At 48.5% G+C, this 140,861-nt stretch overlaps 5 protein-coding genes and 1 long non-coding RNA gene across 11 annotated transcripts in view; 3 read left to right on the top strand and 3 right to left on the bottom strand.

Annotated features, from left to right (window-relative positions):
* The first annotated feature begins 19,629 nt into the window (after positions 1-19,629).
* LRRC59 (leucine rich repeat containing 59) lies at positions 19,630-36,026 on the top strand. The gene is made up of 7 exons (XM_511877.8): positions 19,630-19,998; positions 22,226-22,285; positions 24,314-24,472; positions 24,709-24,813; positions 29,121-29,193; positions 31,964-32,137; positions 34,024-36,026. The coding sequence occupies exons 1-7, from the start codon at positions 19,894-19,896 to the stop codon at positions 34,269-34,271; spliced, it is 924 nt and encodes a 307-aa protein (XP_511877.2). The 5' UTR covers positions 19,630-19,893; the 3' UTR covers positions 34,272-36,026.
* On the bottom strand, positions 35,805-44,110 carry EME1 (essential meiotic structure-specific endonuclease 1). Of its 4 annotated transcripts, none has more exons than XM_001169575.7 (9): positions 44,047-44,110; positions 41,313-42,114; positions 41,103-41,230; positions 38,583-38,669; positions 38,369-38,490; positions 38,040-38,157; positions 37,698-37,813; positions 36,763-36,952; positions 35,805-36,501 (listed from the first exon to the last, which is right to left on the bottom strand). In XM_001169575.7, the coding sequence occupies exons 2-9, from the start codon at positions 42,088-42,090 to the stop codon at positions 36,325-36,327; spliced, it is 1,716 nt and encodes a 571-aa protein (XP_001169575.2). In that variant the 5' UTR covers positions 42,091-42,114; positions 44,047-44,110; the 3' UTR covers positions 35,805-36,324. The 4 variants fall into 4 exon arrangements, 3 of the variants coding, with proteins under 3 accessions (XP_001169575.2, XP_016787991.2, XP_063655889.1); XM_016932502.3 differs by having other exon boundaries at positions 41,787-42,114; positions 44,047-44,095; XR_010153293.1 differs by lacking the exon at positions 35,805-36,501 and adding an exon at positions 37,489-37,600 and having other exon boundaries at positions 36,829-36,952; positions 44,047-44,095.
* On the top strand, positions 39,972-43,328 carry LOC134808969 (uncharacterized). The gene is made up of 3 exons (XR_010153294.1): positions 39,972-40,064; positions 41,413-41,571; positions 41,979-43,328. It is a non-coding gene; the product is annotated as an uncharacterized LOC134808969 (long non-coding RNA).
* Positions 44,081-49,443, top strand: MRPL27 (mitochondrial ribosomal protein L27). The gene is made up of 4 exons (XM_003315612.7): positions 44,081-44,193; positions 46,736-46,867; positions 47,223-47,290; positions 49,012-49,443. The coding sequence occupies exons 1-4, from the start codon at positions 44,154-44,156 to the stop codon at positions 49,216-49,218; spliced, it is 447 nt and encodes a 148-aa protein (XP_003315660.1). The 5' UTR covers positions 44,081-44,153; the 3' UTR covers positions 49,219-49,443.
* A 6,727-nt stretch (positions 49,444-56,170) lies between these two features.
* Positions 56,171-71,181, bottom strand: XYLT2 (xylosyltransferase 2). Of its 2 annotated transcripts, XM_016930577.4 has the most exons (12): positions 71,047-71,155; positions 70,388-70,506; positions 63,195-63,687; positions 62,734-62,909; positions 62,260-62,462; positions 61,735-61,815; positions 61,319-61,535; positions 61,055-61,231; positions 60,543-60,805; positions 60,064-60,259; positions 58,775-59,108; positions 56,171-57,343 (listed from the first exon to the last, which is right to left on the bottom strand). In XM_016930577.4, exons 2-12 carry the CDS (start codon positions 70,424-70,426, stop codon positions 57,021-57,023), a joined length of 2,502 nt encoding a protein of 833 aa, XP_016786066.1. In that variant the 5' UTR covers positions 70,427-70,506; positions 71,047-71,155; the 3' UTR covers positions 56,171-57,020.
* A 66,651-nt stretch (positions 71,182-137,832) lies between these two features.
* Positions 137,833-140,861, bottom strand: part of TMEM92 (transmembrane protein 92) — an 8,885-nt gene continuing 5,856 nt past the window's right edge. For both annotated transcript variants that reach the window (XM_063799817.1, XM_016932501.4), the window contains 4 exons: positions 139,891-139,916; positions 139,001-139,075; positions 138,635-138,830; positions 137,833-138,436 (listed from right to left, as the gene is read on the bottom strand). In XM_063799817.1, coding sequence (XP_063655887.1) covers positions 138,323-138,436; positions 138,635-138,830; positions 139,001-139,075; positions 139,891-139,916 — 411 coding nt within the window. In that variant the 3' untranslated portion in view covers positions 137,833-138,322. The remainder of the gene's footprint in view (positions 138,437-138,634; positions 138,831-139,000; positions 139,076-139,890; positions 139,917-140,861) is intronic.

Below are 140,861 nucleotides of genomic sequence, written 5' to 3'. Positions count from 1 at the left end.
ATGTGCAAGGTGTATAAGGAAAGTAAAATATACCTTTGGTAAAAGGATTATAAGGAGGCATAAGAATGTAAATTTTTACCTACATTAAAAGGTTAAAAAAATTTTTGTTTTGAAGGTTTAAGCAAGTTTTAAAACGTTAATTGTAAAGAAAATCCTGTGTGTAAGCATATTAGCTAAAGTTAAAGGGGTATCATTCAGTTTTTCTGTGAACTGGACATTAAAGTAAAAACACAACTGGTTTTTCTTAAAGCACTAACCTGCTCTTTAACAAAGATTATAAAAGGTTAAAAAGAGTCTATAAAAATCTTACCTTATGGTCTGACATTAAAAATTGAATAAATATGTATACAAAGTTTTATTAAAACTAAGTTTAACATTAATAGCACACTAATATAAAGGTGAAATTTAGCTTATCTAGTATAAAAATCATATAAGAAGCATTATTAAATATAAAATGGTGTTTGGCTTTCTTTGGTCTAAAAACTAATACAAATAGGTGCTAAAGGAAATTTCTCAGTAAGAAGTCACCAAAGACTATAAAGTCCACTGTTGATGTCCCCACATTTAAAACAAAAAGTCAATTTCTTAGAAATTATATACTTGGTTATCTTCCACTTTCCTTTCCCTCAAAACTAAAAGTCTTTTAGCACAGGTACCACCCCTAGAATTTCCAGTAAACCAGCACCAGCCTGAAGATCACTTTCTTATCAAAGGGTGGAAAGAAGAAAAACTCAGGCTAGCCTAGGAAGGACCCTACCTTGTGCTGTTAACCTCTGAGACTGCTGTTCATACAGCGAAAAAGGGATGGACTCATCACACCCAAGTCAAAGCGCCACCCCCTCCAGAGTCGTGGGCCACTGTCCCAGGGGAAAACCCTACCAAACTAAAGCTAAGAAAAATTTAACTCGTTCATCTATTCTATTACTCTTTCTTCTTTTCTTGCTCTATTGCTGACCATCTGGTTATTAACATAACCAAGTCGATTTAGCCTCAAACTATTGCATTTAATGTTTGCCTTGTTATACCCTGTGGGGACTTGCCAAGTCAAAGACAGCTCTCTACTTCAGAAAAGTACCTCTGTCCCTCCTGACTCCCCTCAGACTGGGCATTAGTAAATTAGGACCATTTAATCTGGGGAAATTTCGATAAAGACTCCAGTGTCAACCAGGAGTCTTGCTCCCCAAGGTAGAGCTTTTATGCCGTAGTTGGTCCAACATTCTGTGGACCACTAAAGAGCAAGGATGGACTGCCCCAACCGGTTTTTGTAATTTCCCAAAATCATACACTCATTTTACTAGAGGATCATAAAAGTTAAAGACTTAAAACAAATGTTGGCAATTAAGACAGCATACCAAGATGCAAATGCCTCATTTGAATGGATCAAATTTTCCATCCACACATTAAACAAAAGCAATTGTTATGCTTGTACACATGGCAGGCCAGAGGCCCAGATTGTTCCCTTTCCACTAAGGTGGTCCTCCAGTCGACCAGGCATGGGCTACCTGGTAGCTCTTTTCCAGGATTCTACAGTCTGGAGTAATAAGTCGTGCCAAGCTCTCTCTGCTATATCTGGCACACTGCGTGTCAGCGGGTCAGCCCCCAAGGGCCATCCAGCCTCCATCTCCCAACACTAAGTTCACTTCGTGTCTCTCATGACAGGGAGGAAACTTAGCATTCCTTAGAGACCTGAAGGGATGTAGTGAGCTTAAAAATTTTCAAGAGCTTATCAATCAGTCAGCCCTTGTTCATCCCCGAGCGGATGTGTGGTGGTATTGTGGTGGACCTTTACTGGGCACTCTGCCGAATAACTGGAGTGGCACTTGTACTTTAGTCCAATTGGCTATCCCTTTCACCCTGGCATTTCATCAACTAGAAGGAGAAAAAGTAAGGCCTCATAAAGCGAGAGAAGCCCCTTATGGGTCTTTTGACTCTCATGTCGATTTAGACACAACTGGAGTCCTATGGAGAATACCAGATCAATTTAAATCTTGAAATCAAATAGCTGCAGGATTTGAGTCAATATTTTGGTAGGTGACAGTTAATAAAAATATAAATTGGATAAATTACATCTATGACAACCAACAGCAACAAGCTTTTCATGAGTTAAAAGAAAAACTCATGTCGGCCCCAGCCTTGGGGCTACCTGACCTGACAAACCCTTTACACCCTATGTGTCAAAAAGAGAAAAAATGGCAGTTGGAGTTTTAACCCAGGCTGTGGGGCCCTGGCCAAGGCCAATGGCCTATTTCTCAAAACAACTAGAAGGGGTTTCCAAAGGCTGGCCCCCATGTCTAAGGGCCCTGGCAGCAACAGCCGTGTTAGCACAAGAAGCAGATAAACTAACCCTTGGGCAAAACCTGAATATACAGGCCCCCCATGCTGTGGTAACTTTAATGACTACCAAAGGACATCATTGGTTAACAAATGCTGGATTAACCAAGTACCAAAGCTTGCTATGTGAAAATCCTTGCATAACCACTGAAGTTTGCAACAACCTAAACCCCGCCACCTTGCTGCTGGTATCAGAGAGCCCAGTTGAACATAACTGTGTAGAGGTGTTGGACTCAGTTTATTCTACCAGGCCCAACCTCCAAAACCATCCTTGAACATCAGTAGACTGTGAGCGGTACGTAGACGGGAGCAGCTTCGCCAACCTCTGCAAAGTGACTCTGAAGAAGATGACAAGCCCTGCTCCAGTCACACCCAGAAGCTGACTGGTCCACACACAGCTGAAGCATGAGAAAACTCATCATGGGACTCATTTGCCTTAAAATTTGGACTTGTACAGTAAGGACTTTAACTGACCTTCCTCAGACTGAGGACTGCTCCCAGTGCATACATCAAGTCACTGAGGTAGGACAAAAAGTTGCTACAGTCTTATTATTTTATGATTATTATAAGTGTACTGGGGCTCTAAAAAAAAAAAACTTGTTTGTATAATGCTATGTTTGTATAATGCTATTCTATGCAAGGTATGTAGCCCAGGAAATGAGCAACCTCGTGTGTGTTATGACCCATCTGAGCCTCCCATGACCACAGTTTTTGAAATAAGATTAAGGACTGAGGACTGGTGAAGGCTCATAAATGATACGAGTAAGGTGTTAGCCAAAACAAAAGAAAAAGGGGTGCTCAAACAAGTCACCTTAAAGTTTGATGCCTGTGCTGTCATTAATAGTAATAAGTTAGAAATAGGATGTGATTCTCTTAATTAAGAAAGAGGCTGTATAGAAGAAAATAAGTACATCTGTCATGAATTAGGACCATGTGGAAATAATGTGGATACTGTTCTTGTGTCATTTAGGCTACTTGGATAAAAAATAAAAAGGATCCTGTCCGCCTTCAGAAAGGGAAAACTGGCCCTTCCTGTGCCAGTGGTCAGTGTAACACCTTAGAACTGGTAATAACCAACCCCCTTGATCCTCACTGGAAAAAGGGAAGTGTGTAACCCTAGGAATCGATGGGGCTGGACTGGATCCTCAAGTAAATATCGTGGTTTGAGGAATTTATAAACCCTCTCCTTAGCCAGTATTTCAAACCTTCTGTGATAAACTGACTGTGCCAGTACCAGAAATTCCAGGAAAAACAAGAAATTTGTTTTTGCAATTAGCTGAGCATGTAGCCCAGTCTCTCAATGTCACTTCATGTTATGTATGTAGATATGTAGAGGAACTGTAATGGGAGATCAATGGCCATAGGAAGCCCGAGAATTAGTACCTACAGACCCAGTTCCTGATGAATTCCTGGCTCAAAATAATCACCCTGATAACTTCTAGGTCCTAAAAGCCTCAATCATTAGACAATGCTGTATAGCAAGAGCAAGGAAGGACTTCACCCTTCCTGTGGGAAGACTCTGCTGCCTTGGGCAAAAACTGTATAATAATACTACAAAAACAGCCACCTAGTGGAGTTCAAACCACACTAAGAAAAATCCATTTAGTAAATTCCCGAAGTTGCAAACTGTGTGAACCCACCCGGAGTCCCACCGGGACTGGACAGCCCCCACTGGACTATACTGGATATGTGGGCATAGAGCTTATACCAAATTACCCGACCAGTGGGCAGGTAGTTGTGTTCCTGGCACTATTAAACCATCTTTCTTCCTACTGCCCATAAAGACAGGCGAACTCCTGGGCTTCCCTGTCTGTGCTTCCCGCAAAAATAGAAGCATAACTAGAAAATTAAAAAGATGATAAATGGCCCCCTGAGAGAATCATACAATATTATAGGCCTGGTACTTAGGCACAAGACAGCTCGTGGGGATACCCGACTCCCATTTACGTGCTCAACGGAATCACACAGTTACAAGTTGTCTTAGAAATAATCACTAATAAGACTGGCAGGGCCTTGACTATTCTGGCCTGGCAAGAAACTCAGATGAGAAATGCTATCTATCAAAATAGATTAGCTCTTGACTACTTGCTAGCAGCTGAAGGAGGGGTCTGTAGGAAATTTAACCCTACTAATTGCTGTCTACACATAGATGATCAAGGGCAAGTAGTTGAAGACATAGTTAGAAATATGACAAAACTGGCACATGTGCCTGTGCAAGTGTGGCATGGATTTGATCCTGACGCCATGTTTGGAAAATGGTTCCCAGCATTAAGAAGATTTAAAACTCTTGTAATAAGAGTTATAATAGTAATAGAAACCTACTTGCTGCTCCCTTGTTTGCTACCTGTACTTCTTCAAATGATAAAAAGCTTCATCACTACCTTAGTTCACCAAAATGCTTCAGCACAAGTGTACTATATGAATCACTATCGATCTGTCTTGCAAGAAGACATAAGTAATAAAAATGAAAGTGAGAACTCCCACTATTGAGTGAGATTCTCAAAGGGGGGGGAATAAGGGAGGAGACCACCCCTCATATTGTCTTATGCCCAATTTCTGCCTCCAAAGAAAGAAGAAGTAAAAACTAAAAGGCAGAAATGAAATCCACAAGTAGACAGCCTGGCACCACACCCTGGGCCTGGTAGTTAAAGATTGACCCCTGACTTAATTGGTTATGTTATCTATAGATTACAGACATTATATAGAAAAGCACTGTGAAAATCCCTGTCCTGTTCTGTTCTGTTCTAATTACCAGTGCATGCAGCACCCAGTCACATACCCCCTGCTTGCTCAATCAATCACGACCCTCTCATGTGGACCCACTTAGAGTTGTGAACCCTTAAAAGGGACAGGAATTGCTCACTTGGAGAGCTCGGTTATTGGAGACATGAGTCTTGCTGAAGCTCCTGGCCGAATAAAGCCCTTCCTTCTTTAACTCAGTGTCTGAGGGGTTTTGTTTGTGGCTTGTCCTGCTACAGCAATGCTCCATTTCTATTAAAAATATAAAAATTAGCTGGGCATGGTGGCACACACCTGTAATCTCAGCTCCTCGGGAAGCTAAGGTACAAGAATCGCTTGAAGCCGGGAGGCAGAGGTTGCAGTGGGCAGAGATCAGTCACACCACTGCACTCCAGCCTGGGCAATAAAGTGAGACTCTGTCTTAAACAAAATTAAATAAATAAATAAAATCAAGGTGTTGGCAGGGCTAGTTCCTTAGAGGGGAACCAGAGAAGAATCCATTCTTTGTCTCTTACAGCACCTAGTGACTCCAGTTGTTCTTTGGCTTGTTGCCACATCACTCCAATCTCTGCATCTGTGCTCACATTTCCTCCTCTTCTCTGTCGGATCTCCCTCTGTCTTCCTTGTTTTATTTTTTTGAAGTAGGTAGTGCCTTCCCTCATGGTCTTGGCATGCCTTTGATGAACAAGGAAAGCCTTTCTCTGGAAACCCCCAGAAGACTCCTCTTGAGCTCCTCTGCTATCACTGCTACCCATGCCAACAACTAATGCAAAGCGGGACATAGTGCTATGGGCATCAGAAGAATGGCTCACTTTTGGTCAGGGTGATCAGGTAAGACTTCTTAGAGGAGGTGGTATTTGGACGGGACTTTGAAGGATGAAAAAGATGGTGACCATGGAAAGGGAGGAAGGAGAGGACATTCCAAGCCAAATGGAATGAACAGAGGGGAGAAGGCAGGAATAAGGAAGAGATGAATGGTTTTACAGGAATGATTTTTTTGAGTGCCTTCTATGGACTAAGAACTCATTTAATCCTTATGAAAAAATAGCTTCTAGCTGGGCATGGTGGTGCACACCTGTAGTCCCAGCTACTCAGGAGGCTGAAGTGGGAGAAACCTTGAACAAAGGCGTTTGAAGTTACAGTGAGCTGGCTGGGTGCCATGGCTCAGGCCTATAATCCCAGCACTTTGGGAGACTGAGACGGGCAGATCACTTGAGCCCAAGAGTTCAAGACCAGCAGGGGCACCATGGTGAAACTCCATCTCTATTTAAAAAAAAAAAGAAAAAAAGTTACAGTCACCTGATCACGCCACCACTGCACTTTAGCTTGGGCAACAGACCAAGTCCCTATCTAAAAACCAACAAACAAACAAGAAGAGGCTGGGCTCAGTGGCTCACATCTGTAATCTGAGCACTTTGGAAGGCTGAGGTGAGCAGATCACTTGAGGTCAGGAGTTTGAGACCAACCTGGCCACATGGTGAAATCCCATCTCTACCATAAATGCAAAAATTAGCCAGGCATGGTGGCACGCATCTGTAATCCCAGCTACTTGGAGGTGGAGGCAGGAGAATCGCATGAATCTGGGTGGTGGAGGTTGCAGTGAGCCGAGATCACACCACTGCACTCCAGCCTGGATAACAGAGCAAGACTCTGTCTGTAAAAAAATAAATAAACAAACAAACAAAATAGTTTCTTCTATAGGTGGAGATTTATGATTGAGGAATCCAGGCTTGGAGAGATTAGGTAATGTGTCCAAAGTTGGTAGAACCAGATTTGATCTCAGTTCCATCTCAACATATGATGATTTTATTTATTCATTCATTCATTGCTTATTTATTTGTAATAAACTTTTCTGTATTATAATTTATTACAAAAGTAATAAGGCTGATTTTAGCAAATTTTTAAGGTGAACTAGGTTAAAAAGTATGGATATTCATCTATACATTTTCCTAGGCTCATATATATTGAGCCTAGGAATATTATATATATTATTATATATTATATATTAATATATCATATCTCTGTTAATATTATATATATAATTTTTATTTTCTCTTTTAAGAGAAGAAGAGTTGCTATGCTGCCCAGGCTGAACTTAAACTCCTGGACTCAAACCATTCTCTGCCTCAGCCTCCCGAGTAGCTGGGACTACAGGCATAAGCCATTAAATCTGGCTATTTTTACAAAAAAAAAAAAAATCATGCTGGGCAATTAATAGAATCAGAATAAAGTCTATAGATTAAAGAGTAGTATTGATCAGTGTGAATTTGTTGATTTTTACAATTGCCCTGTGGTTATATATTTCCTTGTACTTAGAAAAAAAAATTGATATATTTAGTGATAAAAGGGCATCATATCTGCAACATACTCAAACAGTTTAGAAATTGTGTGTGTGTGTATGTGTGTGTGTGTGTGTGTGTGTGTGTAGACAGAGAGACAGAAGGATAAAGCAACTGTAGTGAAATGGCAAATGGGAGATCTGGGTAAAGAGTACACAGGAGGGCCAGCCGCAGTGGCTCACATCTGTAATCCTGGTACTTTGGGAGGCCGAGACCGGTGGATCACCTGAGTTCGGGAGTTTGAGACCAGCCTGACCAACATGGAGAAACCTCGTCTCTACTAAAAATACAAAATTAGCCGGGCATGGTAGCGCCCGCCTGTAATTCCAGCTACTTGGGAGGCTGAGGCAGGAGAATTGCTTGAACCTGGAAGGCGGAGGTTACGGTGAGCCGAGATTGCACCATTGCACTCCAGCCTTGGTGACAGAGCAAGACACCGTCTCAAAAAAAAAAAAAAAAGTACACAGAAATTATTTTTATTTTATTTTATTTTTATAATAGAGATGGGGTCTTGCCATGTTGCCCAGGTTGATCTCAAACTCCTAGCCTCAAGTGATTCTCCTGCTTTGGCTTCCCAAAGTGCTGGGATTACAGGTGTAAGCTACCACACCCAGCTCCAGGAATTCTTCTTTCTATTCTTACAACTTTTCTGTAAATCTGAAATAATGTCAAAATGAAATTCTGTTTCTAAAAAATGAGATCAGGCCATGTACCATACTCAATGACTTGCATGTTTTTACTTGACCATATGCAATAAACATTTTTTTCCAGATCAATACATACAGTTCCTAGTCATTCTCTTTAATGGCTGCATAATTTTCCACAGTAATGTTCCATTGTATAAATACATTCTCAGTTTTTCAACCACTCATTTGTTGATGGATTTGACTTTTTTTTCTTGAGACAGAATCTTGCTCTGTCACTCAGGCTGGAGGGCAGTGGCACGATCTTGGCTCACTGCAACCTCTGCCTCCCTGGCTCAAGCAATTCTCTGCCTCAGCCTCCCAAGTAGCTGGGATTACAGGTGCCTGCCACCACGCCCAGGTAATTTTTGTGTTTTTAATAGAGATGGGGTTTCACCATCTTGGCCAGGCTGGTCTTGGACTCGTGACCTGGTGCCACCCGCCTTGGACTCCCAAAGTGCTGGGATTACGGGCATGAGCCACCGCGCCTGGCCCCCTCTATATGCTTTTTTTTTTTTTTTTTTGAGATGGAGTCTCACTCTGTTGCCCAGGCTGGAGTGCAGTGGCGCAATCTCGGCTCACTGCAACCTCTGCCTCCTGGGTTCAAATGATTCTCCTGCCTCAGCCTCCCGAGTAGCTGGGACTACAGGCGCGTGCCACCACGCCCAGCTAATTTTTGTATTTTTAGTAGAGACAGGGTTTCACCATGTTGGCCAGGATGATCTTCTCTTGATCTCGTGATCTGCCCACCTCAGCCTCCCAAAGTGCTGGGATTACAGGCATGAGCCACTGCATCCAGCCCCTCTATATGCATTTTAAGATAATATTAGGCCAGGCGCAGTGGCCTGCCTATAATCCCAGCACTTTTGCTAGGTAGTGGTGAAAGGATTTCTTGAGCCCAGGAGTTCAAGACCAGCCTGGGCAACATAGGGAGACCCCGTCTCCACAAAAAATTTAAAAATAGCCGAGTACAGTGGTCCATGCCTGTGGTCCCAGCTACTAGGGAGGCTAAGGTGGAGAGGATCACTTGAGCACTGGGAGGTGGAGACTCCAGTGAGCTGTGATCATACCACTGCATTCCAGCTAGGCAACAGAGCAAGACCCTGTCTCAAACAAACAAAAAGAGAATATTTACTTAGTTCTAAAAACAAAAACGAAACAAAAATCTTGGGATTTCTAATTGCAGTTGCCTTCAATTTGAGGGTTACCTTGGGAAAGGCTGACTTACAGGAACATGGTGACTTACATTCCACATGTATGTCCCTACATGTGGAAGTATTTAAGGCGAATTTATAGCCGAGCGTGGTGGCTTATGTCTGTAATCCCAGCACTTTGGAAGGCTGAGGCGGGCGAATCACCTGAGGCCAGGAGTTCAAGACAAGCCTGGTCAACATGGCAAAACCCCATCTCTACTAAAAATACAAAAATTAGCTGGGCATGGTGGCGCGCACCTGTAATCCCAGCTACTTGGAGGCTGAAGCAGGAGAATCGCTTGAACCCAGGAGGTGGAAGCTGCAGTGAGCTGAGATCATGCCACTGCATTCCAGCCTGGGAGACAGAGACTCTGTCTCGAAAAAAGCAAATTTATGTAAGTAAGTAAACTATATAAATGGAGATCAATATTAAAATATACTTTGGGGGCTCACAACCTCAAGGCCCGAGACTGCTTTTTTTTTTTTTTTCCTTGAGATGGAGTCTAGCTCTGTTGCCCAGGCTGGATGGAGTGTGGTGGTGTGATCTTGGCTCGCTGCAGCATCCACCTCCTGGGTTCAAGCAATTCTTCTGCCTCAGCCTCCCGAGTAGAGTAGCTGAGACTACAGGCACATGCCACCACACCTAGCTAATTTTTGTATTTTTTTAAGTAGAGATGGAATTTCACCATGTTGGCCAGGCTGATCTTGAACTCCTAGCCTCAGGTGATCACTCGCCTTGTCCTCTCAAAGTGCTGGGATTACAGACACGAGCCACCATGCCGGGCCTGCCTTTTTTTTTTTTCAACCCACCTGCCAAAGGGACTCAGCTGCCCTTAAAAAAATTGATTCCTGCTGCGTGGTGCTATTGGCTCTTTCTCTCCTGTCTCTCTGTGGATCCTTGATGTGCTACTTCATATTATTATGCTCACTTTTTCAATGTTTAAAAATTTATTTATTTAGAATAGGGGGGTGCTCTCACTATGTTGCCTAGATTGGCCTCAAACTCCTAGGCTCAGGCGATCCTCCTGCCTCTGCCTCCCAAGTAGCTGGGATTACAGGCAATGGCTGCGGCACCTGGCTATTATACCCGTTTTACAGAAGGAGGAACAGAAGCTGGGAGTGTAACAAGTTGCCAAGATTGCCCCAGAGTTAGCAGTGGCTGCACTGGCCTGACGCCCAAGGGTTTTCAGGCAGCTGATGACTCCTGTCCTAGTCTTGATCTTGGGCTTCTCAATTGCTGCTGGTACTTGTGTTCTGTTTGGCAGCTCCCCTAACAACCTCAGACATCCAAGCACAAAGTGGCATTTGGTTTTGGGGGGTTCAGCATAGGGCCAGCCTGTTGTTTCCAAGAAAAAGGCTGCCAACAGATGACAGGCTTCACTTTCTCACAAAGCTGCAGGGCTCTAGCCTAAGAGATTTAAACAAATCTTCCCCAAAGTCAGTACCTGTGGTCAGTTCCTTGCTCTGCCTCTCTGCTTCCCTGGGCTGCATCTCTACCTGTCTGGACCTCATCCATCCTTCAAAGCCCAACCTAAATGCCACCTTCTCCATGGTGCCTTTTCTGATTTCTCTCTTCCGTATAGGCTCCTCCCCACCATGCTGGGTTTGCACCCACCTTTCTTGGAATGCATTCACTTTCCTGCCGTGATTGTCATTAAATAGTTGACCTTTTTGAACCTCAATCACTTCACCTGTAAAACTGAAATAATGTCTGCCTTATAAGTCTGTTGTGAAGGCCGAGTTAAAAGACATAATATATGTAAAGCACAGTCCGAGGCACAAATAATGTTTTTGCACCTGTCAACCTGATGTTATCACACACACGCAGCACTACATATTCATGCACAGATCTCATCTCTATGTGTTCAGGCACTTATCCTTTTACCTTGTATAATAATTATTTGCATGGACTGTAGGCTCCTTCATGGTAGGAAAAATAGGGTGTAGTGAAAAGAAACAGGATTTGGAATAAAAAAGTCTGCCTCTCAACCAATGGTGTGGCTGAGAACAAGTGACTTTTCCTCTCTGAGCTTTGGTTTCTTCCTCCCTAAGAGAGGGAGTACGATAAAATGTGCCTCACTGTCTCCTCATGTACATTATCAAAATAAGATAATGGATGCTCAAGGATTTAGAGATTGCCAAATGCTAATGTATGTATTATCCAATTGCCCTTGTCTGTTTCCCAGAAGCCCAGCACAGTGCCTTGCTGGGGACGGGTTGGGGTGTGCACAGCGGGGATTTGTTAAATAAGGAGTAGGCCATTGTGAGAGAGAGGCAGGACTAGCTGGATTTCCTAGGCCTACTAAGAATCCCTAAGCCTAACTGGGAAGGTGACCGCATCCACCTTTAAACGTGGGGCTTGCAACTTAGCTCACACCCGACCAATCAGGTAGTAAAGAGAGCTCAGTAAAATGCTAAGTAGGCAAAAACAGGAGGTAAAGAAATAGCCAATAATCTATCGCCTGAGAGCACAGGAGGAGGGACAATGATCGGGATATAAACCCAGGCATTCAAGCTGGCAACAGTAACCCCCTTTGGGTCCCCTTCCATTTTTTGGGAGCTCTGTTTTCACTCTATTAAATCTTGCAACTGCACAATCTTCTGGTCCATGTTTGTTACAGCTTGAGCTGAGCTTTCACTTGCTGTCCACCACTGCTGTTTGTCACTGTCACAGACCTGCTGCTGACTTCCACCCCTCCAGATCTGGCAGAGTGTCCGCTGTGCTCCTGATCCAGCAAGGTGCCCACTGCTGCTCCCGATTGGGCTAAAGGCTTGCTATTGTTCCTCCACGGCTAAGTGCCCGGGTTCATCCTAATCGAGCTGAAGAGAGCTATAACACTCACTGCATGGCCCAAGATTCCATTCCTTGGAATGAGGCCAAGAATCCCAGGTCAGAGAACAAGAGGCTTGCCGCCATCTTGGAAGCAGCCTGCCACCATCTTGGGAGCTCTAAGAACAAGGACCCCCTGGTAAGATATTGGCAACCATGAAGGGACCTCCAAAGCAGTAATATTGGACCACTTTCACTTGCTATTCTGTCCTATCCTTCCTTAGAATTGGAGGAAAATACTGGGCATCTGTTGGCCAGTTAAAAACGATTAGCGTGGCCGCCTCACTTAAGACTCAGGTATAAGGCTGTCTTGGAAAGGGCTTTCTAACAACCCCCAACCCTTCTGGGTTGGAAGTGTTGGTCTGCCTGGAACCAGCTTCCGCTTTCAATTTTCCTGGGGAAGCTGAGGGCTGACTAGAGACAGAAAGCTGTCTTCCCGAACTCCCGGGGTTAGCCAGTTGAGATCATGGTGCAGCCAGAAGTCTCTGCTCAACAGTCACCCATGCGTGCGCCCCTACCTTTCCTTCTGACCCATACCTCCTGGGTCCCGACCATGACTTTCTTGAAAGTGTAGCCCCAAAATTCTCCTTACCTCTGAATCTACTTCCTCTGATCCCTGCCTCCTAGGTACTAATGCTTCAGACTTTCACTTCCTCTCCCAAGTATTAGAGCAGGTTGTATCTCCAAAGGGATCTAAGGAAGCTCTATGCTGTGTCCTTAGGCATCTAGGCTATGAACCCAGGGAGTCTTGTCCCTGATGTACCTCCCAATTTAGGCATACAGCTCTTGACATGGGCAGTTAGGTGGGACCCATTCCCCAACACCCTTGCCAGGGCCCCAAGTTTGTAAATGGCTAGGAGGATTGCTCTCCCATTGTGTAAGATGCTCTCCTCCCCCAATTTCTACCCAGCTTATCCCTCTGCAATACAATCTCCAAGCCTTGGCTCCTTGGCCAGGGCCTTAGAACTGATGACCCAGTACGTTAACAACTGGAACTGGGTCTACAACAACATAATAGATCAGGATTAAAGCGAATTGAGTAAGTCAAGGAGAGAAGAGACAGAGAGAGACAGACAGAAAAAAGAGAGGGAGAGAGAGAAAAAAAGAGATAGATGTAGTAAAGAAAAAACAGTGTGCCCTATTCCTTTAAAAGCCAGGGTAAATTTAAAACCTATAATTGATAATTGAAGGTCTTCTCTGTGACCCTATAACACTCCAATACTGCCTTGTTGTCAGTGTAAACAAGGGCGTAGCCTGAAAGCACTGAGATCCAGGAACCAATGGATGGCCCAAATGCATTCAGTCTGTAGCAGCAACTGCTTTGCTAAGAGAAGAAAGTGAAAAGTAACTTTTTTTTTTTTTGAGACGGATTCTCACTCTGTCGCCCAGGCTGGAGTGCAGTGGCGTGATCTCGGCTCACTGCCACCTCCACCTCCCGGGTTCACGCCATTCTCCTGCCTCAGCCTCCTGAGTAGCTGGGACTACAGGTGCCCGCCACCACGCCCAGCTAATTTTTTTTTTTTTTTGTATTTTTAGTAGAGATGGGGTTTCACCGTGTTAGGCAGGATGGTCTCGATCTCCTGACCTCATGATCCACCCACCTCGGCCTTCCAAAGTGCTGAGATTACGGGCGTGAGCCACCATGCCCAGCCTAGAAAAGTAGCCTTTTGAGGAAACCTCATTGTGAGCACACCTCACCAGTTCAGAATTATTCTAAGTCAAAAAAGCAAAAAGGTAGCTTACTAACTCAAAAATCTTAAAGTATGGGGCTATTCTGTTAGAAAAAGGTAATTTAACACTAACCACTGAAAATTCCCTTAACCCAGCAGATTTCCTAACAGGGGATTTAAATCTTAATTACCATACAAAGGTCTGACCAGACCTAGAAGGAACTCCCTTCAGAAAAGAACGATAGATGGCTCCTCCCAGGTGATTGAGGAAAAAACACAATGGGTATTCAGTAATTGATAGGGAGACTCTTGTGGAAGCAGAGTTAGAAGAATTGCCTAATAATTGGTCTGCTCAAACGTGGGAGCTGTTTGCACTCAGCCAAGCCTTAAAGTACTTATAGAATCAAAAAGACTCTATCTCAATCCTGACTCAAAAGGTTACCTACACCCTCTCTGAAGCGAATTTGCATAAGAACTGTTGTTTATGGGGATGCATCTTGATGGGGCAGCTGGGTTGTTATGAAATACTCAAGAACTCAGCCCAGCTCTAGAACTCACCTCTGAGCATGAAGGCAATGTTGGGCACGCTGGTAAAGGACCACTAGAATCCAGCAGCTCGGACCCCTTTCTTTGTGCTCGGGAAAAGGGGTGCAGGACTGCTACATCGGTGAGCGTAACTAATCCGATAAGCAGAAGTCCATGGGTGGTTACGCACCCTGGAAAGGAATAAGCATTAGGACCACAGAGCACCCTCTAGGACTAATGCTTATGGGAAAATCACTAGGGGTGCTGGCATCTCTATTTTTTTTTTTCAGATGGGAAACATTCCCCTCAAGGCAAAAATGCCCCTAAGATGTATTCTGGAGAATTCGGCCCAGTCAGAGTGTATGTACCTTTTTCCCTGTCAGACTTGAAGCAAATTAAAATAGACCTAGGTAAGGCTGGGCGCGGTGGCTCACGCCTGTAATCCCAGCACTTTGGGAGGCTGAGGCAGGCAGATCACGAGGTCAGGAGATTGAGACCATCCTGGCTAACACGATGAAACCCCATCTCTACTAAAAATACAAAAAAAAAAAAAAAAATAGCCAGGCGTGTTGGCGGGCACCTGTAGTCCCAGCTACTCGGGAGGCTGAGGCAGGAGAATGGCGTGAACCTAGGAGGCAGAGGTTGCAGTGAGCCGAGATCATGCCACTGCACTCCAGCCTGGGCAACAGAGTGCGACTCCGTCTTAAAAAAAAAAAATAGACCTAGGTAAATTCTCAGATAACCCTGATGGCTATATTGATGTTTTACAAAGGTTAAGACAATCCTTTATTCTGACATGGAGAGATATAATGTTACCGCTAGATCGGACACTAACCACAAATGAGAGAAGTGCCACCATAACTGCAGCCCGAGAGTTTGGCGATATCTGGTATCTCAGTCAGGTCAATGATAGGATGACAACAGAGGAAAGAGAACAATTTCCCACAGGCCAGCAGGCAGTTCCCAGTGTAGACCCTCATTGGGATGCAGAATCACAACATAGAGATTGGTGCCACAGACATTTACTAACTGGCGTGCTAGATAGAAGGACTAAGGAAACTAGGAAGAAGCCTATGAATTATTCGGTGATGTCCACCATAACACAGGGAAAGGAAGAAAATCTTACTGCCTTTCTGGAGAGACTAAGGGAGGCATTGAGGAAGCATACCTCTCTGTCACCTGATTCTATTGAAGGCCAACTAATCTTGATAAGTTTATCACTCAGTCAGCTGCAGACATTAAAAAAAAAACTTCGGAAGTCCACCTTAGGCCCGGAGCAAAATTTAGAAACCCTATTGAACTTGGCAACCTCGGTTTTTTTATAATAGAGATAAGGAGGAACAGGCAGAACAGGACAAATGAGATAAGAAAAAGGCCACCGCTTTAGTCATGGTCCTCAGGCAAGCAGATCTTGGAGGCTCTGGAACATGGAAAGGCTGAGCAAATCGAATGCCTAATAGGGCTTGCTTCCAGTGCGGCCTACAAGGACACTTTAAAAAAGATTGTCCAAGGCCGGGCGCGGTGGCTCACGCCTGTAATCCCAGCACTTTGGGAGGCCGAGGCGGGCAGATCACGAGGTTAGGAGATCGAGACCATCCTGGCTAACACGGTGAAACTCCATCTCTACTAAAAATACAAAAAATTAGCTGGGTGCGGTGGTGGGCGCCTGTAGTCCCAGCTACTCAGGAGGCTGAGGCAAGAGAATGGCGTGAACCCAGGAGGCGGAGCTTGCAGTGGGCCGAGATCACGCCACTGCACTCCAGCCTAGGCAAAAGAGTGAGACTCTGTCTCAAAAAAAAAAAAAAAAAGATTGTCCAAATAGAAATAAGCCACCCCTTGTCGATGCCCCTTATGTCAAGGGAATCACTGGAAGGCCCACTGCCCCATGGGACGAAGGTCCTCTGAGTCAGAAGCCACTGACCAGATGATCCAGCAGCAGGACTGAGGGTGCCCGAGGCAAGCGCCAGCCCATGCCATCACCCTCACAGAGCCCTGGGTATGCTTGACCATTGAGGACCAGGAGGTTAACTGTCTCCTGGAAACTGGCGCGGCCTTCTCAGTCTTACTCTCCTGTCCCGGACAACTGTCCTCCAGATCTGTCACTATCCGAGGGGTCCTAGGACAGCCAGTCACTAGATACTTCTCCCAGCCACTAAGGTGTGACTGGGGAACTTACTCTTTTCACATGCTTTTCTAATTATGCCTGAAAGCCCCACTCCCTTGTTAGGGAGAGACATTCTAGCAAAAGCAGGGGCCATTATACACTAGAATTAGGAGAAGGGAAAAGGGTAAATATATATACAGACTCAAAGTATGCTTACCTAGTCCTCCGTGCCCATGCAGCAATATGGAGAGAAAGTGAATTCCTAACTTCCAAGGGAACACCTATCAAACATCAGGAAGCCATCAGGAGATTATTATTGGCTGTACAGAAACCTAAAGAGGTGGAAGTCTTACACTACCGGGATCATCAGAAAGGAAAGGAAAGGAAAGAAGAAATAGAAGGGAACCGCCAAGCGGATATTGAAGCCAAAAGAGCCGCAAGGCGGGACCCTCCATTAGAAATGCTTATAGAAGAACCCCTAGTATGGGGTAATCCCCTCCAGGAAACCAAGCCCCAGTACTCAGCAGGAGAAATAGAATAGGGAACCTGACGAGGACATAGTTTCCTCCCCTCAGGATGACTAGCCACAGGAGAAGGAAAAATACTTTTGCCTGCAGCTAACCAATGGAAATTACTTAAAACCCTTCACTAAACCTTTCACTTAGGCATTGATAGCACCCATCAGATGGCCAAATTATTATTTACTAGACAGGCCTTTTCAAAACTATCAAGTAGATAGTCAGGGCCTGTGAAGTGTGCCAAAGAAATAATCCCCTACACTACAGGCCATACATTTCAATCCCTGTATCTTTAACCTCCTTGTTAAGTTTGTCTGTTCTAGAATCGAAGCTGTAAAACTACAAATGGTTCTTTAAATGGAGCCCCAGATGCGGTCCATGACTAAGATCTACCGCGGACCCCTGGACCAGCCTGCTAGCCCATGCTCTGATGTTGGTGACATCAAAAGCAACCCTCCCGAGGAAATCTCAACTGCACAACCCCTACTATGCCCCAATTTAGCAGGAAGCAGTTAGAGCGGTCATCTGCCAACCTCCCCAACAGCACTTGGGTTTTCCTGTTGAGGGGGGCACTGAGAGGCAGGACTAGCTGGATTTCCTAAGCCAACTAAGAATCCCTAAGCCTAGCTGGGAAGGTGACTGCATCCACCTTTAAACATGGGGCTTGCAACTTAGCTCACACCTGATCAATCAGGTAATAAAGAGAGCTCACTGAAATGCTAATTAAGCAAAAAACAGGAGGTAAAGAAATAGCCAATCATCTATCGCCTGAGAGCACAGGAGGAGGGACAATGATCGGGATGTAAACCCAGGCATTCGAGCCGGCAACAGCAACCCCCTTTGGGTCCCCTGCCATTTTATGGGAGCTCTGTTTTCACTCTATTAAATCTTGCAACTGCACACTTTTCTGGTCCGTGTTTGTTATGGCTTGAGCTGAGCTTTTCCTTACCATCCACTACTGCTGTTTGCCGCTGTCGCAGACCCGCTGCTGACTTCCACCCCTCTGGATCTGGCAGGGTGTCTGCTGGGCTTCCGATCCAGCAAGGTGCCCATTGCTGCTCCGGATCAGGCTAAAGGCTTGCCATTGTTCCTGCGTGGCTAAGTGCCTGGGTTTGTCCTAATTGAGCTGAATAGAGCTATAACACTCATCGCATGGCCCAAGATTCCATTCCTTGGAATGCGTGAGGCCAAGAAACCCAGGTCAGAGAACAAGAGGCTTGCCGCCATCTTGGAAGTGACCAGCCACCATCTTGGGAGTTCTAAGAACAAGGACCCCCACCCCCCGTAACAATTGCACTTACTTTACTTGGTGTTCATAGTTTCCCTCTGAGACAAGATTTTTTATTTTTTATTTTTTTAGAGATGGGGTCTTGCTATGTTGCCCAGACTGGTTTTGAACTCCTAGCCTCAAATAATCCTCTCATCTTGGCCTCCCAAGTATTGGGATTACAGGTGTGAGCTATCCTGCTCGGCCCCTCTGAGATAAGCTTTAATATCCCTATTTCAAAATGAGTAAACTGAGGTTTGGAGTGGGTAAAGTGCTTCATTCATACATTCATTCATTCATCCATCCATCTATTCATTTATTCAACAGACATCTGAATGAGTAGCTACCCTGCATCAGGGTATGCCAACTCTGGGCATACGAAGATGATTAAGACAAAAATCCCTGTCCTCACAGTCCAGAATGAAGGACAGACACATAAAGATGAGTATAATACAAGGTGGATCATGAATTGTAGCTAATATTTATTGGGTACTTACTAAGTGCCAGTGACTGCTGTAAGCTCTTGGTGTGTTTTACTCCTTCAGTTCTCCCCAACCTCTGTTAGCTACATGTCTCATAGATTGATTCATAGATAAGACTGAAGCCTGGTGATTGTCTACGGTTTTATAAGTAGCAAGTGGCCGAGCCAGGATGAATACCCAGTGGATGGGTATTAGTGCCGGAGGTCCCACTTGGCCATCAAGCTCTACTGTCTCTGACGATAAAGTAGCAAACGGGGCCCTAAGTTGGTTGGGGGGGGCTAACTCAGTCTGGCATTCACGGTGTTCAGGGGAGATTTCCTGAAGGACTAAGGAATTAGCTAAACAGAGGTGAGTGGGGGCGAGGGAGGGCCATCGCTGGGGAGGGCCAGACGTGGGAGCCACCTCCTGGAAATCTACACAGCGTCTAGGCCAGGCAGGGACTGGAGCGTGTGAGGAAGCGGCGAAAGCAGGCAGGACCCAGCTTCCAAAGGAAAGTGGTCCGTATCCTAGAGGTAGCTGCAAGTTTGAAGGGTTTTACGTAGGGGAGAGACTTGGCCAGATTTTTAGAAAGATCACCGGGGAGCTGGGTGAAAGTGGATGGAAGGACAGAGACAAGTACTGAGGCAGTGAGTGGGGAGGAGAGAGGAGAAATTCAGGAAGTCGAGTTTTCCCCATGATGGTTATTCGGGGGTTAAGTAGAGGACAGGGAGCAGTTTTAGAGGACACCCAGCTTCTGCTCCTAGTCAGGGGGATTGGGGTGATCTGATGAGGTCAGTATTGGATGTCAACCCAGTCTTCTGGCGCCCAGTCCGTGCCCTTTTGCCTCGTGGCACTGCCAGCAATAACGCCCGCGGGCCACCGGTGAACCGAGCTGGCAGCCTCCAACCCCACCCCTCCGGCGGCGGCGACGTGCGGTGCATCACCCTGGGCACCAGGGGGCGTGCCCGCACACGCTCGGGCCGCTCTGGCCCAGCCCATCTCAGTGGTCGCGGAAGGTGACGTGGACACGGAAGTGGTCGTCGTCGCGGCACCGGTGGGAGCTAGGCGCGAGGCTCGGAGTGCGGCCAGCGGGCGGAGGCGGTCTCGCATCGGCGGCGACGGAGGGCTCAGGCGTCGTCGTTTGGGTGGGGGGCCGCTGAACTGACAAGCGACATTTCAGCTCCTTTCACCCGCCGGAACCCCGGAGCCGGGACCCGCTCAGCCGGCGTTACCATGACCAAGGCCGGTAGCAAGGGCGGGAACCTCCGCGACAAGCTGGACGGCAACGAACTGGACCTGAGCCTCAGCGACCTGAATGAGGTCCCGGTGAAGGAGCTGGTCAGTATCGTCCCGCGAGGCCCAGGCGCCCACCTTCGCCGGGCGCTGGCCCCTACGTGGGCCACTTACTTTCCTCTTCTCTAAAAGCATCAGTTTCCTTTTCTTTAAAAAGAAGCGGGGTGGTGGGACTAAGTCCCCTAGGAGGCCGCGTCCAGCCCAAGGTTCTTCCCGGGATGTACACGTGTCACTTTGGCGCAGTTCCAGAACATAGGGAAGATCTGCTTCTCTGGCCCTAGGCTTTTTACAGGCTAAGAAGCGAATCTGTCACCTTTGGGGGGCTTTCACAGCTCCCAGCTCCGTGCCCGACTCTGAGTAGGAGCACACGGAGCAGTTACTGGATGTATTCAAGAATGAATGAGTGACTTGTTCCAGGGGAGTAGGCCTCCTGGTAGACCTGGGTGTGGCCCAGAACCTGGCTCTTCTAGGAAGCTGGCAATTCCAGCTGGCTGCCCGAGCCCTGAGGCAGCCTAACTCGAAGAAAGTAAAGTCTCCCCACAGCTTGGCTGGTAAACTGTCATCCGAATTCCGCTGAAACTGGCGGGAGTCCCTTTCGCCCCTCTCTCCCCCAACCTTTCCCCTGTAAACTGAAGCTTACAGCTCCAGGGAGATTAGTAGGCATCTAGTTTTGTCAGCGTGGAGCTAGTTCCCACATCCCTCCTTTTCCCACTCCGTTTCCCCTCCCACCCCCGCCAACGCCCTACTAGACTCACTTTGGGTGACCCACACTTTGCTTTCTGCCGTTGATAAATTACATTTGCCTTGGGCGCTGGACCCAGTCTTTCTTCCACCGTGGACGGGTATTACAGTGGTTAGAACCGGGTTCCCAGCCCCTCCCAGCTCCATTGCTTAATAGCTGAGTGCCCTTGGCAAGCTAGTTAGCCTTTATGCCTAGATCTCCTCATCTATACAATGGTGATAATAGTTTCCATCTCATACGCTTATTGGGAGGTTAAATACCATTGTAATGGAAAATGCTTGGAAGGAGCAAATACTGATACTTGTAGCTGTTGTTGTGTTTTTCCCACTGTAGTATTTAAAACTTTTTTAGGTGGTCAAACTTCACTTTTACGACTTTGTGACAGAAAGTGCAGGTTGCCAGAGGATCCTTAAGTGAATATATGCCTCCTTTTCTACCCCAGGAAGATAGATGGCCAGCCTTATTTCACCCTGCCCTAGGACTGCTCTCTGAAACCATATACTCCAGGCATCTGAACAGCCCAGCATTAACCTTAGGGAGAAAGTTTTGCTGAGCTTGTCCAGCCTGGACACCATGGGAAAATAGAGATGGGCTGTGAGGGCCTTTTTTTTTTTTTTTTTTTTTTTTGATGATGGAGTTTTGCTGTTGTTGCCCAGGAGTGATCTCGGCTCACTGAAACCTCTGCCTCCCGGGTTCAAGCAATTCTCCTGCCTCAGCCTCCCGAGTAGCTGGGATTACAAGCGTGTGCCCCCATGCCTGGCTAATTTTCTATTTTTAGTAGAGACAGGGTTTCTCCGTGTTGGTCAGGCTGGTCTCGAACTCCTGACTTCAGGTGATTGCCTGCCTCAGCCTCCCAAAGTGGTGGGATTACAGGCGTGAGCCACCGCACCCGGCAGGGGCTTGTTTTTTCACTCTGTCATTCACTCCGCTACTTACTCGATCAGTCATGATTCAGGCAACATGTATGGATATTGAGTACCTGTTCTGAGGAAGGGCCTGAACTGGGGAATATGGAAATTGCAAAGCTTTATTAGACACTGTCCCTGCCCTGAAACCTAATAAGAGGGACGCTGGGTAATATTTATTTTTAAAGTGCTAGGAATAATGTCTAAGAATCTAAATTTTGCTTGCCTGCCTGCCTGCCTTCCTTTTTTTTTTTTTTTTTTTTTTGAGATGGGGTCTCACTGTGTTGTGCAGGCCGGCCTCAAACTCCTGGGCTCAAGCGATCCTCCTGTCTCAGCTTTCTGAGTAGCTGAGACTATGAGACTACAGGTGTGAGTCCCTGTGCCTCACCTAAGGTTTCCCTTCTTGGAGGTTGTACAGCCACATCCCTTCTCTTTGCATTCTTCCTTAGATCATGGTTGACTGGCTTATTTTTCCTCTTATTCCCAGGAACATTACTCTTTACTGCCATTTTAAAAGGCCTTTCCTAATCATGGGAACATTCTCTGGAAAATGCTTTATTAACAGATGTCACTGAATTGTTCCAGGTGTTGGTCTGACAGGTTTTTCTCATCCTGTTTTACCTAGGCTGCCCTTCCAAAGGCCACCATCCTGGATCTGTCTTGTAATAAACTGACTACTCTACCGGTAAGATTGGCATGCAGCCATGACTCCTTCTGGTGCCTTGGATGCATCTCCTTCCTGTTTCGGGGGTTGAGAGGGGGGTGGGAGGGTGTCATAAGGCATAATTTCAGGATAGGCCTACAGGCAGGCTATAGCTAAATCTGAGTGTGTAGGGGAGGCACAGTGGAATGGGGTGGTTAGTCTCAGTGGGAAAGGAATTGAGATGGAGGCCTCATTCTTCAGAACAGTGGTAAAGTCAGGCCACAGAAAACTAAACTCAACAGGATGCTGAGTAACTTACTGGGCTCATCTTTTTTCTACATTATTTTATTCCTCCGAAAAATAGTTTACCTCCCTACTGCATAGAGGATGCTAGAGACCATTTTGTCAGTTGCTCTGCGTTCCAGGGAGAAAGCTGTGAACAGCTTCCTTGTGCATCTTTTGATGGAGAGCAAGAAAGAAGGTGATTTTATGGGCTACCTTATCATTATTCTCCCAAAGGACTTGAATTAGTTGAGATTTGCTCAATGTGGTCAGCACATTCAATCCATGATCAAATCCTTTTTATTTTTCTTGCACAACGTCTGCTAGTTTTCCTTCCGCTCCACCTGTGTAGACAGTGGATTCATTCAGCCCCTCAGCCTCTCTGACATAGTAGTGCTCCTGCACCATCAGGCCTAAGTGTGCTATTGCCACTTCCACCCATCACTCTAGCTGTGCCACTCCTTGCTGTACTCCAGGGTGACTTCCTATTTGGCCCTGGCTGTGGCTCAGAGGTCGAATTCAGAAGTTGGCAATGTCCTCATTGGATTATTAGTCCACTCACCTCTCAGTATTCTCCTAGGCCTTGCTCATCGTCCACAGTACCTTGTCACAGCTCATCAAAAACTGTTTCTAACATTCAAAAAGCATCGAGATCTCACTTCTTCCAGAAAGTATTTTGTGTTGAATAAAAGAAGAATATGTTGGGAGCTGTGGTTCATGCCTATAATCCCAGTAACTCAGGAGGCTGAGGTGGGAGAATCACTTAGCCCAGGAGTTTGAGAGCAGCCTGGACAACATAGCAAGATCCCGCCTCTAAAAAAATAAAAATAAAAGCAGGGTAGCAATTCCTTGCAGCCGCACTCCTGTACACTTTGCCAGATGGTCATTCAGCCAAGTGCACTTTTCGATCTGAGCTTGTTCTGTTGTCTGTACTGACAACTTCCATTTCACTCTGCATTGCAGATCCACTGGCATTTCCAAGTCCCTAGAGAGCATGAATAGTGCCTCATTAGCTGAGGTTGTACCATCGCTTTCAGATGGGTGCTTAGCAAAGGTTTAATGTCAGGGGGATGTTTTGACCTGTGTTGAGAAAGAGCCAGGACTTGGGTAGGATGGACCCCAGCCCGTTCAGTTAGTTATTCACAGAATGTCTGTTGAGCACCTGTGTTAAGTACTGTGCTAGGCGCTGCAAATAACAAGAATCAGACTGAGTACTCCAGGAGTGCCTGATCTTTTTAAGAAAATGAACGAGCACGCTGTTTTGACAGATCCTATGAATGGTGAGCATAGGGTGCTGTGGAAGGACAGAATGGGTAACCACACCTCTCCAGGAGCAGTGTGGAGGGTGGGCTGGAGCAAGAACTGAGGATGAAGGAATAGTGTTTTGTGCCTACTTTGTGCTAAGCCCTTTTCCATACACATCTTGGTAATTATCACCAGGAGTGGTAGGTATTCTCTGCATTTTCATTTGAGGAAGAACGGCTGCTAACGGTAGAGCCAGGATTTTTACATGGGGTACCTCTGACTTGAGGGCTTCCAGACTGTTACACCGAAGTGTGTGAGCCCAAGGCTTAGATGAGGAGTGTCCAATCTTGTGGCTTCCCTGGGCCACATTGGAAGAAGAGGAGTTGTCTTGGGCTACACATGAAATACACTGATGAGCTGAAAAAGGAAAAAAAATCTCGTAATGTTTTAAGAAAGGTTACAAATTTGTATTGGGCCACATTTAAAGCTGTCGTGGCTCGTGTGTTGGACAAGCCTAGCTTAGGTTCTCTCTTTGGATCCTAGTCGGATTTCTGTGGCCTCACACACCTGGTGAAGCTAGACCTGAGTAAGAACAAGCTGCAGCAGCTGCCGGCAGACTTTGGCCGTCTGGTCAACCTCCAGCACCTGGATCTCCTCAACAACAAGCTGGTCACCTTGCCTGTCAGCTTTGCTCAGCTCAAGGTAACAATTCATGAACCAATGTTTCATGGCCAGGATGGCAGAGAACTCAGGGACTCTGGAGCACGGCCCTGAGAAAGGCTGACAGAAATACCCCCTTGTTGGTCCTGCCTCAGATGGCGCTCCCTATATGTGGAACACAGAGGGGCATTCTTCCTGCTCATTTTGTTTCACACTGAGGGACTATGTATGTGAACTCGGGCTTAATGAGCCTCTTTGCCCATCGCCCATCTCTTTAGAACCTGAAGTGGTTGGACCTGAAGGATAACCCCCTGGATCCTGTCCTGGCCAAGGTGGCAGGTGACTGCTTGGATGAGAAGCAGTGTAAGCAGTGTGCAAACAAGGTAAGCACCAAGCTCCCTCCCAGTGGCTCCTTATACACTCCCCTGGGATTTCTCCTCCTCCTGTTTTTCCCTCCTAGGGCACCTGGAACTTTGTGTGGAGTTAAGCATTCAGGTCCGAGTGAAATATGTCCACTATGAGCCTGTCAAACAGAGACCTTTGTTTCTGCATTTACCTTATCTTTTTGTTTTTTATTTGTTTTGAGACAGAGTTGCTCTGTTGCCCAGGTTGGAGTGCAAGTGGCACAATCTCGGCCCACTCCAACCTCCGCCTCCCAGGTTCAAGCGATTCTCCTGCCTCAGCCTCCCGAGTAGCTGAGATTACAGACGCCTGAGAAAGGCTGACAGAAATACCCCCTTGTTGGTCCTGCCTCAGATGGCGCGCCCTATATGTGGAACACAGAGATGGTGTTTCGCCATGTTGGCCAGGCTGGTCTCGAACTCCCGACCTCAAATGATCCGCCCACCTTGGCCTTCCAAAGTGCTGGGATTATAGGCGTGAGCCACCATGCCTGGCCTGCACTTACTTCGCAAGTCGCAGAACAAGACTGCCTTCTCTACTGCAGTACTTCCTCTCTTAAGGAGCCGGGACCTTGCATGATGCAACATGACACTGTGTGGACAGTTGTTTTAATAGTACCGGGGGTTAGGGGCTGTGGCCTTTCTGAGGCACAGTCGTAGGAATGTTGATAATAAAAGTGATGATAAAGGTGTTATAGCTGTAAGCAGGCACGTCCTGGGCAGACCTGGTATTTGATTACAGTTGAGTCATCTGACATAGGAGTGAGGAACTGAAAGCAGCATGCAAGACAACCATTGTCTGTGGTCAGTAGCCTGGAAGGTGCCGTACCCTACCTATTAAGAACAGCATTACACCTATCTCTTAATAACTCCAACTATAGTCACTTTTTCCGTCCAGCTTTGGAACAGATTGCTGCTGCTTCAGCTGAGCACCAGATGACTAACTTGGCTATGTTTAAGGTGCATGTTGAACAAAAAAGACTTAACTTTAAATACTAGAATTCATGGGTGAATGATGAGTCTCTGCTGTCTCAAGTAGAGAGTAAGAGAGTAAGATACTTCTTATCATTAGCTCAGGGCTTCTTATATAATCTCGTCATCTGTATCATCTCTTATTACAACAAATCAAGCACAAAGTTAACACAACCAAGTAGCTAAGACAAGAGTTTTCCCTTAGATGAGAACAGTATAAGTGATCAGTGAAATCCTCTTTTGAAAACTGGGTGCTGTAGGAGTGATGTCTGTTCTGCAAGCTGACAGTAGCTACCATTTATTACTCTTTCCTTGTCCTGGATGCTTTCCATGCATCATCTCAATCCTCAGAGCCCTGAGGAGTCGGCATTACTTTCATTTCTCTGACACAAGAAACCCTCAGCATATACACACCTTTCATTCATCCATCCATCCATTCATTCAGTAGGTAATATGTGGAACCATAGGAAATTAATGATATTCCACAGTTTTTGACATACAAAAATAATTTTGATTGAGTACAAAGGCCTTTTGTATTTGCGTGTGTCTTTCAGACAAAGCTCCAGGCAGCATAGTGGATGTGGTAACTAAAGCCATGGTCCCTAGCACAGCTGTCCTAGAGCTGCAGCACACCTTTAGGCTTTGTAGGGAAATGGCCTGGGCCAGTCAGAATCAGGTCGTCTGTCTGCAGGAATTAGTTTAGGTCTTACTAGCTCTGACCAGGTAAGACCTAAACCCTGGTGGGTATATGGGTTAGTCTTAATCTCCTTGGTATATATTAAAGCAACTTTTAAAAATGATTTGTTCAATGTATTCATCAAGTGCTTACTGTATGCTATGAACTAGAGTAGCTAGACAAAAATTTACCCTCCAGGAGCTCACAGTCTCCAGACTATGACAATCTGTCCCATTTCTGCATTGCCTGTGTTTTCAGATAATTAATTTTTTTTTTTTTTTTTTTTTTGACATGGGGTCTTGCTCTGTCACCCAAGCTGGAGGGCAGTGGCGCACTCTCAGTTCACTGCAACCTGCGCCTCCCGGGTTCAAGCAGTTCTCCCACCTCAGCTTCCCAAGTAGCTGGGATTACAGGGGCATGCCACCATGACTGGCTAATTTTTGCATTTTTAGTAGAGATGGGGTTTCACCATGTTGGCCAGGCTTGTCTTGAACTCCTGACCTCAGGTGATCCACTCCCCTCACTCCTTTTCCTCAGCCAACATCCTGGACTCTTACTTTCCACACTCTCCCTGCATCATGGCAACGGGACCCATAACTTCTCTACTGCCTGAGTGCCCTGAGCCCTAACTCTGGGTCCAGACCTGATTTCTTTTTCTTTTCTTTTTTTTTTTTTTGAGACAGAGTCACGCTCTATCGTCCAGGCTGGAGTGCAGTGGTGCAATCTCGGCTCACTGCAACCTCCACCTCCCGGGTTCAAGAGATTCTCCTGCCTCAGCCTCCTGAGTAGCTGGGATTACAGGCGCACACCACCACGCCTAGCTAATTTTTGTATTTTTTAGTAGAGATGGGAGTTTCACCATATCGGTCAGGCTGGTCTTGAACTCCTGAGCTCCAGTGATCTGCCCACCTTGGCCTCCCAAAGTGTGGGATTACAGGTGTGAGCCACAGCGCCTGGCCCAAACCAGGCTCTTGAAAGGAGATCCTTTTGCTGGTCTGCTCCTGAATACTTCTTATGATGGGTGTGTGCTTGTCTGGAGGTATGCGTGTCTGGAGTTTTCTAGAAATAAGAATTACATATGAATATACATGTCTGTCTCGTGCGCATGCATATTCAAATGTAATTGTTAAGTGCAGTAGTAAAACAAGACCCTTTTGCTAATAGTTTGGGTTTTCTTCTTTTTTCTTACTCACATGGTAAAGAAAATAAGCAGCAGTACTTACTGAGCACGTATAATGCCAGAGATTATACAAGGCAGCCAATACAAGTTATATTATTTATTCCTCACAACACTCCATAGAAGTATATCTTATCTCTGTTTTCTCGATCAGAAAATCGGCTCAGAAAGGTTAAGTCACTTGCCAAGGTTATACAATAAGGGGTAGTCAGGATTGCGTTGGGCTCCAAGCTTAACACTCTGTCCCCTACAGCCAAAGAATACCACCTTTAAAAAAATACAAACAGAAAAGGTCTTTACCTCCTCCACCCACCATAGCGAGAATCTTTGTGATTGTGTGGTTAGAGGTCATCCATGAGCGAGTTGATATGGATCTGGGGAGCTCAGATTGCCGAGTACAAGTGTGCTGTGTGTAGGCTTCTCTCGGAGCTCTCCTCTGCATGTGGTGAAAGTGTGTGCGACAAGCTCTGCCCTAGGAATGCAGGGGACTGTGCTCAGGTCTTAGCTGTGCTGCTTTCTGGCCATTAGCAGTGGACAAATCACCCTATGAGTCTTGGTTTTCTTCCTTTTGAAATGGGAATTAGCCATTCCTCATGTATGTACTGAATGCCTGCAATTAGCTAAACTCTGTGCTAGCCACGCCCCTGTGTGATACCTACAGACCAGACAGTGGTTCCTGCCATTAAGGAATCTGCCATCTTATGACCAAGCCAGATAGGTAGCAAGTAGCTACAGTGTCCTGTGTTGAATTCCACAGGAGTAGATGGAGGGGCACTTAAGGTAGCCACAGGAGGGGCAGTCAGGAAAGCGTGTTGGAGGAAATGCTGTTCCCAAGTTGTTGCTGAGGGTCATATGGAATCATGCATGTGACAGTGAGTGTAAATGGCAGAACTTTTTACAGATTCGAGTTGGCATTGTGTTTCACTTTTTTCTGACAGTTTTAATGACCTGGGCTCATAGCACTCTTCTCCAACTAAGGTTGGCACAGTAATTTTAGGATACAAAGATACAATTAACTCCATTAGTTTGGTGGTGGTGGGTGGTGGTGGTTGTTGTTTTGAGATAGGGTCTCAGTCTTCACCCAGACGGGAGTGCCATGGCGTGACCACAGCTCACTGCAGCCTTGACCTTCTGGGTTCAAGTAATCCTCTCTCCTTGGCCTCCTAAGTAGCTGAGACTACAGGCATCTGCCGCTGTGCCTGGCCAATTTTTTACATTTTTCTGTAGAGACAGGGTCTCATTATGTTGCCGAGGCTTGTCTTGAACTCCTGGGCTCAAGCAGTCCTTCCATCTCGGCTTCCCAGAGATGGAGTTACAGGCGTGAGCCACCACATTCAGCCTAACTCTTATTAGTTCTACATTGCTACCATGATAATCTGGAAGCCTGAAAATAGTCTGTTTTTTGAGACTTCCCTGAGCAAACATGACTATGAAGAGCACTACTTTCCTCCTTTTCCTTTGCAGGTGTTACAGCACATGAAGGCCGTGCAGGCAGATCAGGAGCGGGAGAGGCAGCGGCGGCTGGAAGTAGAACGTGGTAGGTGGCTGTCCCTCTTGTAGTTATCTTTCAGGTCCTCATCCCAGCCAGTGGATTCTCATGCTTCAGGAGCTGGGATCCAGTAGAATAGTCATGAAGAACAGTTAGTGGGCGGTGGGGGGACAGTATTGTGGTGGATGGTATCGTCTTTATCTGATGAATCTCTCTTCAGTCCTGGCTTCTCTGCTGAGGTCTAGAGGCAGTCAACTGCTTATATTTCATCTCTGCTTGGAGGGTTAATAGGCATTCACATGAAATGTGGCTAAAACAGATTCCTGATGGCCCTTCAGTCCCTCCCAGTGTTCCCTGTAATAGGAAATCACTTTCCCTGTAGTTATTCAAGCCTAAAATAGGAAAGATGTTAATGACTCCTTTTTTTCTGTAATTCCCACATCCAATCTGTCAGCAAGTCCTATGTGGGACTGTTTCTCCAGCTCCGGTGCCATCTCTAACCAGCCACCATTCTGGGACCACCACAATGCCTTCCAGCATGTCTCCATGATGCTGCCATCTCCTTAAACTCATTCTCTTCACAACAGTCTGGGAGATCTTTTTACAACATAAATAATTATGCTGCTACTTGCTTAAAACCCTCTAATGGCATCCCACTGAACTTAGAATGAAATCCAAACTCATTGACAAGGCCAGCAAAACCCACCTTGGCCCAAGCTTACTTGCCTGCTCTCCACCGGCCTTGTTGCACACACAAGTGAAACTGGGCCATTCACTTCAGCTTGAGTACACCAACTGCAGTCTCACTCAGGGGCTTTGCTGGGTTTCCTTTTCCCTTAGTCTCTTTAAGTGCTGGCTTCATAATCCCACATCTCTGCTCAAATGTTGCCTTAGGTTAACTGTAACCCTTTTAGAACCACTGGATTAGAGTAGCCATTCTACCTGTCACTCTGTCATACCTTCTGCTAGTTTTTTTTTTTAAATTATTTTTTGAGACAGAGTCTCGCTCTGTTGCCCAGGCTGGAGTGCGGTGGCACGATCTCGGCTCACTGCAACCTCCGCCTCCTGGCTTCAAGCCATTCTCCTGCCTCAGCCTCCTGAGTAGCTGGGACTACAGGTGCCCCTCTGCTAGTTTCTTTAGGGCACAGATCACTGTCATCATTACGTTCACCTGTTTATTGTCTTCTCTACAAAGTAAATGATATAGGCACTGGAATGTGGCCTGTTTTCTCCATTGCTGCATCTCAAGCCCTTAAAATAACCCCTGGCACATAGTAGGTGCTCTGTTGACTGGCTGGCTGATTTCTGAGCCCCTCACTGGAGGACTCTTGTGGTTCAAGAAGGGATGTGTACAGTACTGATTACAGGCAGTCCCTGACAGCACCGTGTCAAGTTACAGCCATCCCTTATTACGCATGGCCACTGTGGCAAGACATACCCGTGTTTACTCTGACCCCTGTTGCCTTCACCTCTCAGTGGCCCATGTTCCCTAGAGGCTGGGTGGAGTGTGTTCTTGGCATTCTGGTGCCCAGCTGGAACTTGGAGCTTGTTTCTACATGGAGAAGCAGTGGAAAGCTACAGTATTTACAGTAGTACTATTCAGCTACATTATGGCTAACATAGGCTTTTAAGCCCTAAAAGGACATTTAACCATCATTTGTGGCATTCTGGCTTTGGCAAAATGTATTTCAGACTTCCAAATAACTAATTTGGAAATGCATTTTTAGAACCCAATAATTTGGAGGTTGTAATTTGGAAGTTTGTAAACATGCTTGAACCATTGAGTAAATCTGAATGTGTTCCTGTGTTCAGTTCTCAGATTCATGAGTTCAAGTATTTGTTTTTTAAGACTAGTCAAGTGCAGGCTGGTCCTAGTGCAGTGGTGTTTACAACTAATTCATCACAACCAGTTAGAGATTTCTTTCTTCCTTCTCTACTCCCACTGCTTCACTTGACTAGCCTTAAAAAAAAAAAAATAGTGCAGTAGTAAGAAGGTAGGTTCACTTTTTTAGAACAACATTGCCATTGTTACTTTTTTTCTTTTATTTTCTTTGAGGCATGGTCTCACTGTCACCCAGGCTGGAGTGCAGTGGCACGATCATGGCTCACTGCAACCTCCACTTCCTGAGCTCAATCGATCCTCCCACTTCAGCCTCCCAGGTAGCTGGGACTACAGGCATGCGCCAGCACACCCAGCTAATGTTTTCGTTTTTTTATAGAGACAGTCTTGCTATATTGCCCAGGCTGGTCTTGAACTCCTGGCCTCAAGTGATACTCCCAGCTTCACCTCCCAAAGTCCTAGGGTTATAGGCATGAACTACTGCTCCTGGCGTCATTGTTTCTAACCCTAAACTTGAGTGCTCATTTTCTCTTCTCACTTGTCCCCCCATGCCACATTCATTTCTGAAGCTTGGGAAGATAGGAGTCCCACAGAAAACTGCCATGGTTTTTTCTCTTCATAGCTGAGTTCTAGAAGGCAATCAGTTGCTATGCCTTCTGAGTTAGTACCTAATTCTAGAGGAGCACCACTTATCCCTCATGCCTTTCTTAGGTCCTCCTTGTTATTTTACCCTAATTTCTCTGCTGCTTGAGGATAGGAACCTCGTAATCAGAAACCATTCAGCAAACCCTGAGAGCAGCTGCTTTTGGGGAGGGCTACTTCCAGGAGCAGAAGGATGGCTGTTTCCTTTGAATATTTCTTATGTGAACCATGGCACCAGGGTAAAGGTGGCAGAATCTGTACTTTTAATCACTTGGGAAAGCAAACTGCTGGAGTGTTTGTGAGAGAGAAGTCAAATTTTGGTATGTTTTGTTGTAGAGGCAGAGAAGAAGCGTGAGGCTAAGCAGCGAGCTAAGGAAGCTCAGGAGCGGGAACTGCGGAAGCGGGAGAAGGCGGAAGAGAAGGAGCGCCGGAGAAAGGAGTATGATGCCCTCAAAGCAGCCAAGCGGGAGCAGGAGAAGAAACCTAAGAAGGAAGCAAATCAGGCCCCGAGTAAGTTTTCTGCCTGTTGTAAGATTCCAGCAGGGGTACAGTGGAGACACTCATGTTTCCAGGCATAGACAACTGGGGTGAGCAGGCCTGCAAACCTTAGATAAAGTACACTCTAAAGCTTGGGAGTGGATAAGAAGGTTTGATTACGGGGAATGGGGGACTCTCCTAGGGAGGCAGTGCCCAGCTTGTTTGTTTCTCCAGTGCCCACATACTTCTGTGCAGGTGTTTGGGTCAGATGTGTCTTGGAGCATTCCCAGAACAGAGTCTCACTTTTTTTTAGAGGTGAGGGTCTAAAATCATTGAGATATGCAAAAATCACACACATGGTCAAGTTTCCTTTTTTTTTTTTTTTTTTTGAGACAGAGTTTCACTCTTGTTGCCCAGGCTGGAGTGCAATGGCGTGATCTCGGCTCACTGCAACCTCCGTCTCCTGGGTTCAAGAGATTCTCTTGCCTCAACCTCCAAAGTAGCTGGGATTATAGGCATGTGCCACCGTGCCCAGCTAATTTTGTATTTTTAGTAGTGGTGGTTTCTCCATGTTGGTCGGGCTGGTCTCAAACTCCCGACCTCAGGTAATCCGCCTGCCTCGGCCTCCCCAAGTGCTGGGATTACAGGTGTGAGCCACTGTGCCCGGCAAGTTTACTCTTAAAAGTGCCTTACAGTAAGGTTCTGTGGCTCAGGCCTTTAATCCCAGTGCTTTGGGAGGCTAAGGTGAGAAGAGATCACTTGAGCCCAGGAGTTTGAGACCAGCCTGAGCAACATAGAGAGACTCTGTCTCTACATAAATTAAAAAATTAGCCAAGTGTAGTGGCACACACCTGTGGTCCCAGCTACTTGGGAGGCTGAAGCAGGAGGATCATTTACGACCAGCCTGGGCAACAGTGAGACCCCTCACTGCTTGAACACTAGAGGAGTCATTTGGCCTGCATTCAGGGAGCCACATTGTATAGAAAACACATTTTTGTGTTTTACCTGACTATGGTTGAATTTCATTAGTGACGTGGCTCCACATGCTGCAGAGGATCAGATACCCTCTGGGTGAAAAGGGACTCCTGAGGGAGAGGCAGGTGAGGGAAAGAGCTCTGTACAGAGAGTGAAGGCCTGTGGCCCTGCCCCTACTCACCCTTGTCTTGAACAGGACAGGGCCACAGGCCTCCACCTTTCTGATCTCACTGGTTTTTAATTTCCTTGTTGAAAATGAAGATCATACAGGGTAGTGATAAGGATTAAATGAGGAAGCAGGATCATGCAGTTCCTGGCATTGTGGATGATCAGTCAAGTTTTTAAAAATTTTGTCTAAAAATCTCAAAACTAATTTTTTTCTAATTAAAAATGTAACATATGTTCATTGCAAAGAATTGAGAAAAGATACCTATCTATCTAGATACATATATCAGAAAATGGCAACCACCTGTACTCCCCCATTCCTAGCAATCATCACTGCTTACAATATGGTGTATTACCTTTTGGGCTTTCTTTTTATATACACATTATATCATAATAATGACAATAATGATAAATCCTGACCGTGTTTCCCCAAGTGGACAGTACTCTGTCAGCGCTGGATGCCTCCTGATAAGCCTCTCCCTCTGCGATCCCAAGAGGTGTGGATCACCATGTTACCAAGGAGAACTTAGGACCCTGAGGGCTGTGAGCTACATGAGACACGCAGAATGAGTGCCAGTTTCAAATCTACCCCCTTGAGATCCAAGGGAAAAGTTGTTTCTGTTTTGGTCTCTGGAGACATTTTTTCTCTTCAGGGCCTGGGGAGTTTTTGCTTGAGGAAGGAATGTAGGTAGATCTGCACGGAGGAGACTAGCAGAGATTGTTATAGAGCAGGTCTCCTCTGACTGAACTTGCTTTGTCTACTGTTACTTTTCCTCCAGAATCTAAGTCTGGCTCCCGTCCCCGCAAGCCACCACCCCGGAAGCACACTCGTTCCTGGGCTGTGCTGAAGCTGCTGCTGCTGCTGCTGCTATTTGGTGTGGCGGGAGGGCTGGTTGCTTGTCGGGTGACAGAGCTGCAGCAGCAGCCCCTCTGCACCAGTGTGAACACCATCTATGACAATGCGGTCCAGGGTCTACGCCGCCATGAGATCCTCCAGTGGGTCCTCCAGACCGACTCTCAGCAGTGAGCTTGTCCCCAGCACCTGCTGCCTCCCAGCCTTGGAGTTTGGATTCCTATGGAATTGGGTTCTGCTGGACACAACCTCTGTTTAGCATCAGACCTACCTGCCATCATCAAATGGCTGCAGATTGCTACATGAGACCTCCTCTTTGTAGGACTTCTTCATTCCTTAGTCAGGGTTCCCTGGTGGAATGAGGAGAAATGGGAGGTGGCGGGGGGGCGCGGGGGGCAGCTACCTGCATGCCTAAAGGAGTAGGCTTGGGGGTGGGGAGAGAGAAAACATAGCCTTTTCTAGTTGTTATATAAAGCTGTGTAAAGGCAAGGCTCGTTTCTACTAAATGGTCAGCTGTCACTACATTTATACTTTTGTATGCCACAAACCCTTTCTTTCATTCCTCCCTGGGAATCAGGGTAGATCAGGAGGAACTGGGGGGGACTAGAACACCACGCTCAGTAAATCCAGTCTAAACTGGGAGGTAGGGGTATTCCTGTTTTCTTCAGGACCTCAGAGATGTAAGCATTTTAGCAGCCACACAAAATCTCTGGCTATGAAGGGGACTTCATGACCATCCAGTCCAATATAACACTTGCAGACAGAGAAACTGAGGTCTTCCATGACTTGCCTGGTCTCCCAGCTAGTTTGAGGCAAAACTGGATTCCCACTCTGGTATTCTTTCTTCCCTTTACGTCATTTTCCCTCCTTTATAATGTCCTGAGAGACTAGAACTCACACCAGAATCGATTATTCCTCAGGCGAAGCATAGACTCTTTCATGGTAGACAGATTTCATGACTCAGAGATAGAAATCTCTTGCTATCATCAGGTCACGGGCAGCTCCTGTGGAGTCCTGCCCAACTTATGTGGCTTCCATAAAATGGCAACAGTCCAGGCTCCTTGCCTCAATTTTAGAGCATTAACTCCCTGATTGCCAGTAAGCAAGGAGGTGGATCTCTGCAAACCTACACTGTCTATGACAGCTCTAGTTGTACTTGGTGTGACTAAATACCTCAAAGGCAATCTGCTTCTGCAGGTTTTGAAGTGTCAGCTTCATAAGACACTGAGGTTTAGAATTGTTTGATTCTAGACCATAACTGAAGGGCATAAATGGAAACAGGATATGAAGGGAAACAAGTAGCATCATGGAGCTGAAAAGTGGTGCATCACCCAATGGCTAGCACAAACAAGGATCACACTGTCCATTCTCTTGTCTGCTAAATTAAGCATTTTCTTGCCTCCTTTGCTTCATCTTTTCACAACAGCTGGATAGAGGGATCAGAAATGACTGCGTCATGGTGCTCATTCACTGCAAACTCCCAGTTGCAAGCTCCTTGGCTCCCCCGGAGGGAGCAAGAATCTCATAGTTCAGAGACACAGAGGGCCTTTTAGCCCTAATGACCTTTTGGATGGGACTGCAACTCATGACTGTCCTGATATTGGAAGAAAGGACTTTGTTAATCTTCTCCCCCATAGCTCTGCTGCGTAGGTCTACACCTTACTCAGAATCACTACACATTCCTTTAGTCTTCCTCCAAGCTCCAGAGCCATTGGTACAAATGCTTTATTGAAACTAAATGCATAATACACACAATGAGATGAAGACAATATAGAAGTCCGCATAGTCATCATAATCCCGTTCCTTGGCCGGTTGAGGCAGCTCAGTGGCTGAGCCCAGTCAAGCCAACCCGCAGCTTCACTCACGACTTCAAGATTTGATGCTAATTCTTTTGGATTTCTACAGTTATTAAATAAGTGTCTGAGTGGACTGTCTTTGTTCCTTTGTGTTTTGAGGGCTGGCTGGGTAGGAGTGGGGGTGGTTTGTCTGTGGCAGTGAATTTTTGCCAGGAGAGGAACATTAAATGCCAAAGGTAGGTGGCAGTATTTCAGTCTCTGCCCCAGCTGACAGGCAGAGAGACCTTCACAAATAATAAGACCCAAGAAAGACTGGGCCTCACCTAGGCTTGTGTTCCAGGAGGTGCTGCCAGTCTCTTCATTGCAGTCAGGCTCTGAGGTTGGGGAGGTGGAAGTTTCCAGCTTTTCATCCTCATCCCTGAGGGCTAGAATCAGTCAGCACTATCTAAAGAGAGATGTGGCTGTAAAGTGGTCATCTGAAGGTAGATACGCCTGGATAGTTCTGGTCCAATGCGGCGAGAAGTGGATGTCACACCTTCCCCACGGCGCACCTGTATGTCTGCGAGCAAATTCTGGCGTTCTTGCTCAGAAAAACACTGCCGATAAGCCTGGAAGTGGTAGATGACCTCTTAATATGGTACCATCCATGGTGATCCCTTCTCCATGAGCATGGAGGGTGCTACGCTTGGCTTGGGGCATGAGAACCTGTCCTCCCTCCCTGGGTCAGCATTAGCAACACTGATCTTAGTAGACCTGCACTGCTGACCTGTGAGGCCTTTGTGGGCCCTCAACAGTTGTCCATGGAAATCTGGGGGCCCACTGAGCCCGCAGGCAATGGGCAGTGACCCCTGAGCCCTGGAGCAGCATACCTGTACCAGGAGCTGTGGGGAGGGATAGGCATTCACAACTGCACTGGCCATTTCCAGGCTGACTCGGTTCAGCTGCTGAATCTGTCTCCTCCAGACTAGTGCGAGTCCCCTGCCAGCAAGGTCCACCTTCACCCCTCCAGCCCAGTCACTCTCCACACAGAAGGAGAAGGTAGTTTCATCTCGGAGCTTCCTGCAACAGCGTGGTTGGAGAGCTGTAAGTTGCTCATTACTCTTCTACACCTGTTCCCCTCAAGTGGCAACTGAAAAACCCCCCCATTGACCTTGGAAGAGGTGGGCACCATGTTACATCTGGCCTTTTTGTGCCTTTGACAATTTGAGTGCTCACTTTGTTCCCAGGTATAGGGCCAGTTGCTGATTCATTTAAAAACTACATCTAGTCCATTTTAGTAGAAGAAAAGATACCAGATTATTTGGATATCTGGCAATCTGCAATCTATTTCTGGTTCTTCTAACTGCTAGGAGCTTAGACAAGTCAATCTCTTCAGGCCTCAGTCCCCTCAAGTATAAAATAAGGGACTTGGACTAGATTGTCTCTGAGGTCATTTACTTATTTTAAATTCTAACAATGAACACTTCTTGAACTGAGTAGGCTAAAAATTTGCTTTCCTAGTGCTTATTACATTGTGATCTGACCTGTAATTAATCCTGGTAACTTGGCCTATGGTAACCTGGCCTATGATATCAGCCTGCAGAACACATACTTACATATAGGCGAAAGGAGAATATTTGAAAAGGCGCTAGGCTTGAGGACTCTTCCCAAGAATCCCCAGTGTGAGGTCAGCTCCTTCTGCCTCAAGCTTGAGAGACAATGGGCTGACTGCAGAGATGAGGGGAAAGGGACATTTGCTTTGACTGCAAGAGCCATGGTAAAGGACAGGCCCAGCGTGGAGGCTGGACTTGCTGGGGTTACTCACTTGAAGGGCGCCTCAGCCACAGCCTTTGTGAATGCGCATGTGAAGTCGGCCAGCTCTTTCCAGCTCTGCACAATTTGAGCCTGGGCTTCTGTGTGTAGCTGCAGATCCACCAATGCCTAGAAACCCAAAACCAACGATGGACTGGAACAGTAGGAAGAGACTAGCTGCAAGTCACTGTCCACTAAAGCCACACCCCAGCCCCTTGGCTTCCTGTTTGGTACCTTCTCTTAGTCAGTGCCAAGGCAGAAAACAGTACGCAGCAGGCATTTTATTCTCTATCAATAGCAAGTCTCAGGTGACCAGTGAGTACCCAGCCCGATTCAGGCAACAGGACGTTCTTACCTCTTCAGCGTCTACCCTGGATACCATGGACCCTATGCTGGTCTCTGGTTGTCTCTGCTGCTGCTTCTTGGTCTGTTTATTTGCTCCCTGTTTCCCTCTTCTTGGAGGATTCTGAGCACTGGTGCAGGGGAGGAAATCAAAGAACAGCAGCTCCAGGCTGAAGTCAGGCAGAAGATACGGAAGAAGACTGGACCAGAGCATCCCCCCGGACTTGTTAGAGATGGACTACCTTGCAGAGTGACCTACATCTGCAATGAATAAACTAAACTCACCCCTCTTGGCCCAAGAGCTGCCCCTTTTAACATGAAATCACCAGGGCAAATCCAAACCTGAAGCATTTCTCCTGATCCACAATCACCAGTGACAGAGCTTTCCCTGCTGTCTTTGCTGTGATGTCAGTTACAAAGCCCTGAAGCGTTTCCTTCCCTTTCATAGTGCTGTCCAGGCTTCCCTGCATGAAGGGGCAGAAACTGCATTAATACTTGTTTCCTAGTAAGAGTCAGCCCTCTGTTCCGTGTCCTCCCACCCTCTGGCTCTGCCCACCTGCTTTCCATTGTCGATCATGGACACAAATGCCTCTGCCCGGAGCAACACCAGTACTGTTGGATCCTCCACCCAGTCCTCTCCGTCCTGCCAAAGTACCCAGAACACAGCACAGGGAGGGAGGTCAGCAGGTATTGAGCACCTGTGAGAGTGGCCCAGGTCTTCTGGGTGAATGAACTAACTCCCACCCCTCATGCATTATCCCTTCTGGAATGAAGTCACTGTGGCAAGAAACAGTGTCGCTGTCCCTCCCAGCCCTCAATGATTCAGTCTTGGTGCCCTGCATCTCAGAGACAGTGAATAAGAAAGGAACATAGCAGCCGGGCGCGGTGACTCACGCCTGTAATCCCAGCACTTTGGGAGGCCGAGGTGGGCAGATCACGAGGTCGGAGATCAAGCCCATCCTGGCCAACACAGTAAAACCCCATCTCTACTAAAAATACAAAAATTAGCTGGGTGTGGTGGTACGTGCCTGTAATCCCTGCTACTCGGGAGGCTGAGGCAGGAGAATTGCTTGAAACTGGGAGGTGGAGGTTGCAGTGAGCCGAGATCATAACACTGCACCCCAACCTGGCAACGGGGCTAGACTCCATCAAAAAAAAAAAAAAAAAAAAAAAAAAAAAAAAAAAAAAAAAAAGGAACATAGCAGGCCAGGCACGGTGGCTCACACCTGTAATCCCAATCCCAGCACTTTGGGAGGCCTAGGCGGGCGGATCACCTGAGGTCAGGAGTTCGAGACCAGCCTGGCCAACATGGTGAAACCCCGTCTCTACTAAAAATACAAAAATATTAGTTGGGCGTGGTGGTACACGCCTGTAATCCCAGCTACTTGGGAGGCTGAGGCAGAAGAATCACTTGAACCCAGAAGGCAGAAGCTGCAGTGAGCTGAGACCATGCCATTGCATTCTAGCCTGGGCAGCAGGGTGAAACTGTCTCAAAAAAAAAAGAAAAAAGAAAGGAACATAGAAAGTTGAAAGGGGCTGGGGCCATTTTGAATACGGGAATGGAGGGAAGGGAAACTCTTCCAAAGGATTTAGTACAAGTAAATGACTCTGGCTTTGAAGGCAGATGCTGTGAGCCGAGTGGTCCTTACAAACAGATAAGTTTTTTTGTGACAAAGACAAGAATCACAAGGGAAACTTCAGTCTATGAGAGTACCTCCTGTTTATCACAGGTAGGGCATAATCAAAGTCAAGGATGCCTCAAGGCCAACAATCCTCCAGCAGTACAGTATTATGGAGTAATTGGGGAACAGGACTTTGATAGAAAGTTTTCTGATTGGGTCCCTATAAGCAAAGCAAGACCTATATTACAGCAAAGTGTAGGTTGGGGGAGCTCTGGGTTCTCATTCCCGTTGTGATCCTCAACAAGGCTTTTAACTTTTCTGAGCCCCAGTTTCCCCACCTGTGATGTGGGGAGAAGTCCTACCCTATAGGATGACTGATGGAAACACAAGAGAGAATGTGGGAGTGCCTTGAGAAGGTAAGCTGCTCTATGAATATAAAGGCTTGCTAATACCCCCAGAGTAAAAAGTGTGGGGAACTGTCCTGTGTTACTGAGAAAGTTATCAGATCCAAAAAAGAAATCAAAGAGAGGAAAAAAAAATCTTTTTTCTTTTTTTATACAAGATGCTTCTGGTGAGATAAAAAAGAATCTTAGTGCTAGGCAAGGTGCCTCACACCTGTAATCGCAGCATTTTGAGAGGCCGAGGCAGGTGGATTGCTTGAGCTCAGGAGTTGAAGACCAGCCTGGGCAACATGGCAAAACCCCGTCTCTACCAAAAATACAAGCTACACTCTGCAATCTCTACAAAAAACACAGGGCCCACATGTCTTCTGGCTCCCAGCTGGGTGTCACCAGCAGGGACCCGAGGAGAGGACTAGTGGGAAGGAGAAAAGTGAAGTCAGGGTATTTTTCCCCTGGCTCCCTCCCAGTGCGGTCACCTAGGGTTTGCTGTCCCCCTCTGTGGCAGCTCATAGCTTCGCTCAAGGTGTTCCTCTCTCCATTTCTCTCTCCTGAATTCTGTTAACCACTCCTTCCCCTCATCCCTTCAGGCATAGGGATGGTAACAGCTATGCCAATGGTTCTCAACCGGGGGTGATTTTTCCCCACAAATGACATCTGGCAGTGTCTGCAGACATTTTTTATTGTCATGACTGAGAGGGGTACATTAGTAGACAGTGGCCAGGAATGCTGCTAAACATTGTGCACATCATAGGACAGCCCCCAAAACAAAGAATTCTCCAATCTAAAATGTCAACAATACTGAGGTCGAAAAACCATAAGTTGTGCTGTTATTACTATGAGGTACCATGCTGTCACTGGTAGTTTCCTCGTACCCTGCCCCTGCCTTGGCAAACAGTCCCTTTATTCAATCTTCTTTTAATTACCCTGAGTTGAATGTGCCATCTGTCTTCCTGCTGGGGCCCTGACTGATAAGTATCCTTTAAAATAAAAGCATATTTATCCTGTAATTGTAAGGGGAGGAGAGGGAGGAAATGTCAGCCAGAAAACCCCTACCTCAGACGGCCCAGCCCTTCTCCTCCAAGTGACACTGCAAGGCACAGCCTGCGCCTCAATCACACAGCGGCACTCCATGGTCTGCAGTGCTCCTAGGAGCTGGCCCCCACCTTCCATCTGTAAAAGCACTGCAACAGATGGAAAAGGGACTGTCAGTGGGGGGTCCAGAAAGCAGATAACTCAGCACAGGACAAAGACACATGTGAGGACCTGGATCCAGCACTACAATGATGTGTTTTAAGCATTCCTCTGGCCTCTGGGCTTTCATCCTGGTAACCAGTGCTGCATTCTTTCTTTCCTGTCTTCTCAGGGTGCTTTCCTTCTGCCTCGCTTGTCTCTGCTGCCGGCATCCGTGTGAGCCTCTTCCCTGGACCTTCTGACTCTGCTTGGTTTTCTTCTGGGGTGGAAGGATGTCAGAATTTGTTCTGGTTACTGCCAAGCTGCTGCTCTGGCCAGGGCAGGTAGACAGGTAGGCTGGAAGCTGACGGCATGGATCTAAGATCAGGTCCTTGTTATCTGCTGCACTCCTCTCTGGGGTATCATGGAGGGGAACTTCAGGGATCTTTGGAAAGGGCTGCTTTTTCCAGTCACATGATGCACCTTCATTATTTTGATGATCCAAAACACTTTTAACTGGGGAGCTAGAGTCCTCAGGGCTCAGTTGCTTGTGGGTCAGAAACTTACATGTAAGCCTTTGAGCCAGAGGAATAAATTCTTCTTCATCTTCACTTTCACTGCTTAGCAACCTGACTGGCTGTGTTTGTGTGACAGTTTCGGCTATGTCTGGGACAGGTGGTGAAAGTAACTCTGGTGCTGGAGGACAGGAGGCTTCACAATCTGAGATGTCAACCACTACAATCTTCTCTTCCCTTTCAGGCTGTCTCCTCTTTGTTGAAGATGGTTCCTTCTTCAGAAAGGCAAATGTTGGCAACTCCTCAGAGTCACTATCACCAGAATCCAATGAGGGTGATGACTTCTTTAGAGCCATCAGTATGTGCTATCAAATAATTCCCTAAAAGGAAAAGAGACATACGACACAGACTGGAGCATTCAATTCAGTCCACTAGCTGTGTTCCATAGCCAGGCTTTATGACATAAATATAAGATATAGAGAATACAGAAACAGAGAAATATGACATGGCCCCAACACATTCAATCTGGAACTCTAACTCCTGGTAATCTAACAGGAATCCTCCTCAAATTCTTTCCAGGTCAAGATGAAGTATAAACAAAGTAGAGTTACCATTACAAAATTTTAATGGGGGGAGGTGGTAACAAGATTTAACACCTCCAACCCCTTGTTGATCTTCACGTTTGAAATGGAGATGTCAAAAGTTATTCTTTTTTTTTTTTTGAGATGGAGTCTCACTCTGGCACCCACGTTGGAGTGCAGTGGCACAATCTTGGCTCACTGCAACCTCACTCCCAGGTTCAAGCGATTCTCCTGCCTCAGCCTAGCTGGGATTACAGGCGCCGTAGGTGGGATTACAGGCGCCCCACCACCACACCTGGCTAATTTTTGTATTTTTAGTAGAGACGCGTTTTCATCGTGTTCGCCAGGCTAGTCTTGAACTCCTGACCTCAAGTGATCCGCCCGCCTTGGCCTCCCAAAGTGCTGAGATTACAGGTGTGAACCACTGCACCTGGCCAAAAACTGTTCTTTTTAAAAATTGAGATATAGGCTGGGCGTGGTAGCTCATGCGTATAATCCCAGCACTTTGGGAGGCCAAAGCAGAAGGATCACTTGAGCCCAGGAGTTCGAGAACAGCCTGGGCAACATAGTGAGAACTCGTCTCTACAAAAAAATACAAAAATTAGCTGGGTATGGTGGCTCACACCTGTAGTCCCAGAAACTCAGGAGGCTGAGGTGGGAGGATTGCTTGAGCCTGGGAGGTCAAGGCTGCAGTGAGCTGTGATTGTACGACTGCACTCCAGCCCGGGTGACAGAGTGAGACCCTGCTTCAAAAGAAAAATAAAATAAAAATAAAAATAGAGATATAATTTGCACAGCATAATATCCTTTTAAAAGTGTACATTCAGTAGATTTTAGTATATTCACAATGTTGTGCAACCATCATCACTATTTTTATCACCTCAAAAAGAATTCCTGCAGCCATTAAGCCGTCACTGTCCTTTCCCTCCCTCTCCCCAGCTCCTGGCAACCATAAATCTGTCTGTATGCATTTGCCTATTCTGGATATTTCATATAAATAGAATCGTACACTATGTGGCCTTTTGTGACTGATTTTTTTCACTCAGCATGTTTTCAAGGTTTATCTATGATGTAGCCTGTATCAGGAGTTAATTGCTTTTCATGACTGAATAATATTCCACTGTATGGATATGCTACATTTTGTTTATCCATTCATCACTTGGACATTTAATTTGTTTCCTTTTTTTGCCTATTATGAATAATGCTGCTATGAACACTGACATACAAGTTTTTGTGGGGGTATGTTTTCAAATCCCTTTCGTGTATATACCTAGGAGTAGAATTGCTGGGTCATATGCAAAGCTAATCATTTCTTGAACATTTACTAACACTGTAGGTATGACCCAGAAGGAGACATGTAACCTGCCTAGGCCTCAGTTTCTTCCTTAGTAAAACAGGGATGGTAACAGCACCCATTTTATAAGGTAGTGAGAATTAAATAAAATAATGCATCCACCGCGCTTAGTACAGCATCTGGCACACAGCTGGCTAAGTAGAGTAAGTTGAATGACTACGGAGGGGGCCTCATCTCTGACCCTTCGCTGGGCCTCCGTTGACATCTGCAAATCAGGGGAGTGGGACAAGCGGGCCCCTGCCCGACAAGCTCTGCGCCTCTCAGGCTGGCGGTCCGCTGCAGAGGCTCCTGGACACCCTAGCCACCAAGACTCTGCAGAGCGGTGCTCAGGAGGGAAGCCCTGCCCAATCCGCAGGCCTGCGACCGGGGACACTCACCTGCAACTTCTCCCGCCACTCTTTCAACTGCCACGCAGGGCCCGGAAGTAGATCTCCTGATAGCGGAAGTAGAAACTTTTCGAGACCGGAAGTGAGCGATCGCAAGCATGGCGTCGGTGGTGCTGGCGCTGAGGACCCGGACAGCCGGTAATGGGACGCAGTAGTCAGAGCGGGGCGAGGCGGGGAGGCAGAGTGGAGCTCCAGCAGGGAGGGAAGGAGGTGACACTGATCCCCGCGGAGGACCTTGGATGCGAGGGGAAGTGTGTGGGGTACTCCAGGTTTGAGGGACGGTGTCGCTGGTCACGTGACACATCCTGGGTGGAGCCGTGAGTGAGGGCGTTTGAAGAGCACTTGTCTTTCTCCTGCCTCAGCAGCACGGACGGGTTCCTTGGCGGTTGGGGTTTGGGTGGATCCTTTCTCTGTAGAAGTATTAGTAACATTGGCACATTGGGGTTGAAAAAATTAATCTATTGATTCAGCAGATTGAGGTCTTACTTTGTGCTAGACACGGCGGTAGGTGTTCGGAAAATCAGCAGAAAACGTGAAGACTTGGCTTCTAGCCCCCGAACGGTTCTCTCTGGTGCATAAGCCAATAAATGAACATATAAAGTAGATGTAGACTGGCAAGTGCTGTGAAGAAAGATAATGTGTGTCTGTGTGTGTCTTTTTTTAGATTGGATGGTGAAGGAAGGCTTCTGAGGAGATAACATTTAAGACCTAAAGAATGACAGGAGGCGGGGCGTGATGGCTCACGCCTGTAGTCCCAACACTTTGGGAGGCCGAGGTGGGCGGATCGCTTGAGCCCAGGAGTTCAAGACCAACTGGGCAACATGGCAAAACCCCATCTCTACAAAAAATACAAAAATTAGCTGGGTGTAGTGGCGCTTGCCTGTGGTCTCAGATACTCAGGAGGCTGAGGTGGGAGGATCACCTGAGCTCGGGAGGTCGAGGCTGCAGTGAGCTATGTTCATACCACTGCACTCCAGCGTGGGTGACAGAATGGGGCCCTATCCCCTCCCCCCCCAAAAAAAAGAATGACAGGAGACCTAGCCCTGTGTAGAGTGAGGGACAGGAGAGTGACTTGAGCCAGTTTTACATTTTGAGAAGCAAACTATTGCTCTTATGTAAATTTAAAGGGGATAGGAGTGGAAATGAGGAAATCAAATGGAAAGTCGTAATAGCACTGAGGAGAGATGATTTAGAGATGTTTGTGGTGGCAGTGAACTTGGAGGAAAACGGATGAATTTGAGATCTGTTTTGGAGTTAGCATCCACAGAGCTTGCTGGTGAACTGAATATGTGAGGTCAGCAAAGAGAAAGAATCAGCAATGACTCTGGTTTCTGCCTAAGCAACTGGATGGATGGTGGCACCATTTACTTTGAGGAGGAGGATGGGGAGTAGGGTGAAGAGCAAAGATTTGTGAGTGAGATAATGTAAGTAAAGTAAAAGCCCAGCTCCTGAGCTTAGTAAGTATGTAAATGAATGAATAGATGTTTAAAGGTAGGTAGATCCTGGCGCCGGGCATGTTTTAACATGTTGTCTTTCTGAGTCCTTATCTCTGGTCCTTTGCCCCAGCTAGTCTCTGGTGTCATGGAAATGTCAGAAACCCAGGCTTCAGGAACTCTGAACTTATAGGCTCCAGAGACCCACAAGGCTTCTCTAAAGACACTGGCATGGACCTTAAATCATGGCTGTGTCTGGAGACCTGCAGGCAAGGAGTTGCACCCCTAGGCTTGTCATACAGCAAGGGACTACCATCTTAGTATGAATTTTAGTTCATTTTACTTCTGCAAATGAATGCTATTGAGCACTTTGGAATGAGTATGGAGAGGTCAGATTAACAAGGGCAGTGTGTGGGTCATGGTTGGACCTCTGCTTGATGCGCTTTGAGAAGAAAGGGCCCAGCCTTCTGAAATGGCCAGGACCCTGTGGGAGCCACCTTTAGGCCAGCCATCCTTTTGGTTTACTAGTATTTGGTGAGCAGTGGATGAGTGGACAGCTGAGAAAGTCATGGGTGAGGCCTGTAATCCCAACACTTTGGGATCACCTGAGGTCAGGAGTTCGAGACCAGCCTGGCTAACATGGTGAAACCCCGTTTCTACTAAAAATACGAAAAATTAGCTGGGCGTGGTGGCGTACACCTGTAATCCCAGCTACTTGGGAGGCTGAGGCAGGAGAATCGCTTGAATCCGGGAGGCGGAGGTTGCAGGGAGCCAGGACTATGCCATTGCACTCCAGCTTGGGCAACAAGAGCGAAACTCCATCTTTAAAAAAAAAAAGAAAGTAAGTCATGGGTGAGCCTGAAACAGAAGCCTTTCTGGATGTACTGGGCTCCCCAAGTCTGTTCTGGCCCCTCCGTGGTGCATGAGGGTGAGTGAGCCTCTGAAGCAAGCAGCTCTCTGGTGTCCATTTCTCCTCAGCACATTTAGACTGAATGTGTCAGAACCCAGAACACATGATGTTTATTTTTTTCCATTTGTGTTTCACTGCTCCCCCGCCCCCTCCCCCAAAAGGAGAAAGCCAAGGACTTAGAGGTATTCCCTGAGAACTAATACACTCAGTGGCACTTCTGCTCCCCTGACACAGCTTTCTCATCTCCCCACCGCCTCTCACCTATCAGCATGTGGCCCATTGAGGCAGAAATAGTTTGAGCCTGTCTGTCTGAACAATGTTTCTGTTTTCTCTGCAGTTACATCCTTGCTAAGCCCCACTCCGGCTACAGCTCTTGCTGTCAGATACGCATCCAAGAAGTCGGGTGGTAGCTCCAAAAACCTCGGTGGAAAGTCATCAGGCAGACGCCAAGGCATTAAGAAAATGGAAGGTGAGGATGTGCCTTGGCTTCCCCTTCCTAGCTGCACCCTGTCCTCATGTTCCTTAGGAGAGCAGAAGAACCGTGCATGTGCCTGGCCCTGTTCTTCCTTACCATCATAATTGGCTCCAGTTTAAAGGAACAGATAAGACCTGAGGAAGGGTCATCGAGTGGGTGGGTGTGAGCCATAACCATGCAATTAGAGACAAGAGCTGCTGGGTGGCAGATCCTGCGCTGCTTGTGTTGGACTGTCTGGGAGTTGTTTTTGGCCAGGGGCAGGCTTGGAGGTTGGTGTGCAGCATTTGGGCCATCATGTTTCCTTGGTAGTTTGCTATGCTGCCCCAGTCACTGTGGACTTCTCTTCTAGGTCACTATGTTCATGCTGGGAACATCATTGCAACACAGCGCCATTTCCGCTGGCACCCAGGTGCCCATGTGAGTTGCTCCGTTGCTGCCCCCCTTTTTCCTTTTCTAGGATGACCTCTCCTTGCCCCTAAGCATGGTAATAACAGTTGCATGTATTGAGTGCTTACCAAATGGCAAGCATTGTGCTGATTCCCATGCCTACACGATCTCATTTCTTCCTTACCACATCCCTGTGAGTAAGGTGAAATGCCAGAGACCTAGACGGGGTGGAAGGAGCAAGTGACTGCTGGGATTTGCACCAGGTCTGCCTAACTCCCAGATCACTATGATTTGCCTTGGTGTTGCATTGGGCTGGTATTCTTGGTTCTCCTTTCTAACCCTCAGTTCTTGGAGGACAAGATACCTGGTGATTTAAAATATTATTTTAGTCTTGGGAAACTAATTTCAATTTATTAGTTTTTCATTATTCTAAGACTTCTTCCTTTGTATAAACTTACTTGCAGATGGTTGAAAGATAGCTTGAATTTAATGAAATAGAATTCAGTGTGCCAGGAATTAGGTTCATACCAGGTGGGGATTTCAGTTTCAGCAAGTTGGCATCATTTTTATAGGGTAGGACAGTTCTTTGTTACAGAGACATAACGATACTGTATTCTCCACATTATTTTAAATATTAGTTGCCTTTGTAAACAGTTTCCCCTCCCCCACCCCTTTTTTGATAATTTTAGTAGGTACAAAAAGGTTGATAGTAACCTGTATTTATTTCAAAGATGCTAATTTGTATGTGAATTGATTATGTATGTAGTAGCTTTACCTTTTAGAACTTAAGACATTAGATGTGTGGCTATGTCAACAATAATAATCAAAGCTAACACATTTTGAGCTAGACAGTATTCTAGGCCCTTTATGATTGTTGAGCATTAATCCTCAAAATGACCCTGTAAAATAGTTAATATTATCCCCATTTGACAGACGAAAAAATAGAGGCACAGTGAAGTAACTTGCCTAAGACCACACAGGAGTAAGTAGCAGTGCTGTATTTGAACCAGGCATCCTGGCTCCAGAGCCCATTCTTTTAATCAGAGAGACAGAGAATAATGCTGGACTGCCTGGGTAAAATTTGCCACACACCCAGCCTGAAGTTCTAAAAGAAAAAGCTAAAAAAATGGTTAAAAACTGTATATACAACACAGTTTAATCTCTCTGCTTCATATTTCATATCTTAAAAGTGGCGTTGGAAATAATACCTCTTTCACTAGGTGAGAATTAAATGACTTAATGTGTATTAAAGGGCTTACATGGGTATTAGCTAATGCAGTAGTATGATTGTTTTATTAGCATATGCATTATCCATATAGCTTTGGTCTATATTTTCCATAGAGCCTAAACTTTATAGATCACTATCTAAATGAAAATTTACATCAAACTAGTGTTTTAATATGACAGTTCTAGTGTTGTTTAAGTCTAAGTGAAGATTTAGGGCATCTTCCTGGGTTTTGGGATTTGTGCAGTGTGGCTTCTGACCAGCTGCATAGACATGGCTCCAGGTAACAGCCCCTGGGACTGAGCAGTGGCCCATGTTGGCTGTTGGAGCTTTCTTTTCCCTCATTTGTTATGAGTCAATAAAGAAGCAGAAGGTTTGGACGTGCTAGCCAGTGGGAAAGGGAACCTGAGATGGAGCTCTCTGATCCCCCTTTCAGCCCCAGGGCCTGGCTCTGTGTGAGAAGTCTGTCCCAAAATTCTGGGACGGACCACCTCACTGACCAGCTGACCAGGTCTGTGTGTTGCAGGTGGGTCTTGGGAAGAATAAATGTCTGTATGCCCTGGAAGAGGGGATAGTCCGCTACACTAAGGAGGTCTACGTGCCTCATCCCAGAAACACGGAGGCTGTGGATCTGATCACCAGGCTGCCCAAGGGTGCTGTGCTCTACAAGACTTTTGTCCACGTGGTTCCTGCCAAGCCTGAGGGCACCTTCAAACTGGTAGCTATGCTTTGATGTCCTGTTGAGGCCATCGGACAGAGACTGGAGCCCAGGTGACAGGAGATGGTGATACCAGAAGTCAAGGGTTGGGGTGGCGACACGGCCTCCCGAGGAAGAGGTCTGCTTGATGGTGACTCTGCAGGAGACTCTGAAGTGACTGCTGGGAAACCCTTTGGGAGACCTGACCTGGGGCCAAAAATAAAGTGAGCCAGCGTCATGAACGCATGCTATTTAGGGACACACCTGGATGGAACTGCCTGGTGATCTGTTGGTCCTTACCCAGGTTCTCTAGTGCACACCAACGGGGAGCCTCAAAGCAGGAAAGAACATACCTGAGTGAGGAAATGAGAAGGGGGGACTTTGTAGGAGGGACTTGCTTTGGCACTGTCCTCCAGAGGGGGAGGAGGGGAGCTTGTGCTTGAGGGTGTCATTGCTGCTTCTCTTCTTAGATCCCGGAAAAGGCCAGGGGCTGGGCCGTGGGAGGAGGGGTGGGGGCAGCCAGTAAAGGAAGCAACACAGTCATGTTCTCCTGTAGCCACATGCAAAGGGAGCTGGGGCTGCAGCCCCAGAGGTGGCCACAGGAAACCCTCTTCCCTGCCTGTCCAGGTCTAGGGCAGAGAGAGAGCTTGTGGGATGGCAGGAGATGCTTCTGAGAGGCTCAGTCAGGCCCCAACTGCCCTGGACTACCGAGGTCTTTCCAGTGGTAGGGCAGAGTAGGAAACAAATGGCTTCTTCCCGCTCACCAGAAGAGCTAGGCGCACCAAGCCCACATTCTCTTCTCGTTCTTGATTTATCTCAAACGATAAACAGTAGCAAAGAATCTGGCTTCAGGAATACTCGGTGAGGGCTTAGAGTGGGCTGGGGTCAGGCCACTCTATTGTCATCCCAGCCAGGACCTTTAGAGGCTTGGCTTTGAGTGGAGGGGCCGGGAAGAAAATCTCATTTTGGATGGTCATTCCTGGCTGTTGGAGGTAGGTGGTGTTGGCTACAGCCCCAGAGAGGGGCTGTTGGGTCCAGTGACTTCCTTTCAGGGACTCTACTGTGCCCTGAAGGTAGACACTCCAGGGATTGAGGTCAGAGAAGCCTCCCAGTTCTGGAGTTCTGCCTTGAACATGTCATCTTGTTTTCCCAGGACATGACCCTAGATTCCTCACCTCCTGCAGGTCCTTGACAGAGGTGACCTGGGGTTTGTGGAGTTTACTTTGGCACCCTGTGTGGGGGCATCAGGTACCAAGGCCCAGCTAGGGTAGTCTTTAGGCAGGGGAGATTGATGGGGGCTACCTCCACAGGCTCAGTGCTCTCCTTTCCAATCCCCTGGAGAAAGGGGAAGGGCAGGACAGAGGTGGTTGCTCCCTCCTACACTGTGGTGTTCCCCTGAGCAGGGCAGGTGGCTGCTTCCTGGGATGACTGAGTAGAGCCACAGCTGGCCGGTGGTGGAGGCAGTGACCTTATGGCTTCCTCATAGCTTGGTGGCAGCTGGAGAGATGGGAGAGCAAAGGCATTAGCCACTTTCTTGCCCTCTTCCCATATATGCAACACCCTTTCTTTGGACTGTTGCTTTCTGCATCTCCGCTGGAGATGTTGGCTCCATGGAAACCCATCTGGTTAGGCCTCCTTGGGCTGGGGTCTGCACCATCTACACAAAGAGGTGAACTGGGGTCTCCAGTCATATCCTTGAGTTCTCCACTAGTGGTCATTTTCCTGACCCCAGGGCCTCTAATTGGGTATTGTGTGTTAAAATGCGATATGTGAAAAGCTCGGTTACCCAGGGCACCCAGGGCTGAGAAGGCTGGACATTCACCTCTCTGCAGGCCCGGAGCCCGAAGCTCTGTGCAATCAGCTGGTGAATCTGCTGCTGCCGGTCCTTCTTTCGAACACTCTCATAGCTGGGCAGGCGAGCTGGCTGCCACAGGGGCAGCTGGTGGCTCCTGGGCAGCCCCACACAGAATACCTCACCCCCCTGGGAGTGGCCCTGTGACCAAAAAAAGCCAAGGGAGCCAGGGAGGCATGCACCAGCGTTATCCAGCTTCGGTCTGGGTCCTCTTCCGCAGAGCAAGCCTAAGTTCAGGGGTATTGCACTCCTCCCTCTCCTCCAAGAAGCCTCTCTAGTCTTCATCCCATCCTTCCCCTCCCCTGCGTTCTTTTTAGTCCCCTTAACCACGCTAGGTCCCTTGCCTGGCTTCAGAACCCCAGCACACACTTCTTCCCCCATCCCAGGTGGCAGGCCCAGGGAGCCTCACTTGTATCCCTTGGGACTCTCGGCTCCTTTCCACTGGCTGGACCTCGGTGTGGCATCCCATGGTGCTGAAGTAGGGAGGGGGGCAGCCCTGGGATCATGAAGCACAGCTCAAGGTGAAGCTCAGGGTCAGTGTGCAAGACAGCAGATTCCAAACCCTTTATTTCCCTCCATGCCCCTTTCTCCGTCCCTTTAATCCTCTCCACCTGGGCCAAGGCACAAAGCTCAGACCCTCAGCATTTCTGAAATGCACTAGGGTGTAAAGAGAATCCACTCCTTTCTGGCCAGTAGCTCATTCTGTCACCGTCTGGTAGCCAGGTCTCATGACCTTTGGTGGGAAAGTCAGAGAAAACCACCTCCTGTCCCTACCCCTCCATCCTGTCTGGTGCCCAGTGTTGGGGAATGGTGTCAGAGACTGGGGGGCTGCAGCTCAGATTTTGTTTCCTTTCTATACAGGATGCCATATGGCACGCTGTCCCTGGGGAGAGGACTGACAGTGCTGTAGTTGCCACTTACCCCCTTCCCCAGAAGTCGGGGCTCTGCACTTTCCCCTGGGAGCTGGAAAAAGACCTTGTCTTCACTGAGCAGCTCCTTGCACTGAGTTATGTTTAACAATGGTCAGGGAGGGGCCTAGATGTTATTAACCCTTTCCACACTGCTCCCCTGACTCAGAGGGAACCCAGGCTGGATGCTGCAGAGAAAGATTCCAAAGGCCCTTTCTTTTCCATACTGAACAATTGTTTCTCCTTGGCCAGAGTACAGGTGCCCTTTTGTCAGGATTTGGGTCGGGGGTGGGGGGCATGAAGGCAAGGGGTTGGTGGGTCGGGGTGCTTACGTATTGGCTGGGACTCCGGAAGAAGTGGCAGGCGCAGAGGACCTGGCAGCACTGGGGGTCGCGCTGGTGCAGCAGCAGGATGGCCATGATGAACACCGTGGATGAGGCTGCCCTCCCCCCAGAGGCACCGTTGGGGGCAGCCTGGACCCAGCACGCGCAGGCCCATCTCCTCACCAGATTGGAATTCACTCCAGAAGCTGGTGTAGGAATGACCTGGCTGGTACTGATACCAGCTTGACAAGCAAGGCAAACTGAGGTGCAGGCAGCTCCTTTTTTGCTACGGCATCAAGTCCCTGGGGCAGAGATTTGTGAGGGGGAGCAGAGTAGCCCTGTCCCTTCCCTGCCTGCAGCCCAGGGGGTGATGTGTGTAAGGGAGATTTTACAGAGACACAAAGGGAGGGGATGGAGCAGATACCCTGAGAAACTGGATCTGAGGAGGCAGGAAAGGACCCAAGAGCCCAGCTCAACAGCTCCTGGTGCCCAGCCCCTCTTGTTACCAAAGATTGTGGCATCATAGGACCTGGCACAGGGAAGGGACCAGAGGGATCAAAGACCAGCCATGTGCAGCATACTTCTCAAGTCTTGGCTGGGGAGGGCTGTTGCTTGAGGTGACCCTATAGATGAAGAATCTGGGCTTTGCCTACAGTGAGGGGCCAAAGGTGCCTCTGCCCCACCCCTGGGACACGGAATGGCAGTAGGTACTCACCGGTGGCCACGACTATGGCCAGGAGGTTGTTGTCCATGGTGATGTCTGCACACGGAGAAGCAGTGGCAGGGGATGCCAAGAAAGGGCATCAGCCTTGAGGGCAGCCAGCAGGGCCACAGGGCTGACCCTCCCCGAGGTGCCACACCCCTCCCTGGGAACCCTGGCCCAGAGGAACAGCTTCATTCAGAGCAGGGGCATCTGTAAGCAGCTTTCCAGGATCTCAGCCTCTCCTGCCTCTGCAGGCCTGGCAGCTATGAGTGTCCCACTACAACCTTCAGAGCAGGGGCTGGGGGGAACAGGCCCTGCTTCTGCTGAACCTGACAGCCAGTGGGACTCCAACTCGCCCAGATTTCTGCACTTCTCAGTCCCAGATCCCTCCCAGCCCCACTGCCCACCTCCACTTCCCATTGGCTCAGATAACTGGGCTCTGGATGTTAATTGGCTGTCTTCTGGTCTTGGCTTCCACCTCTAACAGAACCGTGGTGTCCATGGTTGCCCTGGAAACTGGGTACGCCAGGCCATGAAATACAAAAGCCTCTCTGCCCAGGCTCTCCTCCTCCCTCCAAAGCAGTTATTGTGCAGCTCTGGGGGCCCAGCCTGCCTTTGGCCGCTCCCCGCCCCCACTCTGTGTCCTGCCTGGCCCAAATCCTGATTTTGACCCCAGTGGCCCAGCCAGGAGTGGATTTCAAAGAAACCTCAAAAAACCCAAGCCTCCAGGCTGAGCTAACCCTACAGAAAGGTGGGGGATAGAGAACACTGTCTGCCAGGAACTCAGGCAGCAAAGCTGAGCTCTCACCTCAGTGACCTGAACAGGGGAGACAATGGGAGAGGAGCACCTCCACCCCCAAATCTGCCCTCTGAACCTGTCAGGAGGAGTCCTGGAGCCTGGTCCTGGGTCCTGCAGTGCTTCCAACTCAGTGGGGCCAAGACAGGCCTGCCAGAGCAGCAGGGGTGGGGTTACGCTTCCCTAGTTCTGCTTGCCTGCTTGTTAGAAAGGCCTGAGGAGCTTTAAAAGCATACCACTGTGGGTTGCCACCTCAGACCGTTAAATCAGAATCCTCTGTCAGGATCACGACTCACTTGAGTTGAAGAATGTAAACTCGAAATGTTTACAGCAGGTGACAATAATGGGGAACTACGACCTGATCTAATATGGTGGTGGAGAAGGACAGGGATGCGGCGAGTGCATGTGTTACCTAAGATTTTTTTTTTTTTTTAATGGTACTTTGAGGCCAGGAGTAGTGGCTGATGCCTGTCATCCCAACGCTTTGGGAGGTTGGAGCGGGAGGACTGCTTGAGGCCAGGAGTTTGAGACCAGCCTGGGCAACATGGAGAGACCCCTGTTCTGCCAATAAATAAACAAATAAAATAAAGAAAGAAAGAAAGAAAGAAAAAGAAAGAAAGCATGCATGCCAGGCATGGTCGTGCACATCTGTGACCCTAGCTACTTAGGAGGATCACTTGCGCTCAGGAGGTCAAGGCTGCAGTGAGCTATGATCGTGATCATGCCTGGACAACAGAGCCAGACCCTGTCTCTAAAAATACTACTACTACTACTACTACTACTACTTTGAAAACCGTTGTGCTAGCCTAACACAGCACAGCCATAGCCCAGGTTAAACCCACAGGCTAGTTTGTGAGCTCTTGGCCAGCAGAGTCTAAGTGTTCTAATATTTACTGCCTGTGCCTAATATGCTGAACCTAGTTGTTAATTTTTCCTCCTTATTGACCTGAGAGTTGATATTGGGAAACAAAAACCACAACATTCTGGAGAACCAGGGTACAGTTTCAGATGTTCACTAAAACAGGAGCCAGAAAAAACGAATTATCTTAGCCTCTGAACCTAAGTACCTTTTCCTTCGAATTCTTGCCATTAGCTCCTTCCTGCTTACCTGCCCAGCCAGGCTCTTATGCGAGCCAGAGAGTGTAGTGACTGAGTGGCTCTGGAGGCTTCCTGCCTCTTTCTGAAGGCTGCTGCCACCATCTAATAGTTAGCTGTGACTTTGGGCTCGTCATTTCACAGCTCTAAGCCTCAGTTTTCTGATCTGCTAAATGATGATAATAAAAATGCCTCCCTCCAAGAGTTGTAAGGATTGAGATACTACAGGCATGGTTAGCACCACGGCAGCTGACAAAAACCCCAGTGCTGTTATCGGTTGGTTGTCAGGAGTGCCCCCTCCTGGCAACTAGGAGAACTTGACATGTGGCAGCCTGGGCAGGAATTTGTTCCCCAAGCTGAGCTCAGTGTGGCTGGCTGATAGGGTGACTTTAGAGGTCTAGAAACCTTCACCCTTGCTCCCACATTAAGCAAGCTGTGAAGGACTGATACCGAGCTCTGGCTGTCAATGGTAGGAGAGTGGGAGGGGGAGAGGAGGCTTGGGAAAGGGAGGGAGGATGGACAACCCTTTTCAACATGAGTCCTAGGACAGTGACCAGGGACCTAGGCTGCTGCTGCTCCTGCCCCGAAAAGAAAAAGCTCCAATCATAACGACCAGGCCATGGCTGGGATTGCCTCTGTTGAAGGTGCTCCATGTGGCAGGGCCAGGCTTCTAGGATGGGCCCTGCTAAGGCCAAGGATAGAGAAGCCAGCACCTGCTGCAGCCTGGCCTGGTGGTGGGGGTGGGAGTGCTGGGTCAGGGCTCTCAAACTAAGCTCAGGTCCTGCTGGTCCCCTGGCCTGCTGGGTGGCAAAGAAGAAGTCTTTGAGCCTCTCTGGGCCTGTTTACCCCTCAGAAAAAGGAGCTGGATTAGATGTTTTTTGAGACAGGGTCTCACTCTGTCACCCAGGCTGGAGTGCAGTGGTGCAATTTTGGCTCACTGTAGCTTCAAACTCCTGCTTCAGCCTCCTGAGTAGCTGGGACTACAGATGTGTGCCACCACGCCTGGCTAATTAAAAAAAAAATTCTTGTAGAGATGAGGTCTCACTGTTTCCCAGGCTGGTCCCAAACTCCTGGGCTGAGGTAATCTTCCTGCCTCAGCCTCCCAGTGTTGGGATTACAGGCGTGAACACCTGCACCCAGGCTAGATGGGTTCTTGAGTCCCTCTGGGTGGATTCTAAACTGTTCTTAATCTGGAGGAATGAGATCTTTACCTTCTCAAGGCTACCAAAGTACCAGCTAAGACTTCTGGAGAAGGCCCAATGAATGGTGATGGTTTCCTGACACCCAGGAGGAAAAACACAGAGCCCAGAGTAGAGAGATAGAGATATATTTCTTCTGTTGCATATTTCAGACTTCACGCTGAGCTTCAGGCACAATTACTCCAGGTTCTTCTGAGAGTCTTGACAGAGTCTTCTTCCCACGCTGCTCATGTGACCTCACTTCCAGTGCACACCTGGAAACTCTGCATGGGTCTCAGTGGGCCCTGACCCTGCCTTTCCCATCCAGGGGCAGGGTATGCTGGAAAGCCCTGGAGCCGCCCCACCCCACTTCTAGGGTCCCCTGGCTACAAAAGAACTGTCCTGCTAGAGCCCAGCTCTGCAGTGCCCCCGGTATCACCTGTTCTTTGGGCCTTAGAGCCTAGCAGAGCACTTGCAGCCCTGTGGAGCCTCAGCCACGAGCACCACAGGCCCAGAATGGGGCATGAGGCCCTGGAGAGTGAGGCAGGCCCAGCCTTGTGCAGAACAATAGCAGGTGGGCTCAGCAAGCCCCTGCTCCCCACAGACATGGCCCACTTCCTGGGGCTGCTCTGAGCCCTATTGCACATCTTCTGTTCTAGTTTCTCTCCCAACCACCCATTTTCCTTTTTAAATTAAAAAAAAAGAAAAAAAAGAAATTCAAACTAGACAGGAAGGTGAGGAAGAGCTGGGTGTGGAATGCTGCTGGCGCCCTTCTCACGTTCCCGCCAGCCCTCTGATCCCCAACAGAGACATCAGCAGTAGTTCATACTGTGTCCACCTTCCCTGCCGTCTGTGTGGGTTCTTGATGGCTGAAATGGGTGTGCAGCCTGGGCCTCTGGTTCTTGCCTGTGGGAGGGGACACCCCTCCACTGTCTGTAAGGTGCAATTTCCTGGGTCCTCCACGGGTACTGGCTGGGGCCCTGCTACCTGAGTCGCCCGTCTGCTTTGACAGGCCCCAGCTCTGATTTGGGGTCGGGGGACAGAGAGCTCCAGCTGGTCAGTCTGCAGGGCTCCAGGGAGGGGCAGGGAGAGGGGCCTATGGCACACAGTCCAGCCACGGACCAGAAGCTGCTCAGTTCCCTGTCTGTCCAGGCCTCGAGCGCAGGGCCTGTGAGCTGTGTGTGCCGCTGGGCAGCCTCCTCCGCGAGCTCCGGCTGAGGCAGGTTCAGGATGCTACTCAGGCCCTGGAAACTCTGCTCCATGTACTCGTTGTGGGGTGGCCCTGCGTGCAGCCAGCTGGCATCATCTGTGGGTGCAGAGCAGGCAGTAAGCACACCCCCTGCAACAGACTCCGTGGAGGCCAGGCCCAGGAGTTGGGTCTGGGTACCCCAGTTCCTGTCACAGCCCTACTTCTGAGTCACAGCTTGCTGAATGACCTTGGGCTAATCCAAGGGACTTTCTGTGACTATAAAACTGAGTTTTATAAAATCAAGGCAGTAAGCCTTAGATTCCCAACTTTAGGATGCAGTAAAGCAGTGGGTTCAAGGCACTTTAGAAAAGAAGGGAACAGTCTGGTTTGTGTCCCACACCCTTTCTTGACCATCACTGGTGGCTCCTGGAGCCCTCAGAAGCCTGTACTCGGGCACTTCAGCTCTTCATGCACAGACAATGACCAGCTTTGTCCCCTTGGCTTAGAGCACCTCCTCTGACTTTGTCCTTGAGGCGCAGCCCCTGTCCCTACCTGCTGTGCATTGTTGCCATTCTTCCCTTGACTGGGAGGTCCAGGTGTGCGGGGGACACAGCTTGCCTGCCCTGGATCTGCTGCAGCCCCACCAGCACCCCCTCCTCCTCTAGGGTACCCCACCTCTTAACCACCTTCTTGTGATAGGACGTGGTGGGGGAAGGAAACACCTACCAATTGATCACCTCCTGCATACCGGCCACTTTCCCTCCAGAGGCTCATCCCTCATAGCTCCCAGGGGGAGTTACTTATACTAGGCCCTCCCTTGCAGGAAATTTGCCCAGCCTGTGTCTCTGTTCAGAGCCTGCTCCCTTAGCCTCAGCCAAATGGGCAGAGAGCCACATGACCCTGCCCACCTGGCCAGACAGTGAACTGGGATAGCCAATCAGATTTGCTGTCCCAAGAATGTGAAACCTGGGGACTAAAAGTCTCTGGTCAGTGTCTGTTGCACTGAGAGGCCATGGATGGGGAGCCAGAGCCTGAGGCCAATGCATAGAGACAGGACAGGATGAGGAACAAGATAGCCCCAGAGAGATGGAGAAAGCACCTCTGGTTCACAGTGAGGCCTGAGACATTTCCTAGCTTTGTGAAGGAGACCTCTGCATTCTTCCAGTCTTCTCCCCTTTTTAACTCAAGCTAGGTTGAGTGGATTTGTGTTGCATGAACCAGGAGGTCCCTGATAGGTGTACTATTCCAGCTTCATGTGCTAAGACTGAGGCCCAGGAAGGCCAGGTAACTTCCAAGGACAAAAAGCCAATGAACTTGTGAGAGTTATGTTCCAAACCAAGTGTGCATGACTGTAAAGCTCCCTTTTCCACCACACTGCAGTGCAGGACCCTGCATGCTACAGGAAAGAAGATGAAGGCCCCAGCCCTTCCATGCTTCCCTGACTCTAGGGATGGGAGTCAGCTCTGATGGTTGGCTTCTTGAGGTCACCTCTCTGGCGAGTCCTATTCTGTCTGGCTTCTGGGCCTCATTTGAGAACTGCACGCTTACCTTTCCTGAGAGGTAGTTTGCGGTTGAAGGTCAAGGGCAGCACAAGGAAGCGGGTCTCACCCAGCGGTTCCCAGAACTGAAGGAGTCGAACAGTCCAGGGCCCTGGCCGCAGGGGCCGGCTCAGTGGGGGCTTGTATTGCGTGACCTCAGTCTCCGTATCTACTGTGATGTCATAAGATGTGGCCACCACATAGGTTGGGTCGATCCAGACCACTGTGGCTGTGAGGTTGGGGCCCCGGGCCCAGCGCTGCACGGCCACAGGCTCGTCCAGCGGCCCCAATAACCCCCCAAAGTTCCGGAAAAGACGCTCTTTGGGGTCCCAATCAGTGCCAACCTGTAGAGAGAGAGGCAGCTGGGCAGGAGTGTGGGGGAAAGGTCCTTCTCCCTCCTCTGAAGCTGCCTCTCACTGTGTAATCTCAGGCCAGTCACTGTCTCTTTCTGAGCCTCAGTTTCCCCATCTGCAAAATGAAGGGGTCAGACTAGGAGATCTTTAATATCTCTCCCAGCTCTGAGATTCGTTCTAGACTTCCATTCTCACTGCTAGGCAGTGGAGGTCAGTCCCCCTTATTGGGGACAATACAGCAGGGATGAGGTTCAAAGTTCTGCCCAGAGACCATTCCCACATGAAGCCAAAGCCTCTGAGAAAGAGACTATGAGGAGGGGCCAGGCGCGATGGCTTGCGCCTGTATTCCCAGCACTCTGGGAGGCCGAGGCGGGTGGATCACAAGGTCAGGAGATCGAGACCATCCTGGTCAACATGGTGAAACCCCGTCTCTACTAAAAATACAAAAAAAAAAAAATTAGCTGGGCGTGGTGGCGCGCGCCTGTAGTCCCAGCTACGCGGGAGGCTGAGGTAGGAGAATCGCTTGAACCTGGGAGGCAGAGGTTGCAGTGAGCCGAGATTGTGCCACTGCGACAGAGTGAGACTGTCTCAAAAAAAAAAAAAAGAGACTATGAGGAGCCACTCAGAAGTGTAGTTTCATGGCCCAACTCGAATGTCCCTGCCCCTCTAGGCGAAATCTCTGTAGTCTGGAAGATTGGGCTTGTGTTGTAGTGGAACTGATAATTCCCTCCCTGCTCCCTGCATGTCCTCTGCATACCCCAACCAGGAGGTGCTCCTCAGTGTGCACAGGCTGGGGGGTGACACAGGATGTCTGCATGGGGGCATCACCATGGCTGCCATGACTGGGAAAAATAACCTTACCCCTCCCTTGGTGTCTGTCCCTCTCTTCCCACTACCCCAAGTCTGGGTGGGGGTTGGGAGAAAGCAAGTGGGGGACCTGTCCCACCTCCAGACTCTGGAGCCGGCTGGCCTGGTCACTGCGCCCCAACAGCTTCAGCGACCCTTGGGGCATCAGCCACATCTCAAGCATCTCTGCCGGCCCCTGGGCTGAGGGCTGCGCCGCCTGCGTCACCAGGTAGCCCTGGAAATGGTCGTCATAGAAATACAGGTGCACGCTGGACGGCAAGCCCCTGGGCTCAAACCTAAGGTGCCAGCAGGGAGAAAGGGAGATGCCATCAGCACACCTGACTTGGCCTGGAGTCCCAGGGAGGGGGCTCTGGGGAGTCCCATCCCCAGGCACTTCCTTTCCCCAGATCTCACCCCCACAGCACCTGCATGCCTGGCTCTAGCCATCTTTTCGGTATTTGCATTTTTCCCTGCTTCAGACTGGGGCCTTGTTGTGGGCAGGGGACGTCACTCTCTGGTTGGCCTCCCCCTAGGGCACCACACCCCAAGGGCCTGCTGTATGTCAGAAGGGGGTCTCACCTGCAGAGTGGGGTGCCCATTGGGGGTGCAGCAGTGGCGGCATGGTGCAGGCTGAGGCGGGCGAAGGCTGTGTAAGCAGTGAGCATGACATCACTGAGCCCACTGGGGCCATCAGCCGCGTCGTAGGTGTTCTCCCAGTAGGCCTTAAGGGCTGGCGTGCCGGGGGGGTAGCTGCCGTACAGGTGGAAGTCCAGGATTTCCAGCACCTCCTGGTTCACAGTCGACTCGAACTTCCGGGCGAAGAAGGTGGGTCTGGAGACTTGCTGGAGCGGGAGAGGCAAGGAGGGTGAAGGGCTCTGGAAGCCCCAGAGGGCATGGTGGGGCTGGCCCCTCAGCACTGCCTAGAGCTCAGCCTCCTGCGGCTTTTCCTGCTGCTGTTGTAGCCCCAGACCCCTGAGGGTTGCTGCAGGCCGCAGCCCCCCAGATTCTCTGACTGGCCCACCCTGCCATTTTCCTGGTGAAAAGCCAGGGGAGAAGACCTAGCCAGGGGCCTTGGGGCCTCGGGCAAGCACCTGCAGCCGGAGGAAGTCCTGTGGCTTGAAGTCGTTGGGGGAGCAGCCGCACCAGTCCACGATGTGCTTGTACTGGCACTTGCAGCCCAGCTTGCGGTTCCAGTTGGTGACCCGCAGGTTGTTGTCCACGAGGGTCTCACAGGCCAGGCTGTTCTCCAGCACCGTGTGGAAGAAGGACTGCAAGCAGCAAGGGAGAGTGGAAGGTGAGCTGCAGGCAGCCCAACCCACGCCCTCCCTGGCCTTCATGCCTGCTGGGCTACCCACCTCGGCTGGGAGCAGTGTGTATGTGTAGAACTGGCGTAGCTGGGCCACAAGCGGGTCATCTGTGTACACCACATACTCCACAAAGCTGCGTGTCAGCACGAACCAGTCAGAACCGCCATCCACCACAATGCCTGCTGGGATCTGCCGCTCGCCCAGGCGCCACATGTGTGAGTCGCACTCATGGAAGAGCCGGTCCAGGCCCTGTTTCTTGATGAACCTGTGGGCAGCAGAGAGGCCATGGCTGGGGATCCTGCAGGGTGGGGTCTAAGCTCTTTCATCCGCCTGGCAACCAACACTCCTCAACCTGTGACTGGTGTGGAGGCTTTGAAACCCAGGGCTGGAGCCACCGAGCCCAACTGTGTGGGAGGGGTTGGGACAAGACTCTGGGGCCAGGGCCTCCTTCCCCACCCCCTCACCTGGAGTTGTCCCGGCCATGTGACTTGAGGAAATTCTTGTCCCGGTTCTTGGATAGGAATGCCACCAGCTCCTCATTGGTCCTGGTGAAGGAATGGGGTGACAGGCAGCCACATGAGATAGTTGCTCAGTCACTGGCCCAGAGCAGACCTTCTGGCTTTTCTTCTCTGCCTGATTGCTGGCTGGCCATGTGCCCTACCCCTGGCTGATGTCTGGGGTGGTGAGCACCAGAGGCCCCTGAGGAAGACCACCCCATCCTTCCTCTGCCCCTTGCTGTCTGACCCAGAACACCAGGTACGGACCTCTGGCTCCTCCTCCTCCCCATCTCCTATCATGCTCAATTCTCAGATCATCTTACACCAACCCCTCCCCTAAAACATAGCTGGGGCCCAGGGGCCCATGTCTGAGCAGGGCGGATCCCAGAGTTACGCTTATGGGGCAGAGAAGGTCCACCAAAGCCCTCCAACCCCAGGTGCCCAGACAGGGGTCCCCTCCCATGCAGAGGACTCAGAGCCCCATCCCCACACCTGGTTGGATAGTCAGTGGCACTGAGGTTGATGAAGAAGTCCCAGGCCCAGCCAGGCACCTCTAGCAGGTCCCGCATGCTCCGCAGGTACATCCTCAGGAGGCTGGCCCCGCCCCAGATGGTAACCATGCGCCAGGGCGTCACCCGCACGTTATCATAGCCCTGGGCCAACTCCACCACCTCCCGGTGCAGGTAGTTGGAACGCTGGTGGGGAGGAGACACTCAGCTAGCCTCCAGTGTTATCGCCATCCCCACTCCCACCCCAGGACAGAGTGAAGGGACACAAGACGAGGAAAGCACAGGGCAGGGCTCCAGCCCCTAAGCGGCTGAGCTGGCTCGTGCTGCCACCCCCCTGTTCAGGGCCTCAATTTCCGTCTCTAGGCTACCTGGGCCAGGTCAGAGACTCTGTCTGTCTGCAACCTTCTGTTTCTGCTCTGCTCATCCCAGACCCCTTGGCCTCTCCCCACCACAGTACCTTGTCCACATGGATGTAAAAGAAGTGCTGCTCGTGATAAACGGCCTTGAGGAGACGCTTCAGCTGGCGGATGGCGCGGCCGTGAACCACCAGCATGTAGGCGATTCGCACCGGGGGGCCATCCATGGGCTGCTGGGCTTGGCTCTCATCCCACTGGATGCCGGGGCTCATCTTCCCTGAGAGCAGAGGACAGGCGTTGGCGAGGCCCACCCTAGGTCACAGGGTGGGGGTGAGATGGGAAGAGGGAGCTGCCTGCCTTCCGAAGAAACCTAGACTTGGAGCTCCATGCTCGTGGGTCCCCACTCTGCCTCTGCCACTTAGTAAGTACACTGGATGAAGACTTAGGCAGGGAGGTAGGATCCCCTTGGCTCTTTCTTCCTCAGAGAGATAGGGGTGAGGATCCGGGCCATGCCACCCCCCTGCCCCCGCCTGGGAAGGGCTGGAGCACCCCTGTCCCTCACCAGTCAGCTGACAGTGCCGGGGCACAGCCTTGGGCATGAGGCTCCCAGCCTGGTGCAGGCACACCACATTGGCGATCTCCTGCTGGCACTGCTTGGTGCTGGCCCGGGCCAGTGCAGACAGTGCGTCCTTGCCCACGATCTCGCACTTGGGGGTGAAGCCATTGTCCGTGGGCTGGGGGGCGCCCTCCACGCTCCCTGTATCTCCGTGTGGTGGGAAGCCAGCTGCCCCTACCAGCGCCTCCCCAGCTGCTGCCCCACTCAGGTTCTGGCGGCCTGGGGCTTCCGGGGGTGGGGCAGGTGGGACCCGCCGGCTGGCTCTCTGCCGGCTGGTTACTGCCCGTACCACCTTGGCCACGGGCACTCCTGGGCTCTCAGCACGGCCCCGCCAGCGCCCATGCCTTCTGCCTGTGCTGCCCCGTCGCCCTGCTGAACTGTCTGTGTCCTTGGAACCCTCGCCAGGGTCCAGTGGCCGTGGCTTCCTCTGCCTTCCTTTCTGTAAGAGAGATGCAGACACATCACTGGGGCAGCCCCTCACCTCCTCCTGCTCCTTGAGTTCCATCTTGGTTGGGGGCACCCTCAGACCTAGATGTTCCTGCCCACCTTTTACCCAGAGAAGCGCTTTTCACCTAAGGACTCCACACAATCAGTACCACCATGGGAGCGCCTCCCTGGCCAGCCACTGAGGGCGCACTGGGCCTCCCTCCATCATACCAACACCCCCGTACCCCACTGGCTCTCAGATTACATGGCAGTGTGCTTGGTTTTCTGTTCTGGACTCAGATACCACTTTCTTTTTCAGCAGATGTTAAAATAAATATCCACGTGTGTCCCAAGGGAAGGGTGCAAAGACCCCACCGAGGGTACAAGTGTCCACCTAAGACCCAGCACTCCCATCGAGGGCTGGAAGGAGACAGTGGTCTTCAGAAGACTCTAACTTCCAGATGAATCCAAAGCATTTCCATGTGGGAAGACTGAGGCCACCTCACAGCGAAGGAGGAGTGCCCATGGGGGATGATGGAGGTGAAGCCTGAGACCCCAATACTGCTTAGGTCCTCTAGGAAGCAGATCAAGACAGAGTGAGAGGGCATGAGATTCACTGCGGGTACCCCTGTGAACGATGGGGCAGGAGCTGGCAGGGAAAGGCTTTGGACCGCAAAGGAGACGGCCATGCAAGGAGAGGAGCAAGAAGAGCGTCCACCTCCAGCACAGCCTCGAGGAAGTCCTGGCAGGCTCCTGGGAAAACTCCGGCACATGTACTGCCTGGAGCTGGTGAGCCCTGAGCCACCTCCACACTCAGTCCCTGGCTTGAAAGCTGAAGCAGGGCCTGAAGGTGCCCACAGCTGGAGGCTGTCACCTCGCTGCATGTGCAGCAGGTTCTTCCTTGAAGGGATCCCTGCAGCGGGGCGCCTCTACCGCTGCTGCGCCCCTGCTTCCTGGCTCTAAGCGCTCTGGTACCTGCTGCCTCTCCTCAAATCCAGGCACTTCCCTAGATGGCCTGGTGGTGACTGAACAGCATGTCCAGCCACCTCCTCCTCCGTTCCCCCATCCTACCTGCCCTGCCTGACCAAATCCCATCCATCCTTTCAGATCCAGCTCCAAGGCCCCTGGCATGCAGCCATTCCATTTGCCCTGCAGTGGAATGGGCTGGGCTCCAAGGCCCTGGATGTTCCTCTAGTAGTGAACTCCTTGATGAGAGACATGTCAGCTCCATCTCTCCAGGGCCCAGCAGAGCAGCTGGCACACACGGACACCTAGCTGGTGTCTGATGGATGAGATGTAGAATGGACGGAGGAACAGGGGCCACCATGTGAACACTCTAGAGTCTCCAGGGCTCTGGGCCTAGCTCTGCCAACTCACCAGCAGTTCCCTAACTTCTCTGAGCATGCTCCCCCAGCTGTAAGGAGTAACAACTGAGCATGAGACACTGCAGCTAGGGAGAGCCGTCTCCAGCCTTGTAAACCCTCTCCCACGGGCCTTCCCCTCCACGCTCACAAGTTCTCCAGGACTAAGTCCTCTTCTTTCTTGGCCTTTCAGCAGCGTGACTTAATGGACCACTCTGTCTTGCTTGAAGCACCCTCCGCATTTGCTTTCCAGGATACCCACCTGGCTTTTCTCCTCTCTCCACTGCCACTCCTTATGGTCTTCTTGGTGCTTCCTTATTTCCCAGGGCACATCTGGGGGCCCTTCCTGTCCTAGCACCTTCACTTCCTAAGTGACTTTCAGTCTCTGGGTTTCTGAACTCCATCCCAAATCTCAGATTGATCTCTCTGGCCTGGATAGCTCCCTTGAACGTTCAGGCATTTAACTACCAGCCTCCTTGACATCTCACGTGGGAGCTCGATAGACCTCTCAAAGCCACAAGCCCAAAAGTACCTCCTGCTCTTCGACCCCAACCTGCTCCTACTTCGTCTTCCCCATCTCAGTTAATGACATCTCCATCCTTCAGGATGGAGGATGGAGTTTTGGCTCAGGCCAAAAACTTTTAGGAATCTTTTTTTTTTTCTTTTAGATAGAGTCTTGCTCTGTTGCCCAGGCTGGGGTGCAGTGGTGCAATCTTGGCTCACTGCAACCTCTGCCTCCTGGGTTCAAGTGATTCTCCTGCCTCGGCCTCCCGAGAGGCTGGGACTACAGGCACATGCCACCATGCCTGGCTAATTTTTTATTTTTAATAGACACGGGGTTTCACCAAGTTGGCCAGGCTGGTCTTGAACTCCTGACCTCGTGATCCACCTGCCTTGGCCTCCCAAAGTGCTGGGATTACAGATGTGAGCCACTGTGCCCAGCCAGGAGTCATCTTTGACTCTCTTTCCCTCACACCCCACATCCACTCCATCAGTAAATCCCATCGGGGCCACCTTCAGAATACATCTGGAATGCGATCCCTTCTCAACACCTCCCTCACTATCCCTGCCTGGATTCCCTGGTCTTCCAGCTCCTACTCTTGTTCCCCTAAATTCCGTTCTCATCACAGCAGCTGGTGTTTCTGTTACAACTCTTAAAATCCCATTTCACCACTCCCCTGCTCCAAACCTCCAGTGGCTTCCCCTCTTAGGATAAAAACCAAGGCCCTTACAGGAGCCTGCAGAGGCTCCATGAGCTGTCTGGATGCCCCCTTCTCCACCCAGGCCTCTCTGACCTCATCTGGGAATTTGTCATGCTCACTCTCCTGCAGCCACAGTGGCTTTCTCTGCGTCCCCTCATCCCCCCTGGCACTCCTGGCTCCAACACTTGCACCCACTATCCCCTGTGCCTGGCAAACCCTCCCCCAGATAGCCCCACTGCTCACACTCCTTGCCTCCTTCAATTCTTTGTTCAGATGGCATCTTCTCAGTAGGGCCACCCTGACCACTGGATTTACAGTGCCAGCCCTCCCTCCTCCTCTGCTTTTCACCATCGCACAATATTTCCTCTCATCCTACTATTTATTTATACTGTTTTTTTAATTTGTCTTTCTCCTCAGAAGATTGTAAGTTCCCCAAGGGCAGGGCTTTTTTCCTGTTTTGTTCACTGACATAGTCCTAGCACCTAGGAGAGTGTCTGGCTGTAGTACACACTCAGTAAGTGTTTGTTTTTCTGAGGCAGTCTCACTCTATTGCCCAGGCTGGAGTGCAGTGGTGCAATCTCGGCTCACTCCAACCTCTGCCTCTTGGGTTCAAGCGATTCTTGTGCCTCAGCCTCCCACGTAGCCGGGATTACAGGTTCGCACCACCATGCCTGGCTAATTTTTTGTATTTTTAGTAGAGACAGAGTTTCACCATGTTGGCCAGGCTGGTCTCGAACTCCTGACCTCAAGTGATCCACAAACCTTGGCCTCCCAAAGTGCTGGGATTACAGGCCTAAGCCACTGTGCCTGGCCTTAGTATTTGTTGAATGAATGAATGAATGCAAAGCTTTTGGCATAGGCACAGCATTCAATAAGTACTGCTACTTTTTTTTTTTTTTTTTTTGAGACGCAGTCTCACTCTTTCGCCCAGGCTGGAGAGCAGTAGCGTGATCTCAGCTCACTGCAACCTTTGCCTCCCAGGTTCAAGCGATTCTCGTGCCTCAGCCTCCCAAGTAGCTGGGATTACAGGTATGTGCCACCATGCCTGGCAACTTTTTGTATTTTTAGTAAAGACTGGGCATTACCATATTGGCCAGGCTGGTCTCAAACTCCTGACCTCAAGTGATCTGCCCGCCTCAGCCTCCCAAAGTGCTGGGATTACAGGCGTGAGCCACCATACCTGGCCCAATGCTGCTATCTTTATCATTATGATTACTCAGATGGGAGGAGGAAATAGTCAAACATGAAGTCAAGAGAGACCCAAGATCCTGGACATCTTGGACTCGGCTGGGTTGGGTTCTCTGTGCTCCTCACCTCCCCAGGACTTCCCCCAACCTACCCACTACCCTACCCACACCCTACCCACTACCAGTATGGGCACATCAGGAACCTCATGCTGTCAGGCTGACAGCCACCTTCAGGCCAGAGCCCCATGCCTACATCCATGCCCTCTGTGCCTAGCACCCAGCCAGCCTTCCGATCTTTTTATTTTATTTATTTTAATAGAGATAGTCTTGCTATGTTATCCAAGCTGGTCTCGAACTCCTGGGCTCAAGCGCTTCTCCCATCTTGGCCTCCCAAAGTGCTGAGATTACAGGCATGAGCCACAGTGGCCGGTTGCCCTCTGATCTCTTAAAGGTGGCCAGTGGGAGCTGGGGGCGCCCATTCCCATCCGAGAAGAGATACCTGCAAGGGGAGGCAGCAGACCCTATTCTCTACCCACACTGGGGAGGGCACCACAGGCTGGGGAATCCCTAGGAAAGGTAAATGCAGCCCCACTGAGCTGAGTGTGCATCAGCCTGGTGACATGTGACCTGGCCACAGAGCACAAGCAGAGAAAGACATTCCCAAGCTTAGGTGGGTAGAGATGGCAGAGAGCTGTAGGCTCTCCAAGTGGAAGCCAGTATCAGTGAGTTAGGAAGCTGGTCAGGAGGGTAGGGCATGAGGCACGGGGCCAGGTTGGCTGTGGTGGGGGCCAGGATGTGGGAGGAGATGGGCATGTTGGTCCCTGCACTGCAGTGGGAGCTGGCTGACCCTGAGAAGGATAATCCCGGAGGAGGCTGGGGGATGAGGAGGCAGCAGTGAGGGATCAGAGGCCCTCGTGGGCAGTCAGCCCCCACCTCCATCCCTTCCAGGCATGTCCAAGGAGCATCATCATCACATCCCCAGCCTTGTGCCCCTCACAGGCTGCCCCCAGCAGCCCCTGAGGTCAGGAGCCCTTCTGATGACTGAGGGTAGGGAATGGTCCTCTGACTTCTGGCCGGGATACATTCTGGCCTCAGAGGCTCCTTCCTCTCCTCCAAGGAGGCGATTAAAATCCTCTGCCACTTCCTGGCTCTGTAGCTCCACCTTAGAATCCTTCTCTGAGTCACAGAAAGGGTGAACACAGAAATGCTCCCCCCATACCCCACCTCCTTTGACTTCTCGGGCTGCATTTAAAACAAGTGGTGAGATGGTGTTTGTGGAAGCTTTGGAAACTATCAAGTGGCTCTCTGGAGGTTCGTGACCATCCCTGGGATCCACTCTCAGCCTCTCCATAGATGGGCAGAGTGCACGTCTTAAATGCACACTGAATCCTGTGCTGCTTAAACCCCTTCAGTGCTCTCCCACTGCACTTAGAATAAAACCCTTGCCCCTTGCTCTGGTCCTTTCAGCCGCACAGAATGGAACCTTCTTTCAGGGAAAGCACCACACCCTCCTGTCCATTCCTCAAGGGTGCCCAGCTAAGCCCATTCTCCTCAGGCCTTCTGCCTGAACTCTCCTGCCCACCTCTTCCTGTGAGAAGCCTTTCCTGACCCCCTGATCTAAGCCAACCCCTTTGTAATTCTATTAAATTCCTTTTCGCTGTCTGTTTCTCTCTGTAGATTACCTGTCCATGAGGGCAGAGACCTCATCTATTTTATTTTTGTATCCCCAGTATTAGCACAGTGTCTAGTACAAAGTAGGACTTCACACCTATTTGTGGAATGAATGAATGAATGAATGAATCGTATTCCCAATGCACAGTGCTGGGATAATAAGAGTTATTTATTTACTGACAGCTGAGCATGTGCCAGGAACTCCTGCAAGTGCTTCACAGGCATCATTTTCACTTAATCTTTATAATCACCTAACACGGGAGGTGCCATTATTATCCCCATCTTGAGGAGGGATACTGATAAGGATAAGGGAGGAGGCAAAGTGATTTGCTGGCGGTCTTCTCAGGGTCAGAGCTGGAAGAGAGTGAAGTGGGCGGTCCAGCTTCAGCACTCACCTTCCCATGCACCCCGTTCTGCTGCCTGGCAACCCCAGAGTCAGGTGAGGGAGCAGCTGAGGGGGTCCAAGCAGCAATGGGTGCCTGGACCGCACAAGCTTTTTCAAACATTCCAGTCCAGGATTCCCCTATTCATTCAGCCAGGAAGCTGGAGGAGGAGGTGGTGGGGGATGGGGGCGGTAGCCCAGAGTGGTCACATATTCCAGGGTCAGAGGGCTCCCTAACTGCTTTGGCAGCCCATTCCATCTTGGAATGTCCCATCTGCCCAAACAGTCTTCTTACACTGGGCCTGAAACACTCTCCTACTTGCTCGTCCTACTTGTAGGTCCACACCCCACGGATGTCACGGAGCCAGCCCCACCCCCGCCCCCACCTCCTTTTGGAGTTATGGTCTCATGTGACTCTGTTCCAGCCCCCATCACCATCCCACCCTCTGGGTTCTCCCAAAAAAAGGCAAGGGCAGCTCTTCTGTCTCCACACCAGGCCTTCCAGACTGGCGAGATGCGGTAAGGGGTCGCGGGTATCGGGGCTTGCCCGAGGACAGCAGCAGATAGAGTCTCTGACCCGGAGCCCTGGAGGCAGCAGAACAGGGGCGCTGGGGGCAGGGAGGTCCTGACCTCTGGGCCACAGCTTAGGGCTGTGGTGTGGCCTGTCCTCTCCATCTCCGCAGCACGAACCCAGACCCAATGGACCCTTCCTCACCACACCGCTGAGGTGTCTGAGCCTCCAGCTGAAACCACATCGGGGAAGAGGGAGAAAGACCCTCGAGGCAGGGACTTGGGGGCTGAGACGGCTGTTGGTTGCCCCTGCTCTGCGGCTGGGGCTCTGTTACAGTCCCCATTCCCTTAAAGCCAGAGGGCCCCTCCCAAATTCCCTAAGGTCCTGAGGCCAACTCACCAGCTCAGGTCCTCCTCTCCCTGCCCTCCGGAGACCCATCCAGGTTCTTCAAACCCCCGGCTGAGGAAGCCACACCTCGGGAAGACTCCAGTTCTCTCCTTCGGCGTCACTCCCTGTTCCTTCAGTTCCCGGGTACACACTTTGTCCCAGGCCTGAATTCCACCCCCGAGCTCCCCTTCCTCACCGGCCGCTGCCCCTCGGGCTCAGCTGGGGAAGGACGCCCTGAGTCCCTTGGCCCTACTCCTCCGCCCACGGCGCGCATATCCCCGCCCCCTCCCAACTTCAGAAAGTTTGGCCTGGGGCTCCCCACCTCCGAGCAGGTTCGGGCCCAGCCCCGCCTCCTAGCCCCGCTCGCCGCGCCTGACCTTCATCGCTCCCTTGGCCGGAGACCACCCCAGCATGACCTGCTCCTCCCGCCCGACTCCCAATCCACCAGGGCCCGGGTCTCCAGGTCACGCACTGCCCCCGCGCGCAGCTCCCTAGGCCTGCTGGGGAAGGGAGTGCCAGGGGCCGGATGCTCCGCTCTGGGCGACCGCCGGCGCCCTGCACGCACGCACGCGGCCCGTGCCCCACTTCCCCGGCTGGGGCCGCCCGCAGCCCCGCCAGGACCCCGCGCGCCCCCGCGCCCGGCCTGCCCGCCCGCCCGGCCGTCGGAGCACCTCGCCCGCCTCGTCCTCCTCCAGGCCGCTGAAGCTCCACACTACCAGGCCCTGCAGCAGCAGGATGGCCAGCGCCGTGGCAATCGCCAGCTTGTAGCGCCGCACCAGCTTCTGCACTCGCGCGCTCGCCACCATCTTCCTGCCCGGGACGCGGGGCGCGCGCCCAGCCCTGCAACCCGGCCGCGAGCGCGCGCACGGGCGCGGGGCTGAGCCGCCCCCCCCGCCTCCACGCCTAGGGAGGCGGGCGGGGCGCGCGCCGGGGCGGGGCCGGGGGCGGGGCCTGCGGGGCCAAAGCACGGCGCACCGCAGGCTAGGGGTGGAGCCGGGGCTCGCAACACCTTCAGTCCCGGCAGTCGCGGGCGTGGGCTTGAGCGCGTGCCTTCTGCGCTCGTGTCTCCGCCGGTGCCCCTGGCTCCCACGTGTGCTCCCCTCCACCTGGACGGCGAGCGCCTGGTGCTGGGGAGTGGAGGGTCTGCGGCACAACCTCTGTTGCCTGGTGTCGGGGGTCGTGGGCGAGTTCAGTCCCACGCGGGTAAGCTCTCGGTCCCGGGGGCCCAGGGAACGCCAGGGCTCCCAGAGACGCCGCCTTGGGAGAGGGCGTGTGAGAGCCACAGGCCTCTGCTTAAAAACCTGGAGGCCGCACCTGCGGGGCAAAGTCTAACCCCTTGACTGGCATCAGAGAGCCTTCACGAATCCTCCTTTCCGCTCTGCGCTCATCCTAAGCATCCTCAGGCCGCTCCCAGAGTCGTGGTTCTCAAACTACTCTAGCGTGTGTTGGAGTCTCTTGGAGGTCTTGATAAAACAGATTTTTAGTGCCCCTCCTCCCTCCCCCAGAGTGTCTGCTTTGGTAGGTCGGTAGTGAGGCCTAAGCATTAGAATTTTCAGCAGGTTCCCAGGTGATGCTGATGCCTTTGCTCTGGGACCAAACTTGGAGAACCAGTAGACCTCGACACATGCTGCTCCCTCTGCCAAGTCCCCACCCCCTACACCATCAGTGGCATCCTCCCTGTGCGTCCCCAGCACTGTGCAGTGAGCACCAATCATACATCCGGTCGTGACTGCTCTGGGATCTCGCCCTGCCTTGGACACCCAGCAATGCTCAAGAAATGTTGCGGAAAGCAAGCAGGGGAGGCCCAGATTCCCGTCTAACCAGCTGTCCCTAACATTTGTTGGAGAACCCGGCGTGTTCAATGAGCACCGCACTGGACAAGGTCGAAGCACCTGTGGCCTTCCCTAAGCCTGGCAGGCCCGTGGAGAGAGGGAAGGCGAGAAGAGCAAAACAGTGGCCACCAAAGCAAGGTGAATCCCCAGCGGGGGAAGCCAGGCACTGGGAGGAGGAAGTCATAAAAATAGCAAACACAAGTTAGAAGGTTTAAAGGGAAGACGTTAGGAACCACTACAGAGAGGTCTGGAAAGAGAAGTGGCTTACAAAAAAAAAAGTTTGAAAAGTTAGAAGGCCATGATGGAGGGATTTGGAAGTTGCCACAAGGTTGGGTTGATGAGAGAATTCTAAACTGATGTGTACAGGATACACAAGCATTTGATGGTACATAAATAACCTCCTTTAATCGTCTTCTGCGCTTTAGCATTTGTAGTCATTCTGTTCCTCCGCGTTTGTTAAATGGGAGAATTGTAAACTATGTTTCCGACGACAGTTTGGCTACTTAAGAGAGCCTACACTTCAACGATTTTGGAAAACATCAGTTGACATCCCAGCAATTGATATGTTAATTAAATATTGATCTTGTGTGCTTATTAAATCAGATCCTTTAGGGACTTCTACCTGCCAATAATTCCCCCCACAACAATGAAAATAGCTTTATTTTTCACTGATTATATAAGTAATAAATATCCATTATATAACATTTAAACACTAAACGAATAAGAAAAAAAGTAAAAGTCACCTACAATCCCACCCCTTAAGATGATCATCATTAACATTTTAGTGGCTATCCTTTCCTTTCCTTTCCCCCATTTCTCTTTTTTTTTTTTTTTTTTTTTTTTGAGACGGAGTCTGCTCTGTTGCCCAGGCTGGAGTGCAGTGGCGCGATCTCGGCTCACTGCAAGCTCTGCCTCCCAGGTTCACGCCATTCTCCTGCCTCAGCCTCCCAAGTAGTAGCTGGGACTACAGGCGCCCACCACCACGACTGGCTAATTTTTTTTTTTTTTTTTTTTGTATTCTTAGGAGAGACGGGGTTTTACCGTGTTAGCCAGGATGGTCTCGATCTCCTGACCTCATGATCTGCCCACCTCAGCCTCCCAAAGTGTTGGGATTACAGGCGTGGCCACCGCGCCTGGCTTTTTTTTTTTTTTTTTTTTTTTTTTTTGAGTCTCGTTCTGCCACCCAGGGTAGAGTGCAGTGGTACAATCCCGGCTCACTGCAACCTCTGCCTCCCGGATTCAAGAAATTCTCCTGCCTTGGTCTCCCGAGTAGCTGGGGTTATAGGTGCGCGCCACCATGCCCGGCTTATTTTTGTATTTTTAGTAGAGACCGGGTTTCACCATGCTGGCCAGGCTATTCTCAGACTCCTGACCTTGTGATCCACCTGTCTCGGCCTCCCAAAGTGCTGGGATTACAAGCATGAGCCACCGAGCCCAGCCCACTGTTTTTTTTTTTTTTTTTAAACAAATTCGTTATCTGGTTATTGTGGTGCCTGTAATTCCCAGCTACTCAGGAGGCTGAGATAGGAGGATCGCTTGAGCCCAGGAATTTGAGACCAGCCTGGGCAACATGGCAAGTTGTCTCTAAAAAATAATTAAAAATAAAATCCCAGATTTGTTATTGAGGTATAGCATGCATAGACTGGCTTAGATTTCACCATATAAATTGCAAGAATCATTGTTCCCCTCTGTCTCCTCTTCGGGTTCTCTAATAGGTTCCATTGTGCTTTTTTCTTTTATTGTAAAAAGTCTTGAAAATACAAAATGGTTTTCAGAAAAGCAGAATAGGAAAGCAGTCTTTAGTCATAATTGGGCTGCCTGCATGATATATTCTTTCTTATGTGAAGAAATGATCCTTATAGTCTTCATTTTTAGGGCTATTTTATGAGGCATGTATGCTGAATGTTTTCAAATGCATTTGCAGCAGCTAGAGTCCGAATTTGGTCCAACACCAGCAGGCATGGAGGTCCCTGCAGGAAAACCTCCAGGCTGTGCCTCCAAGCATCTCCTTGGGCTCTGTCCCGTGGCCTTTATCTGCTTTCTGCTTATCCATCCAGTTCCTTCTGATTGACACTTTACTAGGCTGTCTGCTGGCCCTGATCCTGGCTTTCCCTCTGGATGCTACCTTTGCGTGTACCCTCTGCCAGTCCACACCCACGCCAGCTCTGGATCTCTGGGTCCCTGCTTGTCAGGAAGTTCTAACACCTAGTGAAAGGATCATATGGGTTTTTCTAGCATGACCTATTGAGATTATGAAATATTTTAAAAATAATTTCCACATATTAAAACATTTTTGCATCCCTAGAATGAATGTTACTTGGTATTAGCAGCTATTTTTTTTCTTTAAGTTGTAGTATAAGTTCAATTGGATTTACTAATATTTTATTTATTTATTTATTTATTTATTTATTTATTTATTTGAGATGGAATCTCGCTCTGTTGCCAGGCTGGAGTTCAGTGGCACAATCTTGGCTCACTGCAACCTCTGCCTCCCGGGTTCAAGCGATTCTCCTGCCTCAGCCTCCCGAGTAACTGGGACTACAGGCACACATCACCACACCCAGCTAATTTTTCTGTTTTTAGTAGAGATGGGATCTCACCATGTTGGCCAGGATGGTCTCAATCTCTTGACCTCATGATCCGCCGGCCTGGGCCTCTCAAAGTGCTGGGATTACAGGTGTGAGCCACCGCGCCTGGTCTTATTTATTTATTTATTTATTTATTTTGAGACAGGGTCTCACTCTGTCACTTGGACTGGAGTACAGTGGCATGATTATAGCTCACTGTAACATTGAACTCCTGGACTCAAGTGATCCCCCGCTTCAACTTCCTGAGAAGCTGAGACCACAGGTGCACCACCATGCTCAGCTAATTTTTAAAAAATTTTCTGTAGACACAGGGTCTCACTATGTTGCACAGGCTGGTCTCGAACTCCTGGGCTCAAGGGATCCACCTCAACCTCCCAAAGTGCTGGGATTACAGGCATGAGCCACCATGCCCGGCCTAAGAATGTTTACATCTATGTTTGTAATGGAGATATACCAGAAGCTGCAAAATCAGAGGTAACCTGTAGGCCTTGTTTATTTGACCAGCACAGGGTTTTGAAGCATTTGAGTTTGAATTCCTGAAGAAGGAGTGCACACTCACCAGTGCCTGCAGCTCCCACCTTTTCCTTTCATTTCATACCCAATCAGCTGCACCCATTTATGTTATTTTCTGGCTCTTGTAGACACCCCCAGTTTGTGGTTTTCTTTTCTCATTGTTAAAGCTTTGGTAGATTTGGGAATCAGTTATTCCAGTCTACAACATAAGTTGAAGAGCATTTTTTAAATTCTGTTTTTGAAATAATTTATGTAACAGTAGACACTGCTATTCCTTAAGCATTTGAAAAGTCTTGCTAGCAAAAGCATCTAACAGGAGCCCTTTAGAGAGCTAATTCTTTGGTAACTTCTGTTAAATAAAAATTATAGGAGGGCCAGGCATGGTGACTCACACCTGCAATCCCAGCACTTTGGGGAACTGAGGCAGGAGGATCGCCTGAGCCTAGGAGTTTGAGACTAGCCTGGGCAACATAGTGAGACCCTGTCTCTATAAAAATAAAAAAAAATTAGCCAGGCATGGTGGTGCACACCTATAGTCCTAGCTACTAGGGAGGCTGAGGCAGGAGGATCATTTGAGCCCAGAAGGTTGAGAGTGTAGTGAGCTATGATTGTGCCACTGCACTCCAGCTTGGGCAACAGAAGGAGATCCTGTCTAAAAAAAAAAAAAGTATATATATATGGCTAATTTCCTGTGCTAGACCCCAACATACCAGACTAAAAATCAAAATGGAGTCACTATCTGACCTTGTGAGAAATCAAGAGAGAGAAATAATGGCCAATTTCCCAAACAGGCCAGTTTAAAATTTTAATTGGCATAAGTTCCCTCTGCTTTAATCCTTACATTACAAAGTTAGCCTGAAGTAACCTGATGTTCACTCATCAGTTATTTTCTATTGTTCTGTCTCTATATTCCTGCCTTACCACAAAAAAGTAACTTTGAAAATTAATGAAGATGCTCTTTGCTCATTGCATCTGCTGTTTTCAGCCCTTCTCTGTCTGTAAGCCCAACCTCCTCTGCTGGGCTCCCTGGAATACTTTTCTATTTTATGGGTGAAGTGTTGCCTGATTCTAGAATCACAAATAAAGCCAATTAAGATCTTTAAACTATTTTTGTTGTAATTTTGACTTTTGACCATCCTCCCATCTCCTGCCAAAAAATAGCACAAAATTCTGATAGCACAAAATAACCAATAGGGGAAAAATAGAGGTATTAAAGGACAAAATATCAATTTTGAAACCCCAGCATGAGTGAATCCATTTTGATTTTTAGTCTGGTCTGTTGGAGCCTAGTGCAAGAGCTCAGTACAAAACAATGGCCTCCTATAATTCTTACTTAACAGAATCAACATCGTCATTATGAATGTTATTCTAGAGAAAAATGTAAACAGTCCACTGCATCTCTCTTATTTTTCTTTTGCAGTTATTTTATTATATTGTATGTCAACAGTATGAAGTGTTCCAAAAATGAAAGGTCCACATATCTTTCATTTTTCTATTTAGCCAGCCGAGAGCCCATATGCAATATTCGCTTCCTCTTTGGTCCTCTAGTTGTCTAAAAAGCCTGTGGGGTGGGCACGTGTAATTCACCCGGGGATATGAACTGGGCTTCCACACCCAAGCTGAAGAGCACTGGTGATGGAACATTCTGCTCCTGCAAATCATCTTACTGCTACATGGGGTTGCTATAGGAAGCTGGTCCATAATTAGAAGTTGCCCATACGGGCTTTCACTGCTCCTCTGATCCACTTCCTTGACCTGCTTACTAAGCCTAGACAAAGTGCCCATTACTTGGACTCCCAGGGTTGCAGTCTCAGTGCTCAGCTCTATCACCCCCAGATTCTATTGGCTAGTATATTTCCACTGTGAGAAGTAGAAACTCTGTCTCCACTCCATTCCAAGTGACTGAAACATTAATGAGGCCAGGTGTGGTGGCTCACACCTGTAATCCCAGCACTTGGGAGGCCAAGTGGGGGTGGATCATTTGAGGTCAGGAATTTGAGACCAGCCTGGCCAACATGGTGAAGCCCTGTCTCTACTAAAAATTCAAAAATTAGCTGGGCATGGTGGCACGTGCCTGTAATCCCAGCTACTCAGGAGGCTGAGGTAGAAGAATTGAACCTGGGCGGTGGAGGTTGCAGTGAGCCAAGATCAGGCCGCTGCACTCCAGCCTGGGTGACAGAGCTAGGTTAGGTCTCAAAAAAGAAATAAATTAATAAATAAAATAATGAGGGGAAGGTTGGAAAGTTCATACTTTGACCCACTCTCTATTCTCCAAATACTTAACAATGAGAGATAAAGTTTTTAAAGGCATTGATAAGATATATACAAGCTTAAAAACAGGATAAACATTTAGGTGGATAAGAAAGAGAACAAACTGGAAAGCAAAGTGGTGAGTAGGACCAAAGCCAAGGGCCTATGGGGTAATGGGAACTAAAATGTTGCACAGGGAATGGGGGATGGAACCAGACTCTGGCAACAGCCACAGACTAGAGTGAGGCTACCCTGCTTGTGAAAGGAGACTGAAAACAAAAAGTGCAGCTGACCAGATCTCAGGAGCTATGGCCCAAATGGTGGACCTAGGAAGGCTGCAGAACAAAAACAGCCTCACAACCCAGACTTAGGTCAAGCCATCCTCTAACTCTGGGTTTGCACATCTCCCAATATCAGTGAAGAGCATGAGTTCCCAACCACTATCACAAAACTATTTCTGGACTAGGGCACAGTGAATGCCATGACGAAACTAAACCCACCAGACAAAAAAGGAGAGAGTAAAAAGTACAATGCAAAAACAAAAATTCTCAGCTACAATGAGCCTGTAAACCCAAATTCCAAAGGACATGAAGAAATGGAATGATAAAAAAGATAGCCAAGCAATTCAACAACTGGAATATGAACTTTCTCCACATGAAATTCATCTCTTGGACTCATATGACAAAGACTTGAACATAAGGATGGCTCAAAGAAGTAAATGAAGAAATCATCTGACAAACAAGAAATTATGAAACAAATGTAGATGAAAATGAAATGAAGATATACATATGAAATATAAATAATTATACATCTCAGAAATAAAAATGTAGAAAAGCAATAAAAATATCTCAAAAGATAGGGTGAACTTTAGACTGGATATAGTTGAAGATAAAATTAGTGAATTGGAAGATAGCTCTAAAGAATTGACAGTGAATGCAGCAAAAAGAGGTACTTTGATTAAAAATAAGAACAGTTTGAAGAGTAGGAGAATAGATTGAGAGACTCAAACTATGTATAACAGGATTTCCAGAGTAAGAAAATAAGGAAAATGGCAAGGAAATAATATTGAAGCTATGATAGCTGAGATTATTTCAGAATTCAAGGAAAATATTAGTAACATACAAGAGGATTTTGATTTTTAAAACTCAATCTGATACTCTAAGTTTTACTGTTTCTTTAATCAGTTTACATTTAGTGCCATTAATGGATTATTTGGATTTTCTTTGATTATGATTATTCCACATTTTCTGCTCACTGCCTTCTTTCTCCACTTTTTTTCCCTTTACTATATTCTGTTGGATTGGTAAAATCTTCTATTCTCCTTTTTCTCTTCCAGCAGTACCAGGGTTGGTACAGCTTTTATCAACTTACTTAACGGCTTTCCTTAATATTTTCTGTGCTATTCACTCCATTGGTGTGGGAGGGATTCCCATCCTAGGTTTACAGAGATGGCCAAACACACGACATTTGATTCTGGGCAGATGAGATTGACAGCAGTGTATTAGTCACATATACTCATAGCCCAGGACAGGATATCACACACCATGCAGGGCCACACAGGGGTTGCGCTCAGAGACAGTGAGCAACTAAGGGCTGTGGGAGGCAGGCTTTGTAGTATCAAGAGGATGAGATGTCCCCTAGTTTCAGCAGGAAGATGTGACTGGCTTATGTGGATAATTATGCAGGCTGCAGGCTGGCAGGAAACTGAAACCCACTACTCAGGCATAAGCAGGAAGTGCTCCTGGTCCCCTTGATAAGGGGGGTTATTTGGCTGGGGGACCTTATCCAAGGGAGCAGAGTGAGGAGGTGAACTTGTGGCTAGGCCAGTCAAAGCCTCCCAATTTCACCGCATATAAAGTCAGTATCAGCATTTAATACTGGGCCTGAGTTTTAGGCCTTAAACGCATTTTGCTGTTAATTTTCCTTTCAGGGCTATATAGACTGTTCGTCTGCTATAATCTTCCTTAATAATTTAGAAAGCAAGAATTAGAATTCTTTAAAAAAATTTTTTTTTCTTTTTTTAGACAAGGAGCATCTTACTATATTGCCCAGGCTGGCCTTGAATTCCTGGACTCAGGTGATCCTCCCTCTTCAGCCACCCAAGTAGCTGGGACTACAGGTGTGCACCACTGTGCTAGCTCTAGAATTATTTTTAAAATTCTACTTGTGTTTACTTACAACTTTTCAGATAATTTTAATGTGACATTGTTCCTCAGTGGGTAGGCCTGTGCAAACCTGTCGCCAAAGTCCAAGGAAACTGAGAGACTGAAGAAAAAGGCTGACAAATTCAGTTTCTTAGAAATAAACAATAGGAAATTAGAAACAGAAGCCAGGTCTGTGTCTTGTGCAGTGGCTGGCAGGGAGACAAGATGTTACCCCCTAAGACCCAGGGCTTATCTACCACAGGGAAGGGGTATATGTGATCCAGAAGGCAGGTGAAGGACAATTGAAGTACGATAACATCAAAGTTGTTTTGACCTAAGGGAGGTAAGTACCTGTTCTTACACAGGTAACAATAGATAGACTGGAAAGCTTAGAGGAATTCCCAGAATTGGGGCTAATCAGAAGTCATCATGGCGGCTTAGCCTCCAATATGGAGTTGCTTTAGCCTTCACAGATATTCAATGATCACAGTCCTCATAGAACTATAATTTTTATTTCCCATTGTAGAAAATTAGTTTCTCCCTATTCATCCCCACTTCTTTTCTCTCTCTACTATGTGAACAAGGATCATTCTCACTTGTTAAAAGTTCATCTGGGGTTATGAACTTTGTCATTTTGGTTTATAATGTAGCTAATTTCTTTTAAGGGAATAATCTCTCTTTTTTTTAATCTTCAGTTTTGAGACTATTTAAAAATATTTAGAGTAATGCGTATATATTAACTTGTTCAATGCCCTTTGCCAAGTAGATAATTTAAAAAATTACTTCCTGAGGCAGGCAGATAGCTTGAGCCCAGGAGTTTGAGACCAGCCTGAGCAACACGGCAAAACCCCATCTGTATTAAAAATACCAAAATCAGCCAGATGTGGGACTACCGTCGGTAGTCCCAGCTACTCAGGAGGCTGAGGTGGGAGGATTGCTTGAGCTCAGGGGAGTGAGGCTGCAGTGAACCATGATCACACCACTGCACTCCAGCCTGGGTGACAGAGCAAGGCCCTGTCTCAAAAGAAATAGTTCAAAAATTTCAAAAATAAGGCAATGAATTAATTAAAAACTGTTTCAGAACAGCCAATGATCTCCCTTTCTTTCCCCTCTGCTCTCTACTTAGAATTAACCAGCCTGGCCCGTTTGCTTTCTTGCTTCCACATTCTTCTCTCTGCTCATATAAATATATGCAGATGTCAACCCTTTGGTAGGTTTCCACTCCATGTTTTACAGAAGTAAGATGATACAGAAATTACCCAACACTGTGTTTTTAAATAAATCATCATTTTATCATGGATACCCCTCCAGGTTAATACATAATAGCTACATAATGTTTATTACTTTAGTATAGATACACCATAATTTATTAAGCCATTCACCTGTTATTGGGCATTGAGGTCATTGCTAGTTATTTTGCCCCTACACATATGGCTTCAAGAAGCATCTTAGTTCATATCACCTGATATACTGGTGTCTTTATTTTTGTATGATAGATTTCCAAGAGTGAGATGGGTAGGTACATTTCACTTTTAAAAGATATTGCCAGAACATTGCAAAAAGGTGCTAGCAATCTGTAGTCTTGAGAGGACATGAAAACTCTCCTTCCCCTAAACCTCTAAGCAGGTGCTTCAAGCTAGATATTTTTCTCATTCTTGAGTATTTACATCTGATTTTTTCTCTACTGTCCTGGCATACATCTTCAAGTGATTTATTAAAGAAGAGTATTCAGGAGGGATTCTTTTAAAAATAACTTCCACACCTGAGGTCTTTTTGTTGCCTTCATACATGAATGACAACATGGCCTATCCTTTAGGTTTTTCTAGATCAGTGTAGTTCAAACTACAGGTCACAACCCACTCAATTTAAAGGATTATGGCTACATTTTTAAAAACATAGAATGGGGGTGGGACATGGTGATTTACACCTATAATCCTAGCACTTTGGGAGGCCAAGGCAGACGGATTGCTTGAGCTTAGGATTTTGAGACCAGCCTGATTGTCTCTACTAAAAAAAAAAAAAAAAAAAATTGGCCAGGTGTGGTGGTGCATGCCTGTAGTCCCAGCTACTCAGGAGGCTGAGCAGGGAGGATTGCTTGAGTCTGGGAGGTGGAGGCTGCAGTGAGCCATGGTTGTGTCACTGCATTCCAGCCTGAACGACAGAGTAAGACCCTGTCTCAATGAAAAATAAAAAAAAAATAAGTTAGTCAAGCATGGTGATGTGCACCTGTAGTCCCAGCTACTTGGGAGGCTAAGGTGGGAGAATCACTTGAGCCCAAGGGTTTGAGGCTGCTGTGAGCTATGATCATGCCACTGCACTCCAGCCTGGGTGACAGAGCAAGACCCTGTCTCAGAAAAACAAGAAAAACAAAGCTCCACACAGTGGCTCACGCCTGTAATCCCAGCACGCCTGGTCTAAAAGTACAATGTATTTCTAATGATGACTTGAGATAAAAAGAAATTGACATTTTCTTCTTTTGCATGCTGTAGTCTTGAGAAGACAGTGATTTATTCAAGAAGACTATTCAGGAGGGATAGCTCACAGCAGCCTCGAACTCTTGGGCTCAAGGGAAGTCTGAGATCATTTTAATTTAAGCTCTCTGTTATTTTTTCCCATTTGTTTGTAAGATCCTTATTTATCACCGCCCCTTCCTGCATTTAAATTTGTTTTAAAAACTTTTTTAAAAAATATGGCCGGGCGCGGTGGCTCATACCTGTAATCCCAGCACTTTGGGAGGCTGAGGCGGGTGGATCACAAGGTCAAGAGATCAAGACCATCCTGGCCAACATGGTGAAATCCTGTCTCTACTAAAAATACAAAAATTAGCGGGGCATGGTGGCGCATGCCTGTAATCCCAGCTACTCAGGAGGCTGAGGCAGGAGAATCGCTTGAACCTGGGAGGCGGAGGTTGCAGTGAGCCGAGATCATGCCAGTGCACTCCAGCCTGGGCAAGAGAGCAAGACTCCGTCTCAAAAAAAAAAAAAAAAAAAAATCCAGGAGAACAAAAGATAGAAAAGTAAAATCTCTGGCCAACCATGGTGGCTCATGCCTGTAATCCCAGCTCTTTACGGGCAGGTCACTTGAGCCAGGAGTCCAAGGCCAGCCTGGGCAACATGGCAAACTCCTTTCTCTACAAAAAAATACAAAAGTTAGCTGTGTGTTGTGGCACATGACTGTAATCCCAGCTACTGGGGCATGAGAATCACTTTAACCTGGGAGGCAGAGGTTGCAGTGAGCCGAGATCGCAACTTTGCACACCAGCCTGGGCAACAGAGCAAGACCCTGTCTCAAAAAAAAAAAAAAAAAGAAAAAGAAAAAGAAGTAAAGTAAAATCTCTCTTCCCTTTCAGTTTCCTATTTCAAGGGTGTGTCTGTGTGTCTGTGTGTATGTTCTGGCAATTTTCTTAACTTTTTTAACTTTGAGAATTCTATCATAGTGTGTCTAAGCGGGGCCCTCTTTTCATTAACTTTGCTGGGAAGTCAGAACATGCTCTCAGTTTCCAGCTGAGTTCTTTCTTTACAGCAGGAAAATTTTCCCCTCCCATTTCTTTGAATACTGCTTTCCCTATGTCTGTTTTGTTCTCTCCAGAATTCCGATTATTCCCAGGTTATATCCCCCGTGTCTGACCGCCTGCCTCTTTCTTTTCGTCTTTTTATCATTTTGCCCTTCGTCATGTTAATTTTATTTTCTCCGTGTCTTGTCTGCTATTTACAGCCTCCATCATGGTTTCCCACCAGAGCTATTGTGGTTTCTGTCTCCTTGCTACACTTCCTGCTCTCAGATGTCTCCCTCTTTATTAGGATCTTTTCTAGTTTCTAGATCTTTTCCAGCACCCCATGGAATCTTATTGAGAATTTGAATTAAATATTCAGATTTTTTTTAAACTTGTGCTGTAGTAAATTCGCTCCCCCACAGAGAGGCAGCTTCCTCCAAACCTTCAGGGATGTTTATCTTTCAAGCTGCAGAATCTTTCCCCAGATCCTGTGAGCTTTACTTTGCCTGGAAAAGCGCACCCACAGTGCACTTGGGGCGGTCTGAAAACTGCGGGGATACGGAGTGGAAGGAAGCTTGGGGGCGCCCTTGCCTCATCATCCCTCCAGCCACCCTGGCCTCTAGTCCTTGCCCTTGAGTGCGGGGGACTCCCTGGGGTAGCTGGCATCTCCTGTTTTTTTGTTTGTCTGTTTTGAGACAGAGTCTTGCTCTATTGCCCAGGCTGGAGTACAGTGGCGCAATCTCAGCTCATTGCAACCTCCACCTCCCAGGTTCGAGCAATTCTCCTGCCTCAGCCTCTTGAATAGCTGGGATTACAGGCACCCGCCATCATACCTGGCTAATTTTTGTATTTTTGTAGAGACGGAGTTTCACCGTATTGGCCAGGCTGGTCTCGATATCCTGACCTCAGGTGATCCACCCGCCATGGCCTCGCAAAGTGCTGGGATTACAGGCGTGAGCCACCGTGCCCAGCCTTCCTGCTTTGACCTGAACACACAGGGTGACGGCTTGTTTTCTCTCAATGATGCCTTCCATTTGGCCCCATAGTCACAGTCAGGCTGAAGTTCCTCCAGTTTCCTTGGTGTGGATGGCTAGTTTTCAGTTCTGTTGCAAGTCTTCCCCGTTTTCGGATGGCCATTTCAGGGGTATTTTGTTGGGATAGGAATCAGGGGAGACCAAGGACAATATCCAGAGAGCCATGTCTGTGCCACCTGTCTGCCGGGTGCTCCCAGCCAAGTGTTACATATTCACAAGTATCATGTCTACTTGAAACTTTGAAAAGGAGAAAACGTAATTACTTTTTTTTTTTTTTTTTTTGAGGCAAGGTCTCGCTCCATCGCTCAGGCTGGAGTGCAGTGGCATGATCTCAGTTCACTGCAACCTCCACCTCCTGGGCTCAAACGATCCTCCCACCTCAGCCTCCCAAGTAGCTGGAGTTACAGGCGTGTGCCACCCCGCCTGGCTAATTTTTGTATTTTTTGTAGAGATGGGGCTTTGCCACGTTGGCCACGTTGGAGCTTCCTATTCTTAACGTTCTACATTCCACACTTTTTGGCTTTTTTCCTGGTTACTGTGATACAATATTCTGAGGTCAAAGGCTCTGAAGACAGAAGCTTCTGCATGAAAATAGTATCAGGTGGCAGAGCAGAGGCCTGGACAACCTCTGAACCACTCATCAGCTGTTACCAGGCATGCACAATCTCATTTGAGTGCAGCTCAAGGTCCCTTCGCTCCTCCAGGCAGGGCTGACCACACGTGCCCGATTCCCAGTGCATGTGCCCCCTACTTCCCCATCAGCGCACTTACCCATACGTGAGGCACGTGTTCCACTCTTGGTCTGTCCTGATTTTAAAAGGTTCCCCCCGCTTTGATTTCTGATTGTGAAACACTTCAAGAGTCATCTGCTGTGCTTCTAACATTTTAAAAATTATCATAGAGAGGCTAAAACAACTAAAGCCATTCCCAGTTAATCAAGCCTCTCCGGTGTTTGTGCATCAGAGGAGATAATGCAGGAGAAAGCACTCTGAGAACAGAATGCCCAGGGCCCGGGGGGCTTTGGAAACCTGGAGGGCTAGATCTGGAAACATTGCCTTTTGAAAAGTGGAAGCAGGCCCAGCGCAGTTGCTCATGCCTATAATCCCAACACTTTGGGAGGCAAAGGTGGGAAGATTGCTTGAAGCCAAGAGTTCGAGACCAGTCTGGGTAACATAGCAAGACCTTGTCTCTACCAAAAAAAAAAAACAAAATTAGCTGGGCGTGGTGTGCGTACCTACAGTTCCAGCTACTCAGGAGGCTGGGGCAGAAGGATCGCTTCAACCCAGGAGTTTGAGGCTGCAGTGAGCTATGACCATACCACTGCACTCCAGCCTGGGTGACAGAGCGACAGCCTGTCTCTGAAAAAAAAAATAAATAAATAAGTGTAAGCAACTGCAGTGGACTCTTGAATTCACCTTGTGCCAAGGCTGATTCATATTCTGGGCAAAGCACCAGGAGGGGAATGAGTTACATGGACGAGAAGCAAGATCCCCCCATCCTTCCTGGAGAGTACCCTTGAGTCATTGACCATCCAGTGTCATCCTGTGACGAAGTAAGTGGTCTGTTCCCCCATGGTAAGGGGTCATGCTGTGCAGAACCAGAACTCCATACTAATTATTTGCTTCTCAGAATTGCTGGGGCTCTGAGGAAGCCCACATAGGCCTGACTCAGTTTTCACTTTGACTCACTGAAAAGAAACTGGCCTGGATTGGCCAGGGATTAACTTTGACTGGACAGCTGATGCCCTCCACAGAGTGGTCTTCAACCCTGGATGACCATCGCCATGAAGCGTCTTGATGTTGGGGAGTTCTGTCCAGGTTGACTGGGGCTCAGGGCCACATCCCTGTTGACCCTTGAGGAGGGGCAGCAGTTCCACCACCAGGCATTCTGGGAAGAGCTAGGTCCCATCATGAAATATCAGAAACTGGGAGGTGAACCTAAAGCTAGGAGGAGGGAAAGCCTCTCCTCTCTCAGGACTGGGTTGTTGTTCGCCCAGGACTCCAAGTAGAGAGGATATTCAGCTTTCATCACCCAGTGGATTTGAACTGAGCACCTACTATGTGACAGTTACTATTCTTTTAAAACAATTAATTTTTTTGAGACAAGGTCTCTCTCTGTCACCCAGGCTGGAATACAGTGCAAGAATTATAGCTCACTGCAGTCTTGAACTCCTGGGCTCAAGCGATACTACCTCAACTCTTGTGTAGCCAGGACTACAGGTACATGCCACTGGCCCAGCTAATTAAAACATTTATTTGTGGAGACGGAGTTTCACTATTTTGACCACGCTGGCCTTGAACTCCCGCCCTTAAGAGATCCTTCCATCCTAGTCTCCCAAAATGCTGGGATTATATGCCTGAGCCACTGTGCCTGGGCCAAGCACTATTCTAAGCACTGGGATATAGGACAGAACAGTCTACCAAAGAGAGAAGGACATAAGCAGAAATGAATGAGTCAGAGAGACGCAGATAGCGGCAGACGCTGTGAGGATCATAAAGAGGCTGAAGCGATAGAGAAGGGCTCAGTGGCTATTGTAGATGGTGTGCTCAGAGAAGGCCCCCTGTGGCAACAGGAGGACAGAAAGCCATGACCAGGACAGGTTCTGGGGGTGTGCATCCCAGGACAAGCACAGGCCCTGTGGCGCAGTGAGTCCGGTGCATTCTTGGAAGAGAAGGAAGGCTCAAGGGGCTGCAGACGGAGGGGCTGAGGGGGAGCAGTAGGACCTGAGGGAAGAGTGATGGCAAAGGAGAAATCCTATACTTGAGGGCGGCTGCCCTGCCCGTAACAGCTGGCTGGGGTGTTCAAGGAGATGTCAGCAGTCCTGGAGGATGAGCTCAGGTTCATTGAGAAGCTGTCGCATGCGTTTTTCTATCTTCTGTTTTCTTCCTCTAGCCTCAAACTTACAGCAGTCCTTAGTAGTTAGAACCTTGTCTCCTCCTATTGTGGAAGGGTCTGAGCCAGTGCCAGGCAGGAAGAGGGTGGGGCTGTAGGAGGCTGGGATAGGTTGCGACAGAGGGGGCAGTAGGAGGAGAGAGCCAAGTGGGCAGTAGAGGCAGAGGCACAGGGCACAAGGATGACCCAAGGGAACAGGTCAGTAGGGCCCAGTGGGTCCCAGGAGTACTGCGGAAGGCTGGGCTTCCTGGAGTTGAGTGGAATGGGAATTGGAGCCCTCAGACTTGTGCCCATTGGGCAGACCCCAGCTGGTGAGGCCAGGGCATGCTGATAACAGCAGTATCCCCTATAGCAGGTTTCCTAGCTGAGCCCAACCTGTAGAGCTGATGGACTGGGGACCCCATGGGTTCTGTTTATCTGAAATGATACATAGAGGGGCTTGGGCTCTTATGTGGAAGGAGGAATCATGAGCATTTCTTTTATTCACTTTTTGTTCAATTGGTCTACAAAACTTACTGAGCATCTATTATGTGCTAGGCACTGTTATGGGCATTAAGGATATAATAGTGAATTAAGTGGGCAAAAAACCTCTGAGCTCATGGGCTTGGGAGGCCAAGGCGGGTGGATCACTTAAGCCCAGGAGTTCGAGACCAGCCTGGTCAACATGGTGAAACCCCATCTCTACTAAAAATACAAAAATTAGCTGGGTGTGGTGGCATGCCTGCAGTGTGTGTGTGTGTGCATGCACACACCAGCAAAGAGGAAAATCCAGGAAGGAGAGAGAGGAAGTGGGAGAGGAGAAGGGAGGGAATGGAGGGGCTATCTCCTGGCCCAGCCTGGGAAACAGGTTGAGGATCCTCATGAAGACAGGTGTCAGGCCAGAAGCTGAAGGATGTGGGGACACTCTGGACACCTCTCTGCCCCTCAAAGTCCAAGTGACAGTGGGTGGTATGGAGCTGCCCAGGGCCCTTGTCCCTCTGTTCCTCTACCTCCAGATCTCTACAGAAAGTTGTTTCACGGCCCAGGGGCTCTGGGTGCCCCCAGCATGGACCAGCTGGCCCACGGCATCAGCAGAGGCCTCGAGTGCTGCATGGTTCCAGAATCCACGGCAGTGCTGGGCCTCTTATGAGGGAGCACGTGGGAAGTGGCTGGCTGTGGAGGAGGCTCGGACAGGGAGGCTTGCTGGGCACAAGGAGGCCAGTGCAGAGATGCTGGGGAGGGCGCGGCTGTGCGCCTGGGGTGCTGCAAAGCACTTTGTGGTTGGGCATCAATGATAACATGGCCTCGTTTGCACTCACAGGCTATTAAGGCCAGGGCTGGAGGACTGGGAGATGCGGGTGCCCCTTCAAACCAACATTCTTTAAACACTTATTAAGTGGAGATGGAGAGAAACAGATGTTCTGTTAATAAAAACTAAATATATTCCCTTTCATTAAAAATGAGGGATTTATTGCATGCATTTGTTACATCCTCTTTTCTGAACTAGACAGTTTATTGTGAGGATTTTAAACTGTTTAAATATTAGGCAACAAAATAAATCTCTCCTTCTGGTGTGAGCAGCATCCCCTGGTGTGATTTGCTTTTGTAATTTCAGCTGACTGCAGCTGCTGACTTCAGGGAAGCACATCAGAGTCGCCGGCTGCGTTGAAGTTGCTGCCAAGCCCATGGCCGCACTTTGCGATGTATGCGTTTTCTGTGAAAACGCTCCACAGAAACCCTTTGGGGCCAGTGAACGGTATTTTAAAATTTCCACTCGAGGGCATCACCCACTCTGGTGGGATAGGGATCGTTTACATCTCACCCCTTATGTGAGGAAGCCCAGGTGGAAACCTGAGGTCACTGGCAGCACCTTTCTGATGAATCCCAAAGGCTCGCCCCAGGCAGCTGCCACACTGCCCTGCCTTTCTTTTTTTAGAGACGGAGTCTTGCTCTGTCGCCCAAGCCGGAGTGCAGTGGCGCGATCTCGGCTCACTGCAACATCCGTGGCCTGCCTCTTAATGTGGCTCCACCAAGAGACATCTGGATCATACTCAGAAGTAATTAGAGCCCAGGAGTTTGAGGCAGAGTGGGCTGCATTCGTGCCACTGCACTCTAGCCGGGGCAACAGAATGAAACTCCATCTCTAAAAAATGAATAAAAATGAAGACATCCATGTCTGTTATCATTTTCTCTAAATTCAAAATTCAGTATACTTTTGGAGACATTACCTCAGGACTAAATGGAATGTAAAGCCAGTCATTCTAAGTAGAATTTTGGGCCTAATGTGGGAAGACAATTTGGGGGAGGGGGGTAATAGTAAATCTGCTAGAAGAAAGGTTGCTTCTTAACTGGCTCCCCTCATATTATTTAAAAATATGTCTTCCTTCTATATGGTCATGGTGATAATAAAAGTGTCTTCTTATTCTATTCCTTTCCCATTCAAATAAAGCATCTCTTAATCTAACAAGAAAAAATAAAAAAGAAAAAAGAAGTAATTAGTACCGATTTAAGCCTCAGGTAAGTATAACCCTTACCATTTAAAAGGGCGGGCCTGGCGCGGTGGCTTACATCTGTAATCCCAGAACTTTGGGAGGCTGAGGTGGGTGGATCACTTGAGGTCAGGAGTTCCAGACCAGCCTGGACAACATGGTGAAACCCTTGTCTACTTAAAGTACAAAAATTATCCAGCTGTGGTGGCGAACGCCTGTAGTCCCAGCTACTCCAAAGACTGAGGCAGGAGAATCACTTGAATCCAGGAGATAGAGGTTGCAGTGAGCCCAGATCGCACCACTGTACTCCAGCCTGGGTGACAGAGCGAGACGCTATCTCAAATAAATAAATAAATAAATAAATAATACAAGGGCAGGAAGAGGAAGCCTCGTCATTAGACAATCAACTGTAGTCAGAGCCTCAAGCATGGTATAGAGACCAGCTCAGCAAATCCCCCTCTCTGGTTTCTCGTTGTTCTCTCCTCTCCCCCATACACCCCGTGCCCAACTCCTACCCCAGTCCCCGTGGCCTTTTTTCCATTTGCATCCCTGTTCCAGGCTCTCACCAAACGATTCTTTCTGGTTTTTCTTTCAGTGGAAGTGGAGGTGGTTTGTGTGTTAGGGAGATGGTTTTAGTCCCCCCCACCCACCCATGAGTGAAACATTTACCAAACCATTCATTCTTTTAGTAAAATGTATCATTTCCTGCAGCATAACTTCACTAGATTGCTCTGCGAACAAAGCATCTGTCACTTTTCTTCATCTTATCAGAATACCCTCTTTCAGCCAGGTGCAGTGGCTCATGCCTGTAATCTCAGCACTTTGGGAGACCAAGGTGGGCGGATCTCCTGAGCCCAGGAGTTCGAGAGCATGGTCAACATAGTGAAACCTTGTTTCTACTAAAAATACAAAAATTAGCCGGGTGTGGTGGTGTGCTTGTAGTCCCAGCTACTTGGTAGGCTGAGGTAGGAGAATCGCTTGAACCTGAGAGGCGGAGGTTGCAGTGAGCCGAGATTGCTCCACTGCAGTCCAGCCTGGGTGACAGAGGGAGACTCTGTCTCAAAAAAAAAAAAAAAAAAAAAAAAAAAGAATACCTTCTTCCATATCCTAGCTTGGTGTGAGCCTAAGATGGGGGAGGGTAACGGCACCTCCCTGGAGGGTAGGAGAGAAAACCCCAGCCTGCCTCAATGGCGAATGTCCTCGAGGGACACACGTTGCCTCTACAGGTAGTAAGGATCCTGATTTGAAAGTATTCACACAGAGGCCGGTTAATTACCTTTTTGGTGAGAGACTGGACCAATCGACTCTATCTAGAAGTAAGGATCTAGGGAAATTTTTCTTGGCTACTTGTTCCAAAAAAGAATTTGTCATTGTAATGGACATCTGCTGTTTCCGCCTCCAAGAACACTTTATCCCTTCTGTCAAAACTGTTTCTTTATTTCTCTCTGGCCTGGCTGGGATTGGCTTCACTCCAGCCCCTGGGTGGTCTTCATTGATCACATTAACATGTGATACAAATCTTCACACTCTGTGCCCACCCCCATGGGCCCATCCACGTGTCTTTCCCCAGACTTGCTTTTCCCTAATCTGATGTGTCTCCTTCTAGGTCCCTGAGCAACCAGCCAAGCCACTTGCCACTACCCCTGAGTCCACGGCCATTCCCTCTGCTGGCCATTCTCTGTGCACACAAAGTGGACAACCACACATACCACATGAAGCTCTGCCCCTGTGCTTCCAGGGCCAGCCCTGAGTAGAGCCACAGAGCAGCAGAGCCAGTGGTATAACTGTCTTGAAAATTACACCATTGGCTACCCTGCTTCTCAGGCCTTCAAACACAGTCAGAGTTACAACATGTAACTTCCAGTCCAAGGCCAAAGAACTGAAAACCAGGGAGGCTGCTGGTATCAGTCCTGGAGTGCAAAGGCCCAAGAACCAGGATCTTCAGTGTCCAAGGGCTTTCACCCCCGCTTTCAGTGTCCATTTGTGGCTTTCACCCCCTCTTCCCAGCCAACTCATCCAGGAAGCAAACCTGGTTGGTTTTTGTCCTGCATCAGCTGGTTCTAGGCCCCTGACCCTCTACCCCAAGGTGGCTATAGATGTGATAGAAGGAGGAGGCAGGGATTCAACAGTGGTGGATGGCAGAGGGGCGTGGTCATCTGCTCATGCAGCTCACTTGAGCCTGCTGGTCCTGTTTGTGTCCAGTCCTGGAGGTAGTACTGAAACCGTGTAATAATACGTATTACACATTTATATATTAAATTATATATCATAATATATATTTTTTTGAGACAGGGTCTCACTCTGTCACCCAAGTTGGAGTGCAGTGGCGTGATCTCAACTCACTGCAACCTCCACCTCCCAGGCTCAAGCAATTCTCCCACCTGAGACTCCCAAGTAGCTGAGACCACAGGCTTGCACCACCATACCCTGCTGATTTTTTGTATTTTTTGGTAGAGAGGAGGCCTCACCATGTTGCCCAGACTGGTCTTAAACTCCCGAGCTCAGGCAATCCACTGGTCTCGGCCTCCCAAAGTGCTGGGATTACAGGTTTGCACAACCACACCCGGACATGTTTTTTGTTTTTGTTTTTGTTTTTTAAGACAGGTCTTACTATGTTGCTCACACTGGTCTCCAGCTTCTGGCCTCAAGCAGTCCTCCCACCTGGACATGCTGGGATTGCCGGCACAAGCCACCACACCCAAACTCCCTTTTCTTGAGCTAGAACATCCATCTTCCCTTGCCCTTGGACACTGAAGATCCTGGTTCTTGGGCCTTTGCACTCCAGGACTGATACCAGCAGCCTCCCTGGTTTTCAGTTCTTTGGCCTTGGACTGGAAGTTGCACTATTGTAACTCTGACTGTGTTTGAAGGCCTGAGAAGCAGGGTAGCCAATGGTGTAACTTTCAAGCCAGTTATACCACTGGCTCTCCTAATTCTCCAGCTTGCAGACAGTATTGCAGACTTCTCAGCCTCCCTAATTGCATGAGCCAATTCCCATAGAAGTCTCCTCTTCTATGTCTCTATATAGCCTATCAGTTCTGTTTCTCTGGAGAACCCTGACTAATACAGATGCTGTGTTTCCAAGACCCAGAAGCATCCTGGGAGCTCGTTTTCAACTGACGTGGAGTTCTCCACTGTGGATAGTTCAGCCTTGCTCCAGAACCCTAGGGATATAAGTTGTGATTCTCCCACTGGTGCTTTCTGTAAACTTCACACAGAGTCTTTTCCTCCCACAGATATCTGTAGTACCATAGAGTACTTTGAGTCATAGGGTCCAAATGGCAGAGCTGCTTGCACTTGTAGGGACAAAGGGAAAATTTCCCCCTCACCCTCGAAGATTCACTGAAAAATCAACCCACAGTAAGGCAGATTAATAAGAGAAAAGCCTTTACAAATGCATTACTACCGTGCCCCATATCCTAATGGGGTACAGATGCTTGTATACCCTACTTCTTAGGGAAAGGGGGGATGGGGAAGTGTGGGTGATTTTAGGGGGATGGTAAATGATTTTTAGGGGAATTCAATGGGGTTGAAGAATATACAATGGTCTGGGGCAAAGTCCGTTGGGCCCGCAGAGGAGACAATGATTTGTGACAAAAGTCTGTCCCAGTTTGTTAACAGGCTTTAGTCTTACTTCCTGTGATATGGGTTCAGTTAATACAAACTCAGAGAAGGGACTGGAGGTAATTGTTTTCTTCTTTGGTAGATCCAGACTTTAGGCAGATAAGGGAACTTCAGCCTGTGTTTTGAAATAAATAGGGCAGGGTGTCCAATCTTTTGGCTTCCTTGGGCCACATTGGAAGAAGAATTATCTTGGGTCACACATAAAATACACTAACACTAACGGTAGCTGATGAGCTAAAAAAAAAATTGCAAAAAGATCTCGTAATTTTTTTTTTTTTTTTTCTGAGACAGAGTCTTGCTCTGTTGCCCAGGCTAGAGTGCTGCGGCATGATCTTGGCTCACCGCAAACTCCGTCTCCCGAGTTCAAGCAATTCTGCTGCCTTAGCCTCCCGAGTAGCTGGGATTACAGGCTCTTGCCACCACGCCAGTCTAATTTTTGTATTTTTAGTAGAGACATGGTTTCCCATGTTGGCCAGGCTGGTCTTGGACTCCTGACCTCAGGTGATCTGCCCCCCTGGGCCTCCCAAAGTGCTGGGATTACAGGTGTGAGCCAGCACGTCCGGCCAAGATCTCATAATGTTTTAAGAAAGTTTAAGAATTTGTGTTGGGCCACATTCAAAGCTGTCCTAGGCTGCATGCTGCCTGGGGGCCATGGGTTGGACAAGCTTGAAATAGAGGATTAAGAAAAGAGACTAACATCTTCTGGGCATTCTGCACAACATTACAAGTCCACTACTATATTGATTACATCATGATAATCCAATCAAACGAGTAAAAAATGGCAAACACGTTAAAGCCCTGGTTAAAACGTGCTCTGGAGGGTGGGAGATAAACCCTACAAAGATTCAGGAAACCATGACATCAGTGAAGTTCTCAAAGGATTAAGAAATAGGGGGGAGGGGAAGGAAAATAATTGTTCTCCTAGGTGGGTCTGTCTGGTCTTTATGTACACAAGGCAAAAGTGTCTTCTAGCATCTATTGATCTCTAACGGCCTTTAATTTAAATACTCATCATACCAGGGAGCCATATTTTGGGGTGAAGTTCCCTGTGCTCCTTCATATTACAGACTGGACTTGCTACGAAACATTTTCCTCCTCAAGCCCTGCTCAAAGATGGTAGTCTTCCATTTCACTCAGTAATTAGATCGGAACAGGATTCCAAGTGCCACCAGCACCTGAAGAGGCCTAACAAGCCGTGAGCTTCCTTCTTAATAATGGGAGCTATAAGATGAAATAATTTATTTGGGAGGCCGAGGCAGGTGGATCACGAGGTCAGGAGATTGAGACCATCCTGGCTAACATGCTGAAACCCTGTCTCTACTAAAAATACAAAAAATTAGCTGGGCGTGGTGGCAGGCACCTGTTATCCCAGCTACTCGGGAGGCTGAGGCAGGAGAATGGCCTGAACCTGGGAGGCGGAGCTTGCAGTGAGCTGAGATCACACCACTGCACTCCAGCCTGGGGCGAGACTCCATCTCAAAAAAAAAAAAAAAAAGAAAGATAAAATAATTTCCTCTTTACTTCCTAGGGAATATCTCCACTGGACTCCTAAGAGAACTTCACTGATGTGATGGTTTCCTGAATCTTTGTAGGGTTTATCTCCCACCTGCCAGAGCACGTTTTAACCAGGGCTTTAACGTGTTTGTCATTTTTTACCCATTTGATTGGATTAACGTGATATAATCAGTGCAGTTGTGCACTTGTAATGTTGGGCAGAAAGCCCAGAAGATGCTGGTCTCTTTTGACTATATTATAACAGACAGTGGGAGAGTTCGCATGCCTAAGGTCAAGACTGTAAATGTGTACAGTTGGCCTCCATATCGATGGGTTCCGCAACCATGGATTAAAAATATTAGAAAAAAAAAACAGTAAAAAAAACACAATACAACAATAAAAAATAATATAAATAAAAAATACAATATAAAAACTAAAAACTACTTACAGGTCGGGTGCGGTGGCTCACACCTATAACCCCAGCACTTTGGAAGGCCGAAGCAAGTGGGTCACCTGAGGTCAGGAGTTTGAGACCAGCCTGGCCAAATTGGCAAAATCCCATCTCTACTAAAAATACAAAAATTAGCTGGGCATGGTGGGTGTGGTGGCACAGGCCTGTAGTCCCAGCTGCTCGGGAGGCTGAGGCAGGAGAATTGCTCGAACCCAGGAGGTGGATGTTGCAGTGAGCTGAGATCATGCCATTGCACTCCAGCCTGCGCAACAGAGCGAGACTCTGTCTCAAAAAAAGAAAAAGAAAAAGAAAAATACTTAAGTAGCATTTACATTGTATTAGGTATTATAAGTAATCTAGAGATGATCTAAAGTATATGGGAATATATATGTAGGTTGCATACAAATACTATGCCATTATATATAAGGGACTTGAGCATCCTCAGATTTTGGTATGTGGAGGGGTGGGGGTCCTGAACCAATCCCCTGTGAATATCAAGGGACAACTGTGCTATTGACCATCCCAGGCAGTACGAAACAATTCCTGATCCTCCTTTACAGAGTTGAGAAAGAATGCGCTTGCCAGGTCAGTAGCTACATGCCATGCACCTGAGTCAATGTGAATCTGCTGTGGCAAAATCACACCCAGCACAGTGGCAGCCACTGAGGCCACCACCTGACTGAGCTTGTGGTAGTCTACTGTCATCCTGCAGGATCTCTCTGATTTTTGTAGGGGCCAGACTGAGGAATTAAATGGAGGAAATTATGGAGACCACATTTTACATCTGTAAGGGTGGCATTAATCTCTGCCATCCCTCAGGATGTGATATGGTTTTCGATTGGCTGGGGTGGGAGGCCATTTGAAAGGCTTCCATTTCACCTGCCTCACTATGATGGCTCTTACCCCACAGGCCAAGGAACCACTGGAAGAGTTCTGGCAATACTGGTTATGTTGATTCTAGTTATATATTAAGAGACCAGGGCCGGGCGCGGTGGCTCACACCTATATCCCAGCAGTTTGGGAGGCTGAGGCGGGTGGATCACTTAAGGCCAGGAGTTTGAGACCAGCCTGGGCAACATGAGAAACCCCATCTCTACTAAAAATACAAAAATTAGCCGGGCATGGTGGCGCCTGCCTGTAATCTCAGTTACTCTGGTGGCTAAGGCAGGAGAATTGCTTGATCCTGGAAGGCAGAGGTTGCAGTAAACTGAGATCGCACCTCTGCACTCCAGCCTGGGTGACGGAGCAAGATTCTGTCTCAAAAAAATAAATAAATAAAAAAATAAAGAGAGAGAGACCAGGAAAATGACTACCAGGTGGGTCTGTGGACCTAATGGACATACTGTGAAGCTGGTCATGGCTGGGACTATACTTATTACTTGACCCCATATTCCACCACCCTAATAAGGTGCCGTGATGATGCTTCAGTTTCCTTGGTATCAATGTCAATTTGGACTCTATGTTCAACAGTTATCAAAAGATCTGCATTCTTTCCCCAGTGTATGATTACTCAAGTTCTCCCTGTGGAAGGGCTGGTGGAACCTTATCCTGTCCATATGCCAGCTGATGCAGTGTCTTTCTTCATTCAGGACGTTCTAGATCTTAACTTAGGCTGGAAACAGGACAAGGAATCATGACTTTTTGTTGGGTGGCTGATGTTTTAAAATAAGCTTTTGGGCCGGGCGCGGTGGCTCATGCCTGTAATCCCAACACTTTGGGAGGCTGAGGCAGGCGGATCATCTTAGGTCAGGAGTTTGAGACCAGCCCGACCAACAAGGAGAAGCCCCCGTCTCTACTAAAAATACAAAATTAGCTGGGCTTGGTGGTGCATGCCTGTAATCCCAGCTACTTGGGAGGCTGAGGCAGGAGAATCGCTTGAACCCTGGAGGTGGAGGTTGTGGTGAGCTGAGATCGCACCACTGCACTCCAGCCTGGGCAACAAGAGCAAAACTCTGTCTCAAAATAAATTAAAAAAATAAAATAAAATAAGCTGTTTTTGGCTGCTCATCTATCTTACCACTAGGAATATTATGTTCTATTAACCATTTCCGGCTTGGCATGGTAGTTCATACTTGTAATCCCAACACTTTGGGAGGCCAAGGCGGGCAGATCACTTGAGTGCAGGAGTTCAAGACCAGTCTGGGCAACACGGTGAAACCCCATCTTTACTATTAAAAATATATCTTAAAAAAGAAAGGAAAAAAACACCATTTACTTAGTTCTCTGCAGCAGGACCTCTGGCTGCCTCCCTGACCTTGCTGCTCAGTGTGAGAATCGTGCCCACCTTCTGACAGATAAGTGCTGCTATCAGAGGCGTTGAAACCAGAGCAACTCCATCTTGAATAGGGGCCGGGTAAAATGAGACCCACTGGGCTGCATTCCCAGACAGTTAGGCATTCTAAGTACAGGATGAGATAGGAGGTTGGCACACGATATAGATCATAAAGACCTTGCTGATAAAACAGTTTTCAGTAAAGAAGCCGGCTAAATCCCACCAAAACCAAGATGGTGATGAAAGTGACCTCTGGTCGTCCTCACTGCTACACTACCATCAGCGCCATGACAGTTTACAAATGCCGTGGCAATGTCAGGAAGTTACCCTATACGGTGTAAAAAGGGGAGGCATGAATAATCCACCGCCTGTTTAGCATATCATCAAGAAATAACCATAAGAATGGGCAACCAGCCGCCCTCGGGGCTGCTCTGTCTATGGAGTAGCCATTCTTTTATTCCTCTACTTTCTTAATAAACTTGCTTTCACTTTACTGTACAGACTCACCCTGAATTCTTTCTTGCGTGAGATCCAAGAACCCTCTCTTGCGGTCTGGATCGGGACCCCTCTCCTGTAACACTGCCACTTGGCCTTGATTATTTTGGGCTCCTCTTATCCCCATTACTATCAGCTCCCCCCACCCCCCCACCCCGCTCTGTAACAGCATCTCCCACCCTCACAGCCTCCCCGAGAATGGCCAACGATAGACTTCTCGATGCTGCTGCTCCTCCTCCACCAGCACCTTCTTTATTGCTTTGGTAAAAGAGTGTTTTATGGGCTCTCCCAGGGAACATAGTCAGCTGGGGAATTTGCAGGCCCGACACACACTGATCCGGTTGAGCAAACCCTCTCCTTTGATCCATTTGATCCCTTCTGCCATCTGCCATGCTGTTTGAACTTTTCTCCTTAACTTAGTTTGGGCCAGTGCTGTTTCTAGGCTTCCAAGAGCCATTCTAGCACCTTCTCCTGGGGTCCTTGCCGGGGGGTAAAATCCTGCATCACAGGAGCACACTCCTATTCAATATTCTTTCCTATCAAGCTCTATGTTTTGATCCTCATCCTCAGAATCCAGTCCCATCTCTACTCTCCTGAATCCTGCCAGCACATGTTGGCAAGTTCCTGCAGCTCCTCCAGGGTACAGTCTCATTCCTTCCTCAGCAGCAGGTCTGGCGCATCCCTGTCCGGTTTTGTTGTGACTTGATAGCTATTTGTCTGGTGGCCAGGAGGGAGGTGCATATCATCTTGCAAAGCAGAGGCCCTGCACTATCTTCAAGCATGAGGGGAGTTTTAGCCCTTAACAGTGGGCAGGGGGCCGCTTCTGCAGGCCCAGTGGGTTCAGTGGAATCTGGAGATTCAAGATTTTTTTAGTGCATTGACCCAGATGTGCCATCCCAGTCTCTGAGTTCTGATCCTTCTCTACTGGGGTATGACCTGACAGAGCGGACGTGCTCTGATTGAGAATCCAATCTCTCTGAAGCTGCATTACCCTCATAATGAAGCTTCGGGCTGATCCTTAGCTTTTTCTGCCCTCCAGCTACAGAGTCTCTATATGCTGCCAAGAGACTTTCACACTTTGTCTCAAACTGACGATTAAGTACTCTCAAACTTTCATGTCTTCCTTTAAGCACTGCTAGCCCCAGAGCCATCTGATTTCAGTCCTTATATTACTAGTTCACTCAAACCTCTCAAATGCCTGGGAATTTGCTTCCACCAGTGCCTCCCTTCCATCAGTTTCCCATCATTCCTGCACATCCCCAGTGAAAGTTTAAACAAGTACACCACGCTAGAATGCCAGGGGCAATTATTGCTCCACCTTCCAGCTCCAAACACCTATTTTAGAATCTGCTTCCTAAAAATTACTCCTGGCCTCAGCTGCCTCGTGTCTGGGTCCCTCCCTGCCAACAGATTTGTGATGGATATTTACACGCCGGAAGTTTACTGGGCCATGGTCTCAGAAACAATACTTGTAAGGTAGTAAACGAAGCAGGTTGAGCAGAGGGAGAAGTGGAAAAGTGGAACTGGGTTGCAGTTGCAGCACAGCCTCAACTGATGCTAAAGGGAGCTTTGGACCTGAGGTGGCCCTTCAGATTTGTCTCAGATCTAGGCAGGAGGACTACGCTTTTGTACTTCTGCACTGACCAATCATTGGCAGATCACATAAAGCTTGGGCTAGGCGGAGGATAGTCTTTGGATGGGAATAAATAAAGCCTGGGCATTTATGAACATGAAACAATGCCTGGAGGCTCAGCTGCGAGAGCTGTGAGCCATCAGCAGCCAATCTTCCCTACAGCTGGAGAATGAGTGGTCTGGTTTTGAAGGGGAGAGAGAGAGGTAGTGCACTCTAGGAGCCACTGACCTGAGGAAGGCGTTGACCCAGCAGAAGACAGAGAGGAAGGGCATAAAGACACCAGGTTCTTGGTGACATCCTTTGAACTGCAGGATGAAATCCTGCCTGAAGCCACATTTCGAGTATACATTTCAGGTAAGCATGTAGACAAGTTCTCTTTGTTTAAGCCACGTGAGTTGGGATTTCTGCTGCTGGATAAAATCTTGCCTGAAGCGGCATTTTATTTGCACTTTTCTCTAAAGCATGCAGGCAAATTCTCCTTGTTTAAACCATGTGAATTGGGCTTTCTATCACTTGCAACATAAAGACTCTCCATGGGCTGGGCATGGTGACTCAGGCCTGTTATCCCAACAATTTGGGAGGCTGACAAGGGAGGATTGCTTGAGCTCAGGAGTTCAAGACCAACCTGGGCAACATAGTGAGACCTCATCTCTATTACAAATTTAAAAAAATCAGCTGGACATAATGGTGCACGCCTGTAGTCCCCGCTACTCGGGAGACTGAGGTGGAAGGACCACTTGAGCCCAGGAGATCAAAGCTTCAGTGAGCCATGATTGTACTACTGCACTCCAGCCTGGGTGACAGAGTGAGACCCTGTGTCAGAAAAAAGAAAAGAAAAGAAAAGGCCAGACACAGTGGCTCATGCTTGTAATCTCAGCACTTTGGGAGGCCAATGTGGGAGGATTACTTGAGCCCAGGAGTTCAAGACCAGCCTGGGCAACATAGTGAGACCCCATCTTTAAAAAAAAAAAAAAAAGAGTATCCATGAATCCAAGTACAAACTTTAACAGTTTATTGCCTTTTTAAAAATCGAAAGCTAAAATTAAATTTGTGATTTGGAAAATTTATTAGTAAAAAAGGTTTCTGCATAAATTAATGATGGTTCTTTTCTTGCTCCATAGTGCTACCTGAATACGGAGTGAAAATTACTTATGGAAATATTTACAAGCTTATACTGCAGTGTAATTGGTGCTTGTTTGAGTGCTTCATTAATATTTAATTTTGCATCATTTCTTGAACTAATTTATTGGCACATTTTCAGCATTCCACTGACAGACTTAACATAAATCACATTAATAATAAATGGCATGAGAGCTTTTTGTATTTCTTTTCTAAGCTATCATTTAAAGATAATTTTCTATGACAGGGAATTTTAAATGTACTATTAAAGATAAGACTTTCTTAATGTCTACTTCAGCAACCAACAGGAAATACAATGTGATTTTAATTACATTTATGTCTTGGGTTTTGACACAGTGCTTTCTGCTATTAACTCTTGTGAAGTGTACGTCTTCATAAAGCGTTTTCAGCCATCCATGAAAAGACAGACTTGCTCAGACAAGTACTCGAAACTTAAATGAAACTATACAAGCAAGTCCATGACATGAAGCAAGACAGATGTTTCTTTGTGGGAACTGGGGCCGGTCATGCTTGTCCGAGTGGCAAGGACCTAAATTCTTCAGGTGGCCAATATTTCTGTAGTCAGACAGTCTCCCCAAAGCCAGAAAGAGTGGAGCCCACAAATTCCCTGGTCTCAGAAGAGAACATCAGCTTAGCTTGGCAGGGCTGTCTTAGGAGCCTGTCTCTGCAGGCTCACTGTGCTCATTTCTAAATGTACACCTGCAAAAGCATGAAATTAACACTTTAAACAAGTCACATTTGCCAATAAATAATTCAAAAGTTTTATGTGGAAAAGAGAAAATATGATAAACCACTGAAAGCGTATCTTTAAAATGCATGTCATAATTAAGAATTAACCACCAAAATTAAAAAAAAAACCCTTAAAATAGTTTAAAATTCTTTTTTTTTTTGAGACGGAGTCTTGCTATGTCACCCAGGCTGGAGTGCAGTGGCGTGATCTCAGCTCACTGCAAGCTCCACCTCCCAGGTTCACACCATTCTCCTGCCTCAGCCTCCCCAGCAGCTGGGACTACAGGCACCTGCCACCACACCCAGCTGTTTTTTTGTATTTTTAGTAGAGACGGGGTTTCACCGTGTTAGCCAGGATGGTCTCAATCTCCTGACCTCATGATCCACCTGCCTCGGCCTCCCAAAGTGCTGGGATTACAGGCGTGAGCCACCGCACCTGGCCAAAATAGTTTAAAATTCTTAAAAAACATTTATGGCAAAGCATATGGATACTGAAATTAAACGCAAAAATGATTTCCCCCCCAATATTGCTTGTAGAACAGTCAGGATTCTTTTGATTGCGAGTGACAGAAATCCAGTATAAAAGGCAATAGTAGATTAAAATAACCAAAAATGCCTGTTTTGTTACAAGTAAGAATAGGGGCCAGGCGTTATGGCTCACGCCTGTAATCCCAGCACTTTGGGAGGCCGAGGTGGGCAGATCACTTGAGTCCAGGAGTTCAAGACAGCGTAAGCAACCCCGTCTCTACGAAAATAAAAAAATTAGCTGGTTGCGGTGGTGAGTACCTGTAGTCCCAGCAACTTAGGAGGCTGAGGTGGGTGGATCAATTGAGCCTGGGAGGTTGCACCACTGCACTCCAGCCTGGGAGACAGAGCAAGACCCTGTCTCAAAAAAAAAAAAAGATGAAATTCTTCCTCCACTCCCCTACATCTCATCCCCACTTCCAAGGGGGTCCTAGAGGGCTGTCATAGTTATTGGTTTTGTGTGCTCATCAGCCTTCTTCCGGTATTAGCACCCCTGTTTTGCAGCAAGTGCGCCCACCTCCCTGGAGTCCTGGTGAGGGTGCTGTCAATCACAGTGCCCACTGGCTTCTGCTCCAGCATGGACATGTGACTCAGGCTGAGCTAGCACCTAACATCTGCTTTCCTGTTCTGACAGTTGCCACCTCCCCACTCCCCATGACTTGAATTTGTGGAGCCACAGCTAATCCCTGAAGCCAGAAAGAGTAGAACCCACAAATTCTATGATGTCAGAAGAGAACATCAGCTTAGCTTGGCAGGGCTGTCTTAAGAGCCTGTCTCTGAGGGCTCACCGGGCTGGTTTCTAAATGTGCACCCACCATCTGTTGGATGATTCATACCCGGCTGGATACAAAGTCGGGGCTCCATTCGGGTCTTTGGACTTGAATTCATTCCAAAATCAAAGGTGTCAAGATTGGTGGCTTAAAATTCTAGAATCATTTTGGGAAATGAGGACGGCATTTGCCCTTGTACAATCTCTTGATGTGTCTCCCATTTTTATAAAAGTGAAAAGGAAGTTCTGAGAGGCTCCCTGAGGCAACTCCTTCCCCATCTGGGATTGCGCCCCTCCAGACCAGAGACTGAGCGCCCCTGAGGGGCTCCCACCCCGACTCCTCTCCCCCAAGACATGCTGGACAGGGCTGATGGGCTATCTTCCCTCTTCCTTCCTCCCTTCCTTTTCTTTCCCCGCTGTTTTTAAACTTCAGGTGCAGACATTTGAGTTAGTTAATCATATGCCTTAGTTCATGGCACTTTCTCATCACTAGTCCATGTAAGTCCCCTCTCTTGTTTGTAATTATTCTCTTTTATCCACATATCCTATCCCAGTCTCCAGCCCCTCCCCATCATAGGCACATGTTCTTTTTTTGTTTTTGAGGCAGGGTCTTGCTCTGTTGCCCAGGCTGGAGTTCAGTGGCATGATCACGGCTCCTGCATTCTCTGCCTGGTCCCAGGCTCAAGTGATCCTCTGGCCTCAGCCTCCCAAGTAGCTGGGGACTACAGGCACATGCCACCAATGCCAGCTAATTTTTGTATTTTTTGTAGAGACAGGGTTTTGCCATGTTGGCGAGGATGGTCTCAAGTTCCTGGGCTCAAAGTGATCCGCCTGCCTCGGCCTCCCAAAGTGCTGGGATTACAGGCATGAGCCACCGCGCCTGGCCATAGGCTCATATTCTGTGAGTCTTTCATTTGCATGTATTCTTGTACAGGGAGTATTGATGTTTTGTATTTTTTCTAGGCATACATTTTAAATGTTCACAAATGCTATCGGGTTATATATCTCATTCTGTTGCTTGTTTGTTTCACCCATTCTTATATTTCTGAGATCTGTCCATGTGGCCCTGGGTGCATCTAATCCATTGCTTCTAACTTTGTAAAGTACTCCATGGTGTGTGTGCTGAGTAATCTTCATCTGCCCCCAGGGCCCATTTCCGACCTTCCAGTTGGGTTTGGTCTTTGAAAGGCACCATAAGAGATCAGAGGGTAGGCACAAGTAAGGTGGGATATTGATTTGACTAGACAGGCTGGGCATAGCAGTGGTGGCATTATTCTCCCAACGGCCGCAGCTCCTGCCCAGAGGCTCTCTCCTACAGCCTGGGGACCGCCTCCTGCCCTTACCCTCAGGCATGGTGGAGGCAAGAGTGCCCCATGGATGCTTGTCTGAGGGTGCTTCCCTGCCCCTTGTTGGTATCCCTAAACGCCACCCACATCATATACGTTATTCCATCATGGAACTCTTCTCAGTCTTCCTGCGGAATCAGACTTATTCAGCATGGATTTGCCACATGTGTTCCTCTTTGCCCACCCAGTGGTAGACTCCTGCATTGCCACTAACTCCCTGCCACCACACCTATCTCCAGGAGAAACAGCTTCACTCTTCTTTTCACCTCTGGTCCTTTCCTTTCCAGGTGGGGTGCATTCCCCTGACTCCTGCAGCTGTGGCATCTAGGAGAGGGGCCCATCCTTGTCTTTCTAATCACCTGACCCAGCGGTTCTCAACCAGGCATCATGTCAGCCCCATGGGACATTTGGCAATGTCTGGGGACATTTTGCTGGTCATGACTGGGAGGTGGGGGTGATGAGATGCTATGGACATCCAGTGGGTAGAGGCCAGGGATGCTGCTCAATCCATTCCTCCAAAGCATAGGACAGCCCCTCCATGGCAAAGACGTAGCTGGTACTGAATGTCAGTGGCACTGACGTGGATCAGCTCTGAGTTAACACAAAACCACTTGGACTTTAGATTTAATCCTTTCCTGGGCTTTTGATTAGTTCTTGGGGAGGTGGCGGGAGACCTCCTGAGATCTTGCTTCATGCTGCCTGTGAAAGCAGCTTTGTTAGGCTAAGCTCCTGGCCTCGCTCCACCCTCTCCCTCATTCCTCCCCATGGCAAGAGGTGTGACATCTGATTCTCAAGTTTCTGAGTTTCCACGGAGGAGCCAGGCAGGCCCTCTCAGCTCCTTCCCTCTGCGTGGGAGCTGGGTGCCCATGGGAAGCCCACATTTAGCATAGTAAGCTACAGAGGACCATTTGCCCAGCACTGCCTGTGACCAGGGGACAGGTCAGCCTGGTTCCGGGGTACAATGTTGGGAAATCTGTTGTTGTTGCTCAGCTAAGCCATGCTCATTTCCAGCTGTGACAGTAATAAAGCTGACTTTATTTAAATTTTTTTTTTTTTTTTTTTTTACTGATAGACTCTTTCTCTGTCATCCAGGCTGGAGTGCAGTGGCGTGATTGTAGCTCACTGTAACCTCAAACTCCTGGGCTTAAGCAGATCTCCCACTTCAGCCTCCCAAGTAGCTGGGACTACAGGTGTGCACCACCATGCCTAGCTACTTTTAAAAATTTTTCATAGAGATGGGATCTTGCTGTGTTGCCCAGGCTGGTCTCAAACTCCTGGCCTCGAGTGATCCTTCTGCCCTCAGCCTCCCAAAGCACTAGGAATATAGGCGTTAGCTACCACATCCAGCCAAAGCTGACATTGTGATTGTCATCTACCTAGCTTCTTTGCCAATCTCTCATCTGGTTCAGAGCTGCAGGAGAGAACATCATAAAGTGTAATTCACTGGGACTCTTCAATGCCAACAGTCACTTTAATATCACTGGAACCTCCCTCTCTGCCTCAGGCCAGTCCAGGCAAACACGCAGTAGGGCACCAGGATTAGGAGCACTGGCCCATTGTTAGTGCATGGGGATTCCCCATTTACACCTGATAGGAGAAAATGGCCTAGCCAGGTTAGGTGGAAGCAGCGGAGTGTTGGCTCAGGTGTCTGACCAGCATAGGTGGTGCTGAACACAGGGGCTCAGATGATTCACTCAGGACCAGTTCCTCTCTTCCCATTGCTTGGTTTCTTTCTTTTGTGTTGACCATACCCTCAGGAAGGCTCTCCTCTTAGAGTGGCTGCCAGCAGCAACCAGACTTTATATTACAAGTTCAAATCCTACTGAGAACAGCAGGAAGTCTTTTTTTCTGAGCATCCCAGCAGTGCTGTGATTCTATGGCCTGGGGTGTGTCTGTCTCCTGAACCAATGATTAATCAGAACCAAAACCATCTTCCCCACACTTGTCCTGGACAGTGAGAATGGAAATCACACCTTACAGTCTAGAGTAACATGACCTGGTTATGCCACTGTCTTCATTTGCATTTCTCTACTCTTCTGGGACTGTCCTGCTTAAGCAAATGGTTCAACCTTTCATTGCTGCAACTTCCAGGAAGACCTATCAGCTCTTCAGTGGAAAGCATCAACAGTTTGAACCCTAAGATTCTTTGAATGTTGTGGTTCAAAATCCTAGCCTGCTTTTCCCACCAATCCAGGACTGTCGTATTGTGATCTCTGCCCTGTCTGAAGCAAGCCAACTCTCCCTCCCGCAAAGACTCACTTTAAACCAAACTTCCAGTTCTCCGTACATCCTGACCTTATCTTTCACCTCTGCTGGAAGCAATAAGCTCAGCTTTGTCTTATCAGTTGGTCGTGATGGTAATGTCTGGGGAGCCCACTTCTGACACTAAGATGGTAGAATCCCCCAATGGGAAGGGGGCTGAGCCCATGAATAACTCTTGTAAGTGCCAGTGAGAGGGTCAGCTTCAAATATGTCCCAAGTCCAGAGAGCACAGAGGCTGGGGCTGCATGGCAGCATCAGTGAAGTAAGAGCTTTCCTGCCTCTCTTTCTATCATCTCTGTCCTTGAACTTCAGCCCTGGATGAGTCAGAATCCTCTGTTAACAGAAACGGAGAGGAGTGAAAGGCTGGGAGGGCTTCACAGGTGGGCTTCTCTGGAAGCAGATGCAGAGGTGGAGTTTGGCCTTCAGGAGGCTTATTTCTTAGGAAACAATACCTGAGTAAGGGAAGAGGACCGAGCAGGTGTGGGCAGGGGCAAGGTGAGGTGTGATGGCTTGTGGGGAGCCTAGTTAAAGGATAAACTCTGGCATATTAAAATGTTAATGAGGCCAGGTGCAGTGGCTCACACCTGAAATCCCAGCACTTTGGGAGGCCGAGGTGGGTAGATCACCTGAGGTCACCTGAGGTCAGGAGTTCGAGACCAGCCTGGCCAACATGGTGAAACCCCATTTCTATTAAAAATACAAAAAAATGCCAGGTGCGGTGGCTCACACCTATAATCCCAGCACTTTGGGAGGCCGAGGCGGGCAGATCACGAGGTCAGGAGATCAAGACCATCCTGGCTAACATGGTGAAACCCTGTCAGTACTAAAAATACAAAAAATTAGCCAGGCGTGGTGGTGGGCACCTGTAGTCACAGCTACTCAGGAGGCTGAGGCAGGAGAATAGTGTGAACCCGGAAGGCGGAGCTTGCAGTGAGCCGAGATTGCACCACTGCAGTCCGGCCCGGGCAAAAGAGTGAGACTCTGTCTCAAGAAAAAAAAAAAAAAAAAAAATTAGCTGGGCATGGTGGCGCATGCCTGTAACCCCAGCTACTCGAGAAGCTTAGACAGGAGAATCCCTTGAACCTGGGAGGCAGAGGTTTCAGTGAGCTGAGATCACGTCACTGCACTCCAGCCTGGGTGACAGAGCGAGACTCCGTCTCAAAAAAATAATTTTTTTAAATGAGTTTATTTGACCATTCAACAATTCATGAATTAGGCAGCACCAGACCACCAGTGGTTCAGTGCTCCCCAGAGCAGGCAGGAAAGGAGACTTTTATAATGTGGCTGCAGAAAGATAAATAAGACAAATAACAAATAACATTGTTATTTGTTAATAACAATTAACAAATAAGACAAATAGCAAGTAACATTTGATGCTTTCCATTGAAGAGCTGATAAGGTCTTTCTGGAAATTCTGCAGTGAACAGTCAAACCATTTGCTTGGGCAGGACAGTCCCAGAAGAGTAGAGAAATGTTAATGAAGGCAAAGACAAATAACATTTTCCATTGGTTAAAGTAGGAAGTCCCTAGTTAGAATTTAGTCAGTGCTTTTTAATTGGTAAAAACTCTAGTTTGAGGTTAGTTGGCAGTTACTGATTGTTTAAGCTTGAGTTTATGTTGAGTTGGGTTTCAGTTTGCTTATGTAGAAAACCAAGGCACTGGAACTGTTCTAGCCTAATAGCTTCTCAGATAATTATTTTAATAACTTAAATGGCCAGCTCTTCAACCCCTACCTCTATCAGTCATTGTACATGGACCCCCCCACAAAACAAAAGGCATGCTCTTGGGTGAGGCAGCACTTTGCAGCTGAGGCGAACCCTGAAGAAGATGTCAGCCCTCCTGGAGCTGGGATAAGTCCTTGCTTGGAGGACTATGGGGTGGCACTTTTCTGTCCAACCACTGAGCAGAAAGCAAGCAAAACTGATGGCCCTGCTTCTCTCCAGACACCGGCTTCTCCCTGACACGGGTCCTAACTTGGACAGAAGTGTTTGTAGGGGAGGAAAAAAATAATTTTTCCTTCTACTCACCTTAGGTTTACTAGCTGGGGCTCCTATGCCAAAAGACAGATTAACAAGAGAAAAAAAATAGGAGGTTATTAACATGCATATTTCAGATAAACATGGGAAATGCCCAGGGAATGAGTAAATCCCACAGAAGGGACTTTCAGCATCTTCAACAAAGAACGGTACATTTTTTATTTTATTTTATTTTTTATTTTTATTTATTATTATTATTTTGAGATGGTGTCTCGCTCTGTTGCTCAGGCTGGAGTGCCATGACATGATCTCAGCTTGCTGTAGCCTCTGCCTCCCAGGTTCAAGCGATTCTTGTGCCTCAGCCTCCAGAGTAGCTGGGACTACAGGTGCCCATCATCACACCCGACTAATTTTTGTATTTTTAGTAGAGACGAGGTTTCCCATGTTGGCCAGGCTGGTCTTTAACTCCTGACCTCAAGTGATCCACCCACCTCGGCCTCCCAAAGTGCTGGGATTACAGGCATGAGCCACCACACCCAGCCACAATAAATTTTTAGACAAATAACAAGACCAGGGGAAAGGACTTGGAATCTCTAGGGGTGGCAGATTGTGAGAACACAAATAAATTGTATCTAGAGGCTAGCTTGTAAGGTTCGTTATGGAGATTGTTCTGTTGCTGATAAGGGTCTAAAGCGGTCTCTGGTGGCCAAACTTTGTCCTTCCTGGTAGATGGGGGGAGGGCACCTTTGTAAGTTTATGTCCTACTTTTAGGCAAATAGCGGGAGAGCAGAGGCCTCCTTATATCTGCTTCATCTCAATTGTCTTAAACTCAAAATAATCCTTGTGCCAAAGGGGCACAGTTTGGGGTGGCATATTCTGGTCTCCTACATCTCTCTGCAAGGGGAATTGATGTTTTCACTCTTTTGCAGAATCAGACCTTTTAATGACTAAATTGACACTGTTCTGTGACCTGAAGGGACTGGAGAAAAGATGGCCAGAGTTGTCAGGGGCCTGCCTGGGTTTCCAGCCACAGAGGGGAAGAACTAGCCTGGCAGGATTGAGAGGCAGCTAACCGTCTCCCTGCGGCAAGTGTGGGGGTCAAACTCACCCTCTTTACAAGTCAACTCAACTGTCCGAGTTGGGCAACTTCACAAAGATGAGGTAAGTGAACTGGACCTTTAACAAGGAAAGGCACAAAAGGCCAGAGGAGAAGGAAATAACCTGACTTTGTATTTGTGCACCTGGGGAGATATGCAGCCCTCCTAGATTAAGACCAATCCCCTCAAACAATGAAAGAGATTAAAGGCCCTGGCACAATGAAACAAATAAAAGGGCCAGATGCGGTGGCTCACACCTGAAATACTAGCACTCAGGGAGGCTGAGGCAGGTGGACTGCTTGAGCTCACGAGTTCAAGACCAGCCTGGGCAACATTGTGAGACCCCCCATCTCTACCAAAAATACAAAAATTAGCTGGGCATGGTGGCATGTGCCTGTGGTCCCAGCTACTCCAGAGGCTGAGGTGGGAGGATGGCCTGAGCCCAGGAAGTCAAAGCTGCAGTGAGCCGTGATGGCACCACTGCACTCCATCCTGGGTGACAGAGCAAGAACCTGTCTCAAAACAAACAAAGAAAAAAGATAAAAGTCATTGTCATCTCTATCATCTCATCAAGATACAAAGACCCAATCCCAGCACTTTGGGGAGCTGAAGCAGCATGATGGCTTGAGCCCAGGAGTTCGAGACCAGCCTAGGCAACAAAGCGAGAGTCAGACCCAGGCTTTACTAAAAAAAAAAAAAAAAAAAAGATCAAGGGGTCCTTTGGAGATTGATGCTAACCCAGCCCCACTAGACACCATGGAGACTTTACCTTGTGCAGGGCCAGTTCTGAGTGGTGTCTTTGTTATGGTATTTAAATTTCTCCTGCTGACTAAGTTAGTCTGAGTTGGGTTTCTTTTTTTTTTTTGATGGAGTCTCACTCTGTTGCCCAGGCTGGAGTGCAGTGACTCAGTCTTGGCTCACTGCAACCTCTGCCTCCCGGGTTCAAGCAGTTCTCCTGCCTCAGCCTCCCAAGTAGCTGGGATTACAGGCATGCACCACCACACCCAGCTAATTTTTTGTGTCTTTAGTAGAGACAGGGTTTCACCATGTTGGCCAGGCTGGTCTCAAACTCCTGACCTCGTGATTTGCCTGCCTCAGCCTCCCAAAGTGCTGGGATTACAGGTGTGAGCCACCGCACCCGGCCTGAGTTGGGTTTCTGTTGCTTCTGACTGAGAGCGATACCCGTATGTGGATGAGTGGAATGAAAACCACCCGGGAGTCCTGAGCTGGGACCATGGGAAGCGACCTCCCATTACAATGTCAGGGGACAGTCATGTAAACATCTCAACTCCTAAAGGGCCTGTCATGTCAAATTGAGGTGCTGAGCATCTCCTGGCCATCCCTTTGGAGGTTGTCAGTGAGGAATCATTTTGACCAGCTTCTTAGAATGTGTGTGTGGGAGAGCAGTGCCGAGCGAGGTAGAAATGTGACTGGGAAGGATGCAACAGAATTTCTACTTTCTAAAAGAAAGTGGAAGGGAAAAACACTGAAATCTAAATCTTCCTTTGAAAAAGCTATTAATAACAGGTGTGGCACAGGGAATGTTTAGGGCAGTGAAACTATTCTATATGATACCATAATGGTGGATACATATCATTATGTTTGTCGAAAGCTATAGAATGTACAATGTGAAGAGTGAACCCTCATGTAAATGATAGACTTTGATTAATAATAATGCATCAACATTGGCTCAGTTGTAACAAATACACCACCCTAATGCAAGATATTAATATAGGAGAAACTGTGGGCATAGGGGATAGAGAAATATGAGGGACTGTCTGTACTTCCCACTCAATGTTTCCGTAAGCCTAAAACTACTCTCAAAAGAGTCTACCAATTAATTAAAACAAAGCTAACAATATAAGGTCATATTTCTAGTCTCATCCAATAAAAAATTATAGTGCGGGGTACAACTGTATTTTCTTAAAAAAAAAAACCATTCAGTCCAGGCGCAGCGGCTCACGCCTGTAATCCCAGCACTTTGGGAGGCCAAGGAGGGTGGATCACTTGAGGTAAGGAGTTTGAGACCAGCTTGGCCAACATGGTGAAACCCTGTCTCTACCAGACAGGCCAACATGGTGAAACCCTTTCTCTACTAAAAGTACTAAAATTAGCCAGCTGTGGTGGCAGGCACCTATAATCCCAGCTACTCAGGAGGCTAAGGCAGGAGAATTGCTTGAACCCAAGAGGCAGAGGTTACAGTGAGCCAAGATCAGGCCACTGCACTCCAGCTTGGAAGACAGGAGCAAGACTCCATCTCAAAAACAAAACAAACAAACAAACAAAAAAACCGCTCAACACACAGAAAAAATGATGGAAGCCCCAATTTTGTCACACTTCAAATCAGTACAGACCCCCCAGATTCATACACTAAGAGTTTTCCAAAGTTTTCACTATGTTCATTTTCACAGTTTGAACAATCCAATTATTTATCTTAGAAAAATGCCAGAGCCTTGGACAGATAAGCCATATCTAGAACTCTAAGAAACGAATTCATCTACATGTTTTCCACCTCTGGGCAGTCTCCCTCCCCAAGGACAACATTCTTTGCCAAATAAGTCTTGATTCCAACTTGGAAGGGAAGAAGTTTATAAACACACAGGCACAGAGACACACAAAGGCTTCCTGGAGTCTCACAGTTCAGCGAATGAGTCTGTGGCGCTCGCCACTGTTCCCAGATCGCTACCTGAGTGCTTCACCACATTCCTTTCCCACTCACTTGTCTCCAGCCCACGTTTTGGGGTTCCCCTCCTCCAGGCAGGCAGCCCGGGGCCTGCCGCAAGGGGAGGTGGCCCCTCTCTGTTCTTTGTGAGGACTGGATGCCCATGCCTCTCTCAGCCTAGATGAGCACCTTGCCCTGTATACTCCTTGGGGACAGCCTCCCTCTGCCAGCTGTCACACAGCAGATAGCCCAACAGACTTCCTCTCATGTAACAGCATGTAATATGTAACACCACCATGTAACCATGCACATAATACTATGTAACATCAGCATGTAACAGTGCATGTAAGATGATGTAACATTATGTAACATCAGCATGGAACATTGTACGTAATGTTGCATGTAACTGCATGTAACATCACATATAACAGCATGTGACATTGTGTGTGACAGCATGTAACATCAGCCTTCTTCCCATATTTCTTAACAGCCACCATGCCAGTGTTTCCCCACTTTTGTCCGTAAGTGGCTAGCCAGCTCCTGCTATTCATTTGCAGCCTACACAGCCCTAATGCTACTGAAATCGTTCTCTTCCAGCCCTGCAACAGGACAGAGGAGATATTTATAAGAAATGCCTGCAGAGTGGCATCCCAGCATCCCCATGAAGCCCTTCCTTTTCTGAGTCAAAGTCTCAGAAGTCATGTTCTTCCCCGAGAGATATCTGACATTGAGTTCCCAATCTTGCCTCGTGTGTGTCCACTTCTGGTCCTCAGACATGTTCCTTCCTCCACCACGATCTGGGAGACCACAGGGCATTACAGTTCCTCACATGGCCACAGAGGCAGGCAATCTGGGTCTGAATCCTGGACTTTTGCAGTTATAGCTAAGCCACTCGGGGCAAACCTCTCTAAGCATCCCATTCTTATCTGTAAAGTGGGAATAAGAGTCACGCCTTATGATTCAAAAAACATAATTTTTTGGAGGCTGGGTGCGGTGGCTCATGCCTGTAATCCCAGCACTTTGGGAGGCTGAGGTGGGCAGATCACAAGGTCAGGAGTTTGAGACCAGCCTGACCAATATGATGAAACCCCATCTCTAATAAAAATACAAAAATTAGCTGGACATGGTGGCGGGCACCTGTAGTTCAAACTACTCAGGAGGCTGAGGCAGGAGAATTGCTGAACCCAGGAGGCGGAGGTTGCAGTGAGCCGAGATAGTGCCACTGCAGTCCAGCTGGGGCTACAGAGCGAGACTATTTCAGAAAAAAAAAAAAAAAAAAAAGATTAAAAAAAAGATTTTTAAAAAAGAAAATAAAGAGCCACACCCACCATCTAAGGTTATACACAAGGGAACTGCTTGTTCAGCACAAGGCCTGGCTCCCGCTTAAATGCCCACAATCGGGAGTCATTGTGTTGTCGTTTATTCTCACTTGTCTCCCCCGGGCAGTGAGAGACCCTCTCCCAACGTCACCTTGCTGGACTAAGGACTGGGGAGGCCTGAACAGCACTTTGATTGATTTATCCACCCCATGAGGTTAAATGCTCTACCCTACACCTAAATGGCTGTAGGTTACAGGGTTTTTTTCCTTGTTGTTGTTGTTTTGAGACAGGGTGTCACTCTGTCATCCAAGCTGGAGTGCAGTGGCTTGATCTCGGCTCACTGAAACCTTTGCCACCCAAGTTCAAGTGATTTTCCTGCCTAGGCCTCCTGTGTAGCTGGGATTATAGTAGTGCACCACCACACCCGGCTAATTTTTACATTTTTGATAGAGACAGGATTTCGCCATGTTGGCCAGGCCGGTCTCAAACTCCTGGCCTCAGGTGATCCGCCAGCTTCAGCCTCCCAAAGTGCTGGGATTACAGACAGGAGCCACTAAGCTCAGCCGCTTACAGGTATTTTTGAACATCAAATGGCTGCCCCTTCTCCGAGCCAAGGATAGAACAATCAGTCACAAAGCCGCAGGACGCCTGTTGACAAGGGCTTCACCTGGGACAACTGCTGTGTTGTACTAACGGCTTTGCCTTAACTCTTGCAGCAGCGTGTGGAGAGTCATGGCGGCTGTAGTCTAAAAGCAGCCTGGTCCTGTCCTCTAAGGCAACTGGGGCTGGGCTGAGACCCTCAAGAACGTGGCCACACATCATGGTCAATAACGTCCTCTCGGCTGGGCGCGGTGGCTCACGCCTGTAATCCCAGCACTTTGGGAGGCCGAGGCGGGCGGATCACAAGGTCAGGAGATCGAGACCATCTTGGCTAACACGGTGAAACCCCGTCTCTACTAAAAATACACAAAATTAGCCGGGCGCGGTGGCGGGCACCTGTAGTCCCAGCTACGGGAGGCTGAGGCAGGAGAATGGCGTGAACCTGGGAGGCGGAGCTTGCAGTGAGCCGAGATTGTGTGCCACTGCAATCCGGCCTGGGCTAAAGAGCGGGACTCCGTCTCAAAAACAAACAAACAAACAAACAAACAAAAAAATAACGTCCTCTCCTTGCCTTCCCTCAAAACCTCTCTGAGTTTTGAATGAGAGAGCTGGCGATTGCAGCCTCCTTTGGGATTTAATGAGGACCGTCTGATTATATTCCACCTTGGACTCCTCACAGATATTTTTCCCTCTCTCTGGAATCCCTAACAGACACATTTGTACACACACACACACACACACACGCACACACACACAGCCTGCACATAATAAACTACTGCTCTATTCTTTGATTCTTACTTTTAAAGTCAGTTCCCCAGCCTGGGCAACATAGCAAGATTCCACCTCTGTAAAAAATTAAAAAATTAGCCAGGTGGCACACACCTGTAGTCCCAGCTACCTGGAAGGCTAAAGTGGGAGGATTGCTTGAGCCCAGGAGTTGGAGGCTACACTGAGCTATGATTGGGCCACTGCACTCCAGCCTGGGTGACAGAGGAAGGAACCTGTCTCAAAAAAAAAAAAAAAAAAAGTCAGTTCCCCAGTGCTTAACACAATGCCTAGCAAACAGTGGGCTCTGATCTGCTTTTCCTTAACACGTACCAGGGTGTTAATACTTTCCAGACCCATTAAGGAGTTGGTGAGCACCGTGAGGAAAATGCTAGACCAAGAACGCCACACCCAAGACATGCTAACCCCATATCGCCATTGCACCTGGTATTGCCACACAACTCCCTCCGTCAGTTTCCACCAAGGTTATCAGCTTCCTGTTCCTTCTGATTCGAATCCCTCAAACTTGGGCCCTTGCTCAGGCACCAGCCCTTATGAAACCTCTGAAACTTTCTGTGTGTAAAGCAACAGAGAAACCCCAAAAGAGAGATTGGATGATTTGACAACATCAAAATGTAAAACTTCTGAAGGTTAAAGAAACAATAAATTTAAGGGCAAGCCGTAATCTAGGGAAACTGTTTGCCATGAATGTGAGGAATAAAAGGTAGTCTGCTCAGCAAATATTTATTAAGGGCCTACCCTTCACGGGGCACTGGGAACGGAACTGAAGGCTGAAGTAAAGCAGTTTGTTCAGTAGCCTCGTGTATGCCCGTGCCCAGTCACAAAAATGTGCTCGTGGGAAGGGTTCCAGCCAGAGGAACCAGTATCTGTGAGGACCTCCAGGTGGGACAGAGCTTGGCACATGGAAGGGGCTGAGAAAATGATGATGTGGCTGGATACAGAGAGCGAGAGGACAAGGCTGGGAGGTGAGGGTGTGGGTGTTGGGAGAGGCCAGACCATCCCAGACCTTGGACACCTTTTTAAAAATTATTTTATTTCAAGAGATATGGGAACGTGTGGATGGATTTTAAGAGGGCTGGCCGGGCGCAGTGGCTCACGCCTGTAATCCCAACACTTTGGGAGGCCAAGGTGGGCAAATCACCCAAGGTCAGGAGTTCGAGACCAGCCTGGCCAACATGGTGAAACACTGTTTCTGCGAAAAATATAAAAATTAGCTGACCGTGGTGGCACACACCTGTAATCCCAGCTACTCAAGAGGCTGAGGCATGAGAATTGCTTGAACTTAGGAGGTGGAGATTGCAGTGAGTGGAGATGGCACCACTGCATTCCAGCAGCCTGGGTAAGAGAATGAGACTCTGTCTCAAAAAAAAACAAAACAACGACAACAAAAAACATTGGAAGGGTGTGGCCTCTGCTCACTACAGAGGCACTCACTGCCTCTGTGGTCCCCCTACTCCTGGCATTGAACTCACCGCTACCATGACATGCATTCCACTGCATTGTACTGACTGGTCTCCTTGCTTCTAGGCTGTGAGCGACTGTGATAGAGTTTCTGTCTTCACCATCTCTGTGGACCTAGGGTCAGAACAGTACCTGGCACATTAGTAGTTCTCTGTCCATGTTTAGTAAACCATGAAGTCACCCTACAGCACCACCTCCCTGCTTGTGTTTGGAATATGTGCTGTTATGTGCTGTTCAGTGTGGCCTGTCTGGAAAGAGGCAAAGACACATGGAAACTTGAGGGTGTTACAAGCTGGAGCAAGTGGGGGCACACCCGTGCCAGCCTCCACACCACCACCAAGGAGCTGCTATTCCAGATAGTGCTTTCTTTTTTCTTTTCCTCTTTCCTTCCTTCCCTTCCTTCCTTCCTTCCTTCCTTCCTTTCTTTCTTTCTTTCCCTCTCTCTCTTTCTTTCTTCTTTTTTTTTTTTTGAGACAGAGTCTTGCTCTGTTGCCCAGGCTGGAGTGGAGTGGAGTGATCTCGGTTCACTGCAATTTCTGCCTCCCAGGTTGAAGCAATTCTCCTGCCTCAGCCTCCCGAGCAGGTGGGACTACAGGCACATGCCACCACACCTGGTTAATTTTTTGTATTTAAGTAGAGAGGAGATTTCACCATGTTGGCCAGGCTGGTCTCAAACTCCTGACCTCAGGTGATCTGCCCACCTCAACTCCCCAAAGTGCTGGGATTACAAGCGTGAGTCACCACACCTGGCCTGCAGAGTGCTTTGTGTGTACCAGACCTGGGGTGAGCTCTTTCTGGTGCTGTAATCAGAAAATCCCTCTGTGCAATAGTGTTGCTGAGAGGCAGTGCCCCCAAAGAGACCTTCAGTTCCCCAGCAGCTCTGAATCTGAGCTTGATTGACACGATCAAGTAGAAACCCAAGCCGAGTGTGCACTGAGGACCCGCAACATCCACCCCTTCATTTCATCCTGTCACAAGCATGTTCTGAGCATCTGCTATGTGTCAGGCCCTGTACAAAGTGTGAGGCACAGAGGGGTCCCTAAGCCCAGAGACACACACGCCCTGCTTTCAAGGACAAGAAAGACATAAACAAATTCTTATTCAAGTGGAAACTTCATGAATTTGTGATAAATGTCTCCAAAGGAGAAAAGAAAGGGCACTAGAGGAGTGAATGCCAAGGGGATCCAGCCTCAGTGTTCCCAGGCCTCCCCAGGAGCTGACATTTCAGGCCAAGCCTAAACGCAGATAGGAATTACTGGGTGAGGGTGGAGGGAGGGGTGGAGTGGGTGAGCAGAGAATTCCAGGCAGGGAAAAGGGGTGGGTGACGGTCATGAGGGCTCCTGAGTGACCCAAGCAGCTGCAGTTGCATGAGTCTCTACTAAAAATACAAAAACAGAAACAAAACAAACAAACAAAACAAATTAGCCAGGCGTGTTGTGGTGCACCTATGATCCCAGCTACTCAGGAGGCTGAGGCAGGAGAATCACTTGACCCAGGGAGCGGAGGCTGCAGTGAGACAAGATTGCAGCACTGCACTCCAGCCTGAGCGACAGAGCAAAGACTCCGTCTCAAAAAAAAAAAAAAAAAAAAAAGAGAGAAATCATATCCAAGGCTGGCCAGGTGTGGTGGCTCATGCCAGAAATCCCATCACTTTGGGAGGTGAAGGTGGGAGGATCACTTGAGCCCAGGGGTTCAAGACTAACCTAGACAACATAGTGAGACCCTCATCTCTACAAAATAAAAAAATATATATATACAATCTATATATGTATATATATTTATATGTGTGTGTATATGTACACACATGTATACATATAATATATATATGTACACACATGTATACATATAATATATATATGTACACACACACACACCCCGGTAGTCCCCGCTACTCAGGACCCTGAGATAGGATTGCTTGAGCCCAGGAGGTTGAATCTGCAGTGAGCTGTGATCATGCCACTGCGCTCCAGCCCGGGCAACAGAGCAAGATCCTGTCTCAGAAAAAAAAAAAGGAAGAGAAAGAAAAGGCGACAAGACAATATGGAGGATACACACATAATCTGATTTTTGTAAAAATGTTGTGGGCCAGGCACGGTGGCTCACGCTTGTAATCCTAGTACTTTGGGAGGCCAAGGTGGGCAGATCATCTGAAGTCAGGAGTTCAAGACCAGCCTGGCCAACATGGAGAAACCCCGTCTCTACTAAAAATACAAAAATTAGCCGGGTGTGGTGGTGCATGCCTGTAATCCCAGCTACTTGGAAGGGTGAGGCAGGAGACTTGCTTGAACTCAGGAAGCAGAAGTTGCAGTGAGCTGAGATCACCCCACTGCATTCCAGCCTGGGCAACAGAGCGAGACTCCATCTAAAAAAAAAAAAAAAGTGTGTGTGTATAGAAAATGTCCAGAAGGATATTTACACAACACAATATTTATTGCTTTCTTCTTTAAATTATCCTATATTGTCTGATTTTTTTATAGTGAGCATGCAGAACTACTATAACCAAGAATAAACAATGCTGGCCAGGGGCAGTGGCTCACACCTGTAATCCCAGCACTTTGGGAGGCTGAGGTGGGCAAATCACCTGAGGTCAGGAGTTCAAGACCAGCCTGGCCAACATGGTGAAACCTCGTCTCTACTTAAAAAAAAAAAAAATTGGCCAGGTGTGGTGGCGGGTGCCTGTATTCCCAGCTGCTTGGGAGGCTGAGGCAAGATAATCCCTTGAACCTGGGAGGTGGAGGTTGCAGTAAGCAGAGATTGCACCACTGCAATCCACCCTGGGCAACAGAGCTCCATCTCAAAAAAAAAAAAAAAAAAAAAAAGGAATAAACAATACTGTGATTTCCACTTGGGGAAATAAAACTATCTTCATGTGCCCTCCTAAAAACATTGAGAGGCAGTGTGTTCTAAACCAGTCCCTCGCACTGGCTCTGACTGGCGTCCGGATTTCCTGGGGGATCTGGTAAAGTGCGGAGTCTGTGTCCGTAGGTTGCCAGCGGGGTCTGCAATCCTGTATTTCTAACAAGCTCCCAGCTGACCTGAGGCTGCTGGTCCAAGGACAACACTTTGAGCGGTGCTATAAAGCAACCCTGGAATCAGGCCTCGGGGCCTGCCTTCGAATGTGACTTTGTCCCTAAGCCACATCCTGCCTTGGGAAGCAGTGTAGCTCTGCCTTGGGAAAAACACTCCACCACAGTGCAGGGCTCTTAGTTTCCTCTTTTGTAGAAGGTGAGACTAGAGCTGTAGTCGTTAAAACTCCCTGCTTTGTCATTGAGCCTTCTTGGCCACTAATGTGCCAGGAAACCAGCTTTTCTTTCTTTTTTTTTTTTTTTTGAGATAGGGTCTCGATGTCACCCAGGCTAGAATGCAGTGGCTCAAACACAGCTCTGCAACCTCAACCTCCTGGACACAAGCGATCCTCCTGCCTCAGCCTTTCACATAGCTAGGATCAAAGGCACACACCACTATGCCTGGCTAATTTTTAGTAGAGATGGGGGGCTTGCTTTGTTGCCCAGGCTGGTCAACTACTGGGCTCAAGCGATCCTCCCACCTCAGTCCCCCAAAGTGCTGGGATTACAGGCGTGATCCACCATGCTCAGCCAGGAAACCAGCCTTTCAAGTCACTCCACCTGCCTTTTCATGAGAGGTGAGCCACTGGCCTCCCCAGGGTGGCCTTAGTTGCCCCAGGGGGCTGAGCCCCTGCTGCTCCCACCTTTGTGGGCCTCTGTCCCTCTGTGTTCCTGCAGTCCCTCTTGCCTCCAGGCGATGGCAGCAGAAGACAAGGAGTCCCAGAGGGCGGCCACCCACCGACTCCGGGTGACAGGTAGGCACTTGTAAACGTTTCCAGTGTCCATTAAATCAGTTACAAGATGAACCATACCAATTCAGATTCACATTCTTATTTCTTTAGGATTTCAACTCCAGCTTTTTTCTCCCCAAGAATTGAAGCCCTATGCTATATGGGAGAATTCAGGATAAAAAATACATCAGAGGCCAGGCATGGTGGCTCACGCCTGTAATCTCAACACTTTGAGAGGCTGAGGCGGGTGGATAATGAGGTCAAGAGATCGAGACCACCCTGGCCAACATGGTGAAACCCTGTCTCTACTAAAAATACAAAAATTAGCTGGGATTGGTGGCGCACGCCTGTAGTCCCAGCTACTCGGGAGGCTGAGGCAGGAGAATCACTTGAACCCAGGAGGTGGAGGTTGCAGTAAGCTGAGATCATGCCATTGCACTCCAGCCTGGTGACATAGCGGGACTCTGTCTCAAAAAAAAAAAAATTACATCAGAAACTATGCAAAGATTTTACCTGCCACCTGAGCTGACTCTCAGGTGCTAAGTGTATAGTTTCAAGACAATGAAGGTCAAAGGGGAAGTACACTGGGCATTCAGGCCCAAGAAGGGAGGCAGTGGCTGCAGACTGAGCTGTCCTGAGAGTCAGACTTGGGCTGGGGGCTGAATGTTTATTTTGCATTCTATGCTCACATCCCTGTGGGGGTCTCACCTCATTTTCCATACATGGAAAGAGATTCAGTGAGGCTGGCACAGTGACCACTGTCACTCAGCTTGTTAAATGGCAGAGCTGGGACTCTAAGCCTGAATTCTTTCCCCTACCCTTCTCCCTCCCCTGGGAGAAAATTTTCATTTTCTGACCCAGCTGCCCTACTCCTATTTACATTGAGATGGGTTTGTTTTTGTTTTTCTTGAGATTAAACTCAGAGTAGTTGAAAATGGCCTGAGACCACAGTGGTCAATAGTTTCCAGGACAGTCGTCCACAGACGGGTTTATGCTAAACCATATTAAAGGTGGAGGAAAACTGGAAACTTGAAATTCATTGAGGCCAAGATAAACTGATTCAAGTCCTGTTTGTCTTCTTTAATTTACTTGTTTTTGGACAGGGTTTCACTCTGTTGCCCAGGCTGGAGTGCGGTGGTGTGTTCTTGGCTCACTGCAACCTCTGCCTTCTAGGTTCAAGCAATCCTCCCACCTCAGCCTCTTGAGTAGCTGGGACTACAGGTGCACGCCACCATACTGGCTAATTTTTCTATTTTTTGTAGAGTTGACGTTTCACTATGTTGCCCAAGCTGGTCTTGAACTCCTGGGCTCAAGCAATCCATTCACCTCAGCCTCCCAAAGTGCTGGGATTACAGGTGTGAGCCACCGCACCAGGCCCTGTTTGACTTCTTACAATTTACTCCACTCCAGCCACACTGGCTTCCACATTCTTCCAACATACCAGACAAGCTGCTGCCTCTGGCTTCCATACCTGCTGTTGCTCTGCCTAGATGCGTTTCCTCCATATCTTCAAGGCTCACTTCATCTACTGCCTTCAAGTCTTCTCTCAGACAACTTTTCAAGGGGACTACCCTGACTTCCTGTTTACAACTGTATCCACTCTGCCTGCTACTCTTTTTGTTTCTTTTAAATTTTCACAAGGGCACTGTAATATATTTCCCGCACCTCTGATCTCCCTTGTTTTCCCCCATTTTTTTCTGTGGCACTCATCACCTTCTGACATACTATATAATTTGTTTATTATGCTTGTTAATTTATTTCTATGTTTACTATATTGTTTCGTTTTGTTTTGAGACAGAAGTCTCACTCTGTCATCCAGGCTGGAATGCAGTGGCATGATCTCGGCTCACTGCAACCTCTACCTCCCAGGTTCAAGTGATCGTACCACCTCAGCCTCCCAAGTAGCTGGGACCGCAGACGCACCCCACCATGCCCGGTTACTTTTTTGTATTTTTGGTAGAGACAGGGTTTTGCCAGGTTGCCTAGGCTGGCCTCAAACTCCTGAACTCAAGCAATCTGCCTACCTTAGCCTCCCAAAGTGTGGGATTACTGGCCTCTACTATATTGTTACTGTTATGATATTTATTGTCTTGAATGCAGGCTCTGTGAAGACAGTATTTTTTTCTGTTTTATTCACTGTTGTATCCACAGAGCCTAAAACAGTGCCACATACTAGGAACTCAATAATAAATGAATGAATGAATGAATGGATACATGAGTTAACTTGACAGTTACATGTCAAAATATGCAGGACCTATGACAGCAATATTACTCCATGGATAAATAAAATACACGTGGAATTCATATGTGAACATACAGCTGACATGTGGGGGACATGTGGCAGGCACTGGACAGAAACACAGCAGAGCTTTGAGGGGAACATGTAATGGCACATGTAGACACACATAGACTAAGTGACAGGATGTCCCAGACATGCCCCGGGAATGTGAAGGCACAAGGTGAGTCCGCTGACAGATACATGATGGACCCAGGCAGGACAGGTGGCAGGCACATGGAAAGACAGGCTCGTCACAACTCCTTAGGAATGCTTAGACTTCCAGGGCCCTCTGCATTATAATGCAGAGGTCTGGTCGCACAAACCAATGCCTCTCCCAGACAAATCACTTTTGCTTTCCTTAGTTAGTCTAGCTTAGAATGTGTCCATTTTGTTTACTGTTTCAAACACGCAACTTGGCCAGGCCCCGGTGGCTCACGCCTGTAATCCCAGCACTTTGAGAGGCCAAGGTGGGCAGATCACTTGAGGTCAGGAGTTTGAGACCAGCCTGGCCAGCATGGCGACACCTTGTCTCTACTAAAAATACAAAAATTAGCCGGACATAGTGACAGGTGCCTGTAATCCCAGCTACTTAGGAGGCTGAGGCAGGAAAATCCCTTGAACCCAGAAGGCGGAGATTGCAGTGAGCTGAAATTGTACCACTGCACTCTTTTTTTTGAGACTCTGTCACAGAAAACAAAACCAACTCAGTTTCATTGATCTTTTCTAGTCTTTATTTCTGCTCTGATCTTTATTATTTACTTCCTTCTGCTTCCGTTTGTTACTGTTTTTTTCTTTTCTTTTTTTTGAGAGGGAGTCTCGTGCTCTGTAGCCAGGGCTGGAGTGTAGTGGCATGATTGCAGGCGCGAGCCACTGTGCCTGGCCTGTTTTTCATTTTCTAGTTTTCTAGTTTCTTGAAGTGTGATGTTACGATGTTTATTTGTGATCCTTCTTCTTTTGTGATATAGGCATTTATAGCTATAAACTTCTCTCTTAGAACTGCTTTTGCCGCATCCCATAAGTTTTAGTATCTTGTGGGTCCATTTCATTTGTCTCAAGATATTTTTGCATTTCTTCTTTAACCCATTGGTGGTTCAGGATCATGTTGTATAATTTCCATATATTTGTGAATTTCCCGAAATTTCTCTCGTTATTGATTTCTAGCTTCATACCATTGTGGTTGAGAAGATACTTGATATGATATTAATCTTAAATTTGATAAGACATGTCATGTGCCTAACGTGTAATCTATCCTGGAGAATGTTCTATGTGCTCTTGAGAAGAATGTGCATTCTGCTGCTGTCGGATGGAATGTTCTGTATTTGTCTGTTAGGTCTGTTTGGTCTAAAGTGTAGTTTCAGTCTAACGTTTTCTTATTGATTATCTGCCTGGACCATCCATCTGTCTGTTGCTGAAAGTGAGGTGTTAAAGTCCTTTGCTATTATTGTATTAGTCTATCCCTCCCTTAAGATCTATTAATATTTGCCTTATATATCTAGGTAATGTGATGTTGGGTGCATATAATTTACAATTGTTATAGCCTCTTGATGAATTGACTCTTATCATTATATAATGACCTTCTTGTCACCTTTTACCATTTTTGACTTAAAATCGATTTCATCTGTTATAAGTCTAGCTATTCCTGCCCTCTTTTGGCTTTTATTTGCATGGAATATCTTTTCTATCCCTTAACTTTCAGTCTATGTGTCTCTTTAAAGGTGGAGCGAGTCTCTTGTAGGCAGCATGTAATTGCATCTTTTTTACTGCTTCAGCCTTGCTTTCCTTGAAAAAAAAAAAAAAGTGGATTTCCTCCTCATAATATTCTTATGCCTGGAGCCTCTCCCCAGATTACAAGAATACTTAATTTTTAAAATTTTTATTTATTTATTTTGCCCTGGACTCCCTTGGCAAGCTGGTGAAACCTATGGACCCCTTCTCAGAATAATGCCTAAACACATTTTTATTTATTTATTTTGGAGACAGAGTCTCGCTTTATCCCCAGGTTGGAGTGCAGTGGCACAATCTTGGCTCACTGCAAACTCCACCTCCCAGGTTCGAGCGATTCTCATGCCTCAGCCTCCAGAGTAGCTGGGGTTACAGGTGCCCGCCACCACACCGAGCTAATTTTTGTATTTTTAGTAGAGACTGGGTTTCGCCATGTTGGCCAGGCTGGTCTCTAACTTCTGACCTCAACCAATCTGCCCGCCTTGGCCTCCCAAAGTGCTGGGATTACAGGTGTGAGCCACCGCACCCAGCCGAGTTTGGAGTGTGAATAATATTTTAAGACACTTGCAACAACTATAAGGTGACAAAAAAAAATCTGTGGTTTTGCTGGGTATAGTGATTTGCACCTATAATCCCAGCTACTCAAGAGGCTGAAGTGGGAGGATCACTTGAGCCCAGGAGTTTGAGGCGGCAGTGAGCTATGATCACACCGCCATACTCCAGCCTGAGTGACAGAGCAAAACCTCATCTCTAATAAATAATAACATAAACAATTGTTTAAAGTATCTGTGGTTTCTATGTGATAAATCCACAGGCACTGTTAACATTGCTGTGGCTTGTTGCTTACCCTCATACTGAAGGAAATGATAAATTTCAGTTAGAGGTTTGTGAAAATCAAGATGTAATGTTTTTTCCATTTCAGTTCATAGCTCCCTGAATTCTATCCAGGAAGCTATTGGGGCCCATGGACCTCACATTTAGATGTGCCCTCGAGCCACACTCTAGAACTGCAGGGAGGGTTATGAAAATAGTGTGTGCTGGCTACAGGAATTCAGCTTTTTTTGTTTTTTTGTTTTTTTCTCAAGAGATGAGGTCTCCTTCTCTCACCCAGGCTGGAATGCAGTGCAATGCTCAAATGCTCCTCCTGACTCAGTCTCCCAAATAGCTAGGAGTAGAGGGTCTCACTATGTTCCCCAGGCTGGTCTCAAACCCCTGGCCTCAAGTGATTCTCTCACCTCAGCCTCCCAAAGTGTTGGGATTATAGATGTGAACCACCATGCCCAGCCCAGCAATTAAGCTTTAAGACTCTTTTCCATCAAAGGTGTAAATTTTTTTTGTTTGTTTTGAGACATGGTCTTGCTCTGTCCCCCAGGCTGGAGTGCACTGCTGCAATCTTGGCTCACTGCAACCTCCACCTCCCAGGTTCAAGAGATCCTCCCACCTCAGCCTCCCTAGTAGCTGGGACTACAGGTGTGCGCCACCACACTTGTCTAATTCTTTGTTTTTTTTTAATTTTTGGTAGAGACGGGATTTCACCATGTTGCCCAGGCTAGCCTCGAACTCGTGGGCCCAAGTGATCCTCCCACCTCAGCCTCCCAAAGTGCTGGGATTACAGATGTGAACCACCACTGCCGGCCAAAGGTGTAAAATGTTGAAATCTTAGTAAAGCTCCCAGGGAAGTTGAGCTGGAGTCCTCCACGAGCCCTGTGCATCCTTTGTAGAGGGCCTGGTGGAACAGGAGCCAAATGGGAGCTAAAAAGGAGGAACACTGTGTAAAGGAATGGTGGTGGGTCACTGGGTTTGTGTCCAGAGGGTTCAACCTCCTGGGAGGAGGCACTGGCTCAGGCTGTCTCTGAGGAAGCTGTTTGGAGCAGCTAATTGTCAGAGGGGCTGCTAGGAATTCTTAGGATTACCTGGGTGCGGTGGCTCATGCCTGTAATTCCAGCACTTTGGGAGGCTGAGGTGGAAGGATCACTGGAGCCCAGGAGTTCAGGACCACCCTGGGCAACAGAGCAAGACACTGTCTCTACAAAAAACAAAAAACAAAACCAAACAAACAGAAAACTAGCCAGGAATGGTGGTGTGTGCCTGTAGTTCTAGCCAACTGGGAGGCTGAGGCGGGAGGATTTCTTGAGCCCAGGAGGTCAAGGCTGCAGTAAGCCATGATTGCACCACTGCACTCCAGACTGAGCGACAAAGCAAGACCCTGCCAAAAAAAAAAAAAAAAAAAAAAAAAAAAGAGAAAAAAAATTCATGAAATTAAACCCTCTAGTTCTCATGGCTTATTCCTAGGATTTTAAAGACTCCCCAGGGCTTGTCCTATAACTGAGACTCTGAGAAGCTACTCTGAAGAACTCTGATGCTTTCCAGGTAAAAAAGTCAAGGAAGGGATCCATTTCAATGTGAGTGGTACATATAAGGAAAATAGATTTGGCAACAGTACATCCTGGATTTTCTAGGATATGAGAACTACAGTAATTATACGTATGAATCAGGTTCATGTTTTGGAGATGGGGGAATATTTCTCACTATTTAATATCTTTTGCTAGGGTTTGTGAATTGCAATTGTTGGTCCAGAATCAAACAGAATTGCTTTTAGAGAGCCAATTACTCTTTGGGTTAGGAAAAGCATCTTGATAAACGTGTTTGTTCATGGAAGGCCAGACCTCCTAAAAATGGAAAGTCTTAGATAAAAAGCATTAAACTGCTCTTCAGAGTGGGCTGCAGGCTGTTTGGCGTTGTTCTGGGGACATAAGGAGAGGAAGGGAACCCTAGCCACAGGCAGGGCCAGGGAAGCATCAGGTGAGGATACCCGAGCCGGGTCAGGAATAAGCAGCACACACCACGTATGTGTTTTGAGATGTTACCTTCTCGGCAGGTTCTGCAGAGGATGGGGTTTGAAGCTGCCTAGAAGCTGCCCTCTGCCCCAGGATCCTTAATGAAATACCATTTGGCTGTGGAGGTTCAGGGGACACTAGAGGGCAATGGGCTGGATGATGTCAGCGACTGTGGCTCTCTGGGCTCCCCCAGGAGGGTTCCTGGGAGTGGGGGCCAAAAGCTTCTGCCTGTCCTGGATGACGATCTGGCAAGTCTTAGGTAACTCAAAGCGAGGCTCACCAAGCCACTTGCCCCTCACCCACTTCTTCCTGAAACCCCAGCGTAAGTGCCTCATGGGGTTGTAAAACCTGCCTCTAGCAAGCCACTGGGAACTAACAAACACTGTGGTTCTGGGGACAAGTTCTTGGCTGGCTCCAGACACCATCTTGCTACACATTTCCAGGATGTTGAGTCATCTGTTTAGCAGGGACCAGTCTGATTCAGGCTCACTCTGTTAGCCTCATATATTACGTGGCCCAGGAGGAACTAAAACTCCTGAAAACCTGCCAGGGCCCATCACGCCCCTCTCTGTTATCCTGAAACTTCAGGAAAAGTCAGATCCACACAGCAGCTTGATTAGCAGTGCTTGTCGGGGGTGGGTGGAGCAGGAAGAATGCTGTGTCTGGGCTGGGGTGGGGGGATAGGAGGAGATTGTCAGCTGTAGGAGCCAAGGGGACTGGCAAGGAGCTGTGCAACCACGCAGGAAAAGCATCTGGATCCTCCCTTGAGCTACCCAACTTTATATTAAAGGTAAGGGTGACCTCGGAAGGCTGGGAGTTTTGGGGATTCACAGGCGGCCAACACTGGAGTGGGTCTCTGATCTCTTTTTAGCCTCGGTTAGGAGGATATTTGTTGGCTCAGTTTAATCTGAATCCTGCATGAGAGTTTTGCAAAGAGATGAAGACCTCCTTTGATCCTGTCTTCCTTGTGTGAGAGCTCAGCCACAAATAGAGTGTAGGGTCCTTTCAGTTTTCACCTCTAACAACTCTGACTTTGTTCTCTCCATTCTCAGCTTCCTGCGCCAATCCCCCAGGTCCCAGATCTCCAGTTATATTTCAGGGGTCTTCTATTTTTATCCTTTCCCCTTTGTTTTGTGGATAAGAGGAGGTTTAGGTGCATTTCCCTCCAACTGAGGACTTTGGAAATCTTGGCAGGCTTTGGAAATGTCACATGGCGTGGCAGGAGGAGCGGCTATGCAAAAACAAATGAGTGTTCCCATCAAGATGTTTGCAATTTAATTCTAGCCTAGCTACTCACTGACCTCAGCCTTAGGGATGTCATGGACTTTCTCAGGATCCATTTCTTCATCTGTAAAGTGAGGGAGTTGGTCTATAGGCTACTTTAGGCTCTTTGGATTGCAAGTGATGATAAACCAACTCAAACTAGCTTGAGCAAAATAAGAGATGTCACTGGGTGCTGTGGCTCACACCTGTAATCCCAGCACTTTGGGAGGGTGAGGAAGGAGGATTGCTTGAGCCCAGGAGTTCTAGGCCAGTCAGCAACATAGTGAGACCTCATCTCTACAAAAAATTTTAAAAATTAGCCAGGCTTGATGGCATGTGTCTGTCATCCCAGCTACTGGGGAGGCTGAGGCTGAGGCAGGAGGTTCACTTGAGCCTGGGAGGTCGAGGCTGCAGTGAGCTGTGTTCACACCACTGCACTCCAGCCTGGGTGACAGAGAAAGACCTTGTCTGAAACAATGAAAACTAAGACAAAACAAAACAAAACAACACCCCCCAGCCCAAATGAGAGATGTGTTAGCTTTTTGGTTGCCAAGGAAGGGAGGAGTAGCTAGGCCATAGTAAGGCAGCTGGATTTCAGAAACAAACAGAAACAGGCATCGCAAGGTTAACAGGACTTTCTCTCTGTCTCCTGTCTTTACTTTCCTTTGAATGTTGGCTTCATTCCTTCTCACTCAACCAGGTTTTTTCACATAAGGGGCTAACATGGCCACCAGTGGCCCCATCTCCATCTCACACTTTTACTACCTGAGCAATCTAGGATTGGACAGATTCCCTGAGCTCCAAATAGAAAATTCTCAGGGAAGGGCTCTGATTGGCCCAGATTGGATCAGTGCCCACCCCTGAACCAGTCAACCGTAGCCAGAGAAGTAGAATCAAATGGCTGCCCCCAGTTCCACAGTCATTATGTGAATGAGGGTGGGGGTGGGGGCAGATGGAGACAATTCCAAGAGAAGCCAGATGGCTGGGCATGTGGCAAAAATGTGTGCAGTATAACCTGTTCTGAATCTAATTGTTGATGAAAGTTCTGCTATTGCTGTGTCAAAACACAAAATTGTCTTCTTGAGCCTCCAAAGTGATCACAGCTCACTGCAGTCTCGACCTCCCAGGCTCAAGTGATCCTTCTGCCTCAGCCTCCCAAGTAGCTGGGGCTACAGGTGTGTGCCACCATGCCTAGCTAATTTTTGTATTTTTAGTACAGATGGGGTTTCACCATGTTGGCCAGGCTGGTCTTGAAATCCTGGCCTCAGGTAATCTGCCTGCTTCAACCTTCCAAAGCGCTGGGATCACAGGCATGAGCCACTGCACCCAGCCCATAAACAGTGCTTTTTATTGGGTACTAGAAGCATATGAATAGCAGAGCATAAACCTAAATTTGATCTAATGACCTTTGACAGTGTTAAAAGCTCTGGAACCTGGAGACAGGAAACCAGTTTTTCATACTTTTTATTTTGAAATTATTATAGATTCACAGGAAGTTGCAAAGATAGTACAAAGAGGTCCCAATTTTCTTTGCCAAATTTCTCTCAATTTTTTTTTCCAGACAGGTCCTTGCTCTGTTGCCCAGGCTGCTGTACAGTGGCATGACCATAGTTCACTGCAGCCTCAAACTCCTGAGCTTCAGCGATCCTCCCCCCTCAGCCTCCCAAGTAGTCCCATAGCCCCAGCCCCTGAGCTGGGACTACAGGTATGTGCCACCATGCCTGGCTAATTTTTTATAGAGACGGGGTTTCACTATATTGCGCAGACTTGTCTTGAACTCCTGGGCTCAAGCAACCCTCCTGCTTCAGCCTCCGAAAGCACTGGGATTACAGGCATGAGGCACCTGACCTCGAAGGGTTACAGGGTTACATCTCTTTTTTTTTTTTTTTTTTGAGATGGAGTTTCATTCTTGTCCCCGAGGCTAGAATGCAGTGGTGTGATCTCAGCTCACTGCAAACTCCGCCTCCTGGGTTTCAGCAATTCTCTTGCTTCACCCTCTGGAGTAGCTGGCACAGGTGCGTGCCACCACTCCTGGCTAATTTTTGTATTTTTAGTAGAGACGGGGTCTCACTATGTTGGCCAGGCTGGTCTCAAACTCCTGACCTCAGGTGATCTGCCCACCTCAGCCTCCGAAAGTGCTGGGATTACAGGGGTAAGCCACCGTGCCAGGCCCTCCAAGGGTTACAGCTTATGTAAAGTATCAAAGCCAGGAAACTGACGTGGGTATAACGTGTGTGCCTAATTCTATGTTGTTTTATCACATGCAAATTTGTGTAACTACTACCTCTTCAAGTAAAATGCAGAACTGCTCCCTCACCAAACAGATCTCTCTGGTGAGACCTCTGTGTAGCCATACCCACTCTCTCCCCATCAACAACTAATGTGTCTCCATCGCTATCATTTTGAGGAGGCTGAGTTTTAAATCAACTTCCGACCCTCTCAGCAGTGTGACCTTGGATAAGTCATTTGTCCTTTTCTGGATGTTGATCTTCTCATCTAAAGTAAGACAAGGTTGGCTCACATCAACATTCCTCTTGAATTTCCACAGGCTGATATGATCTGAAAATGCTACAGAGATTATGAGAAAGAAAATGGGGTTTTATGGTGAAATAAACTAGGGAAATGATGCTTTACATAAATACATAATGCTTCTTTACCGTGAATTCTCAGCCCTTTAATACACTAAGGTGAACTGTGAATCTTCTAGTGTGGGAGGTATACGCAGCATTTTCCAAATTTATCTGAACACAGAATGCTCCCCCCACCCTTAAAAAAAATCCTCTAGAAAAAAAAAATCACTTGGAACTAGTTTTTCAGGGAATATGCTTAGAGATATGCTTTTTCAGGTGACCTCTGAGGTCTTCCTGCCTCAGGGATCCCACCCAGATTAAATGCCTAGAAATATATCCTCCCTTGTGGGTTAAATTATGTATCTTCAGCCAAAACCTACGAGTGTGACCTTATTTGAAATAAGGGTCTTTTCAAGTGTAATTAAGATAAGGATCTTGAGATGAGATCATTCTAGTTTAGGGTGAAGTCTAAATCCAACGAAGAGTGTTCTTATCAGAAACAGAAAAGGGGGACACGCATAGACACAGAAGAAAATGATAGGCTAGGCATGATGGCTTGCACCTGTAATCCCAGTGCTTCGGGAGGCTGAGGCAGGAGGATTGCTCAAGCCCAGGAGTTCCAGGCTGCAGTGAGCTATAATCACCCCACTGTACTCCAGCCTGGGTGACAGAGCGAGACCCTGTCTCTGAAAAAAGAAAGAAGGAAGGAAGGAAAGAAAAAGAAAGAGAAAGAAAGACAGAAAGAAAGAAAGAAGAAAAGAAAAGAGAGAGAGAAAGAGAGAAAGGGAGAGAGGAAGAAGGGAAGGGAGGGAGGGGAAGGAAGGAAGGAAGGAATGAAGGAAGGAAGGAAGGGAGGGAGGGAGGGAGGAGAAGGAAGGAAGGAAGGAAGGAATGAAGGAAGGAAGGAAGGGAGGGAGGGAGGGAGGGAATGCTCTGTGCTGTAGAGGCAGAGTCTGGAGGGCAGCCATAAGCTAAGGGCCACCCAGGGTTGCCAGCAGCCGCCAGAAGATAGGCAAGGGCAACCCTAGCCATGCTTGGATTTCAGACTTCTGGACTCCAGAACTGAGAGACAATAAATTTCTGTTCTTTTAAGCCACCCACTCTGTGGTTCTTTGCTACAGCAGCCTGAGGAAACACATAACCCTCTTTTCAGACTCTTGGGGTATTTTATTTTTATTTATTTTTTGTAGAGATGGGGTTTCACTTTGTTGCACAGGCTAGTCTCGAACTTCTGGGCTCAAGCTACCCTCCTGCCTAGACCTCCCAAAGTGCTGGGATTACAGGCCTGAGCCACCACGCCCCGACAAGGGGTTTTTATTTTTTAAAACAGCAGTGGCTGTTCACAAGTGCAGTCATGGTGTACTTCAACCTTGAACTCCTGGGCTCACTTGATCCTCCCGCTTCAGCCTGCGGAGCAGCTGGGACTACAGGTACATGCCACTGAACCCTGCAGAATCTTAGGGGGTTTTGAAGGAAGGAAGGGTCTCGTTTAAGTTTCTCCAGCCCCCAAGCTCCTTCCCTCCTCATGCCTTTGCATATGCTGACCCCTCTGGGAACCTGAATGGTGAAAATACAGCAGCCCTATGAAGACTGGGAGGAGGGCGTTGGGAGGGAGGGAAGTTCCAAGCAGAAAAGCCACCAAAGGCCCTGGGCCAGGCCAAGATTTGGGATAGTCAAGTCCCAGAGAGAAGGCAACTGTGGCTGCCATGCAGTGAGAAGGGAGGAGAAGTAGGAGAAGACGCTTGAGGGCAAGGGAGGGGCCACACACTGCCTAAGTCCTGCCAGCTACGGTCAGGGGTTTGAAGTTTATTCCAATGGGCAACTTTTTTAAAAAAATTTTTTTGAATAGGATCTCGCTCTGTCACCCAGGCTGGAGTACAGTGGTGCGATCACAGCTCACTGCAGCTTCAACCTCTTGATCTCTTAAGCAATCGTCCCACCTCAGTCTCCCCCTGCCCCACCTCCGCACTACCCCGCCCTGCCATCGGATAGCTGGGACCACAGACTCACACCACCATGAGTGAAGCCAAAAAATACAAAAATACTTTTTGTATTTTTTTGTAGAGACAGAGGTCTCTCTATGTTGCCCAGGCTGGTCTCGAACTCCTGGGCTCAAGCGATCCTCCCTCCCACCTTGGCCTCCCGAAGTGCTGGTATTACAGGAGTGAGCCATGGCGCCCAGCCCATTGGAGGATTTTTTTTTTTTGAGACGGAGTCTCGCTGTGTCACCCAGGCTGGAGTGCAGTGGCACGATCTCAGCTCACTGCAACCTCCGCCTCATTGGAGGATTTTAAGCACGGGAATAACAAGTCTTGTTTGCGCTTTAGAAAGATCTCCCTAAGTGCAGTGTGTGGGATAAACTGCAGGGGGCGAGATGGAGACAAGCCTGGAGGCAGAAATCAGGTAGTTCATTAGGATAGGCTGGGCTAGGGATGAAGGTGGCTTGCTCGAGGGCTGTAACCGTGAAATGGTAATAAGTGGGCCTAGGTCTATTTTGCAGGCAGCGCTGTCAGGATGATGGGGTGAGGGAAAAAGAAATCACAATAATTTCTTAGTGTTTTAGCCTACACAGCTGGGCGAATGGGGAGCGCCATCTATTCATGATAGGAGACCTTGGGAAGGACTGGATTTGAGGGGGTGGTGGAGGGAAATTCGAGCCTGCTTTTGGCTGGGAGATGCTCATTAGGCATCCAAGAGGAGGCGTGAGGTAGTTAAATATGTGAATCTGCGTCCCAGGGAGAAGTCTCGGCGGGAGATTAAGTCTTGAGATTCATCAGACCGGAGATGGTCTGTGAAGCCGCAGATCAGGATGACAGCCACTATGGGAATGAACGAAGATGAAGACCGGAGACCCCAAGACAGACCTCCGGGGCAGCCATCACTGAGAGAGGGCGGAGGAGGAGGGGGAAGTGAAGGCTCCTGAGGAGAACGCCATGTGGAGGAGGGAAACCAGGGGAAGGTGGAGTCGGAGACATTGGAAGAACAGGTAAGGAGGCCATGGCCAAGCGTGTCAAATGCCACTGAGATAGGCAGGGGAAGGGACCTTTGGCCTTGGTGACATGTAGGTCACTGATGATCTGGACTAGAGTCATCTCCTGTAAGGGTGGGGACAAACGGCTGCTTGGAGCAGCACAGAATGAAAGTGGGGAGGGGGGAGGTGGAACAGCAGATGCCAGAAGGGCTGGGGGCCTCCAGGGAGAGTTTCTAAAGGAGGAAGGCTGGGCATGTTATAAGCGGATGATAATGATCCGGGAAGGGGAGAAAGGCTCTGCAGAGACAACTGCAGGGCCAGGCCCTAAGGAGCAGGAGGGCTGGGGCCCAGTGCAGGCTGGAGGAGCACCATGCAGCTTCCACTGTGCTCTGGCGGGGGAAGGGGGCACGCGTGGATACTGGGTGGCAGGTGTGGGGCATGGAGGTGAGGTGTGCTGGTGTGGGTGCATCCTTTCTTTCTCTGAAGCGTGTGGTGGCATTGCCAGCTGAAATTGAGGTTGGGGGTGTGGGAGATTTGAAATGAGTCATTTCAAGAGCGGGGAAGTGAAGCTGTGAAAGCACATTGGAGGAACCGAGGGCCTGCGCGAAATGTGTGGTTTTGATTTGGAAATGAGTCTAGTCACACAGGGGTGCTGGTTCTTGAGCCATAGTTGGATCCAACTGGAGTTTGGAGTTTGGAGTTTCTCTGGGTGAGCACAGTGAATGGGGAAAAGGGGTAAAGGATGCAGGGTAGTGACTGTAAGGATGGTTTAAGGACATGGTGATGGCGCTGCCAACAGGCAAAGACTGCTGGCTCAGAGGGCTGGGTGGGCTCAGAGAATTGCTGGCATGGTGTGGTGGTGACACAGGACCTACCTGAGCTGGAAGTACAGGAGGTGATGTTCAGAGTGGGAGGCTTGAGGTGATCAGAGCTGACAAGATAGGGTATGTCCACTTGAGACTGTGGCCAAGGTAGAGTGGAGGAAAGCCTGTTGGTGTTAAGGAGCTTCTCTGAATATTCTTACTTGGCCCTTCCCAACTTTGTTTTTTGTTTGTTTGTTTATTTGTTTTGAGACGGAGTCTCGCTCTGTCACCCAGGCTGGAGTACAGTGGCGTAATCTCAGCTCACTGCAACCTCCGCCACCCAGGTTCAAGCGATTCTCGTGCCTTACCCTCCCAAGTAGCTGGGATTACAGGTGCCCACCACCACGCCCAGCTAATTTTTGTGCTTTTAGTAGACAGGATTTCACCATGTTGGCCAGGCTGGTCTCGAATTCCTGACCTCAAGTGATTTACCCACCTCAGCCTCCCAAAGTGCTGGGATTACAGGCATGAGCTACCGTGTTGGGCCCCTTCCCAACTTTGGATTCAGAGCTACGTCCTACCAGAGCCAGAAGGGGCCGCCCTCTTCACTGTACAGATGGGCACACCAACGCCTGGAGATGTTGGATGCAGAAGGTGAAATGTCAGAAGCTGGAGTCCTGCATCTCAGCTGGAGGGTGAGGTAAGATTCCTGCTGGTGTTTATCCCTCTCCTCACTTCCCTCAGCAGCAGCCCCTTTCTCCTCCCCTCCTGCATCCCTGGAGCAGTGCCTTAAGGCCCTCCTGCTTCAACATGCCCCCCACCCTACAGCCTTTCCTGCATTTCCCTGTCCTCTGGGGAGTCCCTGCAGATAGAAATTCAACTGCACAGCCACGAGGAATATCTCCTTGATGTTAACTAGACTGTGTTTCTTTACAAATATCTGGTGGCAGATCTCCAAATTCATTCATTCATTCATGCACCCATTTAATCTTCATTCATTCATTCCATCTTTCATTATTCACTCATTGGGTTTGAGCAACTAAACCAGCCACGAGGGATGAAATTCTCCGTCACTGTGAAACTGTTCATTCACCCAACCAGCCAGCTCACTGTTTCTGTCATTCATTATACACCTCATAAGTCCTGCATAGGTCTGAGATGTGGGCTTCATGTATGTCTGGCAGGCGTCCAGGCTTTCCCATCATGTGTCTGTCCCCTGGGTCACATCCATGTCAGGTGGGTACCACAGTCTAAAGTCCTTGTATTCTCTTCCACATACCAGGGCTGATAATTTATCAGTTGCCATTGATCAAAGTTCACAAGGCAAATCTTCATAAACTTCTAAAGCTGCCTACAGTTTCCCGTAAACAAATCTCTTTAAATTTACAAAAGCAATGCTTGCTGATTGTAAAAAACACACAGTGCCAAAGCATACAAAGGAAGAAGACCCGCTTGCAATTTGCTACCTACATCCCACTCTTGGGGCCAACAACTATTGGAAGTGTGGTGAGTGATTGACTTACATCCTTCTAGATCTTATCTACATATTTGCAAAGAAAAAATATACATATATAAAATAAAATATGTGTGGGTTATATCCTTACAAACTGAGATCATAAGCAGTTCTGCAACTTGCCTTTTCTCTGTAACAATAAGTGATGGATGCTTTGCAGGGTTGGTGCTACAGATCCTATTTATTCTTTTAAAAGGCTGCATAGGGAGCTCTGGTGGCACAATGAATTAGTGCATGATACTTATTGAGCTCTTTTGTATGAGCACTTCTGAAGGCTCATTTCTAGAAGTGGAATTGCCAGGTCACGTGCATTTTACATTTTAATGGATACCCAGTGCCAGGCATAGTGTTTCCTACATAGCAGGAGCTTTGTAAAGATCTGTGGCATGATTACATGGTGCCAGATGGCCCTCTAGAAAGGTGACACCATTCCCACTCCCACCAAGGATGACCAGAAGAGCCACAGAGGTTTCCATTTCTGTCACCAGGTCACAGCAACACTAGGTTTCAGGATGGCCACTTTCCCTAGGGCCACTCTGCTACTCCCTAGGAGGAGTTAAAGGCCCTGTGATGAAAGGAAGGCAATGTCCGGGCCGAGGGTAACTTCTCCTCCAGGTCTCCCAAGCCCATTTCTCAACATCCTCCTGCTATCACGGTGAGGGCAACATCAGCTGCAGGACTTCTCTAATTGGAACTAGCCACATCTACACAAAGAACCCACATGTTTTCTGCCACCCCTGACCAATCCCTGAAAGTAAAGGGAAACTTCCACTTACGTTTGGGCTCATTCTCCTATGGCCAACCCTGGCACTATCTTGTCAGTAACTGCTGCACTCCTTCCAGGGCCCTATCTCACTGGGAACCCACACCCGGACAGTCCCTGTTCCTGGCATCTTTGGGGCTGCCTGCGCCATCAAGCTGCCCCCAGCTCTGCCACCTGCCTGCGTCCTGATGCCCCCAGGATGAGCATTATTGGGAGAGCACTAAAAGAGGCACCCCTGTTGGCATACCAGGGCCAGTTCTACCTCCAATCCTCCTGAGAGCTTTGGCCAGCATTGACACGGGGCCCTCTGCCTGGAGAAGGAGGCTGGCATTGAGTGGGCTGTGGGGGCGCAGTGCAGAGGCAAAAATCAGGGTGGAGGCACTCAGCCCTGTCTGAGTCCCAAGGCACTGGCATTGTCCCGCCCCATTCTGCATGACTATGCCAGGCCCCCATGGGTCGAACCCCAGTGAAGACTCTTCTCCCCTAGGGGGTTAACTCCCACGAGCGAGTGGGGCTGGTAGAGAAGGGTGGAACCTGCCACCTCCTCACCTTCCTGTAGGAGATTCCAGGGTGGGGCCGTTCAAGGTCTCCTAAAGCCCCACTCCACAGATGCCCAGCCCCACCCACTGCTCTCCTGGGCTTTTCCCCACCCCCATTGTCTCCCAGCAGGTGGTTTCCTGCTATCAACAGCAGAATGGGCTGTCCCAGGGCTGCTTCCTGGATCCAACCCCCTCACAGCCAACTTACCAACTTCTCATGGTAAGACAGCCAGAGAGCTGGGCTCCATGTGTCCCAGGAAAGCCTTGGGCGGAAGGGATTGGGAAACCCACACAAGGGACACGCGTACCCCATTTCCAGGCTGTTTGGCACACCGAGACATCAAAAAACAGACAGCCAATACATCTAGAACAAGCCTCTCCCCGAGGGCGGCCCATGGATGGACTGTCCTCCCAGACCTCCCAGGTGGCTCATCAGTGGTGGGATTGCGGCGCAGCGACCCCATCACCGCACCCCCCAGCAGTGCCTGGGCTCACCTCTCCACCCACCTCCCCACACAGCCAGAGGCAGGCCCTCAGCCGCAATCAGTAACATTCAGTGAGGACATGTGTTTATCATGTGTTGCGGGTGGGTGCAGTGAGTTCTCTATTCAGGTAGGAGTGGAAGCTGGCTCAGGGCTCATCCAGTCCAATGTTCCACAGGTATAGAAGTGCCCTGATAAAATCTCAGAGCTGGCTGTCCAGTCAAGATTTGCATACCTCCAGAAATGGGGCTCTTACTACCCCTCACAGTAGCCCATTCTACTGTTGGGCACCTCCAATGGTCAGCATTTTCTTTCCGGCAGCCTCTTTCTTGGGTTGGGGGGTGGGCGGAAACTGTCACTCCAGCCTAACCCTCAGGACAAGAGAGGCAGCTGGGGTGGAAACAGAGGCAGAAAAAGTAATAAGTTAAATCCAAGAATGAACAGAGACACGGCAGGATGGGCAGGGACATTCCTGGGGTGCCAGCAGTCTCTAGCTTGATCCAGGAGGCACTGGGGAGGAGGTTGCTGATGGCAAGATTCCAGGCAGGAGGTGACTCAGAAGGCCAGGTTGTCAATGCCCCTCTGATCCCCGGTATATTCTTCAGGCCTGAAGCTGTAGGGAGGGGGTGGCTCTGTGGGAGTTGGGCCCAGGCTGGGCTTCAGAATCACCTGCAGGGAAAAGAGAGAATTCAGTCTTCTGGGCCCTGGCCCTGGCCACCACTCCCCCATGCCAGCTGAGGCATGGTTACCAGGGAGAGGGGTGACCCAATGCTGGGTGCAGAGTGCCCTCCAGGATCGAAGGGCCCTCCACTGTCTCTGCTGCGCAGCCGGCCAGAGGCAAGGTGGGGATGGGGATGAGACACCCACCTCACTGTAGGGGGGTGGGGGCGCAGAGAGGGATACTCTGACCCTCTCTGGGGGGATGATGGAGGGCAGTTCCAGGGGCCCCCGGCAATCCATTGGGGTGTCTGGCTCCGGCTCTCTGCAGTTGCGACAGAAGCACTTAGCCAGGCCACAGATGCAAAAGACGGACAGGATGACCAGGAAGATGATGACGAAGATCCTGGGGTGGGGACCACCAAGAGTACCCTGAGTCCCCAGGCCACCCTGGGGACTCCCTACATCTCCCCGCTCCCGCCGCCCACACTGCCCCCTCGGCAGGTGCCTGGCCTTGTCCACACAGGACCAGGCCCCTTCAAGGACTGCACCCAAAGGAGCTGGCCCTGGGCTCACCTCACGGGGCCAGGGAAGAGCTCGTTCTCCTGGCAGCAGCTGTCACCACAGCATTTGAATCCTTTGGGGCAGGCGCTGGTCAGAGGGCACAGAAAAGGGCAAGGAGAAGTTGCTGGCACCAGAATGGAGAGGCAGAAGGATCCCAGCCTCCCCAAAATACACCCAAGATGCTCATGGCACAAGCCACCCCTTAGTGGGGTGGGGGGTATGGCCCCCGCTCTGAGCTCAGTAGGAGGACTCTGGGGAAGGGCGTGTGCACTTGCGCCCAGTACGGCTCCCTATTGGGCCCCACGCCCCTCATCTGTAACACGGGTAGAAGAAGTATCCTGTTGACCTCAGCAGGCAGGTGTGGGGAAGGGGCATTGCAGCGGCCATGACACTCCTCATCCAACTCTAAGGAGGTGCGGGGAAAGAGGCCATGTGGCATGTCCAGGAAGAGCCAGTTCTCGCTGGCGCCCATGGAGTATGAGGGGTCAGAGAACGGTGCTTTCAGAACACCCAGGGCTGACCTAATGGAAACACTTTTCTGCCCAGTGACCCTTACCCAAGCTCCACCTTGTGCTCAGGCTTCTGGGATTTCTCTCTTAGGGTTAGCCCCCTGCCTCCGACCCAGGGGACCCTCAGAGGGGAGACGGCCTGGCACTGCAGTAGGAAGGACCGGGATCCAGCTACAGACCTGCCTGCAAGTGTGGAAGTCCCCGAGTTTGTTGGTGGAGGTAGAGGGTGGGGTCTCCCTCTTTGGCTGGGAAAGTGGGGGGACAGTTTCTGGCTGGATTGGGACTAAGGACGGATGGAGTTTCTGGCCCCCCACACCCCCCAAGGCATGCAGGGCATGATTTAGGTTGCTCCTCCCCGCTCCCCAGATTGGAAGTTATGGCCTCTAGACTTACAGGATGAGACCACATTTGGCTGCAATCTGTGGAAGAAAAGAGAGGTCGGGGGTCAGGGTCATAAACTGGGGATAGTGGGGGTAGGGTCTCCACTCAGATGCTGCCCAGGTACCTCACAGGCAGCAGGTCCCCAGTAGACTCAGCCTCTTCCTGCAAGCCACCCCCCACCTCACTCCACCGTGTTCCCAGGTCAGTGCTTGGAGCCCAACTGACCCCTGGCTGGCCCCAGCTCCCCTTCCTCTCTCAGCACATTCCATCACCCCCGGGTTTGTAAGCTCATCCCTTCTGACCACCCTTCCAACCTGGCTTCCACCGTGACACCCATGGCTCAGGGCACTAGCGACTTTCCTTATCCCACCTTCAGTCACTGCAGACACTGTGGGCAGGAGGACTCTTCCTATAATGCAAATCTCATCACCAAAGAATCTTGCTGGAAGCCCCCTTCGGTGGCTCCCTGGGGTAGAGACCCCCCCAGTGAGCAGCTGCACTCCCTCCCCTTTCGCTTCCCCTAGTTCTTTCTCTTCCTCTCACACACACCCGCTGGGAGTTCCCTGAACATACCTGGCTGTTTTACACCTGTCCAAGCCTCCATTCATCCTTCAGATCCCTGCCTAAGGGATTCCATGCTCTGCAAAGCTGCCAGGACCCCGCCTCCCAAATCAGCTTCCCCCTCTTCTGTACTAGGTCTGCAGGGCACCCAGGGCATCTTACAGAATTTCCCTCCATTGATAGCAATTGTGTGTCAAAGCCACACTGACTTGGAACACTCTTCTAGGTAGCTGCAAGGCTGGCTCCAGCTCCTCCCTCTCCGGTTACCTTATTCAAAATTACAACCACCCTTTCCCCTTAGTGTGCTTAACTTTTCTCCACATCTCTTGTCAACATCTAACATACTATATATTTACTTTATCTTGTTAATTGTCCTTCAGTTGTGTAAAAGGCAAACTCCACGAGGGCAGGGATTTTTGCTG

This window comes from Pan troglodytes, chromosome 19 (genome assembly GCF_028858775.2).
Source record: "Pan troglodytes isolate AG18354 chromosome 19, NHGRI_mPanTro3-v2.0_pri, whole genome shotgun sequence".
NCBI classification, from domain to species: domain Eukaryota; kingdom Metazoa; phylum Chordata; class Mammalia; order Primates; family Hominidae; genus Pan; species Pan troglodytes.
Note: the sequence above shows the minus strand (reverse complement) of the source record. Positions and strands in the feature narration are given on the sequence as shown.

Coding starts and splice junctions, on each gene's coding strand:
- LRRC59 (XM_511877.8), top strand. CDS start 19,894: ATGACCAAGGCCGGTAGCAAGGGCGGGAACCTCCGCGACAAGCTGGAC. Junction 22,286..24,313: donor ATAAACTGACTACTCTACCG/GTAAGATTGGCA, acceptor TTTGGATCCTAG/TCGGATTTCTGTGGCCTCAC. Junction 32,138..34,023: donor GGAAGCAAATCAGGCCCCGA/GTAAGTTTTCTG, acceptor CTTTTCCTCCAG/AATCTAAGTCTGGCTCCCGT.
- EME1 (XM_001169575.7), bottom strand. CDS start 42,090: ATGGCTCTAAAGAAGTCATCACCCTCATTGGATTCTGGTGATAGTGAC. Junction 38,158..38,368: donor GATCAGGAGAAATGCTTCAG/GTTTGGATTTGC, acceptor CCCCTGCACCAG/TGCTCAGAATCCTCCAAGAA. Junction 37,814..38,039: donor CCAGGGTAGACGCTGAAGAG/GTAAGAACGTCC, acceptor TTGGGTTTCTAG/GCATTGGTGGATCTGCAGCT.
- MRPL27 (XM_003315612.7), top strand. CDS start 44,154: ATGGCGTCGGTGGTGCTGGCGCTGAGGACCCGGACAGCCG. Junction 46,868..47,222: donor AGGCATTAAGAAAATGGAAG/GTGAGGATGTGC, acceptor CTTCTCTTCTAG/GTCACTATGTTCATGCTGGG. Junction 47,291..49,011: donor GCTGGCACCCAGGTGCCCAT/GTGAGTTGCTCC, acceptor TGTGTGTTGCAG/GTGGGTCTTGGGAAGAATAA.
- XYLT2 (XM_016930577.4), bottom strand. CDS start 70,426: ATGGGTCTCCGGAGGGCAGGGAGAGGAGGACCTGAGCTG. Junction 62,910..63,194: donor CCGGCACTGTCAGCTGACTG/GTGAGGGACAGG, acceptor CTCTGCTCTCAG/GGAAGATGAGCCCCGGCATC. Junction 61,816..62,259: donor GCCACTGACTATCCAACCAG/GTGTGGGGATGG, acceptor TTCCTTCACCAG/GACCAATGAGGAGCTGGTGG.